At 36.8% G+C, this 121,896-nt stretch overlaps 22 protein-coding genes across 33 annotated transcripts; 17 read left to right on the top strand and 5 right to left on the bottom strand.

Moving 5' to 3' along the window:
• The first annotated feature begins 770 nt into the window (after positions 1 to 770).
• On the top strand, positions 771 to 5,214 carry LOC103334977 (putative FBD-associated F-box protein At5g56700). 6 transcript variants are annotated; one of them, XM_089054235.1, is made up of 7 exons: positions 771 to 1,068; positions 1,152 to 1,228; positions 1,653 to 1,745; positions 2,281 to 2,373; positions 3,328 to 4,302; positions 4,387 to 4,530; positions 4,762 to 5,214. In XM_089054235.1, the coding sequence occupies exons 2-7, from the start codon at positions 1,199 to 1,201 to the stop codon at positions 5,065 to 5,067; spliced, it is 1,641 nt and encodes a 546-aa protein (XP_088910361.1). In that variant the 5' UTR covers positions 771 to 1,068; positions 1,152 to 1,198; the 3' UTR covers positions 5,068 to 5,214. The 6 variants fall into 6 exon arrangements, with proteins under 6 accessions (XP_088910361.1, XP_088910366.1, XP_088910362.1 ...); XM_089054240.1 differs by having other exon boundaries at positions 772 to 1,068; positions 4,387 to 4,571; positions 4,762 to 4,806; XM_089054236.1 differs by having other exon boundaries at positions 775 to 1,068; positions 3,331 to 4,302.
• Positions 5,215 to 10,448: 5,234 nt separating this feature from the next.
• On the top strand, positions 10,449 to 13,239 carry LOC103335009 (COBRA-like protein 1). Its single transcript, XM_089055066.1, has 4 exons — positions 10,449 to 10,806; positions 11,116 to 11,278; positions 11,403 to 11,689; positions 12,142 to 13,239. The coding sequence occupies exons 1-4, from the start codon at positions 10,449 to 10,451 to the stop codon at positions 12,183 to 12,185; spliced, it is 852 nt and encodes a 283-aa protein (XP_088911192.1). The 3' UTR covers positions 12,186 to 13,239.
• A 143-nt stretch (positions 13,240 to 13,382) lies between these two features.
• On the top strand, positions 13,383 to 16,545 carry LOC103334978 (5'-methylthioadenosine nucleosidase). Its single transcript, XM_008237963.3, has 8 exons — positions 13,383 to 13,589; positions 13,700 to 13,763; positions 14,166 to 14,257; positions 14,694 to 14,800; positions 15,144 to 15,218; positions 15,476 to 15,550; positions 15,818 to 15,910; positions 16,133 to 16,545. Exons 1-8 carry the CDS (start codon positions 13,496 to 13,498, stop codon positions 16,328 to 16,330), a joined length of 798 nt encoding a protein of 265 aa, XP_008236185.2. The 5' UTR covers positions 13,383 to 13,495; the 3' UTR covers positions 16,331 to 16,545.
• Positions 16,546 to 18,059: 1,514 nt separating this feature from the next.
• On the top strand, positions 18,060 to 20,886 carry LOC103334979 (5'-methylthioadenosine nucleosidase-like). The gene is made up of 8 exons (XM_008237964.2): positions 18,060 to 18,278; positions 18,404 to 18,467; positions 18,739 to 18,830; positions 19,033 to 19,139; positions 19,422 to 19,496; positions 19,963 to 20,037; positions 20,282 to 20,374; positions 20,521 to 20,886. The coding sequence occupies exons 1-8, from the start codon at positions 18,185 to 18,187 to the stop codon at positions 20,704 to 20,706; spliced, it is 786 nt and encodes a 261-aa protein (XP_008236186.2). The 5' UTR covers positions 18,060 to 18,184; the 3' UTR covers positions 20,707 to 20,886.
• Positions 20,887 to 21,669: 783 nt separating this feature from the next.
• On the top strand, positions 21,670 to 23,453 carry LAP5 (Chalcone and stilbene synthase family protein). The gene is made up of 2 exons (XM_008237965.3): positions 21,670 to 21,980; positions 22,313 to 23,453. The coding sequence occupies exons 1-2, from the start codon at positions 21,797 to 21,799 to the stop codon at positions 23,308 to 23,310; spliced, it is 1,182 nt and encodes a 393-aa protein (XP_008236187.2). The 5' UTR covers positions 21,670 to 21,796; the 3' UTR covers positions 23,311 to 23,453.
• Positions 23,454 to 24,050: 597 nt separating this feature from the next.
• LOC103334982 (ER lumen protein retaining receptor family protein) lies at positions 24,051 to 26,641 on the bottom strand. Its single transcript, XM_008237966.2, has 6 exons — positions 26,242 to 26,641; positions 25,570 to 25,769; positions 25,092 to 25,232; positions 24,907 to 24,987; positions 24,447 to 24,571; positions 24,051 to 24,330 (listed from the first exon to the last, which is right to left on the bottom strand). Exons 1-6 carry the CDS (start codon positions 26,462 to 26,464, stop codon positions 24,282 to 24,284), a joined length of 819 nt encoding a protein of 272 aa, XP_008236188.2. The 5' UTR covers positions 26,465 to 26,641; the 3' UTR covers positions 24,051 to 24,281.
• A 1,092-nt stretch (positions 26,642 to 27,733) lies between these two features.
• Positions 27,734 to 32,731, bottom strand: LOC103334983 (putative alkaline/neutral invertase B). Of its 2 annotated transcripts, none has more exons than XM_008237967.3 (5): positions 32,493 to 32,731; positions 31,336 to 31,820; positions 30,219 to 30,650; positions 28,929 to 29,487; positions 27,734 to 28,211 (listed from the first exon to the last, which is right to left on the bottom strand). In XM_008237967.3, exons 2-5 carry the CDS (start codon positions 31,762 to 31,764, stop codon positions 27,916 to 27,918), a joined length of 1,716 nt encoding a protein of 571 aa, XP_008236189.2. In that variant the 5' UTR covers positions 31,765 to 31,820; positions 32,493 to 32,731; the 3' UTR covers positions 27,734 to 27,915. The 2 variants fall into 2 exon arrangements, with proteins under 2 accessions (XP_008236189.2, XP_008236190.2); XM_008237968.3 differs by having other exon boundaries at positions 31,336 to 31,856; positions 32,493 to 32,728.
• Positions 32,732 to 38,353: 5,622 nt separating this feature from the next.
• On the top strand, positions 38,354 to 49,394 carry LOC103335010 (Urb2/Npa2 family protein). Its single transcript, XM_008237998.2, has 10 exons — positions 38,354 to 38,722; positions 39,336 to 41,001; positions 41,226 to 42,680; positions 42,908 to 43,293; positions 43,838 to 45,573; positions 45,876 to 46,317; positions 46,624 to 46,786; positions 47,371 to 47,474; positions 47,903 to 47,994; positions 48,081 to 49,394. Exons 1-10 carry the CDS (start codon positions 38,457 to 38,459, stop codon positions 48,155 to 48,157), a joined length of 6,387 nt encoding a protein of 2,128 aa, XP_008236220.2. The 5' UTR covers positions 38,354 to 38,456; the 3' UTR covers positions 48,158 to 49,394.
• A 1,809-nt stretch (positions 49,395 to 51,203) lies between these two features.
• Positions 51,204 to 51,951, top strand: LOC103334984 (uncharacterized). Its single transcript, XM_008237970.3, has one exon. The coding sequence runs from the start codon at positions 51,434 to 51,436 to the stop codon at positions 51,824 to 51,826; it is 393 nt and encodes a 130-aa protein (XP_008236192.2). The 5' UTR covers positions 51,204 to 51,433; the 3' UTR covers positions 51,827 to 51,951.
• Positions 51,952 to 53,974: 2,023 nt separating this feature from the next.
• On the top strand, positions 53,975 to 54,711 carry LOC103334985 (uncharacterized). Its single transcript, XM_008237971.3, has one exon. It carries the CDS (start codon positions 54,027 to 54,029, stop codon positions 54,411 to 54,413), a length of 387 nt encoding a protein of 128 aa, XP_008236193.1. The 5' UTR covers positions 53,975 to 54,026; the 3' UTR covers positions 54,414 to 54,711.
• A 150-nt stretch (positions 54,712 to 54,861) lies between these two features.
• LOC103334986 (uncharacterized) lies at positions 54,862 to 56,961 on the top strand. 2 transcript variants are annotated; one of them, XM_089054894.1, is made up of 2 exons: positions 54,862 to 55,821; positions 56,011 to 56,961. In XM_089054894.1, exon 2 carries the CDS (start codon positions 56,050 to 56,052, stop codon positions 56,941 to 56,943), a length of 894 nt encoding a protein of 297 aa, XP_088911020.1. In that variant the 5' UTR covers positions 54,862 to 55,821; positions 56,011 to 56,049; the 3' UTR covers positions 56,944 to 56,961. The 2 variants fall into 2 exon arrangements, with proteins under 2 accessions (XP_088911020.1, XP_088911019.1); XM_089054893.1 differs by having other exon boundaries at positions 55,908 to 56,961.
• An 854-nt stretch (positions 56,962 to 57,815) lies between these two features.
• LOC103334987 (uncharacterized) lies at positions 57,816 to 58,635 on the bottom strand. The gene has a single exon (XM_008237973.2). It carries the CDS (start codon positions 58,509 to 58,511, stop codon positions 58,071 to 58,073), a length of 441 nt encoding a protein of 146 aa, XP_008236195.2. The 5' UTR covers positions 58,512 to 58,635; the 3' UTR covers positions 57,816 to 58,070.
• A 319-nt stretch (positions 58,636 to 58,954) lies between these two features.
• TIM (triosephosphate isomerase) lies at positions 58,955 to 62,510 on the bottom strand. The gene is made up of 9 exons (XM_008237974.3): positions 62,199 to 62,510; positions 61,924 to 61,950; positions 61,402 to 61,471; positions 60,869 to 60,992; positions 60,329 to 60,413; positions 60,081 to 60,213; positions 59,794 to 59,967; positions 59,379 to 59,461; positions 58,955 to 59,267 (listed from the first exon to the last, which is right to left on the bottom strand). Exons 1-9 carry the CDS (start codon positions 62,400 to 62,402, stop codon positions 59,211 to 59,213), a joined length of 957 nt encoding a protein of 318 aa, XP_008236196.1. The 5' UTR covers positions 62,403 to 62,510; the 3' UTR covers positions 58,955 to 59,210.
• Positions 62,511 to 64,492: 1,982 nt separating this feature from the next.
• Positions 64,493 to 66,487, top strand: LOC103334989 (4-coumarate--CoA ligase-like 6). Its single transcript, XM_008237975.2, is given in 2 exon segments — positions 64,493 to 64,857; positions 64,860 to 66,487. Coding segments are annotated over 2 exon segments (1,713 nt in total). The 5' UTR covers positions 64,493 to 64,634; the 3' UTR covers positions 66,350 to 66,487.
• Positions 66,488 to 68,694: 2,207 nt separating this feature from the next.
• BHLH121 (basic helix-loop-helix (bHLH) DNA-binding superfamily protein) lies at positions 68,695 to 71,622 on the bottom strand. Its single transcript, XM_008237976.3, has 6 exons — positions 71,253 to 71,622; positions 70,646 to 70,767; positions 70,034 to 70,161; positions 69,449 to 69,928; positions 69,138 to 69,301; positions 68,695 to 68,941 (listed from the first exon to the last, which is right to left on the bottom strand). Exons 1-5 carry the CDS (start codon positions 71,378 to 71,380, stop codon positions 69,149 to 69,151), a joined length of 1,011 nt encoding a protein of 336 aa, XP_008236198.2. The 5' UTR covers positions 71,381 to 71,622; the 3' UTR covers positions 68,695 to 68,941; positions 69,138 to 69,148.
• Positions 71,623 to 72,145: 523 nt separating this feature from the next.
• LOC103334992 (Translocon-associated protein (TRAP), alpha subunit) lies at positions 72,146 to 75,994 on the top strand. The gene is made up of 8 exons (XM_008237977.2): positions 72,146 to 72,319; positions 72,960 to 73,124; positions 73,215 to 73,265; positions 73,485 to 73,573; positions 74,495 to 74,572; positions 74,727 to 74,930; positions 75,162 to 75,233; positions 75,651 to 75,994. The coding sequence occupies exons 1-8, from the start codon at positions 72,253 to 72,255 to the stop codon at positions 75,699 to 75,701; spliced, it is 777 nt and encodes a 258-aa protein (XP_008236199.1). The 5' UTR covers positions 72,146 to 72,252; the 3' UTR covers positions 75,702 to 75,994.
• A 3,097-nt stretch (positions 75,995 to 79,091) lies between these two features.
• Positions 79,092 to 81,358, top strand: PRP4 (proline-rich protein 4). The gene is given in 5 exon segments (XM_089054638.1): positions 79,092 to 79,331; positions 79,790 to 80,485; positions 80,488 to 80,807; positions 80,809 to 81,014; positions 81,092 to 81,358. Coding segments are annotated over 5 exon segments (1,458 nt in total). The 5' UTR covers positions 79,092 to 79,162; the 3' UTR covers positions 81,159 to 81,358.
• Positions 81,359 to 83,456: 2,098 nt separating this feature from the next.
• Positions 83,457 to 102,513, top strand: LOC103334994 (nucleoporin (DUF3414)). The gene is made up of 32 exons (XM_008237979.2): positions 83,457 to 83,749; positions 83,880 to 84,053; positions 84,560 to 84,655; positions 84,903 to 84,972; positions 85,068 to 85,201; positions 85,913 to 86,053; positions 86,135 to 86,292; positions 87,242 to 87,410; positions 87,501 to 87,599; positions 87,849 to 87,926; positions 88,012 to 88,071; positions 88,212 to 88,369; positions 89,386 to 89,587; positions 90,152 to 90,271; positions 90,524 to 90,609; positions 90,707 to 90,811; positions 91,291 to 91,368; positions 92,219 to 92,307; positions 92,599 to 92,747; positions 94,003 to 94,146; positions 94,230 to 94,331; positions 94,579 to 94,689; positions 95,241 to 95,345; positions 95,454 to 95,564; positions 96,671 to 96,849; positions 96,972 to 97,434; positions 97,926 to 98,033; positions 98,207 to 98,265; positions 99,044 to 99,428; positions 100,158 to 101,714; positions 101,901 to 102,108; positions 102,209 to 102,513. Exons 1-32 carry the CDS (start codon positions 83,642 to 83,644, stop codon positions 102,307 to 102,309), a joined length of 5,907 nt encoding a protein of 1,968 aa, XP_008236201.2. The 5' UTR covers positions 83,457 to 83,641; the 3' UTR covers positions 102,310 to 102,513.
• Positions 102,514 to 103,767: 1,254 nt separating this feature from the next.
• LOC103334995 (peptidyl-prolyl cis-trans isomerase 2) lies at positions 103,768 to 104,662 on the top strand. Its single transcript, XM_008237981.2, has one exon. It carries the CDS (start codon positions 103,868 to 103,870, stop codon positions 104,387 to 104,389), a length of 522 nt encoding a protein of 173 aa, XP_008236203.1. The 5' UTR covers positions 103,768 to 103,867; the 3' UTR covers positions 104,390 to 104,662.
• Positions 104,663 to 108,241: 3,579 nt separating this feature from the next.
• LOC103334996 (putative magnesium transporter NIPA6) lies at positions 108,242 to 112,018 on the top strand. 5 transcript variants are annotated; one of them, XM_089054085.1, is made up of 10 exons: positions 108,243 to 108,519; positions 108,833 to 108,889; positions 108,992 to 109,082; positions 109,190 to 109,350; positions 109,460 to 109,587; positions 109,699 to 109,836; positions 110,351 to 110,443; positions 110,560 to 110,674; positions 110,977 to 111,141; positions 111,370 to 112,018. In XM_089054085.1, the coding sequence occupies exons 1-9, from the start codon at positions 108,396 to 108,398 to the stop codon at positions 111,066 to 111,068; spliced, it is 999 nt and encodes a 332-aa protein (XP_088910211.1). In that variant the 5' UTR covers positions 108,243 to 108,395; the 3' UTR covers positions 111,069 to 111,141; positions 111,370 to 112,018. The 5 variants fall into 5 exon arrangements, with proteins under 5 accessions (XP_008236204.2, XP_088910211.1, XP_088910210.1 ...); XM_089054084.1 differs by having other exon boundaries at positions 111,364 to 112,018; XM_089054082.1 differs by having other exon boundaries at positions 110,974 to 111,141; positions 111,364 to 112,018.
• Positions 112,019 to 112,880: 862 nt separating this feature from the next.
• LOC103334997 (glycine-rich protein) lies at positions 112,881 to 115,457 on the top strand. Its single transcript, XM_008237984.3, has 2 exons — positions 112,881 to 114,155; positions 115,106 to 115,457. The coding sequence occupies exons 1-2, from the start codon at positions 112,975 to 112,977 to the stop codon at positions 115,206 to 115,208; spliced, it is 1,284 nt and encodes a 427-aa protein (XP_008236206.2). The 5' UTR covers positions 112,881 to 112,974; the 3' UTR covers positions 115,209 to 115,457.
• Positions 115,458 to 117,079: 1,622 nt separating this feature from the next.
• On the top strand, positions 117,080 to 118,868 carry LOC103334998 (Pollen Ole e 1 allergen and extensin family protein). Its single transcript, XM_008237985.2, has 3 exons — positions 117,080 to 117,386; positions 117,477 to 117,984; positions 118,246 to 118,868. The coding sequence occupies exons 1-3, from the start codon at positions 117,230 to 117,232 to the stop codon at positions 118,595 to 118,597; spliced, it is 1,017 nt and encodes a 338-aa protein (XP_008236207.2). The 5' UTR covers positions 117,080 to 117,229; the 3' UTR covers positions 118,598 to 118,868.
• Positions 118,869 to 121,896: the final 3,028 nt, after the last annotated feature.

Raw genomic sequence — 121,896 nt, 5'->3', positions numbered from 1 at the left:
GGCAAAATCTTAGTTGGTAACAACGTTGACCCATGCCTCCCTCTCCAACAATCAAGTACATATGGCACAGGGACGTCACTTCATATTCCTCTACTATAGGCTATAGCATAGCTAGTTCAGGGATCCGCGAACGTCATCTTGATTTCAAGGTTGGGCGATGGCTCGGTTCTTGGGTGGGTTACATGCCATCTTATTTTATTATTTTTAAAATCATTGTGTTGTTGTTTTAAAATTAATGTTTTGATTTTTTGGGTGGGCTGTTGTTGCTTTTAAATTAATGATATCATATTTGAAAATACTTTCCTTTTTTAAAATTCTATCAAAAAATATTTTTCTCTTCTAAAATAATTTTTAAATAAGGCCTAAGATAGTATTTTAATTAAATTATTCAATATATTTAAAGAATATTCTAAAAATTAATAAAATATTAAGGGGGTTATGATTTGGCCCTCCACTACTCGATGACGGTAAAAATATAGCCCAATACTATTTCTTAAAAAACTATAAATGGTGGGCTAAATTTTATAGGTGGATTATGTTTAGGTTATTTGCAGGTGGTGAGGTCTATATTTAGCCATCTAGTAAATAATTTTATAAAATATAATATCATGCTACATTTTAATTGTCTCTAGCAGCGAAGGGCTCATATTTGTCCTAATATGTCAACACCTGAAAAAAAACAAAAAAAAAATTTATTTATTTTAGGAGGGAAGCACACCTCAGTTATCCCGTAGGTTCCCTATTTTAAGCCATAATTCTACCGTACTTTCCGCTTTTGATTGTAAACCTAAAACGAGTCCGAGTCGGACTCGGACTGAACTCATGTCTCTCTCACGTTCGAATCTTTTTGTTTTTGTTTTTCGGTCTAACATAACTCAACCGAATCCTCTTCCTCAGTCAAGCATCTCAGGCTCTCTCTCTCTCTCTCTCTCTCTCTCTCTCTCTCTCTCTCTCGCCGCGATGCCTCACTTTCAGTCCCTCGCCTAACCCTTCCGAACCAAGTCAGCCGATCTTCTCAATCCCCTCCCTCACACTCTAATTGATCAGTGTCTCAGTCTCAGAGATTTGGTAAGCCTGTTCAACAATTTTTAAATTAATTTTTATCTTTCTTCACATAATTTGTTTTAAAATTTATATATGGATTTAACTAGGCCTCGAATTGCTAACGGGTGGTGTGCTTGCTGCTTTCGTGGTGATTATGGATCAATCTGACTCAGTCCCAATGGTGGTGAGTTCTGATAACTTGGGTATTTGTTAGCATTTAGTCTCTTAAAATTGCTAATTGGTTTGAAATCCTTTTGATTTCCCAGATATTAAACCGGTATAAAGTTGGCACCTTTATTTTTTAATTACCCAGATTTCTAAATGGTTTAAAATTTACATCCTTTTTATTTCTCCATATCTAACTTGTAGAAAATTTTCATCCTTTGTTCTTTCTCTTGTATATAGGTGCGTTCTGGTTGGTTTTATTGTAGTTATGATTGTTTTATTTTGATTATTCTATATGTAAGTTAAATTTAATAATGTGATGAAACCATGAAGTTAAAGAGGGATGATTAACCAGTAAAATTCCTGTCTTTGCTTTTTTTTCATTTTTTTTTTAATATAAATTTTTTAATTTGTTTGTTTTTCTGGGCTGATTCTTCTATTAGAATTATGAGCGCAACTTGGGAAAGCGACGCAGGCGTAGTGAAGGAGAGTACTTGGGAAAGAATGAAGGGGAAAAGGGAGTATGCAACTCGGTGGTGAGTTCTGACTGATAACTTGATACTCTTATTAACTTTCTGTTTCATGCTCACTGAATTGTCGAAAGTGAATACGCTGGCTATGCTTGCTGAATCTTTAATGTGTTGGAAATCAGTGAACTTAGATGACCCACAAATTGCACATTCTGTATATCTTTGATATCCAATTGGTTTGAAGGTTGCATCCTTTTGATTTCCAAGATGTTAAACCGGTATAAAGTTGGCATCTTTTTTATTTGTTTACCCAGATTTCTAAATGGTTTAAAAGTTACATCCTTTTTATTTCTCCGTATCTAACTTGTAGAAAATTTCCATACTTTGTTCTTTCACTTGTATATAGGTGCGTGTTGGTTGGTTTTATTGTTGTTTTCGTTGTTTTCTTTTGATTATTCTTTATGTAAGTTAAATTTAACAATGTGATGAAACCATGAAATTAAAGAGAGATGATTAACCAGTAAATGTCTTTACTCTTTTCCAGTTTTTTGTTTTTTTAATTTTTAAATTGTTTGTTTTTCTGGTCTGATTCTTCCATTAGAAGTGCGAGCGCAACTTGGGAAAGCGACGCAGATGTAGTGAAGGAAAGAACTTGGAAAAGAATGAGGGGGAAAAGGGTGTATACAACTTAGTGGTGAGCTCTGATAACTTGGGATATCTGTTAGCATTAGTCTCGTAAAATTGCTGATGTTTGTTGTCAATGATTTTTTCTGTTGTTTCATGATCTCTCTTATAGATTTTGTCTTTATTTCTGCTGTGTCATGCTTTAATACTCTCTCACACTCTAATTAATTTTCTGTTTCCTTCTTGCTGAATTGTGAATATCCTGGATATGCTTGGTGAATGTTTAAGGTGTTGGAAATTAGTGAACTTAGATGAGTTATTGAAGGTTTGATATGCTGGCAATTAGTGAACGTAGATGAGTTATTGAAGGTTTGATATGCTGGAAATTAGGGAACTTAGATGAGTTATTGAAGGTTTGATATGCTGGAAATTAGGATTGGTTGATGAAATGTTGATGTTTTGAAAATTTTAAATTGATAGAATGCTTAGTACTTGTAAGCAGGTTGGGTTTGACTGGACATTTTATGTTTTGAAAGTCAGTAGCAGGTCTGTAAAAATGGATTTGGGTTCGGCCCGAACCTGCAAAATCAAACCGACCACCAATGGTTTTGTTTGGTTTGGTTACCCCTGAGATGTTAGTCAAAACTGAACCAAACCAATCTGTTGTAATGTAATCGGTTGAGCTGTTGTTTTGGGGAAAAACCGTACTAATCCAATCCTTGCACATTCTCTACATCTGGAATATCTAATTGGTTTGAAAGTTGGATCCTTTTCATTTCCCATTATTAAACTTGTATAAATTGGAACCCTTGTAATTTTTTTTTCCAGTTACGCTGGTATCTAAATGGTTTAAAAGTAGCGTCCTTTTTTATTTCTCCATATCTAACTTGTAGAAAATTTTAATGCGTTGTTCTTTCTCTTGTATATAGGTGTGTTTTGGTCGGTATTATTGTTATTATTATTGTTTTGTTTATTATTCTTTATGTAAATTGAATATAACAATGTGATTGAATCATGAAATTAGAAGTTCGAGTGCAACTTGGGAAAGCGACGCAGATGTTGTGAAGGAAAGAATGAGGGAAAAAAAGGTGTGTACAACTTGTTGGACAGAATTAGTGCGATGCCAGATGAAATTCTTGTCAGTATATTGTCTCTCTTGCCACTAAAGGAAGCCGCAGCTACTAGTATCCTTTCTAAACGTTGGCAGTATGTGTGGATGTCCACTATGGTTCTCAACTTTGATGCTAACTTTGATGTTGGTAGCAATATCTGCCGCTTCGTAGCCCTCAAACGAAAATTAAGAGACCTGGAAAGTGGTAGATATGTCAATTGGGTGAATCGTGTGGTGGAACGACATAGAGGCCCAAACATCGAGGAATTCAGTGTTTGCTTTCAACTAAATGATCGGTTTACAAGTTCCATTGACAAATGGGTTCAGTTTGCAATTGAAAAGGGAGTTACAACACTCGTGTTGAAGTTTTTTTCACAATTGGACAGTGCTTCATTAAATTTCTATGCGTTTCCCCACAAACTATTAGGTCTCGAAAAGAAGTGCTTGTATTCTTACATTCCAAGTCTACACCCCTGTGGATACAAAGTTGGATTTCAGTCCCTCAAAGTTCTTCATTTCCAATGGGTTGATGTTACTGATGAAGTTCTTGAATACTTCTTGTCCAACTGTGCAGTTCTTGAACGGGTAACTGTGTACGGAACAAAAAGTTTGGTTAATTTAAGAGTTGTTCGTCCATCGGCTGCATTGAAGCATTTAGCTATAGGAGCTTGTCTTGGCCTTCAAGGCATAGAGATTTGTGAGGCAAACCTTGTTTCATTTAAATATGACGGAAGTGTGACAAACCTGCTTCTCACTAATGTACCATTGCTTGTAGAGGTGTCCATTTCCTACATTTCCAACCCCCGTGCATTCATAGAGCTTTTCTCTAGCCAACTTTCATGCTGCCTTTCGCAACTGGAGATTCTCATGCTGACAATCACTAGAGTGGTTAGTATATGTAATTATGATGTGTTGGTTTTCTTTTCTTCTTTTATGGATTATGTAGCTCATTGTTCCTTGTTTGGTTTTCAGGATTATAATCCGAAACATGTGTTTCCTATGCTGGCAAATCTCAAGCATTTGGAATTAATAGTTCGTGCGGATTACCGTCTGGCTCTTCATCATTTAACTTCTTTTCTAAAAGCATCTCCTTTCTTGCAAAGACTTGTGTTGAAGGTATATGCGTGTACTCAGTAGATTACATGGTAAAACTATATGTAAGTCTTTGTATGGGCACTTTTGGTGATTTTGTTCATCTTCTTTTGGTTCCATTAGCAATTCTGAAGAATGAAAAGTACAACAAAAACAAACAAGGTTAAATTATGCTGTGTGATGAAACATGCTAATAGACTTCATTCCTTCTGGTTCTTGTTTTGTCTTAACACTTTTTTTCTGTTCTTGGCGCAGTTGGATTTCATTGTATCCCTGGAGGACATAGAAAAAATAAAGAAAGCTGCGAAATGCCCCCATCATTACCTCAAGGTAGTAGAAATAGTCGGGTATCGTGCGCGTGCATCTGCTGTTGATCATATCTTGTTCTTAATAAAGAGTGCTACTGCATTAGAGAAAATTGTTATTGATCCTCTCCGACGTTGGGCGTATCCCTGTGAACCGGGTAGTGAAGAACTCTCTGATGAGGCAGAGGCAAGAGAGCACGCTGTGCAACTCATTAAAACAAAATTGCCTTCAACTGTTGAATTTGTATGCCTGTAGTTAGTACAGTGCTTAAATTATATCGAGATCGTGCAAGGCTTAAATTATATCGAGATTGTGCGAGGCTTAAACCATAGTCGATTTTTGTTTTGTTCCCCGAAGTTTTTTTACTGTTCATTCTATAATTAGATTGTTGCATTTCGATTATTTTGCACTGCATGGAATTGCATTTCGATCTGAAAATTGTGTGCATTTGATTTGAATCGTGATCTCTTTTGGTCGATTTCAAATTGCCTATTATTCATCAACTTAACTGTTCTGGATTTAGCAAAACCGCTATTAAAAATGTCTTATTTGTTTTTCATATAACATACTTGAGCTGCTACAAAGGGAAACAAGATGAAAACACTATTTTTATTAAAATAACTGTAGTAGTACAGTCGGCAGGTATTAGATTAAACACTTAAACAATAGAATAGAGAAGAATATAAGAGATCCTTTAAGCACTCTACTAAGTACAGTGCCTTGTTCCGTTAATTTAGATGTTACGGACATTTATGATGTATAAATTTGATATACATTGTTGGCTCATTATATGCTAGATTAAGTTTTTGAGGCGTAAGTGTTGTCTAAGTTTTATTCTCGTTCCGTACTTTCTTCGTTGGTTTGCATATAGAACGGGGTTATATATGTATGTTTTGTTTCTCTCTCCCTATCAGTCCGATTAGGTCTTCTTTGCGTGAGGAGATAACGTAAACTTGATATACATTGTTGCTTCATTCTTTGTCAAGGTGCATTTGAAGCTTGGTGGTTGTCTTGACCCTGTTGACTTCGAATATTATCACAGCTAAAACACAATTGGGCTAACTTCCTAACAAAGTCAAATGGCTGCTACCGTTTAATTTAATATCAAAACTTTCAGTTCCAAACCAGACGTCAATAACCCACATTGCCAATTACTATATAAAGCTCCATGACAATGGAATGTTCATTGGTAAGCAGAGGATTAATTAAAGCTTAATCAAACACACAGACACACACAGAGCAAGCAGAGTTATGAAAAATGGGTCTGATCAAGAGAGTACTATTTCGGCATGGCAGGACTCGGATTAATCAAAAGAGCAATGTGATCACAAGCAATGCATTAACGGAGGCCATTGCAAAAGTAAATGGGGTTGTGAGAATGAAGATTTGGTTAGAAGGCAAGATTTAAAGCAAGTTCTTGAGCTCATGAATTGCGGAATTAACAACCAAGCATCAGTTGTTAGGCCATCATCTTTGTGTGTGGAGCAGGGGCTAAGTGTTTTGAGAAAGAAGCATCTTCTAAGAGCCAGTTTGGCGGCCAAGCACAGCAGCCAGAGTTCATGGTGCCCTGCACTGCAAAGAATCCGTGAAGAAATTTAATTAAGCTTGATTATGTTCGACTAAATATGTTAACATCTCACTTTGATCACTGTAATTTTTTTTAGCTTGCTTAGCTTTCATGTCACACCCAAATGAGAATTGTAAAGAGAGGATTTCTATTCACATATGTGGAATTAACAAACTTTTGCGAACCCATTCCCTCCAATTTATGAATGTGAAGTCAAATGTCTACAAGTAATAACAGATACAATTTTGTTCTTAGATGCCTTGATTTCTACCTAACAACTTCTCGAAGCCCTAGTATTCCCCCAGTTGATCTAAAAGAATTTGTTCAAAATGCATCTCCGTAAACATCCAGACATATGAAAGGTATGCAAGGAACATCCTGTGAAAAATCATGCTATCCCCAACAATTTGATACCCACCTTTATAATTGATGGGTGCACTTCTAAGGTTGAATTTTTTATATATAAAAAATATGGAATTAAAACAAATTTTGGGAGAATCTCGACAAACAAAACCTCTATGTTTAGATGCATAGTCTATTTGTCAAAATTAAGCTTCATTCTTCCTTTTTTAGAGAGAAATTTCATTGTAACCGATGAATATCCTTTTTTGTGTAAAATCCGTTCTAGTCACTAAATTATAGGGAGGGTGATCTCTCTCACATACACACAACTATGATGCCTTGGAAATTTGAACATGAGACCTCTGGTCTGCAAATCAGCGCTTTCTGGTGCTCTTTACAGGTTGCTGCAATGCATTTTCTCTCCTCATTGTTGGAGGCTGTGTCACATAGGTTGGTCTTAACCACTATCATAAGCTCCTTGACTCCACAGATGTTTCTTCCGTTGTATATCCTCAGTGGAACTGATGGAGTTTGGGATGCCCTTAAATGCAAATAGTACTTATTGCTTGGATTATGGTAGCACTACTCCTACTAGGTGTAGCTTGGGTGACTTGCTCACCACCATTTTTTGTTGGTTACTGGTTTCTCTTTGGTGGCTGTCAACTTGCTATGGTGGCGCGGCTTGTGGCTGTAGGATTGTGCAGCACATACCTGTTAACGGTGTTAGGGTTTCCTAATTGTGTTTTGTGGGCTTTTGCCTTGTGTGGGCTTTTTGCCGTTATGTAGGCACTCAGCATGTGGCTTTATACACTTTGTTAGTTTTATTTGTAGTGGGCTCTATGTCTGTTTATATTACATTTTGTGTGAACTCAATTATATGAGTTCATTTTGATGTAATATGGTTTTGCCCTTCTATTTAATGAAACTCGATTAGGAAAGCTCAAACTGTTTCTGTTAATCATATAATTAATTGAAGCAAATGGTGACCTTTAATGGATATCCATGTATGTGGCCAAGAAAGCCTTCGGTTCTTGAATGTTGAAACGCTTTTTCTTATGATCTTTGAATTACTTCCCCAAATCGACTGTAAGAATTTCTTATGAACTTGAGAGATGAAATTGTCCTTAGCTTAATATTATCTCTAAGGCAGGTGATCATTTTTACTGGATAACAAAAGTTAAAAACCTATTCTTGTAATGAGGTTGCATTTGTGCTGATGATTTTGTTGGACAGCATACTGTAACATATTGCAAGAAATACAATTCATGTAATCTGGGTACACTTCACATTGCTGAATTTCCAGTGGGATCATTTACATATAATAGGAAATTCAGCAATGTGAAGTGTACCCAGATTTACATGAATTGTATTTCTTGCAATATGATACCGTATGCAGTCCAACAAAATCATCAGCACGTGTGCAACCTAATTACAAGAATAGGTTTTTAACTTTTGTTATCCAGTAAAAATGATCACCTGCATTGGAGATCATAAGAAATTCTTGCAGTCGATTTGGGGAAGTAATTCAAAGCTTAATCAAACACTTGGAGAGCTGGTGACAAAATGGGCTAATTTAGTGGTCATGTGCAAGGCATGTGATCACTTTTAATTATGATTATAATATATATGGATATGTCCTTACTAAAACACACCACTTGTAACAATGGTCAAAGTTCATGGACCATCGGCATAAATTTTTTCAAAATTAAAAGACTATTTTTCTTAAGGAAGCTAAGATTGGGCCATTAATTTTTTCTTTAATTACCAGAAAAAATAAGGGAGTTTCACTAAAATACCCAAAATGGAGGTTGAAATTATAAAAAAACTCAAGCACTATTTAAACATATAAACACACCCAAAACCCATCATTACACACACTCAAAACTCATTTATAAACACACCCAAAAAGTTGACTTTGGGGTTGATTTTGGGTGTGTTTCTATGTTTAAATAGTGCTTGGGTTTTTTTATAAATACATGTATAGGATTGGGTTTATTTATAAATTTGTAAAAAAATAAGACCCTGGTTTGTTCTTTTGACCTCTTTACCCTTTTCACTATGTTGTGGAGGTATTGTGATGGGTTGAGAAAGTATCTTGGTTTCTTCATTATATGAGGTTGGGTTGAAAACTTGGCATGGATGCTAATCATTTTTGTTTTTCAAGTAACTGAAAACAATCGAATACAAACCACGGCACGATCATGTGGATAATCCATGTGGGAATTTGGAAATAACATATATAAAAAAATAAAAATAAAAAACATGCCTCTGCATCATATATGACGACATCACCTTTGGCATCCATATATCATAAGTTTCTTTTTATAGTTACATGAATTTAATATTAGTGTGCTTGTTTAAGCAAATAGTAGGAGAAGAGAATGAGAAAAAGCGTTTCAACATTCAAGAACTGAAGGCTTTCTCGGCCACATACATGGATATCCATTAAAAGGTCACCATTATGCTTCAATTAATTATATGATTAGCAGAAACAGTTTGAGCTTTTTTCATTAATTAAATGGGAATTTGAATGTGACAAGATGAATGTGTTCTGTAGCATAAGATAAATGTGTCAGCATGGGATCTTCTGTTTTCAGCTCCATGGAACCAGGTCATTTGGATTTGTCTGCTCATATCCAGTTGATATTTCCAATGTTTCTTGTTTGATTCGAGCAACTGAAAGACTGAATGAGCAGAAATTTGGGTTTTTTGCCTTTTTTTCCTAGATTGATTCTGAGCATTTCTTTCTTGTTTATAAAGTCAAGTTTGGGGAACAGGTTTGTCTCATTGCACCATAACAAGCTCTATCTATCTATGCCTTGCTTCTCATTCCCAAACTCTAAAATGACTTGCATCTATTCTTGTTTGTGGCCTTTTGCACTGGTGTCCATGTTGTTAGTTGCTATGTGCAGTTTCTCAGGCATGAACATGAGCCATCATCATATTGATAGTCATATGTTGCTTCTTGTTTCAGGTTTTGGGAGAGAATGTTTGTTGCTAAATTGGATGCTGCTTTCTTTGCTTTGCAGATTGCTATGATCCTTTGGACCCAAATGGAAACTTTACGATTATTTTCGACACTTATGATTGGACAGATGACGGCTATTTGGTTAGCATGCTGTGATTCTGCTCAAACCTTGATGTTGTTTGGTTCAATTATATCACCAGGATCAGATTTTAAAAAACTAATAGAAATTTTTTTGAAGCTGCACTTTTAACATCCACAACTTTATGACTGCCAAATATTCTGAGGCAATTGGAATCCTGTTAAGCTCATACTTTCATCATATCAGTGTACATTTGTGTAAACCGTATCTCCAAAACACCAATTTTCTTAGTACAAAGCCTTTATAAACTCTGTTTTTTTTATTACAGAACACAATTTTTTGGGACTTCTGAAAAACTTGCACATTCAACATCCCATTGAAGATTTCATCATTTTAATCTTCTTAGTTAGACTTTGTTTGCACACTCCTGCCTGTCCAACGACATTTATAGTTGTTCTGCACAAGGCTGAATGTGTGAACAAACTTTGGAGTGTCACTTGTATGTTTTTTATTATGAAGTCTTGAAATATTTGTGAGCAAGCCTATACACAATATGCAATTACTAACAGAAACTTTTGCAGGCAAAAGTAACCATCCAAAATTTATTTCAGTATCGTCACGTGGACAAGCCTGGTTGGCAGATTGGGTGGATATGGCAGCAGAATGAAGTCATTTGGTCAATGAATGGTGCCTTTGCCACAGAACAAGGAAACTGCTCAAACTACAAGACTGATATACCACACTCCTGCAAGAAAGATCCTGAAATACTTGATCTCATGCCTGATGCTTCCTCAGATAACAAATCCGAAGACTGCTGCCGCAGTGGTGTTCTTGATGCCCTGGCTATCAATCCCTCCAAGTCTTTCTCTTCCTTTGGAATTAAAGTTGGCAACTTGGGAGGAGCTCCTTTTTCAGGACATCCACCTCTGAATCTTACTCTGAATGCACCAGGTCCTGGTTACACTTGTGGGCCACTTAAGAGTGTTGATCCCACAGTTTCTTTAGATTTTGGGGGTAGAAGACATCGCCAAGTTTTCAGTAAGCACTTTAACCAATACATATATACGGAAATGTTCTCTTGTCATACCGTTTGGTAACGTAAAACCATTTTTTCAGACCACAAGCAACAAAAGTAAGTTAACAAAACATTACCCTACGTATGCATACGTATAAAATTGAGATTTTCTCCTAGCAGTTTGTGAATCATAACCGTTGATTATATACAGTTATGTATGAATGTGGTTCAGATTCACAGTTCTGACATACAGTTAACGTATGCTACTTCGGGATTCTTTTTCTTACTTTGTTGGATGATAGGAAAACCTTTGATCAATTACTTGTTTGCAGGAACATGGAAAGCAATATGCACTTATTCCAGTTTTTTAGCTAGTGAGACTCCAGTCTGTTGCGTTTCACTCTCTTCATTTTACAATCCTGAGATCACATCATGCCCCAAGTGTAGCTGTGGATGCAGAGAAGTAACAGACAAAAACTTCGGTACATGTCTAAGGTGAGGCTGATTTTTTTTTTTTTTTGCTGCATCCATAACAGTGAGAGCTGCTACTTATGCAAGTTAATTTGAACCCAGCTGATCCTCTCTTTCTTTCTCTGTCTCTTCCTCTTTGTGATAACAGGCCAGCTTACCCCTTCACAGCAATGTCACTAACAGGGGATTATTCAGGAGCTAAATTTATGGGTGCTCTAGACCCGGTGAAATGCACAGATCATATGTGCCCTATTCGAGTTCATTGGCATGTCAAGACCAGCTATGTGGATCACTGGAGAATTAAACTTACAATTACTAACTACAACTATCAGAGGAACTTCTCAAACTGGAATGTACTGGTCCAGCACCCTGGTCTCTCCATGAATCCAATAACATATAGTTTCAACAGCACATTGCTTCAAACTGGCTTTAGAGGTACTTTCTCTATTTCATGTCTGTTGTTCAATAACGTGGGAAGTACATAGAAGAAATGTTGAACATAATCAACTTGGTTGTGTAGATTGATCTTTAGTAGAAAGGATAATGTAACTTTAACTGTTACAATCCAATGAAGTGACCCAATAAACCCTTACAACTCTTTTCAACTCTCTCAAATGGTGCAAGGCCTATCCGAACCTATAAATCTCGTGTGAGAAAGTTGGGAAAAGAGTTGGGTCCGAAACTAGACTGTCTGGCGACATAAGCTTGTGAATTTGTAAGTCCCATTAGGTTAATTGTATATGTGATCGTGATTCACAGTCTGACAACATAAACACACATGTCCGGGTAGTCTAGCAACACAAGTCTGAAATGGAACAATACCCTTTATTCTATTACCACTGTGATTAAATAAGTTCTAGTTTCTCAAACATTGGAAACTGTTGCAGACGCAGTTGTCCTCTTCTGGGGTATAGCCTTTGTTAATGAATAGCTGATTGCTACTGATGAGGATGGAGTGGGTTCAGTGTCAACAGAGATACTTTTGGAAAAAGACTCAGAATCATTCACATTCAAAAATGGATGGGCTTTTCCAAGAAGGGTATATTTCAATGGAGAAAACTGTGAGATGCCCTTACCAGACACTTTCCCAATGTTACCAAATGGTACCTCCAAAACACAACCACCAACACATTGGCTCTTCCTTCTTCTCATCTTTTTTATTTCCCAAACCCTACTTTTACATGCCCTTTGAATTTGAAATCTGATTAACTCACCCCACAAGCTTGCTTTGAGTGTTTTCCCCACAATTTTTAAGCCATTTTATTCTCCCTGTGGTCTTGAACTTGATGGTTCTTATTGAGTACAAATTCTTAACTTTCTAAATACATTGTTTGCACAGTATATACATGAATTATAATGTATTTGCAAAATTTTATTTTGTTTTTGTTTTTTGGGCAGATGTACAATAATTATGTAACTGTTTGATGCGAATTGGTGTTGATAATCACAATGTTGATCATACATATTTGTCATAATCTGTTGAAAGTCTTCATTAAGATGATATTGATTTGATAAACTTGATCTTTATTTTACTCCATATGATCTAATTAGTGTCCACCTCAACTAGTCTTTTTCCTTTATTATCAAAAACCCGTATCGTATCAAATTTGCCTTTGTGTGTAAATTATCATAATATCTTTTGACAAAAAATTTAACAATGCCAAATTTATGTCAACAATTGAGGCATCACTTCGGGGATTTCTCATACAAAAATTTCGTGACACCGACACTTGTTGAAAATCATTTGCCACTCAAACCGTCGGCAATTTAGATTGCCACTCAAACTATATATGATATTATAGTTGACTTGTAAATCCAATGTTCAACATTGTAAAGTACTATTTGATTCCATCATGAAACATGGCTTGTTGTCTTAATTTGTTTGATCAACAAACCAAGTAGACAATAATAATTATTATTACTTTGTTTATTTTAACAACAAAAAAAACCCCACAAAGAAATATCCCTGAAAAGTTGAAACCGTGCTGATTAGAACACGTGGACCAATGCCCTCTAATCATAGATCAGCGTCACCAATCAACGGTCAGCGATCCAATTCGATGCAATGCCTTCTAACTTGTTAATTACGGAATTGTCCTCACCCTCTGCCCCGTCTTCTCTAGTCTATCAGCCGTAAAACAAAGTCACACTCTGTTTGATTCAGAACTTAAATTCTGTTTGGTTGGCAAGAAAGAAAATCGGAGAGAAAACAAAGGAAAATAATCCAAAAAGGAAAAAATTATGTCTCCTCACGGCGACAAATCGGACGCTGCAGAGGAAGCCTTGGTTGCTGAAACTGAGAAGCGCCCCATTTCCACCATCCTCATCGTCATCGGTACTTTTTCTCTTTTTCTTTTCCAATTTTGATATTTCCACTCTCTCTTTTTCAGATATTATTACGATGTTTTTGAATAAAAATAGTGATATTTCCAAGTAACTTAACAGCTATGCAGACTGAAGCTCTTCCTGTGGTGAACAAGTTCAACCTCACAGAGGACCCTGACTCCGTGTGAGTTCATCTTCTTCTTTCATCCTCAAGCTTGAATCTTTTTATGTGCTACTTTCAATTTTTGGAAAATGGTTCCTTTTTTTGGTTTTGTTTGTGAATTGCCCCCATTACCAAACACGACCTTGGTTCAAAGTTCTTGCTTTGCAAACTATATTCGTCTTAACTGTGGCTGGACATGGCCTTGTTGTGCCCAATACACATGTTTTGTTGTGGCATGCTCTTTGTGATTGTTACATTTTTTTTGTTTCCTTCCATAGGCTATCATCTTGTGTGCAAATATGGTTTATTTCTTTGAAATGTGGAGATCATCGTTTAGAATTTTGAGCATTATATATCGGTTCAAAGATTTTAATTACTCAGTTGGTTTCCATTTTTTGATATGTCAATGTATGAATGACGCAGGTTCCCAAAAGGGGTCCCTTGGGTCCGGTATCATGGGTTTTACAAAGATCTTCATATTAATTTAGTTTGGCCTGGAAAAGATTCATCTTTAGGTGAGTTTTTGACTCTCATGGGTTTTGATTTCTCTTGTCAGGAGATGTAGAAATAATTTGTTATTATACTTCCCTTCATTGTCTATGACCTTGTTATATCTCACCAGGACATTATTGAAAGGGTTTACATGGTTATCAGACTTAAATGTGATATAGGATCTTTAAGATTCTAGAACTAGGCTGCATGAACTTAAGGATATTTGTGGCTGGTTTAGTGTAAAAGGTTTGAACTTTTCTGTTTCAATGGGTATATAAAAGAATAGGCTTTCAGTATGCTAGGGATGGAATACTGCTTGTGTTTGAATTGCCACTCCTCCTTCAAAAGCCTCATATGTTATGGTTGTTTCTTCCTTTTGGTCACTATTGTTTAATTAGAGCACAAAAAAAGTGGTTTTTGTTTCATTGTCGTGTACCTCATCCTCAAATTTTCTTTCAGGAGTTGATTGTGTAGGCACAGTTTCTGCGTCTCTTGTGGCCTATGCTGCCATTCAAGCGTTACAGCCAGACCTAATTATCAATGCAGGCACTGCCGGTGGCTTTAAGGTATTACCAACTTTTCTCTTGTTCTTGTACAAGAAGAGTTCAGCTCCATTTTCATTATTCTCTCTCATTTGAATATTAATTGGAGAAGTTGTTAGTATAAGGAAAATGTGGAATCCTCTTCTTACAAAGGACAGTGAAAAGTTTGAGGATTGAACTATTGCATTGCAGGGACCATGATACTAATAAGGAACTATTTATGTACACATACGAACTACTATTTATGTATGCGTTCTTGTGTACACACACACACACACACGAACTAATTGAGTATGAAATATGTGGACGGGCAGATGTGTGAAGCATCTTGACATATTGCGTATAACTAATTAATGTATATTTTCAGGCCAAAGGAGCAGGCATCGGTGATGTGTATCTCGCATGTGATGTTGCTTACCATGATAGAAGGATACCCATTCCTGTGAGTGTTCCTTTGTCTTTCCATTGAAGTACATTTCATGCGTGGTCTATAATTTATTGGAAGATCTTAACAGTTTAGCCATACCCCTTCTGATACTTCAAACATAGAATTGAAAGTTGACGCCACTAGAATTGAAGATACAATATATTTTGCTAGCTGATGGAAATAATGTTTCTTTAAAGAACCACTTTCCTGCTTCCTGCTTCCGCTTAGAAAATTTCTAATCAGTTATTCTCTATCTTGTATGTCTTCTACAGATGTTTGATCTATATGGAGTTGGTTTACGACAAGCCTGTGTATCACCCAATCTTCAAAAGGAACTTAACCTAAAGGTAATTATCATGCAGCAAAATGCTTGGACTTATTTAAACACTTAAACCCTTCTTAAATTGAATAGCGTCCGAACCATTTGATATATTGTTGGTCACTTTTAAGTTTTAAAATTGGAGTTCTCCATTATCTAGACCAATGCACTTAGGCATGAGTGTGTAACCTATGGTACGGATGTGCATTACTATGATACTTGGGTTTCCTTTTGTTTGTATTTGATAGCTTCACAAGTGTTGGCAATGTCATTTATGGTTTCCCTCATGCTTCAGGTTGGTAAACTGTCTACCGGCAACTCTTTAGATATGTCCCCGCAGGATGAAGCATCGATCATCGCAAATGATGCAACAATTAAAGACATGGAGGTAACCTTAGCATTCTTCTTAGCATTGATTAGAGTATCCCTGCATTTTCCTGCAAAGAGTATTGAACCTATTTGCATCTCTTAGACCTAATATTGGATAGCTGCAAATTTGGTCCTCTTTATACATTGCCCAACAGTCATTTTTACTTTTATCCAATAGTCAATTTTACTTTTTACTTCTATTAAAGCAAATTTCTTTTGCTGAATTTTTTTTGGCTTTCAGGGTGCTGCTGTTGCCTATGTGGCAGATCTGTTGAAAGTCCCAATCATATTTGTTAAAGCTGTGACTGATGTAGTAGATGGTGAAAAACCAACTGCAGAAGAATTCTTGCAAAATTTGTCAGCAGTAACTGCTGCTCTTGAAGAGAAGATCACCCAAGTTATCGAGTTTATGAACGGAAAGTGCCTCTCTGATCTTTGAAGCATTGCGTCCAAACTTAATGAAACATTTATGTGATATTAGCATGTCCCAGGACCGCGGTTGATTAGATATCTACAGATTTTGGTAATACCTTATTTGAAAGGCCCAACAGCAACAGTTCATAGTTTGTGTAACTATATTTAAACAGTATTTCCAGTATTTCCGGTGGTTTAATCACGTGTTCTCTTTTGTAATTTAAAAATATTTTGTGATAATGTGTCAATAACATTCTCGCCAATCAAATATACCTACATGTTATTTAGGGGTGGTTGCGGTTTGTAACTGTGAATTTTTGCCCAAACTACAAACCGACCGACTATTTGCATTATAGTGATTTGGTAAACCGCAAAAAGTGGTCGGTTACCGCGAATTAGCTGTTTAAAACCGCAAGTTCTCAAGCATTCACAAAAATATAAATTCACAACTTAAATAAATAAATACACAATTTCAACTTCTCAAGCATATATAAATTCACGATTTTCTTAACTTCTTAAGCATTTATAACCTAAAGAAAATTAAAATTAAAATTCCAAGCATTCTAATTAAAGTTAAACTTCTCAAGCATTCCAAATTCAAATCCTTTAAAGTTACAAACCAAAAGGAAAATGCAAAGCAAAATGAATTAAAGTTACAACTAAAAGGAAAAATCCAATTCAAAGTTAATTAAAGTTACAAACTAAAAGAAAAATGCAATGCACCAATGTTACAATCTCAAGTGTTGGTGGTGAGTGGATTTGAAGAACCCCGTTGTGTTGTTTGAGCACCAATGCTATCTACAAATAAAATAACATAGTTTAGTACATTTTATTATAAGAAAGATCAAATAAAACAATATAGATTGACTATACTTTGCGGTTTGGGTAACCGCAAGTTTTAAAATTAAATACCGCAACCGCAAATGCAATTCTATTTACTACGATTGCGGTTTCATTGCGATAAATAATCGATTGATTTTTGCAATTTTTCGGTCTAAAATGCCACCCCTAATTTATCAATACATTTTCGACGATGCGCATTCTCTCTTTAAAGAACGCAACTTGCGCAGAGAATTTCTAGTTTGTTACCTTTCAAAAACTCAATGCAAGGAATAACGGAATAATTTTCTCATATGCTTTTTCAGTATCCTAGCTGCTTGCTATTATACAATTATATTAGAGAGTATAAGTAGAATATTCCTGTGGATCGTATTGAAAGTCATCATGTCAACCTTAGAGTATACTCCGTACTCCATAGTCGTACTCAACGACCTTAATGAGCATGTGAGCGTGACCCCAAGGAGAGCAAAGAGAATAGACCAAAAATAAAAGATTAAAATTAATTTTAAATATTATAGTTTTTAGTTTTCAAAGAAAAGTTTTAAAGGTGAAAGTGAGGACGTATGAATTGATATATGAAATTTTAAGCGGAAATAACTTGTTAAAAATACAAAAATAAAAACTATAACTATTCAAAAATTAAAAAAATAAAAATATACACATGAATCAAACTCTTATTTATTTACAAGAAGGAACTTAATATAAACAAAAATGATTGGCACCAAACAGTATGATGTGGCATTTGGCTGATGTGTCGTATTACCAACTTGCCATGTGGCACTGAAGAGTTCAGTGAAGGACACGTGGCAAGGGTAGAGTAAGAAGAGATTGACACATAAGCCCCAGGTACACTTGGCTGCTTGGCACCAAAACCAAAGGCCTCTTCTTCTCTCTCTAGCCTCTCAGCAGTAAAACTAAGTCACAGACTCACACGCTTCTCTCTTGGTTTGATTGCGAGGGAGAGCATAACATTTTCTGTTTGGTTGGCAAGAAAACAGAAAACCCAGAGAGAAATCAATAGGAAGACAATAAAATAAAAATGGCTCCCCATGGCGACAAATCGGACGCTGCAGACGAAACCATGGTTCCTGAAGCTGAGAAGCGCCCCATTTCCAACATCCTCATCGTAATGGGTACCTTTTTTTTTCTTTCCCACTTTGATATTTCCACTCTCTCTAGTTTATAAATTCCACTCTTCTTCAGCTACTATGACTAGTTTTCTTGGATAAAGTAATGATCTTTGCAAGTAACTTAACAGCTATGCAGAGTGAAGCTCTTCCTGTGGTGAACAAGCTTAACCTCTCAGAGGATCTTCAGTCTGTGTGAGTGCATCTTCATTCATTTTCAGTTTATAATCACTTTATATCTGACTTTGATCAGCAAAGTAACACATCAAATAAGAAATGCCCTCATGAATTACCAAACACAATCTTTAGCTGAAAGTACTTGCATTGCAAACTATACACCACATGTTTAATTTAATTTTTAGAATTATAAGAGCATTATATGATCTGCTTAAATTTTTTTAATTAATTTACTTGTGTGGTTTTCATTTGTTTGATTATTTGATATGTCAATGCGTTAACAATGCAGATTCCCAAAAGGGGTGCCTTGGGTCCGGTATCGCGGTTTTTACAAGGATCTTAACATTAATCTAGTTTGGCCTGGAAAAGATTCATCTTTGGGTGAGTTTTTGAGTCCTCTGAGTTTGGATTTTTCTTATCGGTAGAGTATATTTTGAAATAATTGATTATTTGTTTCGGCTTTTGCAAAATCACTCCCTCAAAAGCATAATATGTTATGGTTGTTTTTTTCCCTTTTGGTATATTTTAATCAGACATAAAAAATGTAGTTGCTTCATTTCAATGCCATCAATTTTTCTTTCAGGGGTTGATTGTGTAGGCACGGTTCCTGCATCTCTTGTGACCTATGCTTCCATTCAAGCATTGCAGCCAGACCTAATTATCAATGCAGGCACTGCTGGTGGCTTTAAGGTATTTTGTTTTTCTACCAACTTTACTCTTCTTCTTATCCTTTCTGTCCCTCTGTGAGATGTTAATTGGAGAATCTGCATTACTGAAAAATGAGGATCCTCTTCTTAGAATGGAAATTGAAAAGATTGAAGATTCAAATAGTGAATTGTATATAAATGAAACAAATGCACGAGTGGACTTGCACACAAAACATTTATATATAAAGTATGTTGAGATGTAAAGATATTGTGTGAAGCATCTGGCATTAATTATTATGTATGACTGATTAATGGATGTTTTCAGGCCAAAGGAGCATGCATTGGTGATGCGTATGTCGCATCTGAGGTTGCTTTCTGTGATAGAAGGATACCTATTCCTGTGAGTGCTCCTTAGTTTCTTCATTCAAGCACTTGTCAATGTTTTCATGCTTGATTAATTGGATATATAGCCTAAGGAACTTGTTTTCTTAATTGGATAATAGGAATTCCTGTTCGCAATATTTGCTGATAATGAACAATCCTTTATCAAATACATTGCGGCAGGGGTTCCAAAACAATTGCATCTTTCTCCAGTGTCTTTAGTCATTGTTGAATGTAAATACCATGAACTTTGCTAGATCTGGTAGGGAGAATTGAACGTTTGTTGCTATTAAGTGGCCTAGAATGGTTAAAAACATCAAACATTGGAATGGAATGGATTAAAATACTCATTATTCATTAGAAGATACACACTTGCCCATACCCCTTCATTCTTTTGATATCTACTTTTCTGATACTCCAAACATATGTGATTACTTGGAAATTTTCTACTCAATATTTATCTGTGGCGTGTATGTCTTCTACAGGTTTTTGATCTATATGGACTTGGCTTGCGACAAGCCTTCTCAACACCCAATCTTCAAAAGGAACTTAACCTAAAGGTAATTACCGTGCAGCAAAATTCTTGGACTCAGAAGCTTCCAAATCATTTGATAAATGCTGCTCAGTAATTTTTTTTAATTTGGAGTTGTCCATTAGCTAGAGCAAATGCATTTAGGCATCTGTCTGTAATTTATGGTAGAGATTTGCATTATCATGATTCATGATACTTTGCTTTCATTTTCTTTCTATTTGATAGCATCACAAATATCCACAACGGGATTTATAGTTTCCCGCATGCTACAGGTTGGCAAACTGTCTACTGGTGACTCTCTACATATGTCCACACAGGATGAAGCATCAATGGTTGCGAATGACGCTGTAGTTAAAGACATGGAGGTAACCTTGCAACTAAATCATAGCTTTCTTCGTAGCATATAAGATAAGGGTATCCCTACTTAGTGCTGTTGTATTCTAGAGTCATTTTTACATTGCGTTAAAGCTTTTTTTTTTTTCCTTTCCAAAAAACAAAAATTGGGTTTCAGGCTGCAGCTGTTGCCTACGTGGCAGATCTGTTGAAAGTACCCTCAGTATTTCTTAAAGTTGTGATTGATATAAAAGATGGTGAGGAAACAACTGCAGAAGAATCTTCGCAAAGCTTCGCAGCTCTTGAACGTGCGGTCACCCAAGTTATTGATTTTATTAATGGAAAGAGCCTCTCAGATCTTTGACACATTTCATTGAAACCTATTATAGTGATGAAATTTGACATGAAAAAAATGTCCCCTGGACTGCAATTATTAGGTATCTGCAGATTTTGGTAAGTTGTTATTCTAAGTCCAACAGAAACAGTTCGTAGTTGTGTCACTATAAATTAAAACTCTATTGTGCTGACTTAATAACAAGTTCTCTTCTGCTCTTTTATAAGTTGGCATATTCTTGGTGAACCGTCTGTTACCTGCTTGGAAGCAGTTTGAAGGTTTAATCCTTGTTTAGATGGTCATTTTCTGAGTTCTGGTTGTCTGAGGCTGTTCTTCCACAGTACAATGTGACTTGAATAAGCTCTATTTTCTTAACAATGCCTGGCTTCTGAAAATTAAAAATCAAAACTAACTTCAAATGGATTTTTAGTTTTAAGAACAAAAGTAACAAAATTTAACAGCAAATATTGACCTGAAATATTCTGCTCAACCAAATTGGTCATTGGTCCTTGAGGCTAGTCGATGTTTTTCAGCCTCACACTATGCTACATGTGGTGACCAAAAACAAAATGTTACATATGTAGGTTTTGTATTTGTAACATGAATTGCAGACATTCACGCATTGAGGGGGTCTTGCAGATTCAATTTTAATTACTTCTCTCAGCCAGGACATGCCAAACCAGTGGGTTTTGGTTTTATGATTCTGTGAACAGAATATAAGTGATCTCGGGACCAAAAGTATAGATACAGAAAATAAATATTTGATTTCAAATGTAAAACACCACCAGTGCAACAAATCTACATGAACAGCTTGCTTCTCAACCTCAGACCAACCCTTTATCTGCACCCTTAAACATAATCTACATGAACATCTTACTTCTCAACTAAACCACTAACCTATGTATAAGAATTGCACACCGCATGATGTTTCTCCCTATATGAAAATGTTTAACACCATATGTCCCTTGAGTTTAATCTAATGTCGTAAGTATGCGGTGGAACTGTATATATATTAACAGCCCAATAGCTGTTTTACTGCAAGGTTCAGAAGTTACAAGACCTCTTATGCTAGAGACATATCACCAAGTGTTTTGAAAGAGAGACCAGAGAACTACTAGACATGGGGAGTGAGCATGTTGGGCAGGGAGGTTCCATAATGAAGGCCAACGGCGGCAAAGCGACGATTTTGGCTCTTGGCAAGGCCTTCCCTCATCAGCTTGTCATGCAGGATTTTCTGGTTGATGGGTATTTCAGAGATACCAACTGTGATGATCCTGAACTTAAGCAGAAGCTGGCTCGACTCTGTAAGTCCATCAACTAAAGTTCTTTTTTATTTTTCTATTTACAACATTGACACACCAATAATTGCGGAAAGCCATTAACCAAAATATGATCATACATTGTAAAATCAAGCTACTACACATATAGACTGCGCATGTGGATCTTGTGAAGGGAAATATTCTCTTGCCAAACCTTTTATCTGTATCATTAATCAGGTGAATTTTTTTTGGAACATATGATCTATAGTAACAGTCTAACAACATAACATACTAGATATCTTGATAGAGCATAGTGTCCTATGTAATTTAAAGGCAACATTATATGGTTTTAGTAATTCTTACATGGCAATTCACAGGCAAGACAACAACAGTCAAAACTAGGTATGTTGTCATGTCAGATGAGATTCTAGAGAAGTACCCAGAGCTTACAACTGAAGGCACACCCACTATAAAGCAAAGACTGCATATTTGTAACGAAGCTGTAACACAGATGGCAATTGAAGCTTCACGAGCTTGCATCAAGAACTGGGGGAGACCTACTTCAGATATAACCCACGTAGTCTATGTCTCATCCAGTGAAGCTCGACTACCCGGTGGTGACGTTTACCTAGCAAAAGGACTTGGCCTCCGTCCCGAGACTCAAAGGGTCTTGCTTTACTTCTCAGGCTGCTCGGGTGGTGTGGCTGGCCTTCGTGTTGCCAAGGACATTGCTGAGAACAATCCAGGAAGCAGAGTTCTACTTGCTACTTCTGAAACCACTATTATTGGCTACAAACCACCAAGTGCACATAGACCGTATGATCTTGTTGGTGTTGCACTATTTGGGGATGGTGCTGGAGCCATGTTGATTGGCTCAGACCCTGACTTAATCTCTGAAAAGCCTCTGTTTGAGCTTCACAATGCCATACAAGAGTTCCTGCCAGACACCGAGAAGACCATTGATGGAAGGGTCACAGAAGAGGGGATTAGTTTCAAGCTAGCAAGAGAGCTTCCTCAGATAATTGAAGATCACATTGAAGGGTTCTGTGGGAGGTTGATGGGAGTTCTTGGATATGATAACAAGGAGTACAATAAGATGTTTTGGGCTGTTCATCCAGGAGGTCCTGCAATCTTGAACCGGTTGGAGAAGCGTCTTGATTTGTTCCCAGATAAGTTAAATGCCAGCCGACGAGCTCTGACAGATTATGGCAACGCTAGCAGTAATACCATAGTGTATGTGCTGGAGTACATGATAGAAGAGAGCAAGAAGATCAAGAAGGAACAGCTAGAAGGAGATGGTGAATGGGGATTGATACTGGCTTTTGGACCTGGAATTACTTTTGAGGGAATTCTAGCAAGGAACCTTGCTGTCTAAGTATAAAGCCAAATCTTAGACAGCTCACTAGAACTTTTATATCTGCTGTCATTAGGCCACATGAGGTGCTCTTATGTTTATGTAATTGTCTTTCCATTGATTTCAATTGAATATATAAGACTTAAGTTCTTAAAGTCCAACAATCCTTAAAATCAGTCCAAGTTTATTATTTTGTTTTCGTTCCAACCAAATGACCCAAAATCAATTTGTGATGATTGTTGTTTACCCTATAATCTAGAAATTCTTGCTTACAACAGGGTTGTACACGTGAGGTTAGATGCGAGGGTGTTGTACTCAAACCGTCCTACGCAGGAATTTTTCCCTACAATCCTTGATAGATACGAATTTTCTTGGGATTATTAGCTAAAGTGTCACAGGACAAATGGGATTAGTAACCTTAATTTAAGGTAGGACCAAGAAAAAAGTCCCAAAAGTCGGACATGAAAAAATGAAACAAAGACCAAAAAATTGTGGTGGAGCCGGTGAAGTAGGCACTTCGTAGAAACAGGAAAGCAGTTTGTGGTTTGATAGTGCTGTAGGAAATTGAATATTGAACCAAAGAAAAGAAGCAATGTGCATCCACTCAAGTTGGTGGGCAGATGGCAGACAAGTGCTTTACACTTTGTCCTGCATCCATTGTTAAATATATGCTTGAGCAAATTAACTGGATGTAGAAAGAAACAATTCTGTAGTAGTAAACTTTAGCAAATGTTAACACCTAGTAAGAAAAGATGAAGCAATTCAGAAAAGTCATGTCTAAATTATAAATATAAATTAATTCACTCCATCTCCAACTTTACAAACAACCCACTTCATCCCCAGTCATGATTTTTTTTTTCATTAAAAGAGAGAACTAGAACCTTGTGGAGAGCAAAAAGGGTAACTTAAAACAACAATGACCAGCCACATGCCTAGCTAAGTTAAGTCTTGATGGCAGTGCGCTTGCAGATCACAGCAGAACTGGAGTGAACTCATACAACTCCAGAAGGGAGACGGAGGACTAGCTGCCCTCCAAAAACACTGCCAAACAAAAACATCCATAATAGGTAAAGGTTGAATGAAATAAAATACACTTGGGGGAAGATAATTGTGATGCAAGTAAACTTGGCAAAAAATATAACGGATTGGGGCCCAACCTTTTGACATAGTAGTAACAGAAGTCTGCTAATATGAAAGTCTGAACAATTTCTGAAATAAGAACCATAGAAGGCCATAACCCGTAGCCCAAGGCTACAAGCAAGTGTCCGCGAGTATCTAATACCTGTTGGAGCAATAGATAACATTTTATTAGCGGCAGAATGCAAAGAACTCATACCCTTTAACAAAACAAAAATAATCGCAGCAACATAACTCGTCTAAGATTTTGATCATTTAAGTGCCCATATACAGTACTACATAATTAGTACAAGTGCCAACAGATGGACTACAAAAATCAAAATGTGAAAAATTGTTCTATACTGTTCATCTCATCATTAAGATGCCACTTCCAAATATGACACTAAAGCAACTCATCTTGAAACATGCAGAATGACCATTTTTTAAAATGCCACAAATAAATCAATCTAAAACAAAAGCAAACATATACAAAAATCAAACCTGGAGAACCCAATGGGCACAGCTGAGGAACCTTGCGACACCCAGTGCAAACACATAATGAGCTGTGAATGGCTCAACAATCTGAAAAGTACAAAAAGAAGATGAATCATAGGGGAAACTAGTAGTATGCATTCAAATTCGTCAAACCCATAAAAATACAAGTTTTTAATTCTATGAAATTAGACCTTTGTGTTCTGCATGACGCGCAACTGGGGCAGTACGGAAACAGCTTCCAGATACACACAAAATGCCCAGGAAATCCTGTTCAATAAATGATGAGATGTTGATGGATGAATGAACAAAGCTAATAGAGCACATGGTACCACCTGCATCAAATTAGAAAAAAGTAAGGATATTACTACTAGAAAGAAAGCAACTTCATTAATAGCAATAGCAAGCAACAATATAACTTCGGTCCAGAATAAACTTCACAATGCATCATGACTGAAAGAGGAAGTCAATCAATTTGCCCCCAATAATTGTCCAAGATGTAATAATGCAAACTGACAAGATCGCACACCCCAATAAGCATTATTTTTCTTTATCACTTTGATCAGAGACTCGAGCAACGAAAAAAGATAATGCTTTTATAATCTGCGAGAATTCTCCTTCATATACACACTCTTATTTGAAAAGAAAACAGTGATGAAGAAAGAAACTCACGACATAGTATATTGCAAAATTGTCTTTGTCCTCCATGTAACTAGACTTTAAGTTGAAGCGGATCATATAAATAACCCAGAGGGTCGTCACCAGCGTAGCTAAATCAAGCAGGGTGTGTATATCATATTCCATCACAAAACTGCAATACAATCTCACAGCTAAAAACATAGCTGTTAACTCCTGGGATTTGAGTGATAACCCTGCAATTCCAATATTCCCAATCAAAACATGAGTTTCATAGCATAAAATATATTCAACAGGTTGGTGATAAAAAAAAAAGGACAACTTAAAACAGAAAAGAAAAACATACCGGAGGTAAAACATGTAAAAAATAAAAAAATAAAAAACTAAAACTTTAGCCTTATTAATCTTCTTTCTTTGAAGGATAAGCTTATGAATTTCTGTTCTAACAATTATATTGTCAAGCCAATAAATCCCAGATTTTTCCACCGTTCATAACAATTTCTCATCAACCAAACAAAACCCAATAAAGGATTTGCATGTGAAATTCCAGTCATCCTAATATTGAAGCACCCCCATTCGTCACAATAGAAAAGTTTGTACCAAAATCGAATCATCACTTTCCAGCATTCCTAAAAATTGCTCGGAAAGCCAAACAAAACCAACAAAGGGAAAACAAACAAAAAAACCCTAAAAAGTTCAATACTTTACCAGCACAAGTCTTCTCCTTCGTGAGCTTGTAGATTAGCACCATGATTCCAATTGAGTGCACAGCCTCAGCTGCAACAAAGAGGTTATCGTGATCGTGAACGATAAATCGGAGCACGACCAGAGCCGCCATGCCCGTTACGACGGCCAGAAAGGCCTTGACTTTCGGCGGCTGGCGTCGAACCCATGTCGATACGGTGTGGATCGGCCTCTTCGGAGCCCTCATGAGGTTTTCCGTTGTTTTTCTTTCCCTTTTTTTCCTTCTCTGATTTTCTGGGCTCTTGATTTTCCCGGAAAGTGTGATGAGGTGGAGAGAAAGTGAGGTAAGTTATTAATGTGAGTAGTTGTGGTGCGGAACAGCCACTGTTAAGAGAGAGAGAGAGAGATTAGGACTGTTTTGCAAGGTAAAAAAGGATTTTGCGAAGGCAAACATTTTCTTCCGTGATTTCGGGTGGGTTATCCGGGCACCCGAATTAGATATCCGGACCCAAGTTTAATAAAAGAAGACGTACTACACCCGTTGCATGTCGTTTTTAGCACGCTTCTGAATTCTGATGTGTCGTTTGCACTGAACGTGAGAATGTGGCGTGTGGAGTGGATGACAAGGCAAGGCACCATTTTTTTTCTTTTTTTCTTTTTTTCATTTACGTTTCGTTGCTTACCACAGACCATTGCGTACGTATATACGTAATATAATAAATAATTATAAAACTATAAGTCAAAAAATTTCGGTATCCAATCCAACACAAGTTGGAATTTGGAAATTCTATTTCTTGTTTTGTTTTGTCCAGAATCATATTTCAAAAAGAATTCTGCATGTCCAATAATTAAATATTAAAAAAAAAAAAAAGAATTCTACATGCACAACATTTTATCACGGAGGTAATTGGTTTAACCCATTTATGATTGAGAAACTTTCTCGCTCACTCATATTATAATACGTTTATAATATATATGATAAATACATATATCATAAGTATATTATTAATGAATAAATACATGTATCATAAGGGGACTGTAACACCACGTAGAGGAGTATTTTTAGTTTGTGTTTTTTTTATAATTATAATGAGGATTTCTAGATTGACAACCAGAATTACCAAATAGGCAACCGATGATATATCACACACCAATCAGAATATGACACCTTGACCTTGTGGAAGGTTATCTTCCCAAAATTTGGTGAACTAAATTCCTACTTTCCCAGCAGTTCTGAATGAAGGCTTTTTGGGGCTGACTAGTGCTCAAAAGTCTTCCAATGAACAATAACTCCAACACAAAAGCAGGCAGCAAACAAATTGCTCTTTTTCATTAGTGTTTTAACCAAAATATGACTGCTTAAGTCTTTGTTAAACGAAAGTCCCTGCATCAATGTCATCCCTACAAGGTGGTATGACATAATATGGTTTTCACCAGACACGCACAGATGGGGGGAGAGAGAGAGAGAGAGAGAGAGAGAGAGAGAGAGAGAGAGAGAGAGAGAGAGAGAGAGAGAGAGAGCAAAAAAAAGGGTTCTGTACTAGGAAAAGACATATTACAAGCATACTACATACAAGTAGCTTATTTAGAATGATGAAGCAAGAAGCTAATACTTCATTGTAGTTGGTCCCCTTCAACCCCACCTAACCACTAAACAGACAACCTTGTGCTGAGTGGCTCATAGGTTGACCAATCGAATTAGCAAGTCCACGAATTTGATCTCTTCATTGCCGGCTTCATCTGTTTGTCTTCCTCGAGCGCTATCATACCCAAATGAGACGGGTCTTCCAACAACATCTTTGCTACCAAGTACCCCGCTACTGACCAGGTCTGGAATTTACGGGCCTGCTTCCCAATGTAACGGCCAAGTTTCCCATCATAGTATTCAGGCCAATTGTCTTTCAGCAATCTGCTCTCAGCAAGTTCAATGGCACGTCGAGCAATCTGGGGCCGCCCAGTCTTGATGCATGCAGCAGTGAGAAGCCATAACAGCACTGTATCAACCACAATGACAACATGTAATTGGCAGGAAAATAAAGGAACACACTAAAAATAATTTATCATTACTGCATAATTTAATTATCATGGCGTAAAGTATAGGCAGGTATATATGTAGAGTAATCAAGCTTTAGGCAGAGTAAAAGGACTACACTTCTTATCTCAATCCATCGCTAATAACTCATGATCAAAACCTTCAGAACCTTTCTAGTGAGAAAAATGATAACTTCTCAAAAAATTTACGGAGTAAAATAGTTATGAAACTTCCTACTGTACTTGCATCTGTTGCTATGTCCTATAAAACTCCCATATTCTCTCATCTCGTCTGCAATTAATTTGCAGACATTCAGTCCATGCCAAGATAGCATTGATGCTGTCTCGAAATTTTTCAAGCACTGAATTATAGGGAAAAAGAAATTTGCACCATGGATAGAGAAACGCGGACAAAGGAGGATGAAAGGGAAATCTACATAGTGCATAATAAGGGTAGGTTGAGTAAGGCTTCAATATGCTTTTATGGACTTGCAGAATGGCCATGGCACTGGCCTAGGCCAAAGGAGGGGTGGAGGAGGCGGCATGAGAGGAGAATGGGGAGCAGGGGAGGCATTCTCCTTTTCCAATCTTTTTCTACTGATCTATTGTGCAGTTTCCATAACGCCATCAGTAGTTATGGTATAATTTTGTGCAGAGAAGGCTATAGTGAGCAAGCATACCTGGCCAAGACCCTCCGTTGTGGTAGCTCCATCTCGTATTTTTTGGGTCGCAGCCTGTTACAATCCTCCATTCATGACTTTCTATAGCTGGATAACAAACCTTTAGTGGCATTTCTCCTGCCAATTCCTCCCATCGTGATTCTATGAGATCCATTATTGCCATGGATTGTTCAGGGGTTGCCAAGGATGAAAGAATTGCTATACAATTACCCAAGCAAAACCAACGGAAATCCATTCTGGCGGGACTGATATTCCCAATAAAGTAACCACCACGAGTTGGCATAAAATCAAAGACCCATTCTGGAAGAGAATCTGGTATCACATTGAATTTGTTGACTGCTGTATGTGAGTACTCTTCAGTTTTATATCGATATATGTCATTTAACTGCTTAAAGTCTAGCCAAAAGTAACTTCTCATGTGATAGCTCAAGGCATGAAGGCGTTTTACTATGCGCTCTACAAACTCCTTCCCCTCATCATCATGCTTAAGCAAAAGCAAAGCACATCTTAAAGCCATGAAGAAAAGAGACTGAATTTCGATGGGGTACCCATAGACACCCTAAAAACACAAAACCAATACAAAAGTGAGCTTAAGGAATTGAAAAGATACGCAACACATAACCAAAATATTAAAAAGCAGCATATATATCTTAAAACGAAAAATTGAAAGCAGCTAGTAGTGATGACTGATGAAGATCAATAAATGCTCTAACAAGAGTGTGCCCACAGTGCCTCATATTACATCAAAAGTTCTCAACAGTCTCTGCACCAAAACATCACCATGGGTTTAGTTGCATGAATTGACCTCTACCAGGGTCATAAGAACCTAAAACAATCCTTCAGGTAGAGATATCTTGGGGTTAACATGGCAAGTGAGTGACTTAGCTCATAAGCCTCTACAACAAACCTGAGTTACAATATAATTTCGAATGTTGCACTCAGATCATGAGGAAGAAGGCACTAACTGGGAGATTCTTTTGTTTTGGCAGGCAAGAAAATATCGACTCAAATTAGAATATGTTAGATCCAATTTCCATCCTCTTTGATAATTAAACAAATGAGAAGGCTGACCAGGTTGACAGGAAATTCAATATTAGAGTTACTCACAGAAGGATGGTTTGAGTTTTCTGAATGTCGTAGACTTAAATTACTAGCTCCAAAACTAACAACTTATGCATATGCTAGTATTTCAAGGGCTTTGACCGTGGATTCGTGATATCAGGCATATATGGCCTGCTTCATACCAGATGATAAAAAAAACAGAAGTCAACATAATTATGAAAAGCTTACCATTCTACGATCAATCATGCAGCATCCATCAGCACAAAGAAGGGTTGGAAATGTGTCGAACCCCTCCGATAGACATAAACTTAGAATAAGCCGCATACCCTTCTGGCATTCAGGAAGTTCCGCCAATGAAGAGTCTCCAGTGGATTTTGTGTATGCCCGAAGCAATATGATCCACCAAAATCCAGAATCGACAGGAGCAACTCTTCCTATCGCACTCTCGCCAAAATCTGCTATTAAAGTCTCACTGTTCCTGACTGGATCATGGAGTACTTTGAAACTAGCTGGCATTACTCCTTCTCCAAGCTGGAACCTATCAATCTTTTTCTCCCATGACTGAAGACGAAGAGTCTTCAAGATAAAATTTTTAACTATTTCAGGTTCACCATTCATCAGAAAAGCCAATCCACTGGGGACAAAGTCTCTGACAAACACCTTCACAGATTCATAAGATGAAAAAATAAGAATAAAATTTGTGATTGCCAACTTTATGGAACAGAAACTCTGTCTAGTAAAACTGAGTTAAAGAAAAGCGCAAATGGAGAAATGGATAAGTTGAATCTATATAGTTTGTTCAACATATAAAAAAATACGTCCTGCATAAAGAATATTCAAGGCAGCGCAGCACTTTAGACAGCACATATCCTACAGATTGAAACATAGTATTGGAACATTAAATCAGCAACTTAATTATAAAGCTTGGAAACTCGGGTACCCCGCCTCCCCCTGCCCCCGGGCAGACACTGTGCCAAAAGCCTGTTTGTATGCATGTATCGAAAGTCCAAAGACATGTATGCATATAAACATGGTGGTCATCAGAAACGGAACATGTGGCTCCCCAATACGACTAAGGGATTGATAAGAAGGATAACACAATGCCTTTCAAATTTGTTTACTATATAGATGTGTCACAGTACATCTTGCCTTCGTCACAAAAGCATCATAAATGTTCCTTATGTGTGTGAGTATTTGTAGGGTGATGCTATAACCAAAAGATTGAAAACATAAACAAAATGGAGATGTACAAACAGTGAAGTCTTAGGTTCTCTCTACTATTACAGATGCAAAATTCCAAGAATATGTACATCTAATAGGACGAACAAGGACAGAAGGTCTCTACCTGATCATAGTTAAGTTTTTCTTCAGAGGTATCTGTTGCAGCAATTGTCCCAACTGGCTGACCACGGAAAAAAACCAACGAACGCCTCAAAGTTTCCCAAGCTTCAGCAACCATTGGATGTGGCTCAAAGCCAGTCAGTGACCTAGGGGTGCCAATGAGTGACCTTCTACTGGGCGAAAATACATATTCAGGTTGGTCAAAAAATCTGAAAGAGTTATCAGCATTTCTTGATGAGTGACGTGGGGACAATGCAACAGATAGTTCACTGAGTGACCTCTCATCAAATGATCGTTTTCTCTCCATATTCAGAAGGCTTGGTCTGTCTAATAACTTTGAAAAATCAATTTCTTCAATTTCTGCCACACTACATAAGGAATCAACAAGCCTTATATTTCCATTCTGAGACATGTCTGAATTGGGTATTGACATTTCCACAGATTTCAGCACTTGACACTGACCCAATGGTTAGTTTAGTGCTCAACACCCTGCAATTCAACCACCAGATTTGAACCATTCATCATCTGCAAAAAGGCAGTAATCATCTATTTCCACCTCTCCCAGGTGACCAATAACAGATAAGAAGAACCCATTTACTTTACTACTCTATCCAATGAAACCAAATAGAAATATTCCAACCACCCAAATAAAGAACTGTAAATGAGGTTAATTTACAGAATGATAATTGACAATTAAGAAGTGGTTTAAAAATCAAGTTTGTTGTATACAGTTTCCCAATTACAAGTAATAATACATATCATTATAACAATGCTCCAAAAGAATATAGGAAACCAAATATATTACTAGTTTCCAATCCTTCAAAATTCAGCAGTTGGGTATCTCAACAATTTACCAAACAATGAAAGGTGGGTTTTCGATTTCTGAAAAGGCAAATAAAAAGTAATATTCAATGGATTCAATTTGATTCTCATTTCCACTTGTTTCTTCAGCAACCAAACAGATATGAGACTAGTATGTAAGAAAATACTCGAATCTGTTCGCCGCAAGAAGAGCAATTCCCGGAAAACTAATCCAAGAACTGACGGAGAATGCTTCAAGATCCAATCAAGTTGAATTCTTCGATAATCCAAACCCATCAAAACATGCATGCATTATGGAATGGACATTAATTAATTGGTTTTCAAGAACAGAGAACTAACCTCAAAGGAGTCTCCAAAGGCCAAGCTTGAGATATAAAATCAATTGAAAGAAAGAAAGAACCAAGCTCACTACTGAGAGTGTATTCTTATAAAATCTTTGTTGGGCACCATGAGGCGGTGGTGGGCCAGTCAGTACTCAACCGAGCAAGCAGGTGAAGGCTTCCCGTGAAATGGTAGAGATGACTGGCAGATGGGTTTGGGGTTGGAATGCCTAAACATCACTGCTACATCATATACATGAGATGAGACCTCTTCAGCTTAGCATATGAGGCTCTGTGATGTACGGAAGATGTTGACACTTTGGTGCAACGTGGATGATTTTGATTGACTGTGATGGACAACTTGGTTGCGTTACATGCCGAAATAGTGTTACCAATGCGTATTAATATTATACCATAAAAGTTTAAATCACTTGCATATTGAGATGATTTTTACCAAAGTTCGAATTTTTATCCTTATTAATAAAAATTATTTTCTTTAAACATGTCACGAGATATAGGAGAAGCATGATATGGTTTCTTTGGAGAGTGATGTTTGAGAACATGAATGCATGGCATGAAATGTGAAAGTGTTGATATATGATGCGGGGGGCTTTGGGACTTGGACCTTATAAAACAGCAAGAACATGCCAACTGGGTCTTGGCCTGTGCAGCAATTGAAAATAATGCAATGGCAAATGCAGAGAAGATGTCTTTCAGTCTTTGTCTTTGAGCAGTAAATCCAAAGTGGTTGGTGAATGCTGAAACGGTGATCCTTTGTTGATCCTGTTCCTCCTTTTGGCAGCAAGTCAAAAAGTGGGCACTTTACCAACGACAGAGAAAAACACACTTTTCGACCAAAAAAGAGAGAGAAAAGCACACTCACAACGTCGCATGAGGAACCCTGGACATCTTGTGATTGTGTACAATCAAAGCAAAATTGCAAAAAATCAGCCAAACTTTTGACATTTCTAAGATTAATCAGAAAATTGGCATCATAAAACCTTGTGTGACGTTGACCTAATTGTTGTACGTGTGTGGATCAATCACCACGTGCAAGCTACTTGGCATGGTTAAGTAGTGCATGCCTACCTCATGCACAAATGCTTTATGTGTGACTTCAAATCAAAATAAAGCATGGATACCTAAAGCTAGTGTGTGTTGGTCGAAGATCTTCCAATATATATTGGTATTGGTTTGGTGGTATCATGTCCTTCGTTTTTCTGCTCACATTTGGTGAGGTCGTGTGATGTGAGTTTGGACTAGAAACGTGGTCTCCAATGCAACTACCCAAATTCTATATTTGAGTCAAAGTAAAAAGTATAGGCCTTGCAAAGGAAAATTTAAATCCAAAACTACACCTATAATTGAGTTTGGTGTAACTTTGTGTGTGAGGTACTATATGAAAATAGTGTTAAACCCATATTTGAGTTTGGGTCCAACCATATTTGATTAGGGATCTAGACTCAAAACTAAAACTAAATTATTTGTATTTGGGGTAAGAATTCGGGTTTAGGGTTGGAGAAGGAAAAAAGATTATAAAAATTCGGGTCTCACATTTGGACTAAAATATAAGAAATTGAATATATAATTTGGATCTTTCCATATAAAGATGTATGAGAAATATATATACATACAGTCCTCTTTAATGAGTAATCCTTCAAATAAAAGACACCATTTAAGATACTCAACGATTTTTTTTTCAACGATCCAAACCATCTATTTTTTAAATCTTTATTCATAGATCATCCTTGCAAAAAATTAGACAGATCGGAAACCGTTTAGACATCTAATTGTGTCCTACAAAATCAATGAACACAGTATTTCAAAAAAAGTACTAAAATTTAATTGAGTAGTCAATTGATATCAAATTTAAGTGATATTTTATAGGCATGATCTTTGAATGAATATCTACAAAATAGACGGTTTGAATTAGTGAAATACAAGTGATGATCCAAATTACAATGGGAAGGAGGGTTTCACACACACACACACACATTAATAAGGTGTCATAAAGTTTCGAACATGAAACCACCGACTTGCAAGTCAAAGGGATCTAAATTACAATGGAAATGAGAAGGAGGGTTTCTCATACACACATTAATAAGGTACCCTTTCAAAATAAATTTTAATAAATTAAAATAATAATAATAATAATAATAATAATAATAATAATGTGTAGAGGCATGGGTAGTTGAGGTAGGCCGGAGCGCTATTTTGATGCATTAGAGAGGGTCCATCGTATTGATTTATTGCACTGGGCTTTGCCCAACACTTTTGGAGGTAGGGCCCAACAGTGCCTTTAAGGTTTTGCCCCATGAATGAAACACGAAGTCAAAATTATTTGGCATACGTCATTTTTGTGAGCCCTAAAATAAAACGACGACATTCCGCCCTTTTTTTTTTTTTTTTTTTCTTTTTGGTGGTTTTAAGCAAGGTCTTAAATATCGATAGTTTCGAAAATATCGGTGGTTCAAAAATACGGAAATATCGAAAAATATCGATATCGATAAAAATTTGATAAAAACCACGGAAATTATGATAAATACATGGAAATTTTTAATGAAACTTTAGAAGAAGTTTATTTAGTCAATCATCTATTATTTTGACACAAAAAATTGGAAGGAAATGCATTGCATAGTAGGTTTGTGTGATTTAAGTTCATTATATTGCTACCTAACAAACTTTGTGACTTAGAAAATTTGAAGTAATTAATGAAAGAGAATTAAACACCTCTTAGAAAATTTGAAGATGTAAACCAATTTGATTTTTCATGAAAATTAGCATTTTACCATGCTTAAAAAATAATAGTGAAGATTGAAAATTAACTAAGAACATAAATAAATTTATCCAAGGAAGAATTAAATAGCAAATAATGAAAATGATTATAGAGATTTAATTAATTAAACAACAATTTGAAGGAGAAATTTAGTAATGTAAGTACTTATAATGAGTAATAAAATAATTAATAACATTAAATGAATTAAATAAAAAAATAAATTATATTAAGTAATTAAGTCACATTTCACACTTCCCAAATGTTTTCACGTTTTCCTACCTCCCTCTTTCCACTTCCTAAGGCTTTTTTTTCCCTTTTTTTGTCTGACTTCCCAAGGTTGCAAATAGATACACACACAACCTTCTCTCTCTCTTTTGGGTATTCACCCATCTCTCCCTTTTTATTTTATTTATTTATTCCTCTCTCTGTCTCCCTTTCTTCTTCTATCTCTCCGTCTCTCTCTCTCTTCTTCCTCTTCCCTATTCTCTCTCCTTCCATCACAATCCTCCATGCCTTTTTTTTTCCTCTTCTTCCCTTCTCTCTCTCGCTCTCCTATATCTGCTTTTTTTTCTTTCTTCTTCTATCTCTCCGTCTCTTTCCCTGCTTCCTCTTCCCTTTTCTCTCTCACTTCATCACAATCTAAAACAGCAAAACATAAAACCCACTCCATAATTGTTTTTGATTGATGAGTGTTTGTTCGATCCGAGCTCAAGTCTTATGCTTATGGATCGGATTTTGAAATATTTACAGATCAGAGCGCCTTTGCTGTTCTTTTCGAAATCGTAATCTTATTTGTTGATGATAATTGTTTTTGATTGATGATTGTTTGTTCGATCCGAGCTCAAGTCTTATGCTTCTGGATCGGATTTTGAAATATTTACAGATCAGTGGATCTTAGGGTTTATTTTGGTATTATGTTTTGAAATATTTAAATTGTTTCATTTTTGACACAGTTCAAGTCGCGATATTATTGATAATATCGCGATATTATCGATAATATTGGGATATTATGACCATTTAAACTGAGAATTGGACGAAAATATCTTCCCCGAAATATCCTCGAAATTATCGAGGAAAATATCGATAAAATGACGATATATACTTGGAAGTGTGCTAAAATTTCGGACCCAAAAAAAACGATATTTTCGCCGATATTTAGGCGAAAATATCGAAATTTTGTACTGTGGTTTTAAGGGAGCCGAAGCTCGAAAAAAAATTACATAAATAAACTTCTAGGTCAAGCAACCCCAATCAAATCTTTCAGTAGATAATGTCCAAACTCTTCAGGCACATCCTTACAAAAACTACATCTCAAATCTAGTTTTGAGCTAAGAGCTGCCAATTTATCCGCAAGGCAATTTCCTTCTCTATATTTATGATAAAGGTAATTTCCGCCCTTTATTCATCCCTCTGTCCTGCACTGCATTGCATCTACTAAAGCCTACAATTTACAATAAAAAATTTAAGAGGAGCATATCCGCTTTCCCCAAATTATGTGTCCCTCATGTCCCCCAAATAGTTTTTATTTTTTATTTTTTTAATGGCTAAATAAAATGTTAATAGTGTTAACCCTTTGTTCAGCTAGTAGACATGTATTAATAAAATCGAGTATAGCCGTGCGGATATATTATTTTAAAAAAAATTATATAGTCGATATGCTATACTATATATATATATATATATATGATCTTTTTTATCTTTTAATTTTTTTTCCTCAATTTTCGTTTATCGATAAGAATAGTTTAGAGCATTATCTATTACTATTAGGTTATTACTTGAGTTTCTATTGTCCTATTTTCATTTTTTACTTTTCTAGAGTTATTATCAGTATAAAGAATTTACCACTTTCATGTTTAATACACGTAATTTTTATAAAATTTTCAATTATACACACAAAATTCACGTATTATACATATAATTTTCACATATTATTGCATAAAAATAATATATATTAAAATATTATATAGTGACCGAACTTTTCAGTAGTAATTTGCCAAAATTATTAATGATTACTAAACAATTTATTATGCAACTAAGTTTTACTAGTCTGTAGAGTTGAAATAGCAAATTAATATCCATCAAGTATAAACTAATGCAACTAGGAGGTCTTTTTTTTATTTATTAAATAGTCTCGCCGCGTGGTTTAAAGAGTATAGCCGAGCGGCGATACTAATTTTGACACGTGGGAGCCTAATCGATGGGGTTCTCTCTTTTAAAAAATAAAATAAAATAGTATAGTTGTAAGGTTGTACTCGGTTGTTTAAATTTGTTTTAAAAATAGTATAGCCACTTGACTTTACTTATTTAGACACGTGGGCATCCTAATCACAAGGCGGGTATTCTTTTTTTTAATATATATAGTACAGCTGGCAGGCTATACTCGATTTTATTTTTTTAATAGTATAGCCATGCGGCGATACATATTTTCACACTATGGTTGTGGTATAGCCGCGCGGCTATACTCAGGTTTTTCATTTTTTATAAATAGGAATAGCCGGTCGGCTATACTCTGTTTTTATTCTTTTTTAAAAAATAGTATAGCCGTCTGGCTATACGCGGTTTTTTAATATGTCTTTACAAATAGTACAGCCTCGCCCGGCTATACTATGTTTTCCACTTCTTTAATAAACGGCTATACTCGTTTTTTAATTTTTTTAAAATCGTATAGCAACCCGGCTATACGTATTTGGGCACTTGGGCGCCTAACGGAAAGGGGGTCATCTTTTTAATTATATAGTATAGCCGTCCGTAATACTCTTTTTAATTTTTTTAAAACAGTACAGCTGATCGGCTATACTTATTTTGATAGGATCGCTGGTTTTAAATTTAGCCGGCCGGCTATTGGCTTGTTTACATAGCATAGACGCTCGGCTATACTCTGGCTTTCTTTTTTTAATAAATAGTATAGCCGGTCGGCTATACAATATTTTAAAAAATAGTATAGCCGCGCGGCGATACCTATTTGGACACTTGTGCATCTAATGACAAGTCGGTCGTTTTTTAAATATAAAATAGTATAGCCGCCCGGCTATACGGATTTTGACACGTCGGCAACAGCGTACGCAAGAGAAGATGGGTCTTCTCCCTTCCTCCCTTCCTCAAACTCAAAAACCCTTGCAAAACCCAGCCATACAACTACAAGAACTCCAAATCCCAGGAACCATTTTTCCCAAACAAAAACGAGACAGGGACTGAAGGGGTTCAACAATGGCCGGCTCCGAAGCTACGCCTAAAGAGAAGCGGACGAAGAAGAACAAAAAGAGAAAGCAAAGGAGCCTTGGAGAATCTGAAAGGCCTTCCAAAACGCACCGGATTAGGGTATCGGAGAAAGAGAGTGAACCACAAGAAGTGGAAGTAAAACAAGCTGAAAAGCCCCAGCTCAGAGTACCCAATCAGGAGCTCGAACAAGGTGGTCCATGGAGGAACCTGGAGTTAGTTTTGGCCATTCAGAACAAAGAACTTGATCTTCAGAAGTGAGTGCCTTCCTCTTCTTTCTCCCTGTTTTCTACTTTTTCGTTGTTTTCATTTGCTTAAGTTTGTTTGGCTTCCGAGAAAGTTATTCAATCAATTGATTATTCCGAACGAAGATTAGAGAGCTCAATAAGCTTGAAGGCGCAAAATGTTGATTACATTGAGCTTGATAAATTTGATATTTTTTTCCCATACATGTTTCTCAGAACCCAAAATGGAGCATTTAGTTTTAAATTTTATAAATGAAGTGAGTTTAATTCAAAATGTTCTGATCAAAGGCTGGTTCCTGTCTAAAATATTTCGATATTTACAAGTTGATAACAAAAATAACGAAATGGAAAGGTGACAAAGTTAGAGTCTTTGTCTTACAAAGGAAACCAAGGGACTTTAACCCCATTTACGCCAAATTGGTTGAGTTAGACTCAATGTATTAGATTTGATTTTGTACTTGAGTTCTTGTGTATCTGTATGTGTAAAAGCAAAGATTCAAAGTTTCATCTTGTCTTCATTTCCTCATTAAGTGATCAAAAGGAGGGTTAAGCTTTAATTCTGATGAATGTAATTTCTAATCTAAAAGAAGATTTAATTCTGATGAACGAGGGAATGCAAATGCAGGAAGGTGGAACTAGCTTATGGCTTTGTCATATCGAGAGTGAAAGAAGAAGGCCGCAAGAGTGATCAGGATAATCAAGCAGTGAATATGTCACGTTTAATAATTTTTGTTAATGATTGGATCCAGTCATTGTTGATTTCTTCAGGAAAGAAAATTCAGAGTGGCAGAGAGATGCATCAAGCTGAAGTGATTGAGACATATTTGGATTTTAGATGCTGGGAGATTTTCAAATTCTGTTTGGAGGAGTCTTTGAAATTGAATGTTTCTCTAAGTTTCTCCCGGAACCTTTTACGCTCTATTTGTTTGATTGCAAGAAATGCACTGTCCTTATTGAACAAAACATCTTCACATCAAACAGATTTATTTTCCATTGGCGAAGGGTTACCATTGTACAATACTGTGCTTGATTGCATTTCTTTAGTATTTTCATCCCATGGAGGCTTGTCAAATGAAAATTTAGACCTGTGGGTTTCAACTGTAGGTGCAGTGCTTGATCTTGTACACACATTTTACATGGAAAATCTTGTTAGTGGCAATGAGGGTGACTTTGTTTTCCGGTTTTTGTGCTTGGTTCTTGAGCCATTTGCCAAGTTTTTTGGGGCCCACCCAGCTCGGAAGAATGGATTTCGTGATTTCATCGATAAACTCCTTGAGCCTCTGTTGCATCTCTTAGGTTTCTTGCATCTTCAGATTGATGTAAGTAATCCTGGTAGAGCAAGAAACTTACTGAAGCTAGTTGAAGAAGTACTATCTCATGGGCTGTATCACCCAGTCCACATTGATGGATTTTTGAACTTATGCAGCAGTGAAAGATATTCCACCTTCAATTATGGGAAGTCAAAAGACTCAAAAACAATACTGAAGAGTTATCACAGGCATTTATTTGATAAGCTGGAAAAGATTTTGGCTGCAAAGAATGCTTTGGCAGTGGAAAGCATGGGAGAACTTTTTCGCTTGCTTATTGATCAAGTTCAAAAGCTAAAAAGGGCTTCAGTGCCGGCCGAAAATACAAAAATGATGGGGAAGACTGAAGCTTCAAAGCAAATAGAACATAATTTAATGGGTCATACTTCTAAGATGTCTTCTGGGAGTAGTACTGCACTAGTTGAAAATAATTACTGCTCAACTAGTTTCAGTGCAGAAACACGAAAGTCACTTCTTGATTTTTTTGTACTGATTATGGAGCCTCTTCTGCTTGAGATTAATGGCTATCTTGAAACTAAGCCGGAAGTGGGACCCATATTGTCGGATGTTCATTGCACACTTAAATCTATTAATAATTTACTTTCTGGCTTTATGCATGAAAAGGTTTATGTGAGAACAGAGGACATGTCAGAGGGAGCTTGCCTTAATTTCTTGAAGAAGGTCTATAATATGATTATATCATTGTCCTCCAATTTAATTCAGTCGTCAAAATATGGTGTAGTGAACGGGACACACATGGATACATTAACTTTAATAGCCAATGAGGTACTTTCTGCTGTAGGGTATCTTTTGGAAATTGAATATGAGGTTATAGAGAATGATTTGGTAACCTTGTGGCTTCTGATGCTTTCTTACTTAGCCATTGGTCTTTCTCTGATGGAAGTTCCGGATCGGTGCTCACTATCTTTCAAGATAACAGATATTGGATGCCAATTAGTTGTTCTCTATAGTCAACTTCGCCAGGTTAGCATAATGCTCTTTGATCAAGCATTTGGCTGCATTTTAACTTCTGCATGCATATAAATGTGCATGATTATATATGTGTAAGCTGTTTCCAAAATCAACTCTTTTACTAATTCCACTCATGAGTTTTAGGGTGCAGGTAGTGAATTGCATCATTTCTAGAAATGATATTCTGCTTTGTTCTGAGTTTTAATCCCATCGTTTTTACTATTGCACAAATGCAGGTGAATAATACTATTTTTGCATTGTGTAAAGCAATAAGGCTTCTAAATTCACGTAATGGTGATGGTGAACTGAAATATACTAGATTTGTGATTTCTTTACATGGTGAAGCTTATGCAAAATCAGTGGAAATGCTATTATGTGCACAAGAGTTTAAGATTGCAATACAACAAGCTATTAAGTCCATACCAGAAGGACAAGCAAGTGGGTGTATTGGGCAGTTAACATTGGATATATCAGAATCTCTAGAGTGGCTGAAAATTAGTTGTTTGAAAGCTGATGAAAAAGAATTTGGCAAACGGGATGGACGAAGTAGCTTGCAGAACTTTAATCTAGAAGCTGAACTTTTGGGGAGAGGGTTGTCTGAAGTGTATGCACTAGTGCTAGACTCGTTGTTTGTTACACCTGGAAACTGTAACCTCCTTGGAGTTTCTGTAAAGGATCTTATAGCAGTAATTTGTGCTTGCATGAGTAGTCTGGTAGGACTACAGCCAGATGCTGTAAATGAGTTCCTCTTTACTGTCACAGGAAAAGGATTTGACAATGAGACAGCCGAAAACAAAAATAATCTTCAGATATTTGGATTGTCCACTCATTGGGTGTTTGTGTTCTTCTTTCGATTGTATATGTCCTGCCGAAGCTTATATAGGTCAGCAACGAGCCTTATGCCACCAGATTTATCAAGAAAGATGTCTGCAGCAATGGGAGATTCATTCACATCATACTCTGGTAGCGATTGGATTGATATGACTGACTGGATCAATGGGGAATATTTTTCTTGGATCGTTCAACCTTCAGCTTCTCTTCCTGTTGTTATTCAATCCATTTCAAACATCTATTGTAAGGACAGTGCAGCCGATTCTTCTCCTTTGACTTATGTGATGCATGCTATGGCGGTTAGACGGCTTGTCGATTTGAATAGGCATATAAAGTCTTTTGAATATTTGATGCAAAATAATGAAAATCTGGTGCAAGTTAGGTTGCTTGATGATGCTGGCTTGTCAAGGTGTCGTAAAAGAAGCAAAAAGTTGGAAAGGCACATCTCTGTTTTGAGGGAAGAGGCTTCAGGTCTTGCTGGTTTTATGATGGAGCACCTATCATTAGTGCCCGAAGATCAACAGCCAATGTCCATTTCTGATGATACAACTTGTAATAAGATGATTTCCCATGAAAGTGATGAATGGGATTTCAGTGTTTGTGCTTTGAACAAGAAGTCATTGCCAACTGCAATATGGTGGATTCTTTGCCAGAATATTGATACTTGGTGCACTCATGCCACTAAAAAGAATTTGAAGAAATTCCTTTCTCTTTTAATCCATACTTCCCTTTCCCGTGTGAGAAGCAGCTTTGGGGTGGTTAGAGAGTACAATAACCGTGCAGCTGATAGGCTGAAGAAAGTAACCTTGCATCAAATCTCATCACAATGCTTCATTGACTCCATTCTGTATGAGCAAAGAGTAAGCTGCTATCAAACATAACATGGTGCTTCCCCCCATCCTCACATGCACATGCAACACACATAGACACAACTCATACCCCTGCTCACTATTTGACTTTGTCTGAGTGGTTGTGTTAGTTCCTGTTCGTTTACAATTTTTCTTCTCTTATTGATGTCAATAAACTGTTCTTAGAGCCTTTATAGAGACTGTTTCAACCCAGGTATTTATTCTATCTCTTCTATTAGTTTTTCTGCAGGTATTTTGCATCAACGTTTTGCCGTGCATTGGAGAAATCTACATTACCATTGATCAGTGACTTCTCATCTGGCAATTTTGATTTCAAATCATCACCTGATTGGCCGAAGGTTTTAAATTCCCTGGAGAACTCATCAGTGGTTGTTTCATGTAAGAATCACTACATATTTGATTGTTCCTCAGCAGCAAGCCTGGTCACTCATTCTTCTGATGAGCTGCGTAAAGGAAGTTTCAAGGAACAAAAAGATCTACAATTGACCATCATGAAATTTATAGCTTGCCAGAGTTTACTTAATCTTTTGTGTTGTATGCCAAAAAGTCATTTCAACTCAAGAGCATTTTCACTTTATGTCACTTCTATTCTCAACCTTGAAAGGTACGAGCTTTGTTTTATGAACATTTGATTTTATGGTGTGATGCAGTACCATAGTTCTTGTTGCTTTCTATTTTTTCAATAATAAAAAACAGAACATACAAATTCTTCTGGTGAGCAATTAGGTTCTCAAATTTGAATATTCAATAAGACGAGATTAATTGAGTAGAGCTCTAAGGTGAAAAGCTATCTCAGATAGTATATTATGGTTGTTGTCCTGTTTTTTCTTGCACATAATTCCATTGAATACATGTAATTTAGAGTAAAGTGTCTGAAGTCTTGTTCGTTGTAGAATTGTTTCAGAAAGTGTTGTGCGCAGAACTACTTATCATTGACAAACTAGTTTTGCTTCAGAACTTTCTTTCTGTCCGACAATAATAGTAACTCATTACTTCTGTGTGCACCTGTGGTTCCCTGCAGCCTCAAGAATTCATATCTCATTATGAAAAAATTATTGTGTGCATAATAATTGAAGTTCACTGATTATGCGTAATCTTTGAAGCCATTCAATCAAGTTTATTAATATTATCCGTTCTGTGTTTTTCAGGCTAGTTGTTGGCGGCTTATTAGATTATCAGAATGCATTATACTCGCATCACTATCACGAGCTCTTCAGATTGTTTGTGTCTTGTCGGAAGGCCTTGAAATATATAATTCTGGCTTGTGAGGAGAAGACAGCAGATAGTCAAACCTCACATACTTTAGTGTTCTTTGAGGATTCGTTTCCTATTTTATGGCTTTACAAGTCAGTGTATGCGGTTGTTGGGCTTGAAGAGTCATTGCCAAAAGATAATTGCCGTCCAGTTAGTGATATGATCTTGTCCTTGATGGATCACACATTTTATGTGTTTCTCACATTAAGTAAATATCAGTCTAATCATGCTGTTCATTTCTCTAAAGTTGCTGAACTGAATGCTGGACTTGTCCATGAACATAGTAGTTTAAGTGAATCTGATACGTGCTTGGATTCTTCCGACTATATTGAAGCTTGGAAAAGTGTAACCATTATTGCTAGGAGTTTGAAGGAACAGATGCAAAGCTCACTGGTAAATTTGAAGGATGCCCTTTGTAATGGAAAAGTGGGGATTGGTGTTGATGGTTTAAATTTGAACAAGTTCTCATCCTTAATTTCTTGCATTAGTGGGTTTTTATGGGGCCTAGCATGTTTTGTGAACCATACATATTCGAGAAGTAGTGATCATAAAGTAAACTCATCAAGGCAGAAACTTGAACCCATCTCTGAACTTCACCTCTGTATAGATGTTTTTGCAGAATTCTGTAGTCTGCTCTTACCAATGTTAGTTTGTGACAGTAGTCAACAGTCCAGAACTTTATGTGACTCTCAAAATCTTCAAAAGTCAGACTTCAATGTAGATTTGTTGGGTGTGCCTGAAGGCACTGATGTTGAGACTGATATTGCAGGTGTTGAACTGCATGATGAATCTGGTGCTGCAATGACAGCATCATCTGACATCCATGATTACTCTGGGTCTGGTAGTGTTCATAGAAGAAGGTTGCACTTGGAAGGTGCAAATTGTGCTGCCAGTGCACTGAATGACGTTGATTCATTTATATTGCAGTCTTTGAATAGGCCTTTGTTGAGACGCCTGCTAAATGGTGATTACCCTGACGCAGCATTTTTGCTCAGGCAGTTGTTAATTGCATCTTCAGCTATTTTGAGGCTAAATTTGCATATGAATAGTCCTCCCCTGTCTTCAAGCTTGGTGCATACTTTTACTGGCATTACACAAGTCTTGTTATTGGAATCAACGGACATGAATCATGTGCCATGCTTTTTTTATTTTGTGTGTTTAGATGGTGTTCTGAAGTATTTGGAAGAAATAGCGAATCACTTTCCTCTGACTAATCCTACCTTATCCAGAAGTTTGTATGACAAGATGGTTCAGCTACAGTTAAGGGCTTTAGGAAAATGCATAACTTTACAGGGGAAACGAGCCACCCTAGTATCTCATGAGACAGAGTCAAGCACCAAAATGCTCCATTCTCCTATGGAATTTTCTGAAGCATCTCTGTCTGGCCGGCCATACTTATTGGATGAACTTAAAGCTAGGTTGAGGTCATCGTTCACGGTGTTTATAAAGAAACCATCAGAGTTGCATCTTTTATCTGCTGTACAAGCTATAGAGAGAGCACTAGTTGGTGTGCGGGATGGGTGCACCATGAGTTATGACATACATACTGGAAGCATAGATGGGGGAAAAGTTTCTTCAGTTGTTGCAGCTGGCATTGATTGCTTGGATTTGATTCTAGAACATGTTTCAGGTAATATTTTGATAATTTTGGATGAAATGGTTCTACTGCATTCTCGATGGTGTCTATAGTGATTGAAAACTTCACTAGCTTTTAGAAACTTTTTCTTTTGTGCAATAGGAAGATACTTCTCTCAAAAGGTTCAGCTACTGCATGCATACTGTATGTTTTTAGGAATTTTTTCACATATTTATCGATGTTATCCTACTCGTCTTATAACGTATTATTATCCACTTCAGCTATTACATGGATTCAAGTGCATATGATTGAAGTTTGTTAGAACTTGCTTTTCTGACCATTTATTTGCCTTTCAGGACGCAAACGTTTGAATGTGGTTAAAAGACACATTCAGAGCTTTATTTCTAGCTTGTTCAATGTTATTCTGAACTTGCAGAGTCCAGTAATCTTTTATGAGAGATCGATACAGAATAAAGGGGATACTGATCCAGATCCAGGAACAATCATTCTTATGTGTGTTGACGTACTGGCAAGAATTTCCGGCAAGCATGCTCTGTACCAAATGGACGCCTGGCATGTAGCACAATCTTTACGTATAGCGTCAGCACTTTTTCAAGACTTCCATCTTTTAAAACTTTCTGAAGCTCCTGTTCCCAATGATTCTTCAACAGTTCCAAATAACCAAATCTCTAATTCAGTAGCAAGTAAACATTTCTCTGGCGTAGATAGGCAATACTCAATTGACCTATTTGCTGCTTGCTGCCGGTTATTGCATAATGTTCTGAAGCATCACAAAACGTGAGTGTATTCTTTTTGTATGAAAATCCTCATAATAAGTATTTGTAAGGTGTTTCAACAAAAAAAAAGAAGAATAGATTTGTAGTGTGCACTTAACCTTGGGCCAAAGTTGAAAATATAACTGTAAAAAGGTATAGATATGGTATGAAGAGGAGGTTTAATCTTTTTATATTCAGTTTTTGCGAATTTGATTGAAGAGGCTTCAGATGCTTATATTCCTCTTGAGTTATTTTTCGTTTTTCAGCTTTCCGTCCTCATTAAGTAGACTCCACATATGATTGCAACTTCTTTTTTTCGTAATTCTAGTGAATGTGAACGGTGCATTGCCGTACTTCAAGCTTCTGTTGGTGTTCTTCTTCATTGTTTGGAGACAGTGGATGCTAATGCAGTCGTCAGGAAAGGTTTCTTTTCGTGGGAAGTGGCAGAGGGAGTCAAATGTGCAGGTTGTCTCCGAAGAATTTATGAAGAGGTAGGTGACTTTTCGTAAATATGCCTCATTGAAAGATCATTATTATCTTAGATTTTGGGTATCTTTCATTATATCCAAAGTCTTATATTTTAATTTTCTGTAGGCCTTTTTTTCTTTTTTACTGGTAGGACCAAAGGCCCCCAAGTATTTCTCCTCCTTAAACAATCAAGTTTCAGCATGATATGTATAATATATAAATGTATATATTTATATGTATTCCTATGACAATGATAGAGCTCACCTGAACCCAGTTACCATAGAGAACATATCGTTAATATTTATATACATACTTCATGCTTATTTTTTTCTCTTTACCTAGGAACTGGTTTTAAATATCTTCTTGGGAATGGGAGTTATTTACGGCTTCTTTTCAAATTTAATGAAGGGTTGGTGCTTAGTGCATGGGCACCTTTTGGCTCACCAGATCAGCTTTCATGTTAAAGAAAATCATTGCATTTAGAAAACGTATTTGTAGGATAATTGATACATTATTTGCATACAATTTTTGGCTTGTCCATTGCTGAAAACCAAAAGGAGAAAAAAAGAGATCTTTCTCACCTGGTTTTATCATATCTATTTTGCAGATAAGACATCAAAAAGATGTCTTTGGTCCGCACTGTTCCCAATTTTTATCCAATTACATATGGGTTTATTCAGGATATGGGCCCCGAAAAACAGGCATCAAAAGGTAATTTCTGGTACCTTAGACTATTTGTTGTTATGATGATCATGAGTTTCCTAGTGAACTCGAATAGGCATAACAGATTAATGAATAATGGCGAATCAATTGTATTTGTTAGAAATAATACAATCCAAATTACTTTGTTACATCAATTCCCGCTGGCCTCTAGTTAAGACGGAAAAGGGGCAAGGTTGGTGTAGATCCTATGTTCATAAGTCACTTTCTCCTCCTCATTTTCTCCCCTTAAAAAGTTTTCTGGAAACCTTGAATTTGTAATTATGCTATCACCTTCCAATTTTTATACAATAAGAGGGTAATATTACATTAAAAAAAAGTACCTATGACAATCTCCAAAAGGGTTACCTTTTGGCATGGACAATCTTGGGTCACAGAAATGCATTGGTTAGCTGAATTATTGTATGTTTAATTTTCAGGGAAATAGACGAAGCTCTAAGACCAGGTGTATATGCTTTAATAGATACTTGCTCAGCAGATGATCTTCAACGCCTTCATACCTTATTTGGAGGTAAATAATATTGACTTTGTCAGGGCCACAAGGTGTGGCTGGAAGGAATTTCGACTCAGTCTCACATTTTCTTCTTGTTTGTGCAGAGGGTCCTTGCAGAAACGCTCTGGCCACCTTGAAACATGATTACGAACTCAATTTCCAATACCAGGGAAAAGTCTAAGGGAAGCTTATTCCTATGTGGGCGGTACCGGCATCGACATTTTGATGCGACTTATACAACTCTTCTAACATGTAAGTTGTAACAAATATTACATGTAATGTATGTGATAATAAATTTTGTAGTCATATCTTTCTCATTTTCAAAGCTACAAATGGTAGCATCCTCATGGAATGGAAGTAACAAAGCTGTTTGTTAGTAATAGGGACTCGGTCTAAGTCTAACAGAACAGATGGGAAGCGGGTAATTTTTGTGTAGCTCTATTTTGAGTGACTTGAGTCTAACGTATGTACCTTCCTTGGTTTTGCATTGTTCCGTGTTAATTTATACATTCAAATGTAAATGGATTTACGTTACTTATAAAGTGCAAGTTCTAATGTTTCTTATCAAACAGGTTAATTCTTTTTTTTTTCTTTTTAATGTGCATTATATCTAATTGTGGGTTATTAAATAAGGTCTCCAAAGATGACCATGATGGATTTTCAAGTAAAATGCCCTATCCACCCACCACCCTATTCGGCTGGTCCCATGTCATTTGGACCATTTTGTGGTATTATATTCCTAAACGGAATAATTAGGCTGGTATGACAAAGACTGATAGAACATCTACCAAAAGCAAACACCAATACTTGTGCGGTTGAGATTAGACTAGGATATATAGAAGTCTTCGTTTATACGTCAACTGGGTTTTCAGTTTCCATCCACATTTTTTCCCCGTAAAACAGCAACTCCCATTGACAAATCCCCTTGAATCGTGATGGGCTGTCACTGTTGTAGAAGAGAAGCCCCCTCATCATACCCAGTTCTGCTTTTCTTGGCAGTGGTCGCTGTACTTCTTCTTCTGTCATCTTTGATCTCTTTCGAGATCGAAGCCCCCAGTTTGCAGATAAATTGGGGGCTTATTGCAGTGCCGTTGCTTTTGCTAGCGATTGTGCATTGGTTGTCATCAATGGAACCTCCCAAGAGGCCCTGTATGATGCCTCGGCCGTGTTGCAAGTGTCCGCATGCTTGCAAGTGTGCCTACTTCTGAACTGATTGTGCTGGTGTTATTCACCATGGTTGGTGCTGTTATATTATCAGACTGAAAAGCTGGTTTGTCCAACACACTCTGTTTCTTGGTTTATTTATTGTATGTAATGAGTTGAAGTTGTTCTTACAACATCAAATATGGGCAATCAAAGAAATAATGATTGTTGTAACATGATCGACAATATCATTGTAAATATTGTGTGTTTTTGTCTCTTGTATTCTTCTCTATCCTTAGTAGCACAACCCAATCAACATACCAATGTTTCTGTCTTTATGAGAGCCCAGGAGAGTTCAGAACCTCATAAAAACTAGCCTATGATTTTCTAATGAACCCACATTTTTTTTAATTAGAGATTTAGGTGGGATGACTCTGATTAAATATCAAATTGATAAGAAGGAAAGAGAGATTGCTCAAAGTTGCAGAGCTTCAATGCAGAAAAGTACTTATTGGCTGCAAACTTTCCATTCGATTTCCAAAAAAAAATTACTAATCCTTAACTTTTCGAGGAATCCTTCATCTCCACTACAGATTTTTTTTTTTTTCTTATAACAAGCGATATACAGGAGAGAAAATTTGAATACAAGACCTCGGGTGCAGAGATGACTGCTCCTAAGCTACAAGCTCTCACTTCTGAAGTTTAATAAAACATTGTTAAGCTTTTATATTGGAGACAAGTAGTTTAACCGAAATTGTTTCCAATTGGGAATTTTTTATCTTCCATTACCGACATATCACACAGGCTCAGTTAATGTCGACACCACACCACATTGTTTTTCAATATTAAAATTTCACGTCAGGTGGAGGGTTGGGATTGTAATTATTATTTGGGCTGAGTGGATGATGCTTTAAAGTTGCACTACCGACTGTTGTTAAGGCTATAAAGTGTACGGACCGCCCGCCTCTGGTGTGAATGCATGCCCCAATAGAAAAGTGGACCAGTTCGCGCTTTGGTCGACATACAAAACTAAAGGGATGTCGATACAAATATCTTTAACATAAAACGAATGTTTTTCTACTTACCGCTAATTACACTAGTGCCTCTGAAAATTCTGGTCAAATATTAGATGATATATCACCCTTACACATGGCATAGATTGAGTAGATTAGGCGGATTACAATGAATCTTCAACATCCCTACGTGGCATACATTTTAACAAACTAGTTTATACAATTCGTGCCACATCAACGATTTTAACAAAACAACAAACTTGATGAGAGATAAAGTGAAACGTAAAAAGTCAATTAAAGAGGCAATATGATCATTAAAACTTCATGAGGTATTGTGATGTTTGACCATAATTCAGGTGACATTAAATAATAGTTATATAAATTATTTAAAAAGGATTTTTACCAAAGCTATTCTTATTGATTCACTATTATTTTAAAATATGCAAAGTCTTATAGATGTATTTGTTTCTTTTTTTACATTTGATTGTCAAAGAAAATTCGCGGTCTAGATAATATATACCAAAGTATATTGATCTCTTTTGAAGTGAGTGAAACTACAAATCCTCTTTTATATAACAATTAAAAACTATACCAACCTTAGTGTTGAACATGTGGTTTCGATTCTATTTTAAAACTTAAATAAAATATTTAGTATTAAAAATACCACGCAGTTTCCATAGATGAATCCATTAAACAAAGTTATTTAAAGGGACAGTTCACTCTACACTATAGTTCAATGATTCGAACACTATAATTTTGTTAAATAAGAAGCTATCAAGAAATAACAATTCAAATGGTCAAGGGTTTTTTCCCCTGTAAAAGCTTAAAAGTAAGTACGTAAATACATGGATCAATCATTGCGTTTTTATCTTAGAATAGTCTAAACTACAAAGGAAATGGGGTTTTTCACACATACACAATCAAGATATCATGAAAGTTCGAACTTGAGACCACTTATCTACAAGTTAAAATCCTTTTCACTAGACTAGACGCACAAATATCCTTAGTTTTGGATAATTACAAGTACAATTCTTTTTGGCCGGTGCAGATATCTTATTAAAGTACCTGATCAAACACTTATGCAGAAGTTAAGAGCTCTTCTTCTTATCTTATGTGCCTTGATTTTTTCTTGTGGCCGCATGCATCACCCTTCAGTGCATAAATGAAACTCCACAAAGCAGACACACCTGTTTCTTGGCTATAAAACACAAGCCCTTCAATTCCGAACAACCTCCTGAACTTGTCCATTTGAACACTAAAACTTCTCTTCATAATCAAGAAAAACCATCCAACCAATATCCATGGCCTATGGACGAAGCCCAACCAGCTCTTTCATAGAAGGGTTCTCTCTAAGTCCTCTGCCATATCCAGTTCTGCTAATTCTTGCAGTAATCTCAATCTTTTTTGGCATATCCTGGTACTCATCCCATGACTCAGTTGTGGAAGAAGCTGAAACGCAATTCAGTTGGCTGCTTTTGTTTACAGCAATAGCACTTATGCTTCTTGTTAAGTTGCTGTCTTTTCTGGATCCTGATTGGTTCTTCTCCTTGTTTCCATGGGGAAGCCGCAGGATAACCTACCATGAACCTTCAGAGGGAAGCTCACCATGGGGTGTTGCTGCTTTCATTGTGCTCCTGCTAGTTTTGCTGCAATACCAGTCTATTTTCCGGGACAGCTGGCTCATTAAAAAATAAAAAATAAAAAATAAAAAAAGGTTGTGCGTATATGTAGTAGTTGTTGTATATAATGGAATATGATCTTCTACTTATAATTTCTGTACTGATATTGTGAAATAGATTATACTCATGTTTTATTTTCACATCAAGAGCCATATGTTGAGTTGAAACTGAATCTTCAATGATTTTCCATGTGGGTTTTGAATCCTCTATGTGATATTTCTTTTTTCCTACTGGTTTCATTAGGCTAATTTGATTGCTTGGAAGTAATAATTCAATGTCCAAAGCTACAAGTTATACAAACTTTAGATTCAAGCTAGGTGGTCATTGTAACTTGTAGATATATAAATTCTTTAAAAATGGATTTTTTTTTTTTGGCCAAAGCTTCTTATTGATTCACTATTGTTTTAACATTTGCTATGTCTTAAAGATTTATTTGTTTCTTTTCTTACTTTTGATTGCCAAAGAAAATTCGTAGTCTCCGATCAAAAGTAATATTTACTATATCGATCTCTTTTTTTTTTTTTTTTCTTGGCTAGATAAATAAAGCTTTGGAGTCCAAGTAAAGCAATAACTCCTAATTCTATTTTATATAACACTTAAAAACCATAACTTTAGAGGTCTAAGAAGAAAGGATAACTCTTCGTAAACCCTAGCATCTCCCTTCTCTCTTCCAGCCAAGTGGGCCCCGTTGTTGAAAAATCATGAGAGAGAATAAGCTTTCAGCATGAAAAATGGGAGAAGCAGAAGAAAATGTGGTGTGACGTCAATGCACTAATGGGGTTGTATGATCTAACGGTGCTAGTGCTTCCATATTTGATTCCAATGGTGCTGATGCTTTCATACAAAAAATAAAAAAATTACATCTTCTGTTTTACATCTTCACCCATTGGATCAAAGAACGCATTTACACCTCCCGAAGGTATAAAGAGAATGTAATGCACCCTCCCACTGGTGATACTTTTATCTCCCTACTTATTTTTCTCCTTCCCCATATACTGAATTTGGGGTTTTAATTGTGGGGAGATTATTTATGCCTAGCTTTGTTTTGGATCTTGGTTTTTACCCAGATCTACTTGGATACGTAGTTTTGTTGGTTAATTTTTCGTTGTACAGTGAGTGACTGCAATCTAGGTGGTGTTCTCTGTCTTAAAGGCGGCGATGGCGATTGTTTTGGTGGATGCAGCAACTGTGGTGGTGGCTCAACTGGTTTTTGGTTATTGTTTGTTTGTAGTTTTCTTATTTTGTAATAATTGCATAAACTCTTTGTGAGTTGGGTGTTTGATTGTTTTCTAGTCTCTACTGGTGTTTTGTACTTGTGAGAATTTAAAAGTTATAGTTGTATTAAAAGATTTGGGCGATATAATTCATGTCTAGTTTGTTCAGGCATGCGGCTTTTATGCCGAAATTTCTTTGCCCTTTTGTGGTGTGTATCTAGATTAACCATATGTGGTTACTATGCTTTCATATTTGTATTATCTCTTTGTGCGTATTCGCCCTTGTAGTTGATGATATTTGTGCCTAATTTATGAATACAATTTTCATTTTTCTCTATAAAAAAAAACTATAACCTAGTGTTGGAACATGTGGATTCGATTCTACTTTAAAACTTAAATAAAACTTAGTTTCCATAGATGGATCCATTAAACAAAGTTATTTAAAGGGATGTACATTATAGAGTTCAATGATTCAAACACTTTTGTTAAATAAAAAGGTACTAAGAAATTCCTAGTTATGAAAAGAAGAAAAAAAACAATTTAAATGGTCAAAAGTTTTTGTTTTTCCTCTTTGCAGAAAATATGGTAAAACTTAAAATATTTTTTGTCAATCACTGGATTTTTATCTTAGAATCTTAAAAGTATCCTCTTTTTTTTTTTTCTTTTTTTTTTTTGAGAACTACAAGTATGGTATCCTCCTTTTTTGGTAAGTTACAGTTCTTTTTGGCCGGTGTAGATATTAAGAGCTCTTCTTCTTATCTTCTGTGCCTTCTTTTTCTTGTGGCCCCACCCATGCATCACACCTCCTCCATTTCATTGCATGAATGAAACCCCACAAAGATTTTTATTAAGCAATAAAAACCCAAGCAAATAAGATTAATTTATTAGTTGGCTGTAAAAATTAAAGCAGACACTTCCCTGTTTTTTGGCTATAAAAACACAAGCCCTTCAATTCCTAACAGCCTCTTGAGCTTGTCCATTTGAGCACTAAACCTCTCTTCATGGCCTATGGAAGAAGCCAAACCAGTTCTTTCCTAGAAGGGTTCTCTCTAAGTCCTCTGCCATATCCAGTTCTGCTAATTCTTGCAGTAATCTCAATCTTTCTTGGCATATCCTGGTACTCATCCTATGACTCAGCTGTGGAAGAAGCTGAAACGCAATTCAATTGGTTGCTTTTGGTTACACCAATAGCACTTCTGCTTCTTGTCAAGTTGCTGTCTTCTATGGATCCTGATTGGCTCTTCTCCATGTCTCCACTGGGAAACCGCAGGAGAACCTACTATCCACCTTCAGAGGGAAGCTCGCCATGGGGTGTTGCTGCTTTCATTGTGCTTCTGCTAGTTTTGCTGCAATACCAGTCTATTTTCCGGGACAGCTGGCTCATATAGTATGTTCAGTATTCTGTTTAAAAATTCAAAAAAATTATATAAAAAATTTTGTGTGTTTATGCAGTAGTTGTTGTATGCAGTGGAATATGATCTACTTCTACTCATATTGTGAAAATAGATTATGGTCTGTTAGACTATGTTGAGTTGAAACTGAATCTTCAATGGTTTTCCATGTGATTTTTGTCTTTGTTTTTACGTCTAATGGTTTCATTAGGCTAATTTGATTGCTGTTGTAACTTGTAAGTGAACATGTTTAGTGAAATATGAAGTAGGTAAGCATGAATTGCTCTGATCAGAAGTAACTCCTTCCTTGAAGGTTTACTTAGAGAGTTTCAAATATATACAAGTTATTTTATATGCGAGTTATATTATGAAAAGGTGGAGCCGCCCAGTCTGTTTGTACTTCATACATATAGACAGGAACATCCCGGTAATCAGGGGATTTTCAATCTCCAAATTGTATTTTAGCTGATTGTCTGTGTCTGGTTTCTTGCACAACTTTAATCAAAGTTTGACAATAGCCCTCACCATATCCAAACCTACCACCTGCCCTTGTGGCCCAATGCTAACCAAGCATGTCAAGCAATTTCGACAGGGCTCGTTTGGTGTGTATGATATCTTCCATTTTGTGAGGATTAAATGGGATAAGTTTTCTTCACGAGTAATCCATCTTCTACCTTCCACATAGTTAAAAAAAAAATTGCATTTCTTCATTTAATATGCTAATGTAGGAAGTTATTTTATTCAATCCAATCCTAAACACCGAACGAGCTCATAATTTATTTTAGATTGAGATTACAATAATTCAAGTGGCATTATTTTCATGGTAGGCCCTACCCATGAAACTTCTTGGAGTATGGTTAGGTTATATGACATCCAATGTGTACCATTGAATTGTTCAGCCATACAACTTTCATGTCTCCCAACTTTTGAAAACGCTTAATGGAACAATAGAGAAACTACTTGGTCTTTTGTGGGGCAGGAAAAGTTCAACATGTCATCGCTAGTTTTGGTAGCATCTGCAGTGACAGTAAAACTGCAATCTCTGGTGGTAGGTAGTCTTTATTGATCAGATGAGGGGAAAAACAAAAAATCAGAGTTTCCCTGAAATCAGTGTTAAAAATTCTACTGTCAATTTCATTCATGTGTAAATCCATAATTTCTGTCACTCAAACCATGTAATTTCAGCATAAATTTTTATGAAGATAAATTTTTTATAAAAAAAATATATATCAAAACCAACAAGTCATATAAGTCTGGAGAGCCACACAAATGGACCAATCAGAAGAATGAATACAAGTGGATCAACTACAGAGAAGCATCGATTATAGCTCTCCACCAATTATTGAATCAAATGGCGACCTACCAAGATGAAAAACACATTTGAAGAAAATTAAAACTTATTGACGTAAGTCTTGCCACAATAGAATCTATTGTCTAAAACGTTACAATGCTTCCTTTTATATCTTATAAACATAACATTTCTCTGCACAGCCTACTCCATTTGCATCCAGACAAGGAAGTAGAGGGAGAGGAAAGAACCAACTCTTCTTCTTCTTCCTTCTTATTAACAATGGGTTCCTGTTTCCCTAAACAGAGAGAACGCCGTAAGGCGATCTCAACGGAGAGGAAAACGATGCGTGATCTTCATCAAAGCTGTGGTGAGGACTTTCCAGCTTGTGCCCTTAGGCCTACAGATAGAAAAAATTGGATGGCAGGCCTCAACCCTGAGAAGATTCACATACACAAGATTTTATGGCCAGGAACACATGACTCTGCAACCAACAAGATTGGATTTCCATGCATAACTAGGCCTTTTGCACAATGCCAAACTCTATCCATCTACCAACAGCTTGTCATAGGCACCAGAGTGCTTGACATTCGGGTTCAGAAGGATCGTCGCGTCTGCCATGGAATTCTTGTCACATACAGCATTGATGTTGTGATCAGAGACATCAAGAAGTTTCTATCTGAAACAAAGTCAGAGATCATACTCCTTGAAATCAGGACTGAATATGGTCATGATGACCCTCCTGATTTTGAGCAGTATTTGGTGAATCAATTTGGGGAGGTTCTCATCCACCAGGACGACAATGTGTTCAACAAGACCATTGCAGAATTGTTTCCGAAGCGAATAATATGCGTGTGGAAGCCAAGGAATTCACCTCAGCCTAAGGCAGGGGGCGTTCTATGGAGTTCTGGGCACTTGAAGGATGACTGGATCAACACGGATTTGCCATCGACAAAATTCGAAAGCAACTTGAAGTGTTTGAGTGAGCAGCCTCCAATTTCAACAAGGACATTCTTTTACAGGGTGGAGAACACAGTGACACCTCAGCCTGATTACCCTATTGTGTGTGTGAAACCGGTGACCGGTCGGATTCATGAGTATGCAAGGCTGTTTATTACTCAGTGCTTCTCTAGAGGTATTGCAGATAGGTTGCAAATCTTCTCTACTGATTTTATAGATGAGGATTTTGTTGATGCATGTGTTGCTGTTACATATTCAAGAATTGAACGGAAAGCCTGAATTTCCATTTTTGTGTAATGTCTTGTTCGTCTTCTTGGTTTTCTTGTGGATTTGCTAAAGAAACATAATGCAACAGAAACAAAATATTGGGATGAATTTGAATTAAAAACTTACAAAAAATTGTTTTCATACTAAATATGTGATCAAAAAATTTATAATTAATAGCAGCGAAACCCTGCACACTTCGTTAAACGCTATTAGTATGATGTTCCATATCACAAAAACAAATTCAAGAAATTTTTGCATGATTTCAGAATTTAAATGCGCCTCACTTTTCTTATTTTCATGATTATTCATTGAAACTTATAAGCTTCTCTGAGTTTTTTTAGCTTTTTTTTTTTCACTCTTTTTGTTTGATAAAAACACACAAATAATTAGGGGTTGCAACTTCAATAATATGATTGAACTTTCAGATGTGATTCTCATGAAAATAAAAAAAAAACTCACATTTTATAAACAAAATAACGAGATATTGGAGGAAACTTGTGTATGTCCTATTAGAAAAGTTCAAGGATTTGTGTTTGAATATTTTAGAGGAATCCGATTTTGTTTTGGATCTGAAAGTGTGAAATTTGGAAAATTTGGAAAATTAGGCTTATTATGTGAGCGTAATCAGTGAGATTGGGTTTATCTGCGGACCGAAAAAATTCAAAAGTTGTGAAATTTTCAAAAAGAATTAGAATTGTTGGATTTGATAGGAAGGCAAATGCACAACCAGATGCGTCAACAATGGCTGCAACCATGTCGAATTCTTCATTAGAGTGTAAGTAGCCTATTATTGCCAATACTCACTCCACATATTTGAAATGTAAGCTGAACTTGATATTTATTTTATCTTTTTTTGAAATAGAATATATATTAGGTGCAGGGTGTGATAAAACATATATGCATGTAAATTAATAACCAAAACACACAAGAATCATGAGTTTATTTACAAATAATTAAGCCGGTCGGAACTTAGATCTAAAATAATTAACCCAGCTCGAGCTTGATAGTAAGCACAATCATCAGAGTTGGCTCAACCTTGTAGTAGCAAGTCTACTGTGATTGGTGACATTGCATGGTTAAAACCAAATGGAGAGACATTCGTTTATCCAACCCAAAATAAAAATAAAAATAAAACACAATTAATCTGACATCCCAAGAGGTCCAAACCACTTGGAATGGAAGGATGATTGGTAAGATAGCAAGACCAAAATCAGCACCAACAAGAAGGCAACACCCCACGGTGAGCCTGAGCCACCACCGCCCCTGGCTGGGTGAGCTGGCACACGCTGTGGATGTTGGGACCGAAAGCTGAACCATCCACTAGAAGGTACTGAAGAACATGAAGCTACCACAAATATCAACAAAACAGGCAACACCATTAGGAAGAGCTGGAAATTAAAGGCTGTGTGTTGCATTTGGGCCTTGTACTCTGTGTATTGAGAAAGCCATAGCAAGCCAATGACAATGGCAAAGATGGTGAGCAAATGCAGAGGTGGTGCAGAGATGGAGGCCAAGGTCTGGCAAGTCCACCCTTGTTTCCACTCTGGAACCCTCCTCCTCTTAGGGTAGAACCACTCCATCTTTGTCCTCTTTTTCACTCTTAATTCTCCTTACGACAACAATGTTTATATAAATAAGAATGAAAGGTGATTAGGGTTTGGCTTGCTCTTCACAGTAGGTTAGACTTGCTTTGGCATATATGCTTTGAGTGTAGGCTTTGCCTGCCTCACAAACTTTTTACTTTGTACTAATATGCTCTCAGTCATGTGATGGATACCAAAATTAGCTTCTTAATTAAGGATGAGTCCATGGAATTCCTTTTTATCTTCCTTTGTTCTTCAATTTTAGTTCTTAGCTTTCCATTTGCCAAAGATATAATTTATTTATTCAATTATTTTCGAGTATTACGGCGAAGGCAGTTATTTTTAATTACCAAATTCACTATGAGATATGAGAATTGAGAAAATGAGAGGACCCCTTGATGTTGATTTCATTATGAGAGAGGACCCTTTTGTTCAAAATGTTTTAAGCTTAAAATGACTTGTATTGCTCTAGTGTCCACCAGACAATAAGTGGCCCATGGAAAATGGATAGAAGATATTTCCTATCTTTATGAAGGGAGGAAAACTTAAAAAATGACCACACAAAAAGAAGGAAAAATAAAGAAGAGGAAAAAATCCGTATGATAGACTGGCTCATACATTTGTTACAACAAAGCTTCAAACTCAAAGTACCTTCGCAAGGCCCTTTATTTGATCCTGGTGCCGAAACAACCATAATCAAGCTGCAACTTTCTTGGCTGTTACGGAATTGATGATGGTAGCGAATTCAGGACCCTAGGTGATGAAAACTCAACTTGTTAGTGTCATTTGCAAAAAAATTACAAACCAAAAACCAAAAGGTTCTAAACCACAGTACTCTCAAGGCAAATAATTGTGGTAGTATACCTTTAAGGAAGCACCACCAACGAGAAAACCATCAATATCTTCCTTCTTTGCAAGCTCAGCAGAATTGCCCCCATTTACAGACCCTGAAATTGGATCCCAATTTAGTTACAACTCTACCGGATGTCAGATAATCACTGAGAGCTAAGACTAGAATATCCCAACTAGCTGAGCACTGAGCAGAATCATTATGTTCAAATGATTCTGCGACAAGGGTCCAGGTTGGATGTTTCTAAAGTTCTTTACATCTTACAGTTAAAATTCATAGATGATGCCATTATTGCCAATATATTAACATGAATTGGCCTCCTTGACCTATTTTAAGAACATGCATAAATTCTTTCTGTTGCTTAATCACAGAGGTGAAATTTGTAAGAAACTGACGACCAATCAAAAAAAGTTGCAGGAAACAAGCTACCTCCATAAATAATTCTTGTTTTGGATGCAACTTCTGGTGACACATTCTTTTTTAGCCAATCACGAACAGCTACATGTACTTCCTGAGCTTGTTCTGGACTGGCCACCTTACCAGTTCCAATGGCCCATACAGGCTCATAAGCAATAACTATATTATCCCAGCTGGGTACTGCATCTGCACATAATAGACAAATTAGTGTCATACACAACAGACAAGCCATTCATCTTGAAACGGGACTCCAAATTTGGCTGCACAATCATGAAAAAGAAAAAGCATTTAGAAGTTACCTGCAAAAGCCTTCAGTTGCTGAAAGCAGATGTCAAAAGTTTTCCCTGCTTCCCTTTCTTCTAGCTTCTCACCAATGCAAGCAATAACTCCAAGACCCTCGTTCAAGGCATAGGCAGCTTTCTTTCCTATAAACTGCAATTAATAAATTTCAGTTACATTTTGCATTCTTATCATAGATCAGAATATACACTAATCATTTTCTCTAGAGACCTTCATAAAAATTTAAAGAAATATTTGGAACATTCACCTGATCATCTTCCCCAATTACATGCCTCCGTTCTGAGTGTCCAAGAATAACCCATGTGGCCCCAATATCCTTCAATTGTTCAACGCTGCAAAATGGAAATGGTAATTATAGTAATTATATGAGTTCATTAAACTGAAAATGAAACCATAACAGAACTATGAGAGGTATATGTCAACTCAGAGCTTATATATACCACTATTACAAGATCTGTTTTGGATGTTTATGCCAGAATCTTGAAAGGACCACTCATTGTCCTTGCAGAACAATGAACAAATAACCTTTTTGAAATTGATGCCAAATTCAAACAGGATTCTTACAATGTTTGAGAAACAGTTTTCAAGATATAATTCTAGAGGAGCTTCGAAAGGGAGGAGGGAGCGCAGAAATATAAACTATGAACCTACTGCCCAGCAAGTTTAAGATAAGTCGTAATGAGAATAGTCTCCAATCAAGACAACCAAAGATAAATTTGTAATAGCAAGATGAAAATGTATGTATCTGCAAACTACTAAGAAATTTAACAAGGCAGAGTAAACAAACCTGATTTCTCCCGTGAAAGCGCCACCTTTTCCAACCCAAGAATTTTGACCAGATATTTCAATACGATCTGTTAACGAGTTCTTCACCTGATCAATGTAAAGAAATGGTGGTGCAACGACAACATCTGTATATATCATAAGAAAATCAAAAGTTAACAACATTATAAATTCATATTCTTCAATGATATATAAATGAGATCAAAACAAACTGACTTTTACACAAATGACTCCATTCTGTAACTACAAAGTAACATAGCGGACTTGCCACCCTTAACCACCTATGCCCACCACCTTTTGGCACGTTGCATACAGTTCCAAGTTTCTTCCGTAGCTACAATTATATCACTGCCTTCTTTTCTATATAAGTCATATACACTCAAACTTATTGATCAATTTCAGACACGCAGAGTTCCCTTCCCACCAGATTTTGGTCATTCATCATGTATAATGTATTGGCAAGACTAAAGAAATCTAGTAAACCTACTGCAAATTGAAACAGGTATATACTGAAGATCAAACGTAACATTATCTCACCAACATCTGCTTCCAATTTGGCACTGTTCAAGTCAGAGACTAGCTTGCTGATAGAGTCTTTTGTGCCATTCTGAATGAAACAGCAAAGATGAAAACGTCACAAGAAGAACTGAGCCATCTTAAGATTTTGAACGCGTATATATCTTCAATATCCAACAAAAAGCAGGCTAAGAAAATACATTACGGAAAACAGATTCTACAGAGTTCTTACTTGTAAAATATATACCATTGGAGGTAACACTTGATTAACAACAAATTTAAAATTTAAAATAGAATTGAAATTTCAAGGACAGTGGTGCGCTGGATTTATGTTCGGAAAAATAAAATAAAATTGGTTCAAAGGTGGTAGCTTTCGAAAGATGATATAATGAAACTTCAAAATTGAGAACGTGTTTGAGTGGAAATGTTCTGAGCATTTCAGCCCCTTTGCTCTATGAAGGAAGCAAAAAAATTCATTTAACACAAAGGGAACAATTTACTAGAGGTAGTGCAAACAGACATTGCAGTCAAAAGAATACTTACACACTTCCAGTTTCCACCAACAAAGAACTGCAAACACAACAAAAGATACAATTAATCCAAAGAGGAGAGAATCTATAAGAGTAGAGAATCCAAAAATATCCAGAAATTTCTAGTGAAGAACAATCGCATTCTGAAACTAAGGATAATTTCACCATTTTCTTAATACCTTTAATCAATTGAGATCCAAGATTTTTCCTTTCATTTCCACATTTTCTCGGGAAACCAAACAAAAACAAGGAGAGATAAAAACAAGGAAGTTCGAATAAATGACAGACCTTTCCAGTGCCGGCCATGGCGACGATGCCTCTGGAGGCTTTGCGGGAGGAGGAAGAGAGGCGGAGCTGGGAGTGAAGGTGTTGGAAGAGGGAGAGAGACTGGGTGTGGTCCAACTTGGAGCACGATCGTCGCAGACCGGAGTAAGAGGAGACGGATTTAGGGCCAGAGAGTTGGGAAGCGAGAGATGTGGAGGCCACCGACATGCCTAACTCAGTGAGTTGGAACTTCCGAGTTTGGGTTTGCTTGCTCTGTGTTTTTACTTGTTTTTCACGAGTGAGAGAGTGAGTCACTGAGAGAAAGAGGGTGGTTGGGTTTTATGGTAACCAGAAGGATTGTAGGATAGGAGGGATGGATGGTTCACGCTGTTATTTAGAACGTCAAATGCACGCGATTTTTCCCCTTTTTTCTTCTTTTTTCTTTTTTAAAAACTTTACCAACCAACAATCTAGGGTTTGGTTTTTTTACTGGTTGTTTGTTTGCCAGGTACCAACCCAACGATCACCTACCCTATTCCTACCAAAAATTTGCCAACGGCTACGATTCCCTCGTTGTTGGTTGCCCTCGTGGCTTTTCCTTGTAATTTTTACTTTAATACAAAAATATATATAATTCTATTCAAATTTACTTGATATATAAGATTTATAAACCGAAACATATCTAAAATTAATCTCGAAACATTCTACTCAAATTATTTCCTCAACAAGTGAGTGAGACATGATATTTTCCTTCGTTGCCAATAAATAAATAATTTTATTCTTATGTGTAAGAAAATTATTGTGAAAACCTACCCCCTTGTATAAAAACCAAGAATTAAACATAGGTTTCATCTGAAAAGAACATGGGTCTCATCTATGATGACATTCTTTGGCTATTCAAACCTATATAGGAACATAGGTCTCTTTAGTGAATTATTATAATAATAAGTAGAGCAACTGTTGCCCATTCATTTTCTATGTTTTTACTTCAGAAATGATGGCACAAAATAATAAGATAATATATATTGAAGGTCGATGAAAATTGATTTCTGACTTTATTAGAAACATCCCTAGTTGAAGTTGATTAATTAGAAACATAATTAACTAATTCCTACAACTGAACTCTTTGGCTCACTAGAACACAAAGACAAACGTTTATTTTGATTTTAAAACCTAGTAAGAAAGGGCTGGGATAGTCTTGGGTTTCAGTACAAACTAAGAAACGGTTAAGAAAACAGTTGAGATGATAAGGTCAAGTTAGCCGCTTTATTTGTCTTTCATTAAGCATTTGTTGGTCAAGCATGCCAAAGAGACAAAAAAGCATATTCATTTTGGATCAATTTCGGTATTGTTGCATCATATTATGCACCCAATACACACAGACATGCACTCAAAATACACATACATGTATATACACGAGCTTCGGTTCAATGGCGAACAATATATGGTCTCCATTCTTTCGAAGTCCATTTTGAGTTCAAATCTCATAAACGAGAAGGACAGTAGTTGAATGAGTAAGGATTCCGCTTAATGAAACAACTGCAATTATATTGAGAAATCCACAGCATAGAAGGCTCTCTGGCCAATTTTCACCATTCACTCCTAGTCTTGGGTTGGATGCTAATCATTTTATCCGTTTATCTAATTTGTGGCTTTCATTGGACATTTCCTTTCTATTCATGCCCATGAAATGAAAGCAACCCCCTCAAAATCCCTTTCAGCAATTTAGTCCAGAAGTTTTCGCCAATCACAGCCCGTGACATCATCACGTATTGGCCTTTTTGGACCTTCAGGATTATGACATAGTTCGTTTTTATACGAAAAGATCTTCAGATTCGTCTGGAGAAAATGCAACACTTTGTAACTACAGACGCTCATCTGGCTTCTCTGCCAAGAGATCTCACAGGCTCTCACTTTACTCAGACATGATAAGTCTTAATCTCTTACACTATACAGTCTACAATTTCATGCTTTAAATTTACGTCCGACATCATATCCGTGTACAGTCGGACGTATTTTTATGCTCTGATCAGATGCACTTTCAGTGAAAAATTGATTGGTGAGAAGGAACAGAAATGAACATTGTATTATTTCATCTGAGTCATCTCCACGACTCATGAGTAGCCCAACATGTCCCCTTATTCACCTTCACCCTCAATACATAAGAATCCCTAAAAATCCTAGTCAGCAAATGCCATTGAACTAAAGTATCGCGGGTTCCACACCAAAGGTTCAGGCCCGGGTCACACAAAATTTCAAAGGATTTGGGATTGGCAAGCATGTTTTCTCATGGTAACCATTTCGAATCCTAGTCAGCACATCTGATCTCTTGCTCACTATTGACCATTGAAATTTGTGGCCACCAACTGTTTGATCAAATGAGTCTTAGACTCCCATGGGATACAAAACAACAGAAACCTACCTGATCCAATCTTTTCTAGCACTCTCTAGCTAGCTACAATGGCCACACCCTCAAACACCAACTTTAACTCCCATATCTCAGGAAAACAGAGCATTAACCAAAAAGCTTTAGCTGCAGAACAGTTTCCTTGGTGGTTTTCACCAGAAACGGGAATTTACCAAAGCAAACACCTTTCCATTGACCTCCCATCAGACCCTTTTCTTGATATTGTCTCCTTCATTTTCTCACACCAGCATGATGGGGTTTCCTCAGCTCTCATTGATCCTCTTGTGGGTCTGCAATATCTTACTCACAGCTCTACTCTTCTGTCAAGTCCATGGCCTCTGGCCTCCAGCAAATGGGAATCTCACAAGGTGATGTTGTTTTGCTTCTTTTGCCAAATTCCATTTACTATCCCATTGCTTTCTTGGGTGTTTTGTACCTTGGTGCTATTGTCACAACCATGAATCCCCTCAGCAATCTAGCAGAAATCAAGAAACAGATTGCTGATACCAAAGCATGTCATGCTTTTACTGGACCTGAGAATGCTGATAAATTACAAGCATTGGGCATTCCTGCAATTTTGGTTCCAGAAAATGCACTTTCGGGTTCTTCAAAGGACATTTTTTCAGTTTTTTATAAGCTTATTTATAGTAGGTGTTATTTGGCTCTAAGGCCAGTGATTAAGCAGCAAGACACTGCTGCAATAATGTATTCGTCCGGGACTACTGGTGTAAGCAAAGGTGTTATGATAACACATAGGAATTTCATTGCTACAGTTGCCCATTTTGTGCGTTTTGAGGCTTCACAGTATGAGGCTTCAAGCTTGGATAATGTGTATTTAGCTGTTCTGCCATTGTTTCATATCTACGGGTTGTCGCTTTTCGTGATGGGGTTGTTGTCTTTAGGATCTAGAATTGTTGTGATGAAGAGATTTGATGTCAATGAGGTGATCAGGGCAATTGATAGGTATAAAGTTACACACTTCCCAGTTGTTCCACCAGTATTGACAGCATTGACAAAAAGAGCCAAGGATGGCTTGGCCCCTCATAGCCTCAAGAGTTTAAAGCAGATTTCTTGTGGTGCAGCTCTGTTGAGCATGAAAACCATAGAGGACTTTGTTCAAACCTTTCCTCACATCGATCTCATTCAGGGCTACGGCATGACTGAGACCACCGCGGTAGGAACTCGTGGTTTCAACACCGAAAAGCTTAGGAAACCCTCTTCAATAGGGCTTTTAGCTCCAAACATGCAAGCTAAAGTGGTGGACTGGAACACTGGATCCCCTATGCCTCCAACAAGTACCGGTGAGCTATGGCTACACGGACCGGGGATTATGAAGGGCTACTTGAACAATGCCAAGGCAACATTGTCAACAATTGATGAAGAGGGCTGGCTACACACCGGAGACATTGTGTTTTTTGATGAAGATGGATACTTACATCTACAAGACCGCTTAAAAGACGCGATCAAATACAAGGGCTTTCAGATTGCTCCTGCAGATTTAGAAGGTGTGCTGATCAACCATCCTGAGATACTTGACGTTGCTGTGGCAGGTGCCATGGATGAAGAAAGTGGAGAGGTTCCTGTGGCTTTTGTGGTGAGGAAGCACAGAAGTGAACTAAACCATGATGCTGTCATGGATTTTGTGGCTGCACAAGTTGCTCCATACAAGAAGGTCAGGAAGGTGGTGTTTGTAGATTCAATTCCAAAGTCTCCAGCTGGGAAGATCTTAAGAAGGGAGCTTAGGAAGTTTTTGAATTCTAGACTCTAGGACAAGTTTAGATTGTCTTCTGGTTTTTGTAGTGGGGTTTTATCACATTTTCTAGGGAAACCAAACAAAAACAAGGAGAGATAAAAACAAGGAAGTTCGAATAAATAACAGACCTTTCCAGTGCCGGCCATGGCGACGATGCCTCTGGAGGCTTTGAGGGAGGAGGAAGAGAGGCGGAGCTGGGAGTGAAGGTGTTGGAAGAGGGAGAGAGACTGGGTGTGGTCCAACTTGGAGCACGATCGTTGCAGACCGGAGTAAGAGGAGACGGATTTAGGGCCAGAGGGTTGGGAAGCGAGAGATGTGGAGGCCACCGCCATGACTGACTCAGTGAGTTGGAGCTTCCGAGTTTGGGTTTGCTTGCTCTGTGTTTTTACTTGTTTTTCACGAGTGAGAGAGTGAGTCAGTGAGAGAGAGAGAGGGTCAGGGTGGTTGGGTTAACCAGAAGGGTTGTTAGGATAGGAGGGATGGATGGTTCACGTTGTTATTTAGGACGTCAAATGCACCCCATTTTTTCACTTATTTATTTATTTATTTATTTTATTTTATTTTTTAACAAACCAACAATCTAGGGTTTGGTTTTTCTACATCTAGGGTTTGGTTTTTTTACTGGTTGTTTGTTTGTCAGGTACCAACCAAACGATCACCTACCCTATTTCCTACCAAAAATTTGCCAACGGCTAGGATTCCCTCATTGTTGGTTGCCCTCGTGGTTTTTCTTTGTAATTTTCGCCTTTAACACCAAAAAAATATATAATTATGTTCAAATTTACTTGATACATGAGGTTTATAAACCCAAACGCATATAAAACTAATCTCGAAACATTCTACTCAAATTTTTTCCTCAACAAATGAGTGAGACATGATATTTTCCTTTGTTGCCAATAAATAAATAATTTTATTCTTGTGTAAAAACCAAGAATTAACATAGGTTTCATCTGAAAAGAACATAGGTCTCATCTATGATGACAATCTTTGGCTATTCAAACCTATTTAGGAATCCACCATTTGTGAATTATTAATAACAAGTAGAGCAACTGTTGCCCATTCATTTTCTATGTTTTTACTTCAGAAATGACGACACAAAATAATAAGATAATATTATATGAAGGGTCGATAAAAATTGATTTCTGACTTTATTAGAAACATCCCTAGTTGAAGTTGATTAATTTGAAACATAATTAACCAATTCCTACAACTGAACTCTTTGGCACACTAGAACACAAAGACAAAAGTTTTTTTTGATTTGAAATTGGTTTAAAACCTAGTAAGCGAGGGCTGGGAAAGTCTTGAGGTTTTTTTTTTTTTTGGTCAAGGAAAGTCTTGAGGTTTCAGTACAAACTAAGAAACAGTTGAGATAATAGATAGTGGCTTTATTTTGTCTTTTCATTAAGCATTTTTGGGTCAAGCATGCCAAAGAGACAAAAAAGCATATTCATTTTGGATCAATTTCGGTATGGTTGCATCATATCATGCACCCAATGGACACATACATGTATATACACAAGCTTCGGTTTAATGGCGAACGAAATATGATCTCCTCTTTTTCGAAGTCCATCTTGAGTTCAAATCTCATAAACGAGTACAACAGTAGTTGAATTAGTAAGGATTCCGCTTAATGAAGCAACTGCAATAATATTGAGAAATCTACGGCATAGAAGGCTCTCTGGCCAATTTTCACCATTCATTCCTAGTCTTGGGTTGGATGCTAATCATTTGATCCGTTTATCGAATTTGTGGCTTTCATTGGACATTTCCTTTCTATTCATGCCCATGAAACGAAAGCACCCCACTCAAAATCCCTTTCAGCAATTAAGTCCTTCAAATGTTTTCACCAATCACAGCCCGTGCCATCACGTATTGGCCTTTTTGGACCTCAACTCAAAGATTCTGGATTATGACATGGTTCGTTTTTATACGAAAAGATCTTCAGATTCGTCTGGACAAAATGCAACACTTTTAACTACAGCAGCTCATCTGGCTTCTATGCCAAGAGATCTCACAGGCTCTCACTTTACTAAGACGTGATAAGTCTTAGTCTCTTACACTATACAGTCTAAAATTTCATGCTTAAAAATTATGTCCGAAGTCATATCCGTGTACAGTCGGACGTATTTTTATACTCAGATCAGATGCACTTTCAGTGAAAAATTGATTGGTGAGAAGGAACAGAAATGAACATTGTATTATTCATCTGAGTCATCTCCATGACTCATGAATAGATTTCCCCTTATTCACCTTATTCATGACAATATTTCCCCTTACTCACCTTCACCCTCAATACAAAAGAATCCCTAAAAATCCCTGCAGCAGCTTCTATCCGCTACAGCTAGATGCAAAGGCCACAATAAACCACATACACTGTTTTCACATTTTCACTGAACAAAATAATGTCTTTCTTGAATATCAAGACTGCTATTTACAACAAAAAATACATGTTCCTGTGGACTAGATAACCCTATCTTGTATATTTCCCTACTGCAATATCAGTGTCTAAACATGCTAACAAAGAGAATATGGAAATCCATTCAACGCCCCATACCTTGCTAATGAAAACCAACCAACATCGTTTGCCACCTTAATGCAAGAAGACACCTGCAGAAAACAAAATCTTTATACTTAGTACTAACACCATAAGCATTCTGCCACAATATATACAGTAGTTTAGTTCAGAGCTATGCCGCATGTTCAAGCAACCTTAAAAAACAGTTCACTAAAATCAAACAAATGGAGCACTTTGTTGACGCTATTGAAGAACAAAATGACCCTGCCTTGTTCTGTACTTTGTTACCTTTTCTCTTTTTAGTCATCAGCTTTTGTGCCACCAACTACGCTATTAGATGAGCTATCCTGTACACTACGAGAAGAAGAACATCTGCTTGAAGAACTCCCTTCTGTAACCTTGATTTCCTTCCTCGCTGACTTCTGAGATTTTCTTCGTACTGATGATAAATCCTACAAAACAATCAATACGTCAATAAGGACTGAACTGTCATAGCCCCAAAAGGTAAGATAAAGCCAACAAGCTCCATTATAATTTTATTAAACATGGTTGAAAAGCTTTATATCATTCTTTAAACAACTTAGAAGGCTACAACTGACCTGATCAGTCATAGATCCAGGAGTTTTCAATTCTAGTTCTGTCGTAACATCATTTGAATCCTCACTTCTGTCAATTTTACTCTCCCCGGATAATTTGTTTCTGGAATCTTGTTTGCCTGAAACACGAGACCGACTTCCTGGATGCACTACTGGCGATACATATTGGGTGGACTGCTGTTCAACCAGAGTATTAGGAGTAACATATGGAACAAAAGTTGAACAGGGGTTAGGAATGACCCCAGGATTCTGATTTGGGAAATAATGGTATGGCTGCATATGTGGATGCATGGGAATTGGACCTGGAGGCATTGGCATTGGCATTGGATATGGATATGAAGGTGGGGCCATTACAACCGAGTGATCCATAGCACCCCAAGGGAACATAGCCCTGAGTCTCTGCTGATACTGAGCATTAAGGTTCTCAATGTCAGATTTAAGAGATGCCTTCTCTTCTCTGAGATCATTTTTCTCATGTGTCAACTGTTTATAAACAAAATAGTGATTAGATGCCCCATAAAAGAATCCAGCATTGGGCATAGTTCACCAGGATATAAAAATAAATAAATAAATAAAACACTAAATCACCTCGCGAGACTCTTCGGTTAGTGAAGCACAATTAGCTTTAAGTTTGTCTACTTCCGATGTCAAATCCTTCAGCACTTGAATTGTATCAGCTAAAATGGTTGCTTTGTCATTTTTGGGTCTGTCTGGATCTGCGTTTTACAGTAACAAATGTAAATCAATACAAAAGTGTGGGATATTCATGTATCCAGCAGTTATACAGGAAAATCCATAAACGTGCACCATAATGAAAGTTGCAAGCAGTTATACAGGAAGAATACTACACATTAGTAAGTTGAAGTAATTCCCATAAACCAAACGAAGGAACTTGTGCAAATATGCAGTGGCGCAAAGAATTTTCAAATGCAACTCTATATAGCGTAGTGGCAGATAAATCGTGTCATATGGCACTCAGCTCCATAAGGACATTCAAACATAAACAATCTACTCATGCACAGTACTATAAAGAAATGATACAAACATAAGACAATAAGATTTGACAATAGAAATAGTTGTAGATGCCAACATCTCTATCATGATATCTATGCCAAAGAGGTAGCCAAAGCCCATATGATAAATGGAGTACCTAAAAGATATAAAATCCAAAAACAATAGAGTATAACAATTCAATTGTACCTAAAACATTCCCCAACTCAAGAAACTGCTCGTTCAGTCGATCCCTCCTCAACTTCTCCCGGTCAGCCTTCTGAATCTTCCTAGCAGTTAGACAATCCTTAGTTTCCCCTTCAGGCCTTTGGCTGCAAACAGTAATCCATCACAGATTGACTAGAGGGTAACCACCAATTCTGGTGTGCAAGAAAGTCAACTATTGAAAAGGCATTGTGCACACATTGATTTGATAACTGGGTTCACAAACTTCACATCATAGAATTTGCACACAACAAAACATTCTCTAAATTAAACTTTTAAATGTGTTTAGCCACAGTTCTCAATTTGATTGTAAGCCCATTTACACTTAAAAATGCATATGAACCTTGAGACAAAACAAAAATTATTCATAATTAGCTCAATCAGAAACAAACATTTACACTGAAAAATGCACATGAACCTTGAGACAAAACAAAAATTATTCATAATTAGCTCTATCAGAAACAAACCCAGAAATGATAACACCATAAATCCAAGACTCAATCGTTTTAATTGGACCCCCTGGTGATAAAATGCCAAAATATACAAAATTTAACAAACAAAAAAAACCAGAGATAGAAAGAGCACGACGAACCTTGAATCGGGTTGGGAGCGGCCGGAGGGAGTACGGGAATCGGGAGGGGGCTGAGGAAATTCTATGGCGGAAGGAAATGGAGGTGGCGCAGATTGGATGAAGCCTTCGTGTTTGAGCTGCTGACCCATGAGAGCCTACGCGAATTATCTGGTGGAAGAAGATGAACATGGAGCCATCTACGACTTGCGAATTGCAGCAGCGAATAGGTTTCTCAGGTGTCGTAGAAGTGGTTACGTAACTTACGATGCGCCAATCTTATCTGCGCTTACAACCAGAGGGCGTCGTTTTGTGCTTCCTTGGTGAAGGACTTGCTGTCGTTCGGAGTTAGAGTTACCGGTATTTTGATCCTTTTTCGCTTTTTTGTTTTTGTTTTTGTCCAAATGTATTTTATTTTGACTGATTTATAGGTATTTTATTTTGACTGATTTATAGGTATTTTATTTTGACTGGTTTATGAAAATAACTAGGTATGTTTGGGATTGCTTCCAAAATGTTAAATTACACTCTCTAACAATCAAAATTGTTTTTAAAGCATATAACCACGTGGCTATACTCTTTTAAAAATAAAAATAGAAAAAGAGCCACCTAGTCGCTAAGTGGGTCCTTTTTATAAATATAATAAAGAATATAATTTTCATGTATTATATACTTAATTTTTTTAATAAATAGTAAATATAATATATTTAAAGAGTATAGCCATGCGGTAGCGACTGTACTCACTTTTGATACGAGACTTGTCGTCCTAAGATTAACGCGAAAGAAAATCAAAACGACGACGTCACATCAATTTGTGTCCTAAACACAATTTCCAGTATTTTTATTTATTTATTATTCCAATTAATTAATTTAGAACCACGATAAATTCTGAATATCGTCGTCATTTTTGACCCATAAACAGAAGCTAAATAAGTCCCTGCTTCGACACTGTGTCGAAACCCACGCGTTTCTCACTACAAACAATCCACACCAACTCCACCTAAAATAACCAGAGCTCGCACCCATGGAGACCAAGGCGATTAGGGTTTTTCTCTTCGCTCTCCTCCTCATTGCAGCCCCTTTCCTCCAAGGTCTCTTTCTCAATTCCCAGATCTAGATCTATTTTCTTTTTGTATTGTCTCATTCATTTCGTCTGCTGAAATATGATTTTATGCATCGAAACAATTTACTGGCTAGTCTATGGTGGTTGCATGCTGGGTTTGACTTTGTTGATCCATGCAAATGAGATCTGATTCGATTGCCTTTCGTGTTGATCGATCATGCGCTTTCAATTCGATGTTACATTGTTTTATTGGTTTGTGCTCGAATTTAAAATTTATTATTGATATGTTGCTTTGGGATGGCTTAGTTGAGTTTGTTGTTGACAATTTAATTAGTTGAAAGCGAAAATTCACTTTCAAAGTCGCCTTTTCAGCTAACATGCAATCGCTTTCGTGAGTTTTCTGAAAGCAACTTTATATTTGTTAATGAACTTTTTTTTCCCATGCCTTTTATGCCAAAACATATGTAATGCGTGCATGCTGGGTTAGATAAGCATAAGTTGGGTCTTGAGTTGAATTGGCAGTTTTAAGTGTGATCTACGTGTTTGATGAGGCTTTGCTGATTTAGATTCAGGATATTGGTAATGGTGGAATGCATGATGGTATTTACATGGATTTGATGTGACTTCGAAGCCAGTTGTACTGAATTTATGGTTCTTCCTCTTTATAGTCGCCAGGGGTCAGTCTGATTCAGAAGTGGATACTTCTGAAACCGTAGAAGAAAGCAGTGATCTCGGGATTGTTGGCGAGGATGTACAAGATTTTGGAGATGGAAATTTTAGCCCAGCTCCCGGTGTTGATACGATCTGTGTCTTCCCCAAAAACAGCGCTAAATGTGTGAATCTTATCAATATTGTACATAGAAAATTTGCCCCTTTTGTTTGGTTTTGAGAAGTGAGTTTTTACTTTGATCTCGTTTTTGCAGCGGTGACTGCAGGGGAAGAGACTGAACTACTGGTTGGACTGAAAAATGATGGTAATAAACATAAATTTTCTTATGTGATTGGACTCTCTCGTTCTCCGAGTGCAATGCAATGCTTTGTTCAAAATTTTTTGTCACCTTTATGGTGTACTGTGTTGCCGCATCCCTTTGAAAGAGCAAATTCTTGTTTGTGGTTGTGTTAATGTACTTTTTTACTTAATTTTTCGCAAATGTTTAGAGCATAGCTTAGTTGCTGTTTTGATGAAAAACCAGGGGAGTCAAGCTTGAATGTGATTGCAATCAAAGCCAGTGTCCATCTCCCTTTTGATCACAATCTGCTGGTCCAGAATCTTACTGCACAGGTAATTTTTGTTATGCTTAGTTTACATATCATTATATAATGATCTCTGGATTTGCTTTTGTATAGGCGTGCTTCATTAGGAATTTTTTTTGTTTTTTAAACATGTTTTTAGAATATAGCAACATTTTATGATGATTTGTCTTTTCTATTAACTATTGAAGATAATTTGATTTCCATATTGCAGTATAATATCTTTTTATTGGCTTGCTTCTTGAAATATTGCTCTGTAGTTACGTGTAATTTAATTTACAAGTGAAGGATATGTATGTTTAGCAAATAATAGTTTGTTAGTATCACTATTTTCAACATTGGCTGGATATGCATGTGCAGCATAAGTTTGTTATACGAATATCTTATGGATCTTAATGAAATATCTTTTCATAACTGACTTGATAAAGATCATACCCGTCAATGCCTTTTTTTTAGCACCTGACATCGGGCCTGAGATGTGGCGTCCATTCATCTAATTTTGTAAAAATTCTTATCCTTCATTTGAATCTTAAGCGGATGAGGCTGATGATCAGATTGAATAGATGTTCAATGTTGCAAATATATTTTGAAGCTCAATCAAGAACATTGTGAGTGATGAGAGGGCAGTTTTGGTCTTTAAGTAGAAGATTCATGTTTTGCCCTATATGAGGCGTTGAACTGATTCATTTGAAAGTATGGGTGCTTTATTACTTTGTGTTGTTTTGACATGGTTCATAACCAAAAGTTTATCCATTCATTTGTTTGTAAAGGGCATTACCATTGGGTTTGTTTTGTATTTTTCCTGCACCATTCTTTACTTTCTAGGTTGGAAACCCTGTCTCTTTAGTTTCATCTTGTGAATTTTGTGTTATGCTTTGCATTAAAATTGCTTATGGCTAATTTTTGTTGGTTAATTTGTCAGTTGTATTTAACAGTGTTGGTTTAATTGTAGACTTTTAACAATGGGTCAGTTCCAGCTTCGGCTCAGGCTACTTTCCCATACATATTTGCTGTCAGCAAGTTCTTGCAGGTACTTGCGTTCCTATGGAAGTTCTATGCATTGCTATTTATTAACATCTGAAATTGCTCGCATTTGCAGTCATCTTTACTTTCAAACGCATTTAAATATATGGAGAGGTTTAAAAGTTATGATTGGCCTGAAGCAATTTATTTGTATTGTGCAGCCTGGAACTTTTGATCTTGTGGGTACCGTATATTATGAGATAGACCAGCAACCATACCAGAGCACCTTCTACAATGGTACCATTGAAGTTGTTGAGGCTGGTGCTTTCCTGAGCATTGAATCTGTTTTTCTTGTCACACTTGGATTTGCCCTTCTTGTCCTCCTAGGTCTATGGATTCATGGCCAAATACAACACCTTTCCAAGGTATTGAAACTTATTTGTGAGATAGTTTTATTGCTAACACACTATTGAGATAACTATAAGAATGCACGTATAATATCCCATGGGTATATATGCAATGATGAGAAAAGACAGGAAAGCTCTTCAAATTTTATCCTTTCATCTCCTCATGGCTCTTAGTTCTCATAGTTATGTGTTTATTATAAACTTTGTTCGTTTTTCTCATAGTTCTGTTTTTTGTGTGTTTATGGTTAGAAAACTAAGAGGGCTCCCAAGCTGGAAGTTGGAACCAGGGCTACAGATGCATCAATGGATGAATGGCTTCAGGTATGCAGTTGATGCTGAATCATTGGACTAAAAAGTTTCCCACAATTTCTTATCTGTTCACTTGTTTCACTAATTTTCGGATTTTGTGTTTCCAACTGTTCAAACGTGGGGTCTTACAATTCAAAACAATTTTTTTTATAAAAAATTTAGATCTCTCGTCGACCAAGTAATGCCCTCATTAAATGAGTTGCTTCTTGGAGAGCTTCAAACGTGCGTTTATAACCTTAGTCTACATTTTGAATGGGGGGATTCGACTAAATTTTTTCATGTTGAGCTACAAGCATCTGTTCTTGTAATTTAGTATATGTTTACAGTAAGTGGTTCAGCTGAGTGGCTTTAAGTTTACCTTCTCTCTTGCTCATTATAAATCCAAGAATCGATCCTGATATGTTTCTCTTTGCTGCTTTTGATGATCAGGGAACTGCATATACTCAGTCACTCAACAAATCATCAAAGAAGAAGAAATAGATTACAGAATTTGGCGCAGTTCATCTGCACAAGACATTACAGTGAAGTGCAGACTCTTGTAACTCACGCTAGGGATATGGAGATATTTAAGAGAGGCGGAAAACTCGAGCTAGTTATGGAAATTAGACCAGAAAAAACGGAGGAAAAAAAAAACGTGCCTTGATGTTGTAGACTTGAAAGAATTTTTTACATTTCATTTTTAGAGATGAAGTTGAGAAGTAAAACTAACGCAGATTTTATGTTAGGAATCATACAATTTTGTTGAAGCTATACAATTTTTCTTGAGATTCTCATTTTGTTCCAAAATTTGCATGGATTTGGCTTACTTGTGGGTGAAATTAAAGTCGGTTTTCTGCTTCATATATCTTTGATGATATGCAAGACCGAATGAGGTTTTCTGGTGAGACTGCTGCAGCGTGGAAGCTGAAATACTTGCAGCTACTTTCTGGTTTTCAACTATGGAATTTATGCAATGGTGGCAATACTTTGTTGTGAGAAATTTTATTTAATTTTTCTTTTTACAAAGCGGTATTCAACATGATCGAGATTTTATAGATGGTTTTATAAAATTAGCGTCAGATTATGTCAGCTGTGTTTTAAGACAACATCCGGTACATTGTCTTAAGTGGTGGTAAATTAGATCAATTAACGTTAGTTGGCCTGCCAAATATTAGGAACAATTGAGTTGAGTTGTCCTGACTGATGTGTCAGGATAATGCTTTTAGATTTTTTCTATTTAAATCTCACACTTCTTTTTATTCACCTCATATTCCAAGTTCACCTTAACTTCTAACTGAAATTTTCATAATTTTTAAGTAAACCCCACTGTCTTCCCAAACTACCCCTAAATACACACCAATGAGAAAAAAAAAATTAAAAAAAAACTCATTAACCTCACATCCCACACACCCAACTTTCTCCTTCTGTGTGGTGTTATGTCGAGCAGAAGCAGTCGCAGCCCTTCTCCGGGTGTTTGGTGCAGCAGGAGTTTTAGGCACCTCAGTCTTTTCTTGGTCCATCTCTTCTGAAATGGCTCTCCTCATTTTTTTCTTTGGGTTCCATCAATTTCCACAGCCACACTAGGCTCAAGCCGCCAAAGTTTTATCTCAGTTGTCCAGAACCAAATGAAAACAAATTGCTTAATTAACACTATGAATTTAAGCACCTAAGTTAGTAATTACTAGAATCCTTAAGAACATAAATAAAATAAAAACTAATGCAACAAGAAAAAATAAAAAAAAAATACTTAATGTCATCTCTAAAAACCCATTTGCACAAATACAATTAACAATCACCAAGAACCCAGATGATAAGAACCCCAAAGAAAAGGAAAATGTAACCAAAACTTGAAGAAATACTGAACCAACTACTAAGGATCCTTTCAAATAAATACCAAAAAAGAATAATAAATAACCCAGATAACAGCAACGTCAGGAAAACAATTATAAATTCAGAAAAAACTAATAAAAAGATTACTCAGTATCAATAAGATAATGGCGATAGAATTACAAGTGGTTATCTTTATGTCTTCATGAATGACAAATGAAGAGCAGTCATGCGAGAGCTCGATGATTGCCTGGACTTTGCAAGCAGTGGTTTTTGTTTTTTTGTTGTTGATAGCAATGAATTATGTCCTTAATTTGAGCAATCAACAACCAAAGAAAAGCATAGGGTTTAAACACAATAATAAGTGGATGACCTTTTTTGTCTTTTAACTCAATAATAAAACTTAAGAGCTTAATGATTTAAGTATTGGAGTGAACAAAGAAAAGTATGAGGTTTAAATAGAAAAACTCTGATTTTATGTTGCTCACTAATCTTGTCCTGACTGAACAGAATGAACATTTTATTGCAATAGTACTACGGACTGTAAAAAAATTTCACGTTTCAAACTTCAGGGCATAAAATGATGTAGGTTTAGGATATAGGTTTACTTGATACATGTGACACGTGTGGTTTACAAATGATCATGGGCGAAAAGGTTGAACAGTCTTGTCACCTATTAAATTGTTCTAGCAACCAATTTGTTTTTTTTTTTTGGGCCCTTAAAAAAATTAAGGTGGGGACATTCCTTCAAGAACTTCTTCCATCTTGTTTTCACAAAGTAAAATTGGTGGATCCTCCATTGCCAATAATTGTACGAATTCGAATTTTATCTTGAAAGGTGTGTTTGTGTAAAACGTTGTTATATCAGTTACAATATAACTTTTTGGTAAGTTTTCTGGTGGTGGTCCTTTACCTTATGTAACCTCATAATTGGCAAGTTTTCTGTTTTTGGCCTTCGAAGTTAATGACTTAATATTGTAAGATACCCATCAACTTACCTTTCCCACTGGTCTGATTGCTCTACTTTGAGCAGCCCCCTACTTTTTTGCCCATCTGCCCTATGCTTCCGCAGTTTTGGAACCCCACCATCACGCGCATATGCAGTAAGTAATCAAATTTTTTATTATAAAAAAATACAAGCGATATTGAGGATGAGAAATTGAACCTTCGACCTCAGGGTGAACGCTCTTAATCACTTGAGCTACAAGTCTCTATAGTAACCAATTTTAAATTTGACAAAGAGAAAAATGGGTAGGCTGCAGGCTTCAATTCTAATTTCCAACTGCACCAGTCTCCCATTTTAATTCATTTTAATAGGCATATGATGAATGTGTGCACATTTAATAAACATGGACTTGGACTTGTGATATGATGAACTTAGCTGGTTTTTTGTAGTTTGAAATGATCACGTGAAGTAGATATGTACATCAGATCAATCATGCAAATGCCACAATTTTTTTCTCCTTTTAGGCTTCCCAACTGCGAGAAATTAAAGCAACCCAATAAAACAAAATATGGGAGCAACAATCATATACAGAAAATACTTGTCTTTCTTCTTTCGAAAATAAAACTCATACTTTCTTATCAATTATAGTTTGATGCATTCGAAAATAGAAACTCATACTTTCTTATCAATTATAGTTTGACGCGTGTGTACTGAAATCTTTTTTAATGTATTTTTTATGAACTACTTTTGCATATATGTGACTTGTATTACTGTCGCCAAATTATCAGGTGCAAGTAAAGGGTATGGATTATTTTGGTAATTTAAACATGGGTTTGTGTAAAAAGGAGGGTATTAATGTGAGCTGAATGAGTAGGTTTTGACAGATAAGAACACAAAACTCATTAAACTTTGCAGTTGGGAGGTCATTGAATGAAAGATAATGGCATATTGGGGGGTGAAGCCGCACTGCACGTTACTGTCATTTTCTTCTCCCCTAAACGTAAGGTCATCTAAAAAGAGAGGGTCCCTAACCTCATGTGAAGCCCTTAACTTCAGTGTCGGCGTGCCTTTAAATCAAAACCTTAAGGACACTATATATAACAATGCTTGTAAGCTTTGTAATACCATAAGCTTAGAGAATTAAGCTGTTTTCTTTTCCTTCCTATTCTTTGTTGGGGTGTGGTTCCCAATGAAGATTTTTACTCTCTGTCAAGAAGCACTTTTGCACAAGTGCTTCTTGTTGTCTTTGCTTTTTGTGAGCTTTTGTTATGCTGAACATAAGACAGTTGAGGTAGTAGGGGTTGGAGAATGTACTGACTGTGCTAAAAATAGCATTAAGACTAGCCAGGCCTTTTCAGGTACTATAATTTCTGGTTGCATTTTTCTGTCTAAGTTGCTTAATACTCTGATGAATTTTTCATTTGCCATGCATTTCAAAATTTGATAGTGTTAAAAATTACCATGTGAAACTTTAAAAAGGGTCAAAGAAAGTGACTGGTCGTTTGATACTGGGGAACAATTTTCCTCTTTATTAGGGAATTCTTGGGGTTACTTGTTTGGCTCAGATGGTCCCTGATCATTAAGAGTTTTATCCCAAGTAACACAAATCTTGTAACATCAAGGTTTTATTTCTGCGGGACATATCACGTGGTAGAACACTTACACTAAACTCTCGCCTTCTCTATTGAATAAAGAAAACAATAAAGGTTTGTGCACAATTAGCATTGTCATTAACTTATTTATAATCAAAAGCACCTCTTTCAAAAAAATTTGATGAAGAAATACAATAAGTGACCTTAGTTAATTTCTTTTGCAGGTCTTCATGTGACAATTGACTGCAAGCCAGCAAATGGGCACTTCAAAACAAGAGGGTTTGGGGAGCTCAACGAGGAGGGAAAGTTCATAGTGTCCCTTCCCAAAGAGATCGTAAAAGAAGGAGATGATGAACTAAAAGAGGAATGTTATGCCCAACTTCACAGTGCATTGGCTGCACCTTGTGCTGCCCATGATGGCCTAGAATCTTCCAAGATAGTCTTCAAGTCCAAGACTAGTGAAGGAAAACAAACCTTTGGAGTGGCTGGTGGCAAACTTAAATTCTCACCAGTAACATGCACTTCTGCCTTCCTTTGGTCTCACCCGCTTCCCAAATTGCCACCTTTAATTTTGCCTCCATTTCCCAAACCACACCCACTCTTTGGACACCCATTCCCACCCAAGGTCTTCCCTCCTACCTAAGTCTTCCCTCCAAAAGTACCAATCTTTAAGAAGCCTCTTCCCCCACCAATCCCAATTTACAAGCCGCTTCCTCCACCAGTTCCAATTTACAAGAAGCCTCTTCCTCCACCAGTTCCAATCTACAAGAAGCCTCTTCCTCCACCAGTTCCAGTTTACAAGAAGCCTTTGCCTCCTCCAGTGCCAATATACAAGAAACCACTTCCACCAAAACCACCAAAGAAAGTTTGTCCACCAGTTCCTGTGTTCAAAAAGCCACTTCCACCACCAGTCCCTATATACAAAAGCCACTTCCACCACCAGTCCCCATATACAAGAAGCCACTTCCACCACCAGTCCCCATATACAAAAAGCCACTTCCACCACCAGTCCCCATATACAAAAAGCCACTTCCACCACCAGTCCCCATATACAAGAAGCCACTTCCACCACCAGTCCCCATATACAAGAAGCCACTTCCACCACCAGTCCCCATATACAAGAAGCCACTTCCACCACCAATCCCCATATACAAAAAGCCACTTCCACCACCAATCCCCATATACAAAAAGCCACTTCCACCACCAATCCCAACTTTCCAAAAGCCACTTCCACCTCCCATTCCCATTTTACAAGCCAAAGCCACATCCATCCTTTAAGCCTCTCCCTCCATTGCCAAAGATTCCACCATTCTTCAAGAAACCCCCACTCCCACCACTCATTCCTAAACACCCTCTTCTTCGCAAGCTTCCTCCTATCCCCAAAATCCACCCAAAATATTACCCCCACCCAAAGCCCAAGTTTCCTCATATTCCCAAAATCCACCCAAAGTTTCCTCATATTCCCAAAATCCCCCAAAATATTACCCAAAGCCCAAGTTTCCTCATATTCCCAAAATCCACCCAAAATACTTCCTCCACCCAAAGATTGGCAAGTTACCACCCCTGCCACCTTTGGTTCCTCAATATCCTTAGGCTGTTGCAGACTTGCAGTACTATTTTTTTCAGTTGTGAGTAGGATCATGGATGTTGTGTGGTGAAAATAAGTTAAACCTTCAAGCCTTATATAGATGCCAAGATCAGAGAGAGAACTCAGAGAGTGGAACTGAAACATTGTTTCCCTTGTTCTATTTATTTATGAAATCGACTTGTGTGGTCATCCCAGTGTTTATAAATTTTCAGATGCTAATTAATCGTGTCATTTCGAATGCTAGTTAATCATGAGCTGACATGATTAATCACTCATAATTAACAGTAAATCGAAATTTGTTTACTAATCGGGGTCGTTATCGATGGAATGCCGATGAATTCTAGTCTCATGCTATTGCACGTGCCTTCTAACTAATCACCATGCACCTACATAAACAAACACATAATTATTTAAATGATTTTGCATCTCCATTAGCTTGTGCTAGTAACTGGTAACCAAGAACCCTCATGTGCATGTATGGTTAAGAAACCAACAACCTCAAAAGGATCTGCCTCTCTCTGACAAAATAAAACACAGTTCTCATTTATTGAAGATGTACTCTTTCCTACGAAGGAAGTACATTTGTTTTCAAAGAAACCCCTCAACCAATTGTGAAAACTTTTATGATATGTCGGCATAATATTACAAATTCACTCAAATTATAATACGTGCGTAACTGTGAAAACCCTAAAACTATAAATCCTATAATAAAAGCATCCTGTAAATGCTAATTAATCTACCTTTCATTTTCATTTGCTCTCAAGTTGCTTCTCCATTGACGAACAAAGCACAAGATCCAAATATCAGATATTGTTGTCGCTTTCAAAGAGGCTCATTTCGCCGAGCTATATTTGTAGCCGAATGTTGCGTGTCTCAACTCAAACCAATTATTTATGGGTCGTTTTCCATACTCCATAAAGAAGTAGGTAGATAGGATAGTGACCATGCAACATAATTTATGTCTGTAGACTATCAATTATGGAACCATCGAATGACATAAGTTAATCATCTCTTCTCATAGCACATGGGTGGCACCACAATGAAAAAGTGGGCAAAATTCTCTTCCTACCCCCAAGTGCGTCCAGTTCGATTCACGTAGAAGATAATCTTGAGATAACCTTATATAAAACTCCCCACTCCCCTCTCCCTCTCTAATGAATGACCAAAACAAAAACCATCTCTTGCCATATATTTTTTCCCTTAATGAGAATACATATAGACAATTAATCAGCGTTGTAATATACAAAGAAATTGTTATCGGCAATTCAAAAATGTTTACTCCTCTCATGAAAAAAATTAGTAAAACATTGATTACAATGAAAAATGTATATTTTAAAGAGTTATTTACACTAACACCCCCTCAAGTTTTCGGATTTTTTCACAAAACCCCTGAGGTTTCAAAAATTACACGAACACTCCCCGATGTTTTAAATTATTTCCACAAAACCCTTTTTCATTGTTTTTTTCATCCAAAGATTGATGATTTTATATATAAATTTTTTTTAAATCCAAAAGACATAATTAACCTTTGAGATTAGATTGCACATACATTCACTAAGGTTGCTTTGTCATTTGCACACGTTTAAAAAAAATTGAAATCATCAAGTTTTGAAGGAACGAGGAAAATTTGTGAAAACAATTTGAAAACTTAGGGAGTGTTCGTGTAATTTATGAAACCTTCAAAGGATTTTGTAAAATAGTCGAAAACTTGAGGAAGTGTTAGTGCAAATAACTCTCTTTTAAAATGTTTGGTAATAAAGTTTGTGCATCGTGTACAACTGTCTTTTTACATGTGATAATAAAAGGATTTATAGTAAAACTACAAATGATAACATTTTTACACACTCACACAAAGAAACACGAAAATAACAAATTTATTTCTATAATACTTCAATCAACAAAATTTTATTATTAAAAGAAAAAAAAATTGACATATAGAAAAATATGTAACGTTACTGGTATATTTCTTGATATGTAAAAAAAAAAAAACAGTTATTGAACATTATCAACTTGCTATTAGTCTGTATTTCTCTTATGAATATTGTAAAATGTCTCAAATTCGAATTCTCTTCTCACATTGATTTGAAAGAAAAAAAATTCAACACTTTCCAAATTATATTAAAAAGTTCAAAAAGCAACGAAAAACATTAGAAAATTATAATTTAACTCGGGCTAGTTAGACTAACCCAAACTCAACCCAACAGAGCCCAACAGACTTGGACTGAACCGAAGGCTAGTCAAGTTCGAGCCCAATTGAAAATCTGCGTTCTTCTTCTTCTGACCCCCGAAAAAAAAGTCCAAATTATTGTCAAATTCAGTATATTTTTATTTTTATTTCTTCAATCGCAGGAAGCGCGAAAAGAATCAAAATTCGTAAAGTAAAAACCCCATAATTGATGTGTTTCTGCTTCTGAAACTGAAAAACTGAAAAACTGAAAAACCCTCTTCTAGGGTTTAAGTTCAACGGTCAGAGCTTTCAGGCTCTTCAATGGCCAGCCCTAAGTCCGTCGACGCCTCTCTGTGGTGGGACCCTTTCTCTGTTTTACTTACTGAGCTCGAAAATGCGTCTCTCTCGTCCGACCTCCCTCCCAATTTGGTAATCTCTCCTTCTCTCTCTCTCTCTCTCTCTCTCTATATATATGTATGTATATCTCTATCCCTCTATTCATGCATGCATTTGTGCGAAAGTAAGTAAGTGTTTTGAATTTGGTTGGTGTTTTGTTTAGGTAAAGAAATTGAAGGACAATCATGCTTGGTTTGTGGACACATTGTCTCACTTCAAGCCGCCCAATGAGAAAGCAAGAGAGGCTTTGAATTCACAGCAAGTGAAAGTTGGGTCTCACCAGTTGGATATAAAACCCGAATTGAAAGATAAGGCTTTGAAAATCAGCTCGTATTTGGTGAGTTTGTACTACTGCTTTCATTCCATTTTCACAATTGAAATATGTATGCGTCTAGTGTTTATATATGTTCGGATATTGGATTTTTTATATTGTAAATATTATTTTCAGAAATTGTGTTAATCTATAAATTTGTGACAATTTTTGTTTCTTGCTTTTGGGCTCTCTGTGAACTTTTATTTGGTTTTGGATTCTCAATTAGTGGCTTGTAAAACTAATCATATGAATTATAAAGGTGATTCTGAAGAAACTTATTATGGGTTTGGCAAGTTCCGCATTCAAATTTTCAACCGAAGTTACTGCTTGGTTGATTTAATAGTATGTTATTTTCTTCATGTTATGGGAACAGATAGATAATGATGTTCTCCATAACATAAAGCAGATGCTACTGATGGTCTTATTGATTGCCCTAGATAATGATGTTCTCTATAACATAAAGCAGATGCTACTGATGGTCTTATTGATTGCCCATTTGCTACAAAACTTACTTTTTTTGTTTGTTTCAGTATCTAGATGAGGTGCAATCGTACATTCTTGTTGAGAGGTCTTTCAAGAACAACAACGTAGCTCTTGACTCTATAGTTCACGAGTATTTTCATGCGGTTAGTATCTCACTCATATTGTCTGACTGGTACGTATGTTGAATGCTATAGTTCTTATGTTCAACGTACCTGGTGTAAGGGGTGGATGAGTTGAGTGTAAATGTCAAATTTTTGCTGCTTGCAGAAAGTGGACATTTTTTGATCAAACAGAAAAAGAAATTGGACATTTACTTTGTTGCATTTAGTATTAGTGTATCGTTCTCAGTTTTTTCTTCTGTTTTTCCCAATTCCCTTCCCTCTTATGCAGGTATGTATTGACTATTACATTGAGCGACAGTACCTGCTGAAATGTACCAGGAGAATTCTCGCACATGCCTGTAAGTCAATCATGAGTCCCTCCCTCCTGTTGGCATCAGGTTTTTTTCACTAAGGCTGAACTTCAACAACGTTTGGGAATTGATCATTAATGCAGTGTCTTTAGGAAGTGTCTCTGGAGAAGGTAATGCTATGAAGGAGGAGGCGCTAAAGTTGATTTCTGATGGATTGGAGAGGAACCTGTTATCCGTGCTGCAAGACCTTTTATCCTCTAATCACCCTGAACAAATGGTATGTTCAAATGCCAATTAGGCATAATAATTACCCCTTAAGTTTATAGATCCTTGTTCCGTAATAGACCAATTAGGTTATTTTTGTCCTCTTCAGGCGTCCTTTTGCATTCTTATGGGTTGTGCTGTGCTGTGCTAAATTATGAAGTTAATTGATGTTGAAATTACATCTCACTGCATTCTTGACCATCTTTGGCTACAATGTGGATACTGGGGTATTGGAAGCTGAAGAAAAACTCTTTAGTATATTATCATTTACCAGGTTGAGTATTTATATTTGATAGTGTGTTGAAGGAGGTTATGTTAAGCAAAATTGAGGTAGTAGTGACCTAGTGAGAGTGGTTGCTATAACAACTGCTGGAGGAAGTTTTAAACCAGTTATTGACAAATAACAAGTCCCTGCGGCTGTGCGATGTGCAATAGCCTAAGAAACATGTATTTGGGTGTGGAATATCTATTTGGTCGTCCCTGTATTACATTCATATGATGCTTTAGGACAGAATAGGTGAAATTATCATTGTTTATTCTGCTGAATTGCAATCTTATGTTTCCTTAATTACATTTGAGATTGTATGTCGATGCCCATGTAAAGGGATGTTATTGACATAGGTGTACGCATCTCCATGCATGCTTTTATTTGAAGAATATAGAATTGAATCATTTTGTATTTGTTACAAAGCCCTAATGTTAATTTGTCTGGGTGCTTTATTAGGATATTGACCTTTTCACTTTGTGGGCTGAGGAGACACTAGTTGAAGACAATTTAGTTTTGGACATTCTTTTCCTTGTTTATAATGAGTCAGTTTGTACTTGTAATGGTGAAAGGTGGAAAACATTGTGCTGGCTATACAAGGTATTTTGTTAGCTTTCTTGCAGAAGTCGTTTATAAAGTACTATCTTATCCTAGTTCAAGCTCAAAAGCTTTCTCCTGCAGGGAATTCTATCTGGGTCTTATAACTTTGGAAAGCTGGCAGTATCAACTGAAGCACTACGTTCTGCTTATCAAGCCAAAGTTCAGCTGCTTCTAATCCTTATCGAAACCTTGGACCTGGAAAATATTCTCCAAATGGTTCACGATGAAATCCCTTTCAGGTTTTTATCTAGTTAGGATGCATCTACATATTTATTCTGCAATTCATAAACTATCAAGAGCAAAACATCTTAGGCCATATCAATGATTTATACATTTAAATATCCAGATCATGAAGATCACAGTTGTTGCGCAATACAGTGCAGCATTTCTTATGTCATTACTCAATGAAGATGCCTTTTGGTGTATGCTAAGGGATGAACTGCCTTTAGGTGGAATCCACTTGTGAGGCAGATATGGCGTGCCTTTAGTTAGCACATATGTTGTAAATTAGACAAGACAAAACTAAAATAACAAAATTGAACTTAAGTATTGGTTTCTATTGGATCAGAAAATTCTACTAACTATGAAAAGCAACAGAAACTGTGATTATCGTACTGTGCTCTCCAAAGAGCAACTCTTCTCAAAATCTCAGGAAAGGTGCTGAGTTGGAATCCCATTCTAACTGCTTTTTTTCTTTCTTCTTATTTATTATTATTTAATTAATGTGAATGCAGTACGATCAATACTCTTATATAAATGAAAACCACTCAGACTCATTACAAGCAGGCCTAGAGATCTTTGAAATGATATGGGCGTTTAGGTCTAACATTTTCACACCCAAAATCCTGCAGATTCCCAATTCGCTTGAAGCTTGAGTACTATCTCTATGCATGCTGTTAGCCAAGTTATTTGTCTGCGAATTTAGGACCTTAAGATAATTTGATTTGCAATTTTAAAATGCCGTGATTGCAACTATGGATATAATATGCTTGTTAATGCTGTGGTAACTTCCCTTTTATATATTTAAATGAAAAGTGTTAAGCTTCATCAGTATAATTCTAATCAATGATTGTTTCCTTAAGGTTAATATGGTATTGTTGGTTCTGTTCTTTGTGTCCATTCTTAAAATTTTCCATGGTTATATATCCTTACCTCCATCTTTATTTGCCTTTTTCTGCTATTCCTTAGGGAAGGCAAATCCGTTTTTACTTTGGCTGATGTCCAAGAGATGGAAGCAATAATTTCAACTTTCAATGTTTTTGAAACAAAAGAAGCAGGCCCATTAATTCTAGCATGGGCTGTGTTTCTTTGTCTGATTTCATCACTTCCAGGCAAAGAAGAAAACAATGTAGTAATGGTAGGTGGTTCCGTGCAGATGTTGTCTCCCAACCAGGCTGTATGAATGATACAAATGATTATTGTGCTTAGTTTTTCTCTCATTTTCCAGGAAATTGATCATGGTGGTTATGTTCGTCAAGCCTTCGAGGCTGCATCTTTGACTTATCTTGTAGAATTCCTTCAAAGTGATGTATTGAAGGAATCTGACGTAAGTTATTCACAGTTTATAAGTGTATGTGTTTAGAGAAAGTAGTTTCTCGTGTTGCCCAATATGCTCAAATTTGCCTATTGGTTTCCCCCCCTTACCCATTAGAAGGCTTGGGGTCCATCCCGAGGTTTTAACAAGTTTTTATTTGCATTGCTTTGGCCATTTAAAGTCTTTTATTTTTGGGTCTTTTTTCCCCCAAATTATTTTCATTTTCAAACGAGTGACCTTTTTTTCTTTCTTTTTCTTTAGGGGCCTGTTGCTGGTTATCGAAGTGTGTTGAGAACCTTTATTTCTACATTTATTGCATCTTATGAGATTGGTCCTCAGGTAAATGCATAATGGATCTCTGCAAATTCCTTATTGGCATTTGTTGGATGCATTTCTCATTTCTTCTGCTCCTTATACTGTGCAGCTGGAAGATAGTGCTCTTAAGTTAATAGTGGATATTCTTTGCAAAATTTATCAGGGAGAGGTTTGGACACTGTTGTTATCTTTCAGCATCTGTTGCTATGAGAAAAATATGTTATAATTATAAATATGAAATTGCTATTATCAATTTTATTAGTGTATTTGTTACTCATTTTTAAAGGGAAGTTCCGCTGAATTTTGCAGGAGTCACTTTGTATCCAGTTTTGGGATCGTGAAAGTTTTATTGATGAGCCTATCCGGTGTCTTCTTCGCAGCTTAGAGGGTGAATTTCCTTTCAGGACTGTGGAACTAGTTCGCCTTTTATCATCTCTTTGTGAAGGAACTTGGCCTGCAGAATGTGTGTGAGTATACTTATTTGGCAAGGCTGTTTCTTATTCTGGTTTTTGATAAGCCGAATGAGTTGTAGACCTGATCAGTATATGGGTGTTGGGTTCAACTTTAATTTGGTTATGGAAATTCTCAGGCCAGACTTGTTTGCTGTATTAGTTGATAATAAGAAGAGTCTTTGTAAAATTGTATTTATAAGCGGGTAGAAAGCCTAACAACAATTAATCATAAAAGCTTATCTAAACTTTTCTCAGTTATCCTTTTCAGTTTGTGCAACATAACTGTCCTCAAAATCCTATATTAAAAGGGCTACACTACTTTTACTGTTTTTATACAGTAAGCCAAAACATTTTATTTTTATTTTCGCCTGGTCCTTTGCATCAAATACTTACAGTATTGGTGCTGTGATTAAAGCTAATGTATATATTTGTGGTAAATAAGTAAGAGTAATGCTACACTTACCACCTTTTTATCCCACATTTCCATACCACATGATGTGGCATGTCCATATCATATGCCACATCAATTAAATCGATGAAGTGTATGTTAATAAAGAAAGTTTAATTGACAATTTTTTAAGAAAATGTTAAGTAATTTTAATTGATATGTGGCTGTCCACCTCACCTGCCACATAAGGTGGTATGGGAATGTGGTATACAAATGTGGTAAGAGTAGCATTATTCAATAAGTAAAGCAAAGTTTGTTCTAAGTAAATGTGTGTGAAAAGATATGATCAACTCCGTCTAATTGGTTAAACATGTTTATATCTAGTTGTAAACGTGTGTGAATTTTTTCCTATATATATGTATATAGTTAGCGTAGCTATTGGTTGTAATTTTTGTATATTTTCTGGTGTTTCTCAAGCTTCTTTTTGTAAGATGATATTGATTCATTATCTTTTCTATATTCCCTCTGCCCAAGGGAGTGCTCAAAATAAGTTATATTATCTTTTAATTGGTTCCCATGCAAAACATGCTGCTTATTCAATTATTATGTTCTCTCATTTGTCGTGTGTTCATCCTTTCAACAGGTTTAACTTTCTAGATAAGTCTGTTAAGATATCATCCTTGGTTGAGATTAATAATAGTTCCTCTGTGGATGACATCTCTACAATTGTTGAGACGCACCTCCCGTTGCATGTTCCTGGATTTGAAGGTTTAGTCATTCCCAGTAGAACTTGTGGACATGTTTTAAGATCAGTTGGTGGAAATGCTGCTCTTGTCCAATGGGAGGTAAGCGAATTGCTTTTAACTATATTGGTAATTGGTTTGTATTGATGACTTTTATATATTCCTGACAAAGATCACTAGAGTTTCAACTGCTTATAAGGGCACGGGTATTCGGTGATACTTTAAAAAGCATGTTCCAATGTTACTGCATTTGTCTGTGTGTGCTGTTTGTGAATACTCTATCTTTCTCGTGTATTTTGAAATTTGAATACGCATTTTTAGGGATTACCATGTGACAAATTATTACCTCTCCTCAAAGGTTTTTCTTTGTCGAAATTTTTTAATATCTCAATTATACGTGCTACTTATGAGGCATTAAAGTGCAAAAACACGTATTATTTAATATTACCTTGTCTTACTTTCCTTTTTGATACCATCTTCCTTTATGCTCTACATTATTAACAAAGCCATGATTTTTTCTGCTATAATTCAAGTGACATGTCTAGTTTTATTTAGTGCATTGTGAACAATATATTCGAGGAGAGTAATATAAGATATCCAATTTAATATTCAATTGAATTTTTTATTGGTTGCTGTTTTGTGCTAATTCATGCTTCTTTTGTACAGTATACACAATCTGAGGTGCTAGTATTGCTCATGCGCCTGGCTGAGGAGCTGTATTTTGAGAGAAATGACGAAGTTCTTCTTATCCTTGATCTGATTAGCCGGATGGTTACCTTTAACACGGTATTTTTTTTCATCATTCATTGCTAGAGTCTTTATGGATTTGGAAAAGTATTGGCTACATCAATTAGTGTATTTTACAATTTATTGTAGTCGTTGGGTTGTTGCTAAGAAACTTGGTGGCCAGGCCTTCATGCTTTATTTTGAATAATCTCGATTAAGCTGTTAAATGCTTGTGGGCAATTCATGATTTCTTACCATTTCTGTAACTATCTTTTTTTTACCAACCTTTTCGTACTGGTGTTTTATGTTTAGGCTGTATGTTTTGCTTTGATGGACATTGGGAGCTCATTACATTTCCAATCAACTGGCATGAGTTGGCAGATAGGAAGTAATATGTGGTATATAGCAACCTTTTGTTTGTGCTTATGTGTTTTGTTTCCTCTTTCTCACCTGTCTTAGTATGTCTTGTAATTTGCACTTTTGTTATTCATTCAGGTTGGTTGAGATCATTTGCTCTTTAATCAGAAAATCATCTCCTACTTCTGATGGTGCCGCTCTGATGTCATTGGGTATAAATATTTTAGCAAAAATGTTAAAATGGTAACTTCATCCTTTATCCTCTTGAGTTCTCTATGTCTTGCGTACATATCCTTGTCTTTTCAATTGTGGGTGGTCTAATATTCTTATTATTAAGATGATGTCAATTGGAAAGCTGTTCTTAGCCAGGGATTCGGTCTGAGTTTCGTTCGCTTTTTTGTGGAATTGTTATTACGATCTGATGTTTGGTGGCACATTGTTGTAGGTTTGTTTTGCTTTGGCAGATACTTGTCTGCTGTGTTTGTAGTTTGCCTTTATATCAATATAGTTCTGTTTCCGCATTAAAAAATATGGCGTCAATGAGAATGACTTCCCTCACAATGACAGCAGTCGTAGTTGTACATGATATAGTGCAGTCCTGAGTGTGATGTATCTTGAACTTCAGAGTGTTATATTAGCCTATAATTTTTGCTTTAAATTGATTTCGGCATATGCCAGACCTGAGCAAAACCTCTGTGTTTAACGTGCATTTATTGTGGCAGTTACCCTTCTCATGTTGCTGAGGTGGCTTTAAAGGCAAATATATTTGATTTCAGCAATGGTCACGATGATTCATCAAGGTGAATCCTTTGAGAAAAGACTTATTTTTTTCGTTCTGCTGTTATTGTGCACACATATAAATGTGCGGTTTATATTCTTACCTGAAGTTAATTGAAGTATATCTGAAGTGGAGCTGTATTTCACTTCCTCTTTTTTGTTTTTTTGTTTTTCTTTCTCGAGCTTATGTCTGGATCCTTTCTTTATAAGACCTTTTTTTCCCCACTGTATATTGTCGCCACATTAATTTCCTGTTATTCTTGTTCATAACATACATATTTCTTCCTGGGGGTGCTCTACTTGTTACACAGTTGTCTTGTAGAAGATTAATTTCTCTTTATGGCTTTTGTTCTCCTCTTTCTTTGGTTTTGCAATTTCCCTTAACTAATGTTAAAATGAATTTGTTACTGATAAAGTGAAGCATTGGTTGGGTGGAAGAGTGCATTATGAGTATGTGGGAGGTTGTGGGTTCAACCCCCCACAACAACATTTCATTTCCCTTTTTTTCGTTTAAAAAAAGAAAAGAAATTTTTACTGACCCCAGAAAGGCCTTGTGTTGAAATTGATGAGGGTAGAAATAAAACATGTTCATCAACATGCCTCAATACTACATTTCTAGACAGAAATGAAGTTCTACATACCGCGATGCTCCAATGAAGTCCTTTCTTGTATTGTGCTGCACATGAGGCAAGCCTTTTACTGTCTTTTTTTTGGTGGGGGGCACAATGGAAGTTGGTTATAAATAATAATCTGACATTTATCTTGGCTTTCTTGTTTGTGCTGGCAATGTTGATGCCTCATGTGAGACTGGGGAAGTTTTTGTTCTAATCCTTGATATTACTTTTTGGCTTCTTTTTTTTTTTTTTTTTCTAGTGGATCATGGTTGCTTTCTGGAAAAATGGCAAAGATGCTATTAATTGACTGTGAGCAGAATGATGGTGACTGCTCATTGACTATATCAGGTATATTTTGTTGTATGATTCTTTTTGCTTTCTTACGTTCTCTTTGTAATTTTTTTTTAAAATCTTACAATTTGTTAATGTGCTTTTGCTGGTCTAACATCATCTAATTTGTCGGGCTTTGTTTACTTTGTACTAAATTATGTCTATATACACAATAACAAAGGAAACACTGATGTTTCGTTGTTTTTCATTTATTTATTTATTTATCTTAGTTTTCTGCCTAGTTGTGTTTCAAGATTTCAAAATTTCTGTGATCTATTCCATGACATGGATGGTTTTAAAACCTTGCAGTGCTGGACTTCACTGTACATCTCATGGACACAGGACTGAAAAATGATGCTGTCTTGGCTTTAATTGTTTTCTGTATTCAGTATGTTCTTGTTAACCATGAATACTGGAAATACAAGGTGAAACATACTCGTTGGAGAGTAACATTGAAGGTACATCCTTTGGTTTCTCTTATGCTGCTATTGTGACAAAAGTTGGTTCTATTTTTGTTTTACTTTAAGTTTACAACAAACTTGATTCCTGTTGGGGGGTAAGCTTTTTGTATTTTGTATAACTAGCTTAAATTCTGAGCTGGTCCTAATTAATAGGATTGCCCTATAAACCATCAGAAACAGAGAAAAGTTGATAGTTCCATACAAGGTACATACAGGAGAGTAACTTTATATTTTCTTGGCAAATTATATTTTCTTAGCGATTATTATACTACCATATGAGATCAAGTCCTTTTGCTCTGCATGCAGTTGCTGTCTTATGTGCTGTGTCCTATTGGGATGACAAGTCTGGATATGAGTCATGAGTTTTTTAAATATCTTTCTAAAAATTATGAATGAGAGCACCGTTAAATAGGAACTTGGCTTTGTTAGGGAAGTTGTTGTGGAGCTTTCCTTTGGAAAGAGAATCTCTTTGGCCTGTTGTCATTCAAGTTATATTTGGCATTGATGCCAATGTGTGAGGCTTTAATGTGGTGGCTGGAGGTTCCAATCGAAGTCCTTGGAATGACATTTCATTGAGAATTAGGTATTTTCTTCAAAATCTTCAGTTATTTGTGGGAAAGGGAGAAAATTAGTTCATAGGGAGATAATTAGGTTGGGGTTCTTCCTTTGTGCTTTTTATATCTGTTTCTATTACTTGATGTGCAAATTGCCAATCTTCGGCCTCCTATATTCCAATGAGCTGGATTTCCATTTCTGGAGAAATTTGAATGATTTTCAAATGGGTAAGCTTCGTTCTTTAGTATCTGCGGTAGGGAATATCTCCTTGTGTCCATTCTGATAAAAGGTCTTGGCCAATTGAATCTTCCAGAACTGTTGAGTAGATAGCAGGCTGATGTAGAATTTTTGTACCTTCAGTGGATTACTTGTTTGCTGTAACTGTAGTACTAGTTTCACGTCATTTTAATAGTGTTATTCTAGTTTCACGTCATTTTGAAAGCATCATTTTCAAGACTATTTCTAGGATGATACAACAAATGAGCCCAAATGGGCAAGCTTGTAAAGAATTCATATCCAAAATTTTGTCTGCATCAATGCTTGGTAGGGAATCACAATGTGTGCATGTTTGGCTTCTTGTGGCTAGTTAATCTTCTCTATTAATTGGTTGTCTAATTTATTATATACTTGGCCCAACTGGTATTGTAAATGTAGATTATACTGGGAAGGTGAATTTTAATATCCTTTACTGTGTCAGGTGCTTGAAGTGATGAAAAAATGTATTACATCAATATCATGCTCTGAAAAGTTGGATGAAGTCATCTTGGATAGGTTACTGTCTGATTCTTCCATCCATAGTACTCTCTTTCGGATTGTTTGTACAACTACAGAAGCATTAGAGGTGGGCTATGCTGTGTATCTTATGATCTTGTTTAGTCACAATCTGTTGTGATTTTGTTCTAATTTGGGGACATTTTTCTGCAGAGACTTTATATCAGCTGGCATCCGACAGAGGTTGAAGGTTTTGAGATGGCTATATGTTCAGTTTTAGATATTCTTTTCATAATCCTCTCCAAATTTTCTAAGGTATGCTTGGAAGTAAGCATGTGGAATTGGCATTTTGATTGGCATGGTATATGTTACAATTTTTTGTATAATGCTAAATGTAGTGATCTGCTTCTGTTTAAAAGTGAGTTTTCTGGAGTGTCTGTGTAGAGACCAACTATACATATCCGTGATGGATATTTTCCTTTATTTGTAATATGGTGGTTGGTTTTAAGCATTGTATTTTTATTTAATACAAAAGTTGATGTTCAGCTTTGTGTATTTCCAGGATATATCTTCCAGCCCTCCATTTTTTCACCAAGCAGTCTTCTCATCTGCAACAAAACCAATTCCTGTAGTTGCAGCGCTTGTCTCCTTGATATCTTACTTTCGCAATCCTGTATGGCCTTTCTCCATTCTCAATTGTTATTGACTCTATTCTTTGCTTTACATTTGTAAACAGTACAATTACAGGGTTCTCCCTTTTTGGTTATTGTGTATCTACATGTATATCATCAAAGTATTATTGGGATAGTTCCTCATTGCTTGCCTCAATTGTCTATATAATTATTGTTTTTTGGTGAATTGCAATGCCAATTTGTTTCTTTTTTTATACTTATTACAACACTTTGATTCATAAGAAACTTATAGTTGCATTCAATGGTTTTTAAGCCTTACTCTAAGCTTTGGGCATGATAGGCGTAATGTTATTTCGTTTAACCGTCGAACTAGCATGCCCTACGGGGTAGAATATGGCATTGTGCACATCTTATATACATTTAATTACACAGAATTGTATAGACACTATATAAGTCGGGAATGTTAATCCTTTGTCACTACCAAATAATTCTAAGTGGTATTTTTTTTGTCTTGGTTTTGTTGACAGTATGTCCAATAATATTTCCATAATTGTTGAGTATCTTTATTAACGTTCTTGAGTTTTCTGTGCAGGGAATACAAGTTGGTGCTGCTAGGGTTTTATCAGCGTTCTTGATGATGGCAGATTTAATGCGACCATATTTGTTTGGTAGCAGCTTTGGTCTGGATGATAAGCAGGTTTGGTGTGTTTACATTTATTTTTTTAGTTCCGTGTTAATTTCTTGTAATTCCAGTTGAATAAATCAACTGCTTCTAAATCTGGTTGTTGCTGCTACACTGTTGTAGATTGGAGATCTGAGGCAGTGTGTTAGTTACATACTACTTGAGCAGTCGGAATGGAATGAAGATCTCTTTGTTGCTGTAGTCAATCTCCTCACTTCTGCTGCTTGTTATCAGGTTTGTTATTGTATGGTATCAAGTTCTGTATTTTATTGTTTGAGTTTCACTCACAAAGTTAGGAAGTAATGTTTGAATGCTAGTGGTGTTCAGGTCCAAAAAAGAAAAAGAAAAGAAAGAATGCTAATGGTCCATTTCTTCCAATTTTAATTTAAACCATCTTGACAATTGTTTGATTAACGGCTCCAAATTTTGCTCCTTTTTTATTTTCTTGGAAAAAAACACTTTTAAATTCTGTAATTAGGTGCTTATATTTCACAGATATTTGGTTAGATTGGCGAGCACAATGTATTTGTTGTGTTTTCTGTTGGGTCTTTTTAGCACTAGATTGTCCACGTATTTTTGTTCTGTTTCTTTGAAGTGAATGTCTTGTTCATTATACTTGTACTTTTGTCATTTAATCCTTAAAAATCTCTCTTTTTTAAAAAAGAAAACATTGTATGTGTGTGTGTGTGTACATATGGTGGCAATTTTAGTGCCTTTCATCCTCAATGCAAACTTTGTGTGGTTATATTGCTAGCCTTTCATTGGAGTTTTGTGATCTATACAGATAACATTTTCCTCCACTTATTAAAGCGTTTGACTTCAAAGTAGTAGAACTAGTAGTGTTATTAGCTGTTGAAAAAGCCAAGTTTAGCTGGGTGCTTCCACAGACCTGTTATTCATTGTTAAGCAAAGGGTTAGGTTTTGGTCTTCTATGTAGGCATCTGTGTCATCTGAGTTCAGGGGTATTTCTCTGTCTGATATTCTTCTAGATAGAAGGGTAGTTGTTAATAACTGAGCAGTTAGATTTGTCTGGATCAGTGGTACTGTAGTTTCTTATGTTGTTTGTGGTGGACACCTTCACAGTAATGTATTGTTGATTCTGATGAGTCGAAGTATCTTCTTAAAAATTAGCAGTTTGGGCATCTAGTACAAATATACTTTTTGATGCAGTCAAGGCAGCTGAGCCTAAGCTACTCCTTAATGAAAACAGGAACAAAGCACTGGCATTCAAGCCAAAGTTGTATGTTTTACTAGATCTTAGGTCGTCAGTGACCTGGTTATGGCCTTTTTGAAAATGATTTGGTTTAGCTTTTTCTGACTGATTGTTTATTCATGTACAGCCTGCTTTTCTTGTTGCTGTATTATCCAGCGAAGTGAAAAGGGATGTTCAACAGAGTAATGCTGGTCATGTGAAGCTGCCAACAAATGATGTTACCTTCAGGTCATCTGAGTCGGAAAAAACAAGTATTGTGGATGCAGTTCTGTATCAAATTGAAAGATCTAATGATCTTATCAACAGGTATTTTGTGCTCAATGGATCCTTAATTTGGTTTCTTAGTTAGTTCTTTCATCATTATCCTGCAGTCTTCAAATTTATGCCTTTTTCTCTCATTTTCTTAGTTCCTTTTTTTAAATCTGCAGCAATCCCCGAATACTGCTGAATGTTCTTAACTTTCTAAGGGCACTGTGGCAAGGTGCTGCTCAGTACACTAATATTTTGGAATGCCTGAAAAGCTCCGCAAATTTCTGGAAAAAATTGTCCAGTTTTATTTCAGTAATTTCTAGTTTAGAAGCTCCTTCACCTGAAAATATAACTGAGACAGAAGCTCAAGATTTGGCTTTCAGATATCAGTGTCAATCTGCGATATTGGAAATAATGGCACATGACATGTTTCTGCACAAAAAGCTATTACATTTGGAGACACTTGCAAAACAAGTGCCTGAATCACAAGACAGGATACAAAATACAGTAAGATTAGAAAAATCAAAAGCTTCAGATCTGGTGGATATTTTATCAGCCTGGTGCAGGAGCTCTGTTTTGGATAATCTTACCAAGTCACTTTCTTATTGTGAATATAACCTCAAGTTGTATTTACAGGCAAAGGTGACTTCTATTCTGGAAATTTTTACTTCCTCTTATGTGTGAATTATGTCTGTTGTTTCGGTCCCTGGTTTTTTCTTCAATTTGGTTGGTTAGTCATCACATATCATCTCATCTTCACTCATTCTCTGATTTTTGTTGGTTGTTTAATGTTATGTAAGTTCACTGTTCAATTTGGTTGGTTTCATCTCATTTAGTTTCTGCTTAAGTTCACCGTTCAAAGAAACAATCATCCTCTGTATAAGAACGTTTCTCACCTATACATTACTCTGTTCAATCTGTGCTTTATGACATACATTAGTATCAAACTATTAATAAAGCGGTTCCTTGATAGGATGTGTACTGTCGACCTTTCCCAATAGTTTTCTTAATTTTTAGAATGCAATAATTGTAGCTGTAACTTCACAGGTTGCTGCAAGTGTAATCACTGCCCATGTGTTGCCAATAGTTTTCTTAATTTTTAGAATGCAATAATCGTAGCTGTAACTTCACAGGTTGCTGCAAGTGTAATCACTGCCCATGTGATGGTGAACTTAGCAAATGGTGATGCAGGAAGTGTGTCTGTGTCATTACTTGAGAAGTCCAGCATCCTGTCAAATAAGGTTTGATCCTTTCTTGATTGTATTACTTAATTCGTAATTAAATATGATTGTATGCTGATAAACCCATTAAGAGCTCAGTTTAATTTATAATTTAATACTTTCCTTATAATATTGAGATTGTAAAGTTTGCATCATATCTGATTGTTATCTTTTTTCTTTCCCTTCATTGGCAGTTCAGAAGTCATCCTGCTTTTTCTGAATTGTTAGCTCAATACTCACAGCATGGTTACAGGTAATATGTGTGTTATTGTTAATTTCTGTTGGAATTTCTATGTTTAACTGTGCACTTCTTGTGCGAAGCATTTGTATGTCTGGAAACTGATATTATACCCTCCCCTGAAGATTCTGGATTTTTACGAGTGCTCCTTCCAGTAAATGTATTCTTATAGTGAGAAAACAGTTCTTCCTGTGATATGATTGATATGTGAAACTTTAGTTTCAAGTCCTGGAAGTCACCAGAGTATAAAAGAAGGATTTAAATACAGAACCTTGGAAGAGGTATCTGATGCTTTGGTCAAGCAGTACTCTTTTGTCTCTTGCCTGTGTTCATATTCCCTGTTGTCGGTTGACTACTGATTACCAGTCCATTTTCTGGTTTCAAGAGCCATGTTTGGCTCTTTTTGTGTGTGTGTGGTCACCTCCGTCCACGTGCATGTAAGTTTTAACTGTGATTCTTCATATTGTTATCACCTTATATGATGGGCATCCCCCATGACGTGCTGTTGCTTGCCTTATTTCCATTGACCTTGAAGTTGATCTGTTTTCTAGCCTTTGACAGACCATCTAAGTCGTGACATGTAACCATAAGTTTGGGTGGATTCAATTTGCATAGGGTTCAACAGATAATTTGATCTGTCGTATATTCTGTTTCACGTATTGATCTTTTAATTACATATGTTATCTCTCATAAGAATTTGTTGAGAGTATTATCCCACATTGGGAAATGGAAGCAATAAATGACACATGTTGTGCATTCAGCAGCATATGAAGAATTTATTATCTTTTTCCAGTGCAGGGAAGGAGCCAAACTATTTGATTCTCAGTGATCTTTATTATCATCTACAAGGAGAGCTTGAAGGCCGTGAAGTCAGTGCTGGACCATTCAAAGAACTCTCTCGGTTCCTTATAGAATCAAATGTTTTTCAGATTTACCAACATAAATATGATGCTGATCTTTTTGTAACCGGAAAAGATGCATACTTGTTTGATCTCAAACATGTACGAGCTGATTTGGGGTTAGATCTTTGGGATTATTCACAGTGGAAGGCATCAAAGGCAACTGCAGAAACAATGTTGAATCACATGAAGGCTGCAAACTCAATGGCGTTGCTTACAAGTTCGAAGCTTTCTGCACTAAGAGCATTAAGAAGTATCTTGACTGTGTTCACGGATGATGTGAGTCCTCTCTTAGACTTTGTAATTGCTTTCAGTTGCGTTCTCATAGTTAGAAATTCGATATCTGTAGCTGCTTTTTATGGTTCAAGATATTTTAAGGATCATGTAGATGTATATAATGGTTTCAAATACTTTAAATCTATTGTTAGTTTTAAATTAAAAAAAAATTGATGTCTAATATTTCAATATCTGATTTCTCATTTCAAAGTTTTTGAAAGTTAAGCAGTATTAGTGATAGCTCAGTTGATGAACACTGTGCTGCACCTATGCCATGTCTAATTAGGGTGCCGAAGAAGTAAAAACACTAGGACCTAGAGCTAGAGGTTCAACCCACATGATATATCAAGTTTCCTATCGTTAAAACTGGGTATGAATGGTAAAAGCATTTAATTGTACCTGAGGAATACTGATTTTATTTTGAAATACTCCGGTAACTTCTATCCATTTTCTAATGAGAGTGACGAAGTCATTGCATTCCATCTAATCAAGAATACAATACGAAAAACTGAGTTGTTGAGGTTTTAACATATAGTGAAGGCCCCAATATTGTGTTGGAAGAAATCACATGATCTAAGCATCCTGCTTTCAGCAGTGGGCATCTAAATGCTGATTAGTGCGGTTTGTGGGCTGTTGTATGGCTTTATTTATCATGGTTTGTTTGTTTTTTTCTTGCTTTAGAAAATGCCTTATTCTTTTTTTAAATTAATTCACATGTACCTGCTACTGCAGTCACTGGAGACGAAAAGTACAGCGAAAGAGATCTCTGATCAACTTGTTTTCTCATGCATCAATCACATATGCCAGAGCTTCCATGACACAGTAGAATCATTAGCTTCATTACCTGGTGCTCCTGAAGATATCTTTCACTTCCTTTCAGCTCAAGCAGAGTTGCTTCTCTATCTTATGATGTATTCACATAAAAGCCTGCCTTTGTCTGTTTGCATTCTTGTACTAAAAACATCAGGTTCTGGCCTTAAAGTGTTGAGTGATTTCAGAGCATTAGTTACCGGGCCAGCAGTTATGGGGGTTAACACTACCGTAAAGCTCTTGCTTATGTTGCTTCTCTCGGCAGTGGAGTTTAGTTGTCATAAGTCACATTTGGTTGGGGCAAGAGATATAATATCTGTTGAAGACCTGGCTAAAATATCTAACGTGAGTCTTGGTCTACTACCAATTCTCTGTAACTGTATGGCTATTGTTGAGAATGGCACCCTCTCCCTAACTACTATGGACTTGATACTGAGAAATTTCTTAACTCCCAACACTTGGTTCCCCATTATACAAAATCACCTCCAGCTTCAGCATCTTATTCTGAAGCTTCAAGATAAGAACTCACTTGACTCTGTGCCCATTATAATGAAGTTCTTTTTGACTGTTGCCCATGTGAGGCAGGGTGCAGAAATGCTTATTAATAATGGGTTTCTTTCGTCTCTGAGACTCTTGTTCACTGAGTGCTTGGATGGCAGGTCTTCTTCCATTAGTACTAATAAGAGAAATCCCAACTCAACTGAAAAAACTGAGAAGCCTCAGCAAATTTGGGGACTTGGTTTGGCAGTCATCACAGCTATGGTTCAGTCTTTAGGAGACAGTTCTGCTTGTTCTGATGTTGTGGAGAATGTAATACCCTACTTCTTTTCAGAGAAAGCCTATATGATTTCATACTATCTCAGTGCTCCAGACTTCCCATCTGATGGTCATGACAAGAAAAGACCTCGGGCTCAGCAGAGACAAACTTCTCTTACTGATCTTAAAGAAACTGAGCACACTCTCATGCTGATGTGCGTGCTAGCAAAACATTGGAATTCATGGGTTAAGGCCATGAAAGAAATGGACTCCCAGCTGAGAGAGAAAAGTATCCATCTTTTGGCCTTTGTCAGCCGGGGAACTCAACGCCTTGGAGAATCTTCGAGTCTTAATGCTCCTCTCGTATGCCCTCCTATCCTTAAAGAGGAATTCGATGGCTGCAAGAAACCCTCATTTGTTAACAGTAAAAGCGGATGGTTTGGTCTTTCACCGCTCAGTTGTGTGTCAAAACCAAAATTCTCAGCCGTCTCTACCACAACTGCGCTGGCTATTAAAACTCAGTCAACTGAAAATAGTGATCACGTATCTCAGTCATACTTCTCCGACACTATTGCCCTTCAGATATACAGAATTACTTTTCTTCTTTTGAAGTTCCTCTGTTTACAAGCTGAGGGTGCTGCTAGAAGGGCAGAGGAGGTGGGGTTTGTTGATCTTGACCATTTTCCTGAGCTTCCAATGCCTGAAATCTTGCATGGCTTACAAGTAAGATGACAATTTTTATTATTTAATTAGTTTTTATTTTGCTAATCTTTTAAGATCTTGAGATGTCTCAAGGTGTGGCTTTGATTTGTTTAATTATGCAAAAAATATCTGGTCTTCCAAATACTTAAAATTAAGTTTTGAGGTGACTTTCGTTTTTTTGAGTTGGATATGTTATTTCTGATGTAGGATCAAGCAATTACCATTGTTACAGAGCTGTGTGGGGATAAAAGATCAAATGATATTCAAATTGAAGTACAGAGTATTTGTTGCTTATTGCTACAAATAATGGAGATGGCCTTGCACTTGGAACTTTGTGTTCTACAAATATGCAGCATAAGACCTGTGTTAGGGCGTGTGGAGGATTTTTCAAAGGAAGTTAAACTTTTAATGAAAGGTAAACTCCATTCATTTTGCATACATGTTTTGTCACTTTTTTTTAATGGTAGTTCTTCAACATTTAACGAATGGTTTTTTCCTTGTAATGTATTTTGTAGCGATGGAGAGACATGCTTTCCTCAAATCATCTGTGAAGTCCTTGAAACAAATAACTTCGGTTATCTATCCCGGATTGTTACAGGCCGAAGAGTTTTTGTGAGATAAATTCTTGTGCATATAGGTGAAAACTGATCACTGTAGGCTTTGGAAGAAAAATGTAAAAACTAGTGTGTATTGCTTACATCAATGGCTTTAGAAATATTCCGCAGGCTTATAAAATTGTGCCATTTCTTTCAGCCATTCCTTTTGTATATATTTTCTTTTGAGAAAGGTTGTGGCTCTATGATGGAGAAGATTTCTAAAATCCGTGGCCATTCATGATTGTCGCGTGAGAATTTCCTTTCCTTCACTTTCCCAAACAAAAGGTCCCCTATAGGTATTAGGTATCTGTCATTGCTTTTATGCATTAGTGGGACCTATGATTTCTTCATTGTGAAATGCATGTAATTTTCAGATCCAATTCGAATTTAATAAATTACTTTAGTGTTTAGGGCAGTCGCTCTCGTGGGTGACTCTCGGTTGTTGATGCATGTGCATTAGCGGGGTGTGGTCACCCGCACGTTCGTAAGCAACTGTCGTAGGATTTCATAAGTGTACTTTCTCTCCATGTTGTCGCATCCCAATTCTCGACCCAAAGAAGAAGAAAAAATTGATGGCACCAACGAAAAGAATTTTTCCAGTCCCTACAAAAAAATGGCATATGATCACAAGTTCTAAGCTCCATAACGCATATACCCATTGTTTTGCTTATGAATGATGATCTGTTAGTTGGAAGATAATCAGAAGGTGAATCCCCGCAACTTTACTAAAGAAAGTGTGCTTCCTCTTTTAGAGAATAATGATCCTCCAAGAATATATGATTTCATTGATTTGTTGATTTTTATTTCATAATTAAGAAAATTTTATATTATTTTCCGCATGGAATAAAGAGCAAATTAAATTAATTAATCCAATGGTTGTCATTCGTCCTTCAATCCACATTTCCTAAGTTGGACCAAGTGAACGGGTCCAATTCATGGATCTATGGACCGGGCATCCATCCATGATCCATGGATACATATATATTTATTAATTTATTTTTCTTTTCGGAAAAATAAATAATATAAAAATTAGTCCTCATGATCCATAATTTCAGATATTTTTGGCTTTATGTGTATGTCGGCATCTGTATCCTTGCGAAATCCAGACCGTTGGATCTGCGTCAGAGGGTAAGTAAAAATCAGTAAAATTGTCAGTGTTTCACCTTATATTTTTTTAAATACCATGTGTGCCATCCAAGTGTTTACCAAATCCACAACGTGGTCCAAACGGTGTCGTTTATTTCTACCAAAAAGTCCACGAACCCTAATAGTACCCTATCCGAATAATGACAAGCATATACCAGTACACAACCACTTCACTCAGCCTCGGATCCCAAAACCCAACCCTGGTTAAAACCCGACCCAACCACGGTTAACTCATACCCCGTCAGATTCAACCCACGTGCCTTCATCCAACGGCTGAAAACAACTTGCCATAGATATTCACCTCAGAGGCCCTTTTATAAACCCCTCGTCCTCGTGACCTCGTCCAAGCATCGCAAACCCTAAGCATCATCACTCTCGTTTTCCCCAAATCTCTTCGTGAACGATCCAAGCAAACCCTCGAGATTCTCATCAATGGCTTCAAACCCTAAGGTCTTTTTCGACATGACGATCGGTGGCCAGCCTGCCGGCCGCATCGTCATGGAGCTCTTCGCCGACACCACCCCCCGCACCGCTGAGAACTTCAGGGCTCTCTGCACCGGAGAGAAGGGCGTTGGCCGCAGCGGCAAGCCCCTGCACTACAAGGGCTCCTCCTTCCACCGGGTGATCCCGGGGTTCATGTGCCAGGGAGGTGACTTCACAGCCGGAAACGGCACCGGAGGGGAGTCGATCTACGGCGCCAAGTTCGCCGACGAGAACTTCGTCAAGAAGCACACCGGACCTGGAATTCTGTCCATGGCCAACGCTGGTCCCGGGACCAACGGATCTCAGTTCTTCGTCTGCACGGCCAAGACCGAGTGGCTCGACGGCAAGCACGTCGTGTTCGGTCAAGTGACCGAGGGGCTTGATGTTGTGAAGAACATCGAGAAGGTTGGGTCGAGCTCCGGCCGGACCTCCAGGCCAGTGGTGGTTGCTGACTGCGGCCAGCTCTCCTAGACGACTCCGTTTAGTCGGTGCTCTGGCGACGATGGAAACGTCGTCGTTTATCTCTCTGTTATTATGAGTCGGTCTGTCTTTACTTTTTCGAATTTCGGTTTTTAGTAGGCTGGGGTCTGATTAGGGTTTGGTTTATGGACCTTATTATTATCTCTATGGTCGTCTTCCTTTTTTTTTGGGATGTCTAATTTGCTCTGCTGTTTCTGATCTGAGACTCGTATTTTGTGATAAACTGAGCTGTTATCCTTAAATAAAATAGGTTTTATTCTCCAATTGTTTATCTTATTTTCTTTATATTTTCTTTCAATTTTTTTATTCTATAATCGCCTAATGCCTCTAATATTATTGTGCTTGTAGTCGGAAGTGGGTTAAAAGTATTTATTTATTTTGTATTCGATTTATTATTGTAAATGATTAAGGATGATGATAAAAAGTACATAAACATCAAATGTAAAAGAAAGAGTCAATAAATGGGAATGGTCAAAGTTTACCTATTTATCCGAATTTTTCCTGCCAAGTCGTTTTGGGATCTTTTGGGCCACTTGAGATTTTAGGCCCCATTGATGCAGCCTTGGGTTTGGACTGATCGGCTTGTTGGTACATTTTGTAAGCGTGTAATTTGTGAATTTGAAAGAGAAGAAGCAAAGGGAACAAAGCAAATGGATAGATAAGAATTGCGATTTGGCTTTTGGATGACGCAGACCCTTTAGTCTTGTTGGTTCTCGTAGAAATGAACAAGGGAGATTCGTTATTATACTTAATATAGGAACTCAAATTATAAGAAAATTCTATATGAAATGGACTTTAGAAATACACTTAAGGTTTGTTTATAACATAACAAAAGGTTTTTAACTTCTTTTAAATTACAAAACTGTCATTGATTTCTTAAAACAAACTTAACTTCAAAACTTCATAAAAAATCTCAAACACTCAATAGGGCATTAAAGTAATTTAATAATTAAAATGCAATTCAATAAGGACAACTATTTTTTTTTGGGTTGATTTATATAAATTAAATAATGTAAGATTTATCTATATTATTAGTATTAAAAATGGATATATAACTAAATATCTCAATAAATAGTGTCAACTATTTTTGTGGTCCATTAGATTCCCAAGTTCTCAAAAATTTAATCTCAGATTTTTCTGTTTTGGTTTTTGTTGTTTGCTATCTTTTTACACGGGTTTTCAGAGAGAGAGAGAGAATTTGGATTTGTATAGTGGTGGATAAAGCCTTTGTGATTCTTGAAACACCACTTGCCGCGTATGTGGCATTGTACAAGGGAATTTTGTGTGCATGCGTTTTCTGTTTTCTCTGCACGAGGATATGCTCTTCTCATTCCAAAATGTTAGATTTTTGGTTCTAGAAAGAAAAGAATTTTGTTTAGTCATCGTATGTGTTTTGCGTTCCTATAAATCTTTGGTCACGTCGCCTCATCATCTAGTTTGTTTGATGCCCGGCTAACCTCACAAAAGTTTTATCTTTGGACTCACAAAACAGTGATATTCCCGTTTCACATAAGTTTTTCTCACACTCAACGTCCTCATTTGATTTGCTAGTCGCTTTAGTGGGCCAATGAAGTAGTGACTTAAAAAGTATTTAACTCGGTTAGAGTAACAAACTCCCTTAACATTAGAACCATTTACTCAAATCACAGCCAAATTATCTAGACAAAGAGGCAAAATCTTCCAACTATCTCCAGGATTCATAAACAAAGCATTTCCTACATTATAGGTTCGCTTAACGCAGTCCCCAAGGCCCAATGGGATGATCTTCATTCCACAACTTGAAAAGGTTTTTTCATATGCTGGATGTACGCATTTACGTGCGTAATTAATAAATTATGGGAGAACTGTTCTTTCCTCAATCGAAAGAAAAAGGTTCAGCAAACCTGGTAAGAAAACAACTAACTACAAAACTCATCTGCCTTGGCAGGCTAAGAGATATGAAGATATTGGGTATGAGGTACTAGAAGAATTTGTCACGTGAAGAGAGAGATATATAGATTATTATTGTATAAGAAGTTCCTTCCTCCAACGTTGTATCAGCAAAACCAATGTTTTAGGATGCATCTTAATGAACCTTCCTCTAACATTGTACAATTAGGAAGCTTCCTTCTCCTTGGCTTTGCCCCCATTAGCTTTCTGCCGATTATTTACACTTGATTCATTGTCTTATTGTCCTTAATGGAATTATTCATAAGTTTAAAATTGTCAAACAGTAAAGTACATCGACAAATTACATGGATAGTTTCCATTCAATACATCCTACAAATTTCTTCTTTTTGTAATAAATGAAGTGGGGGAAAAAACCAAATAATTTTGGGATGATGCGCATATATCTAAATTTGTTATTTTTTTTTCTTCCCAACTTTTCATAAAATCAAATATATTATTTGTGTTATTTGTTTTACTATTTTCAAGAAAAAAGAGACCTTTCTCCCCCATCCCAACCTCACCTACCCACAAAACACATCGCACAAGATCCCCCTCCCCCCACTTCTCTCTCTCTCTCTCTCTCTCTCTCTCTCTCCATCAACAAATTTGTATCAACAAATTTTCAATATACAAATGGAAAAATATCAAAAAGAAAAAACAATAAGAAAAGGTGGAGTTGGATTTGTGTGTGGAGGGTAGGTGTTCCATGGTTGAGAAGAAGGAGGAAGGGGCTGTAAAGAGGGAAGGGGGAATGGATTTCAAGGTGGGCGGGGTTGGTCAGAGCCGTGCCCCATATGGGATGGGGGAAGGTGAGATTTTTTTAAAATACAATTTTTAAAATAATTATTTTTCTATTTTAAATACTCTTGAAAATAGAAAGACTGAAATACCCTTTAAAATGTATGAAAAATTAGATGGTGTTAAAGTCAGATAACAAATCATGGATTTTGAAAAATTAATGTGACATTTCTCTTAAAATTTTCTTTAAAGTGACAAATTGAAACTAAGGTATAATTTCATGTGACATTTCTACAAAAATCTATTTCCAAATATAGTATACCTCCATTGATAATGTGAGAGTTACAAGAGCGCATGAGTAACACTTTTTATAACTGATCAACTATGTAATGCAAATGTAAAATAAAATTCTTTAGATTGAAAATTCTGCTTTGTTTTAAATGTTTTTCTTTAAATTTTTGGTTTAGGAATGAAATCTATCATATCCAATTCATTAGTATATAAACCAAATTACTATCCATAGCAGAGTATATTTGCAAATCCCATAATACTAATTTCTTGACGCAGATAAGATCATCCATCATTCTTTTTTTTCGCGAAATTAGTTAAAATAGTCATTTTTCATAAATTTTTTTCTAAAATTGCCCGTTTTGTATTAAAGAGGTTACTATAGGGACAATAAATAGGAAACTATACGGATAACAAAGAGACATTGTATGAGTCAGAAGCTATCATAGAATAAAAGTCATGAAAAATGGCTATTTAGCATAAACGCCCTGATTTTTCCAGACATGACGTGGTGCCAATTTTATATTTTATATTTTATTTAAAACTTTCCCACTTTCAATTTTCCTAGCGTCCAAACAGAACCAGAAAAAGTTACAAAGAAAAGTAAAAGTCCAAACTCCAGGGCAATCTTTGGCGCATAAGCTGTCATCCAGCTGATTCCACGTGACTCAACTGTAACAACAGCAACAGAGAATCCAATCTACGTTGTTGCCTACGTGGCACCCTCCAAATGAGCTAAGGGTACTATCGTCATTTCAAGAAAAGTAGAAAACCATAGCCAATAGAATCAGATCCCGCACGTTGGTGTAGCGAGCGCGCGAAGCACTGGATTGTTACCTCCGTCCGTACTGCCACGGGAAGCTTCCGACTAGACGACGGTCTCAAGCGTGTTTCTTCGCGTTGAGAGAGACTCTCTCTCTCTCTGAAAGCTTCAGAGGGTGTATTGCAATTTACAGAGAGGGAGAGAGGTACAACTTGTTCAACTCTGGTTGGCGGGAATTCGAAATTCTAGAGAGAGAGAGAGAGAGAGAGAGAGAGAGAGATGGGGGTGTCAGAGAATACGAAGGGGCTGATATTAGCGATGGCGTCGAGCGCCTTCATAGGCGCGAGCTTCATCTTGAAGAAGAAGGGTCTCAAGCGCGCTGGAGCTGCCGGTACTCGAGCAGGTCATTTTTACTCTTACATGAATTCTGGGTTATATTCTTTTAGTTTATTTTCAATGTCAATGCCATTGGCACATTAGCATTTCCCTTTTTTGGATGGTGGAGGTCGGAAATTGGAGTTAATTACAAAGATTTAACCAAAAGATTCAATTTTTGAAATTTAATTATGTGTTTGATGATTGATAGGTTCCAGAATCCAAACTGCTAATTCATGGTTTTGATTGTTTTTTGATTATTTAATAAGTTTCCATGTGATTGATTTGTAGTACATCTTTGATTTGGGTAATTGAAAATCTGTGTCTTTTGAGTTGTGCAGGAGTTGGTGGTTATACTTACTTACTAGAGCCACTGTGGTGGGCGGGCATGATCACCAGTAAGTACAGCTCTCTCTTTCTCTACAGAAAATGTATGTGACTGAAGTGATAAGTACGTGTGAGTTATTGATATTTGGTTTTGAATTTTTTCAACTGGGTAGTGATTGGTGGAGAGGTTGCCAATTTTGTGGCTTATGTATATGCTCCAGCAGTTCTTGTAACCCCACTTGGTGCACTGAGTATAATAGTCAGGTAAATGCACTTCTGTCTGAGTTAATTTCATTGCTGATTTCTGATAAAAACAAGGTATTGTTTAAAAGCTTTTGTTACCAACTTGCATGTTTGTTGGATTTGTCTAGTGCTGTTTTGGCTCACTTCTTGTTGAAGGAACGAATACAGAAAATGGGTATTGTGGGATGTGTTACCTGCATCGTGGGATCAGTGGTAATTGTGATCCATGCACCTCAAGAGCATACTCTAAATTCTGTACAGGAAATCTGGGTTCTAGCGACCCAACCAGGTTCATGACTTTAAACCTCATATTTCTTCTTCTTCTTCAATGCTACTTGCCATAGAACCTTCATTGTGTTGTCCTGAAATATTACTTTTTTTTTTTTTTTTTTCCACAGCTTTTCTGGTTTACGTTGCTGCTACACTTTCCCTAGTGTTAACTTTGGTTTTGCATTTTGAACCTCACTATGGGCAAACAAATATACTAGTCTACTTGGGAATCTGTTCCTTGATGGGTTCACTTACGGTAACTATGATTTTCTAGTTTGCCAAGTACAAATAGGCACTTTGTTCCTCTATGTCTTATGTGTTCAAATTGTTAGGTGTTTAGCTGTGTATCTCTGCTGTGCTACTTCAGGTTGTAAGCATAAAGGCCATTGGAATTGCAATGAAGCTAACTCTTGAGGGAGTAAGTCAGATAGCCTATCCTCAGACATGGTTTTTTCTGACTGTTGCAGTAATCTGCGTAGTTACACAGTTGAATTACCTCAACAAGGTCAGTATTGCGCTATTAATTTTGGTCTATTCCTCCGAGACTATCATCATTGGCATTTTATGTGCTGACTAGCCATTTTGTGCTAAAAATCTGTGCTCCACCTGCAATGCATATTCAGCATTTGGTTTCTCAGATCCTGATTTGTCCATTTGTTACATATTGACTCCAATGTGTTCCTGGCATATAAAGGAGGGGACAGTAATGCATTCTGCCTCTGTCATATAACTTGTAAATATAATAACACTATATCAAATCTCAAGCACACAGGATTTCCATTGTAATAAGTTTGGAAATTTCTCAAAATCTGAAAATTTAGTTATTGAAATTGGAAAGTAAGTTTAAGTTGGTCTACTTTATTGAAAAATTGAACTTTAAGTATCACGTGCTGCTTGGACAGTAATCTTGTTAGTACTTCAATTCAGCCATCTTTTAACTCAGACTTTCATGGACTTCAAATTATAATAATTACCTGCTGAATCTCACATCATTCAAGTTCATGGCCGCTTTGTTTCAGGCTTTGGATACATTCAATGCAGCAATTGTTGCCCCAGTATATTATGTGATGTTCACAACTCTGACCATTATTGCTAGTGTAATAATGTTCAAGGTAGATTGCTTGATCTATATACTGTGGTTTTCTTCTGATGCCTTTATTGGTTGTTTTCATGCAATTACAAAGACATGGGATTCTGAATTTCATGTTGTTTTCTATGTTCAATACAGGATTGGTCTGGTCAGGATGCAAGCAGCATAGCCTCTGAAATATGTGGATTCATCACTGTTCTGTCAGGAACTATCATACTCCATGCAACCAAAAATGAGGAATCATCTACACAAGGTATACATGGACTTTGCATAATTCTATTATCTGGGATTTGGGATTTTTATTATCTCCTTTAAATTCAGATCAACATGACAATTGAAAATTCTTATAAGATGATTGAGAATAAAACAGATGCATGTTAAATTTGATCCCAATGATCCGAGACATTCATTTTCCTCTTGATCAGGATACTACTCAGTTGCAATCCCATCATTAAATATTGGTTAGACTGAGGGGCATATTTACACTTACAGTTGGCTCTAACATTTACTATCTTTGCTTATGGCTGCTTATAGTAGTTTTTCTTTTCATAGCAGGAACTGTAACATGGTACATTAGAGATTCAATGAAGGGCTCTGAAGATGAACGTTTGCTCACCTTACACAATTCAGATTATCCTGAACCGTAACCCTGCAACAATCATCTTGGAGAATGAAATCCCCAGCAATGAAGCTGCACTGCAACAATCATTTTGAGTAGGGGTGAGTCTATGGGCATCTAGCACATTGCTCATTACACCTTCCAAATACCCGTTTACTCCTATTCATTTTTTAAAAAAAAATTGGCCTCCCCTCCCCTCCCCCAGTTGGACATTTCCGTGGCATAAGACCAGCCATAGCTAGTCTTTTTTATTATAAATTCTTTCTTCTTTTAGGATATGAAATGATATGGGATATAATGAAAAAGTAAATGAATTTTTTTAGGGACAGGTTGTAGCAATGTGTTGGGTGCCAATAGCCTCCCTTTGAGTAGTGTTTGTAGTGTTGGGAGCTCCCGGTTTCTTCTAGACAGACCCTGGGGCTTTTAGCAGATTGCAAAAGTTACTTTTTATGTGCCTTTCTTCACCAGCCAGCGGATGCGACCCTCAACTGGATGCTCAAATTAAATTGAAGTGTGAGGTGTGGCACCACTCTCAATGCTAAGTTCTGAATCAGCCTCAGCTCAGGAATGGGGCTGCAGTTCTGTATCAATACCAGTGCGTAGAGATATTTGTTGTGATCTTGGCAATGCTCAGTCTCTCCATGGCTGCTGATGGCATCTGTACATATCAATGCTCGGCTTCTCGTTCACTAGTTTTCGTGCATGATTCTTCTTGATATCTGATTCAGTTTGATTCTTTCTTTTTCTTTCTAGTTTGTATATATTTTTTCTTATAGATGTCTTTCTAGTTTGTATTAGTCCTTTTTTCCTTGGTTAAGAAAATGTTCAGTTCATATTGGCATTGATAGATCATAGAACACACAGCTGAGGTATATTTGCCAATTAATGGGCAAATACTGCTTGGGAATTGTATATCTTGTATTTAACTCTTGAGTTTTTGCTTTTCCTGTCAATGAATTCTGTTGTTATAATGGCAAATGAACTGTACACTTTATTACACAGTAAACCATAAATTATATGATTCATATAATCTTTCTTCCATGGTCAAAATTTAACCTTTATTTTTTAGCCAGGATGTTCAAAATTTAACTCGAATGTGCAGATTATGCAATATTTTATTATTTAAGCGATGAAATCTTCCAAATTGCTTAGCCAGAAAAGAAATAATAAATAGTTTAATTACAAGATAATTTCAAAATTAAAGAACGTGAAATTCCTTTTATTGGGAAAAGTCTTTGAAAGTTAGAATTGGATACACCCCCTTAAGATTCTAGAAGTCATGAGTTCATAACGTAATATGATCTCTGATGATGCTATAAAATAAAGCCGTTTTAAGATTGAGAGATTTATTAATAATTTGGTTTGGATGGATAATTACTGAAAGCTAACCTTTTTCTTGTTGTTTTTGTTTTTATGGATATGAAGTTGTCTAAAAGTTGAAAATGAAAATCCCATTCATCTTTCTTGAATAGCTATTTCGTATCATAATTCTAATTCATTTCTTAAGTTTTCTTATCTCTAAAAAGTCGAAGTTACATTGAAATCCCCAGCTTAATTCTAACACATTTTTTACTATTCAAAATTGCCTAGTCTAATTCTAACTCATTTCTTACTGCAATTATAACTCCTCTATAACTGATTTACTATTGGTAATTAGTAAGGGTTTAGAGTTCCTCAAAATCATTATTGAAAAAAAAAAAAAAAAAGGTCAGATTCCCTCTCCAGATCAAAAAAGAGAAAAAAGAGAGATTCTCTCTCTGATAAGGAAAATCATAAACTTCAATCTCCACCGTCGGATCAAATTCTCTTCCCTACCCTATATATTCGTAACCCCCTCTTCGCTTCTCAACAACGCAACGCTTCGCCAAAAAATCCATCCTTTGCGCAAAAACAAAGGAGAGACCTTTTCATCGCAGCACACAGTAACAACAACCATGGCGGCAACAGTGTCTCCTTGGGCCAAACCTGGCGCTTGGGCCCTCGCCGCCGAAGAGCAGGACGCTGAGCTCGAACAAGAAACCCAAAACGCACGACACGTCGTTGAGCCGCCCTCCGCCGACTACCCATCTTTGTCTGTAGCCGCCACCGCCAAGCCCAAGAAGAAGAACAAGGGCCAGAAAGTCTCCCTCGCCGAGTTCACGGCCTTCGGCGCGCCCAAGCCCGTGGCCCAGCCCGAGGGTCTCACCCACCAGGACCGCATGCATCTCCCGACCGGTCCGCGCGAGCGAACCGCCGAGGAGCTCGACAGGAATCGGCTCGGCGGCGGGTTCAGGTCCTATGGGTCTGATCGAGGAAACAGCAGGTTTTCCAACGGCGAAGAGTCGTCGGATTCGAAGTGGGGTTCGGGACAGAGGAGGGAAGGTGGATTTGGGAAGGAATCGAACCGCGATGGGCCTTCCAGGGCGGACGAGATTGATGATTGGGGCGCTGCGAAGAAATCGACGGTGGGAAATGGGTTTGAGAGGAGGGAGAGAGGAGCAGGAGGTAGTTTCTTTGGTGGGTCACAGTCGAAGGCTGATGAATCGGACAGTTGGGTATCCAATAAGAGCTCTGTGTCGTCTGAGGGACGGAGATTCGGTGCTTCCGGTGGGTTCGATCGGGAGAGGAAAGTGGGGTTCACATCTGATGGAGGTGCTGATTCTGATAATTGGGGGAGGAAGAAGGAGGAGAGTAATGGTGGGTCTGGTTTTGATCGAGAAAGAAGAGTTGGGTTCGTATCCAATGGTGGTGGTGCGGATTCTGAGGTTTGGGGGAAGAAGAAGGAGGAGAGTAATGGTGGTCTGAATGAGGGTACTGGAAGGCCGAGGCTCAATTTGCAGCCGAGGACACTGCCTGTGAGCAACGAGACCTCACCTGGGTCGACGACGGTACCGAAGCCCAAGGGGTCAAACCCGTTTGGTGAGGCGAGGCCAAGAGAGGAGGTGTTGGCAGAGAAGGGGAAGGACTGGAAGAAGATTGATGAGGAGCTCGAGTCGGTGAAGATTAAGGAGGTGGCTGAGAGAGACCACTCGCCCTCGTTTGGGAAGAGGAGTTTTGGGATAGGAAATGGGCGCGCCGGTGATCGAACTGAGAGAGCTTGGAGGAAGCCTGATGTGGCAGATGCTCGTCCCCAGAGGTTTGTTGTTTCAGTCATATGATTGATTGATTGGGTATATCAATCGCTAGTAATTAGAATGCTTAGTTGTAAAGTCTGATGCTTTTGATATTTCTATGTTGAACTTGATTGCATGGATTTTCTTAGCTATGTTAATTGGAAAGATGCATTGTTGATAGAATTGGTTTCAGTTAGTTATAGGAAAGTTTGCTTGATGGAACAGTGAATTAGCATATTGGTTGTATGTATGTATGTGCGTGTCTTTCGGTTTAACCTTTTCATAAGGGGTTTGTCAACCTTGTGGGGGAGATGCTGAGCATTGATGGTTTACATTTGTGTCCAAAAGGAAGCTTCTTGAGTTTTCTGTATTAAAAAGAAATTCACTTTGCCGAGCATTACTTGTTATCTTGTTGATAGGTCGAGTTTTACGAAATACTTGGTGCTATGATGAATTGCAAGTCACTTTTGACGATTTTTTATGCTGTCTTTGTTTTGCCCTCTTATCTTCTCATGTGCACACATAGACAAGTTTAAATTGGTGGCACTGCGATCTCTTTATTTTTGCCCTTGGGTAATATATTTCTAATTTGTTTGATAAAACACCCTCCTCTTTCATTTTCAACCCTAACCTTGTGATATTCTGAAGGCTACCCATTCATCTTTAGATGTTTTTGCAATTTTCCCTTCTGCTGTTTGACACATACTACTACTATCCCTAACCCTGGCTTCTGCACAAGGAAAAAAAGTTGTTTTATGTAAGTATGTGTTAAATATGAATATTGGACTAGAAGGATCTACCTGACTTGAATGGAGCCATTTAAAGTTAAAGGTTCATGTAACCATGGATTTCTCTTTTAGTTTTTAGGGGGTTAGTAACTTGTAATGTGTGTGATTAGACGTGCTTTCAACTATTTGTTGCTATTTTCAGGGTTCGTTAAAACTCTGAAACTAATAGTTTTCTTTCGGTGCAGTGCTGAGGAAAATGAGAGTAGGAGCAGTTCTGTGGAACCAGAGAATGGCCATGTTGATGAGCATGTTGACAGTCATGTTGACGGGCATGCTGATGAGAATTGAAGAGGCGTTTTACAAGTTTGGTGTAAGCCATGGGAAAAGATTTTAAGTTGAGCTGTTGGATCCATGAGGCTGTTGAATTTTCAGTTTCAATGATTTGTGTTCTTTTCTGCGACTGTAATACATTGAACTTGAGACAATTTTTGTAGGATTTTAAATAGCTATACTAGTTTTTCCCGTAGGGCTTTGTTTGTATGTTGTATTTAAGATTGAGAAATACTTTAACTCTAATTATTATTTTTGATCCTTAAATTCTGGTTCACACATTTCATGGTTGAAGATTTTGGTATGTTGTGCATTTGATGCTTCATGTTTCTGCCTATGTTCTCTGGATAATTTATTTTGTGTTTTAACATGAAATGCTGCATAAATTTATGTATTTCTGGTCGTGTGATCGATTGAATTTTGCTGAATGTGTACATTTTTCGGTTATTTACAGTATAGGGTTTGCTGATGTTTTAACTTTTTTATGACTTAGGGTAAGGGTCAGAATTGGCTGAACTGGAATTAGAGTTGCCTTTAGTTTCAAGTTACTAATTTATAGAATGAATCATATTTGTAAGCAAGTAGACTTCTGATTGAATCATTTTTAGCATGCATTATTCTGCTATAGGTTCAAAATTTTGTTGCGAGTAATTGATGTTGTAATTGTTTTGGCCAAAAAAAGAGACGAGAAAACATATTGCAAAGGCTTAGTTTTCAGTTTTATGCTAAAGAAACAATGCAGAAGTTGCAATTCTGATGACTTATGAGAGATTCTTGAATGCCTTCAGTCGTATAATAGTAATAGGGTAGATTTTCCCCCACAAAGTAACGAAAATTGCACAGTTGACTGTTGATGTCACCAGTTGTACAGATTTTATCCACAGAAGGACGGCAAGGGAATTGGCTGTGAGCCAACCAAAACTAGGGTCGTTAGGGAGTGCTTTTGTAACTGCTAAAGCGCTACCGGCATAAGTGCTTTTAGTGCCAAGTGGGCACTCACTGCTACAGTTGCTCTGCCATGCTACAACAACAATGCAGGTCCATGTTACACTGGTATGGAGTTTGGTTCATCATCATGGGGCAATATTTTAAGTTCACTCTCTTAATCTGAGTTTGAATCTTCCTCTCTTAATTAGTTTAAATTAGAATACCGACTTGTTAAAAAGGAAAAAAATATATATATATTAGACTCAAGGCTGGCCTTAGCCATGCTCGAAGAGGTTAGATTACACTACAGAAAACAAAAGTTCACCTTCAGCGTGTGCCTAGCCTAGCAATATGTCATTAGACAAATACATCAATTTTTGAGTAAGTATGGGCACGAGAAAGAGGTTTGCAGACATGTGTGAGGTGTAGTTGAAGAGCATTAAAGAGAAGCCCTTACTTATTTCTCTGTCTTTGCACATCGTGAAGCTCTATCTCCTTATAGGCCTTCCTCATCAATGCCTTTGCTGCTTTGACGGCCAACTATTACCCCCCACCAGCAAAACCTTGAAGCCTTGAAGTCATGTTTTTTGGCTACAAACCGACCCACGTCTCCAATAATGGCAACATATGGACTTCTTGCCTTCAAAATCTTGGGATAGGCACTACTCATGTCCAGAGTCTGTGTTTGCGTGACAAAATTATTCTAAAACTAAAAACTCCTGCCCTGCAGTTATATCTACGGCCGTGGATGAAATAACATGTTACGGTGTGTATACACTATTGTGTTGATCTCTCTAATCACATGATACTCCGTACGTATGCATCAACTTCAAACAATTAATTGTTGGATCATAACACCTGTGATTTCAAAATTAGTTCTAATGAAACCAAGAATATTAGGCTATTAGCACCAGCCTTAAATGCACCTCTGGTTTTAAAATGGTGTTCTCCACACCCCATAAAGGCAGGTAGTTGAGAGTTGAATGTAAGCATTACTTTACCATACTCTGTATTAATTTGCTTCTTCTGGGTGTTCATCACATTCTTATTTTTACACCAAACCCTCTTCTTTATTCTTTACTCTCTCTTTCTTTGCATTTTCATTTAGTCCAATGCCCATGGATTGGCTAGAAAAGTTCATTTTGGCAGCACTTCTCATTTTGGCTGCAGCCATTGATGGAGCTCAGGCAGATACCGTGGTCAGTGGCACAGTCTTCTGTGACCAATGCAAAGATGGTGAAAGATCCTTCTTTGATTATCCCATCAATGGTGAGATCCATAATCTCTAATTAATTAGTACTAATCACATTCTCTATTAACACTCTCAATTGTAAATTCATATGCTTTTGTATTTTGCAGGTGTTAAAGTACAAGTGGCTTGCAGTGACAGCAATGGGCAAATCACAATGTCAAGGGAAGAAACAACAAATTGGTTTGGAAACTATGCTGTCAAGTTTGATGGCACGCCAGATTTGAGTGGCTGTTTTGCTCAGGTTTCAAGCACAGGGCAAGGCTCAAATGGCTGTGGGATTAGTGCTGGCCCTGCTCAAAGCCTTAGACTTATCTTTAGGATATTTGACATGGCGATGTATGCTGTGGACTCTTTGCTCACTCAGCCTGCTCAGCCTATGTCATTTTGCCCAAGGTCAGCTAATCCGGTGGCTCCTGCCCGGCCGACACCAGCTAGGCCTCTGCCTAACCCAGTAACACCGGCCAGCCCTCCGCCTTTTAGGTTTCCCCCTCTTCCAAAACTGCCTCCATTGCCTCCATTGCCTCCATTGCCTCCACTGCCTCCATTGCCTCCACTGCCCTCATTGCCTCCAATGCCACCAGTGCCCTTCTTGGAAGCTACAGCATGCCCTCATCAGTAAGTTATTTACTGTGGTTTGCTTTGTAGAGTCTTAAGTTGTTGGTTACCTACTTTGAGTGTGGTGAGTAAAAATTGTTTTCTCCATAAAATACCATAGAGTCTAGTATGATCTATTATGGTGTACCCCAAACTGTTTTTCTACTTACCAACCAACTCTTGGTTTAACGATATTTCTCTTTTCAGTGTGAAAAGAGGTTCCAAGTTTGAATTCAACGATTTTTTTCTTTCTGACCATTTGATGGGGTTGTGTTTTTTCAGGCAGTGGACATTGCCAGAGCACAAATGCTACTGGAGAGCAGTGAGCCCGGACACAAAGGTGGCCGTTGTTTTTGGATTGGCGGCGGCCAGGAGATACGGGACTGACCTGACATTAGTGCAAGGCCTACAAGGAAGAGGAGAACCTTACAGGACTCTCCTGAGGGAAGGGATCACTGCATTTCTCAACTCCTACAATAGTCTTCAATTTCCTTACAATTCAATTGCTGTGGTCCAGCATTTTAATTATGGCTTGATGGGCTCCAACAGAAACGTCCTCTTTACAGCCTTGCGCTTCATCAGGGCCAATTCAGGTTATGGGAGAGTCCCTTGCAAATTTACTGCTTGCAAGTGATTTCTATTTTAAATCTAAATTGTATTAGACTGTGTTAAGTTTGCTTCTATGTTTAGCTTAAACTATGATTATGTATTTTTGATTCTAAAGAGAGGGAGGCCTAGAGTCGAACTTTAGTTATGAGTGCGTGGTTATAAGTGCTCTACTACTAAAGCTATAAGGTCTTCCAAGTTACGATATTTAAACAGTTCCATTCTTGTATTTCTTATATGAATTTGTAGTTTATCTATATTTTTCTTTTTTATTTAACTAATTAACATAATTTATGATTTATAAGGTTTGTCCGTCATCAATCAAATCTTCAATTGATTAAGGTTTGTTCGTCATCATTTTCAAATCTTCAATTGATTAAGGTTTGTTCCTCATCAATATCAAATCTTCAATCATATCTGCCGACAGAAACCAGATTTTGTCTGGTAAGGTTATATATGAATGGTCACACAAATCCCACAAGAGAAAGAAACTATGACCATAAACCATGTCATTCCTAAAATAGGGAAAATAAACCATGTTCCATCCATATTATAACACGTGTACAAGATCTATTACGTGACCATACTATGTGGTATTTTATAATTTCTCCATCTTATGAACGTCTGTTGAGAATTGATTGAGCTTCTGTCCATTTCAATCAAATAATATTGAATGGCTTTCTACGTACTGATCAAAACTAATGTTGTTTAGTCAACACCATGCGTATAAAAAGAAAAACCCACGGTTCTCTTGCCAAGGCCACAAAATTAAAGCAGAGCAAAATGAAGCTCACGGTCAAGCAGGTACAAGTTCTTTGCTTTTGGGCTCTAATTGCGTGCATGCTTACAATGCCCTTGCTTTTTCATAACCACTTAGCAAATTCCTTAACACACATACATATTTGAGAAGGAGACTGTCCGTTGTTCTCCATTTTTTCTTGCATGGCACTCCTGGGGGCATCAACCCTAGCGCGATCTGTGTGGTCCGACCCAATGGCACCCAATAATACCTTGCACACCCCGTTTGCACGGTTTGGGTTGTGGATGACCCCATTGACAGAGGGATGTGACCCGAAATCAAGGTCATTGGCAACTCTAGAGGTGTATATGTGTCCGCAGGTAAGCATGAGCTAATGCTTGTGGCTTACCTTGACTTTGGATTTACTAGTGGCAAGTTCAATAGCAGCTCCATCTGTGCTTTTGAGGAACCTGGTAAGGGACGTTGATCGGGAGTTCACGGTGGTTAGTGGCCGGGGGAAGTTTAGGATGGCTAGAGGGTTTTGCAAGCTTAAATGCATTTTCTTCAATGAGACTAATGTTCTATTGTAGAGTACACTGTGGTAGTGAGGCATTACTGAGCTTGGTCTGTATCTTAATATATATATATATATATATATAATAAAAAAACTCATCAAACATTTCCTAAGGTGCAGTGAAATTAGAACTAATTGAGATTGCAAGTGATATGTTTGTCTTACATGTGTTAAGCTTGCTTCTATGTTTAGCTTAAACTATAATTATGTTTTTATTTTTTCAAAATTCTAGAGACATATTGACCTCTCGGGATATGTTTGTCTTACATGTGTTAAGCTTGCTTCTATGTTTAGCTTAAACTATAATTATGTTTTTATTTTTTCAAAATTCTAGAGACATATTGACCTCATTGAGGCCGAGATTCAAACTTTAGTACAAGGTTAAGTACTCAGCTACTAAAGTTATAAGCCCTTGCAAATTATGATATGTAAACACATTTCTTGTAATGTTGTTCGAAATACGAGTTACTGGCTAAATTTTTTATCAAGCTAATGACCATCATATCTTACATATGGCCGAATTAAACATCATCAGTAAGAAGTGCAGTTGGGCGTTTGATGGAAAGAAAGCACAGTTGGCACTTAATTCCGAGGAAAATCAGTTGTGCTTAAAAATTTAAGGAACTCTGTTTACACTCCAATCTCGTCTTTGGACACCCATTAATGTTGTTTTAAAAATATAATAACAATTTACTATAATGGGCTTCGTTACGTTTGTATAAAAATTTCAATTTCTCGGGCACTCACAAAATATCATTAAACCTTCACCCTTCCACTCTCACTAATACTATACCTATTATTTCTCTAACTTCTTAACCACAACCCACAAATCACTAATTCTTATGTGAAATAAATCTACCTAAATTATGTGGAAAGAATTCGACCAAATTTTTTATTTTTTATTTTATTTTTTTTAATGTGGAAAGACTACAATAATGTACAAACAACTTGTCGTCTATGATAACTCTAATTAATAAGGAAAAAGTATGATTTTGTGTGTCTTGGGACACTTTTTTTCTTCCGGTTTTGACATTGAAATTTTTTCAGTTGCGACACATACAGTGACCAGGAACCCCACAACTCATAAATCTGCAGTTAGGAAACCACACATCATCAAATTACATATTTTTATTTTTATTTTTGAGATACACCAATCACAGATTTTTGAGTAATAATAAAAAAAATTTCAATCTCAACTAATGTGGTAATGTTTTATTTATTTATATTTCAATTCACCGTGAACATCATTTATTTAGATTACCATATTATGTGTCGCCCTAAAAAAAAACTGATCTTGCACCATATTAATTGATATCATAGAAAGTTGCAATAGTAGAACTTGGTTTAACAAGGTGGCCTTTGAGTGAGGTTAGATCATATGGAAGAACAAAAATTTCATTGAATGGAACTGTACTTTTGGACCATAGGGCTAGGTTACATCCTAGGTGTATTCGTATAACTACTAGAAACAATCACAAGATTCTTGTTTTAAAATAAGGTGGTCCAATCTTAAGTTGTCATAAACATTGCCTTGTTCTAGAAATAGTGGTCCAATCTCTGTGATCATAGTATTAGTACTTACTATCAATATACGTAGTAAATTGTCATACAAACTTCTATTCTTTAAAACCAGACTTGCGCGACAAGGTACTTGGCCTTTAGTCACGACTCGTTACATAATATCAACTCATATTTGGACCAATTGTCCATGATGTTTTTATGATAAAAATTGTCCATGATAATGTTGAGGCAAGTAGACGTGGGTTATGTTTTCTATTGTTGTTCCTTTTATAGGAAACTCTACTACAAAATCAGGCTTTGGGCACCATTACTTTTTGAGCACTTTGCACAGTTATTCTTATTCTAGGTTAATAGTCATAGTGCAATTGCAATAAATTGGTTGGTTTGTTCTGTAGGAGAAGACACGATTGATAGGTCGGTTCGCTTTGTAGGAGTTTTCATTGCTCATAAAGCACGATTTATTGGTCGGTTTAGTTTGTAGGAGTTTCTATTG

Source organism: Prunus mume, linkage group LG6, assembly GCF_029339155.1.
Source record: "Prunus mume cultivar Tortuosa linkage group LG6, ASM2933915v1, whole genome shotgun sequence".
In the NCBI taxonomy this organism is placed as follows: domain Eukaryota; kingdom Viridiplantae; phylum Streptophyta; class Magnoliopsida; order Rosales; family Rosaceae; genus Prunus; species Prunus mume.
The sequence above is the reverse complement of the archived record's forward strand: the minus strand, read 5'-3'. Positions and strand labels throughout refer to the sequence as shown.

Bases quoted from the DNA above. Each gene is read 5' to 3' on its own strand.
- LOC103334987 (XM_008237973.2), bottom strand. From the start codon at position 58,511: ATGGAGTGGTTCTACCCTAAGAGGAGGAGGGTTCCAGAGTGGAAACAA.
- LOC103335009 (XM_089055066.1), top strand. From the start codon at position 10,449: ATGAATGGTGCCTTTGCCACAGAACAAGGAAACTGCTCAAACTACAAG. The intron at 11,279-11,402 runs GTGAGGCTGATT...TTGTGATAACAG, and splicing joins AACTTCGGTACATGTCTAAG to GCCAGCTTACCCCTTCACAG. The intron at 11,690-12,141 runs GTACTTTCTCTA...AAACTGTTGCAG, and splicing joins GCTTCAAACTGGCTTTAGAG to ACGCAGTTGTCCTCTTCTGG.
- BHLH121 (XM_008237976.3), bottom strand. From the start codon at position 71,380: ATGGGTCAGCAGCTCAAACACGAAGGCTTCATCCAATCTGCGCCACCT. The intron at 70,768-71,252 runs GTTCGTCGTGCT...TACTGTTTGCAG, and splicing joins CGCTCCCAACCCGATTCAAG to CCAAAGGCCTGAAGGGGAAA. The intron at 70,162-70,645 runs GTACAATTGAAT...TGTAAAACGCAG, and splicing joins TGAGTTGGGGAATGTTTTAG to ATCCAGACAGACCCAAAAAT.
- LOC103334983 (XM_008237967.3), bottom strand. From the start codon at position 31,764: ATGTCAATACCCAATTCAGACATGTCTCAGAATGGAAATATAAGGCTT. The intron at 30,651-31,335 runs GTAGAGACCTTC...GAATCTGTGAAG, and splicing joins AAAAACTTAACTATGATCAG to GTGTTTGTCAGAGACTTTGT. The intron at 29,488-30,218 runs GTAAGCTTTTCA...TTGTGTTTTTAG, and splicing joins GCATGATTGATCGTAGAATG to GGTGTCTATGGGTACCCCAT.
- LOC103334979 (XM_008237964.2), top strand. From the start codon at position 18,185: ATGGCTCCCCATGGCGACAAATCGGACGCTGCAGACGAAACCATGGTT. The intron at 19,140-19,421 runs GTATTTTGTTTT...GGATGTTTTCAG, and splicing joins GCACTGCTGGTGGCTTTAAG to GCCAAAGGAGCATGCATTGG. The intron at 20,038-20,281 runs GTAATTACCGTG...CGCATGCTACAG, and splicing joins AAAAGGAACTTAACCTAAAG to GTTGGCAAACTGTCTACTGG.
- LOC103334985 (XM_008237971.3), top strand. From the start codon at position 54,027: ATGGCCTATGGAAGAAGCCAAACCAGTTCTTTCCTAGAAGGGTTCTCT.
- LOC103334986 (XM_089054893.1), top strand. From the start codon at position 55,987: ATGGGTTCCTGTTTCCCTAAACAGAGAGAACGCCGTAAGGCGATCTCA.
- LOC103335010 (XM_008237998.2), top strand. From the start codon at position 38,457: ATGGCCGGCTCCGAAGCTACGCCTAAAGAGAAGCGGACGAAGAAGAAC. The intron at 38,723-39,335 runs GTGAGTGCCTTC...ATGCAAATGCAG, and splicing joins AAAGAACTTGATCTTCAGAA to GAAGGTGGAACTAGCTTATG. The intron at 47,995-48,080 runs GTAAATAATATT...TTGTTTGTGCAG, and splicing joins CCTTCATACCTTATTTGGAG to AGGGTCCTTGCAGAAACGCT.
- LOC103334996 (XM_008237982.3), top strand. From the start codon at position 108,396: ATGGGGGTGTCAGAGAATACGAAGGGGCTGATATTAGCGATGGCGTCG. The intron at 108,890-108,991 runs GTAAGTACAGCT...TCAACTGGGTAG, and splicing joins GTGGGCGGGCATGATCACCA to TGATTGGTGGAGAGGTTGCC. The intron at 109,588-109,698 runs GTAACTATGATT...GTGCTACTTCAG, and splicing joins CCTTGATGGGTTCACTTACG to GTTGTAAGCATAAAGGCCAT.
- TIM (XM_008237974.3), bottom strand. From the start codon at position 62,402: ATGTCGGTGGCCTCCACATCTCTCGCTTCCCAACTCTCTGGCCCTAAA. The intron at 60,214-60,328 runs GTGAATGTTCCA...TATTAATTGCAG, and splicing joins TAATTGGGGAAGATGATCAG to TTTATAGGAAAGAAAGCTGC. The intron at 59,968-60,080 runs GTAACTTCTAAA...TATTATGTGCAG, and splicing joins GCAACTGAAGGCTTTTGCAG to ATGCAGTACCCAGCTGGGAT.
- LOC103334992 (XM_008237977.2), top strand. From the start codon at position 72,253: ATGGAGACCAAGGCGATTAGGGTTTTTCTCTTCGCTCTCCTCCTCATT. The intron at 73,125-73,214 runs GTGTGAATCTTA...TCGTTTTTGCAG, and splicing joins CCCCAAAAACAGCGCTAAAT to CGGTGACTGCAGGGGAAGAG. The intron at 73,574-74,494 runs GTAATTTTTGTT...GTTTAATTGTAG, and splicing joins TCCAGAATCTTACTGCACAG to ACTTTTAACAATGGGTCAGT.
- LOC103334984 (XM_008237970.3), top strand. From the start codon at position 51,434: ATGGCCTATGGACGAAGCCCAACCAGCTCTTTCATAGAAGGGTTCTCT.
- LOC103334997 (XM_008237984.3), top strand. From the start codon at position 112,975: ATGGCGGCAACAGTGTCTCCTTGGGCCAAACCTGGCGCTTGGGCCCTC. The intron at 114,156-115,105 runs GTTTGTTGTTTC...CTTTCGGTGCAG, and splicing joins GCAGATGCTCGTCCCCAGAG to TGCTGAGGAAAATGAGAGTA.
- LOC103334998 (XM_008237985.2), top strand. From the start codon at position 117,230: ATGCCCATGGATTGGCTAGAAAAGTTCATTTTGGCAGCACTTCTCATT. The intron at 117,387-117,476 runs GTGAGATCCATA...TGTATTTTGCAG, and splicing joins CTTTGATTATCCCATCAATG to GTGTTAAAGTACAAGTGGCT. The intron at 117,985-118,245 runs GTAAGTTATTTA...GTGTTTTTTCAG, and splicing joins GCTACAGCATGCCCTCATCA to GCAGTGGACATTGCCAGAGC.
- LOC103334978 (XM_008237963.3), top strand. From the start codon at position 13,496: ATGTCTCCTCACGGCGACAAATCGGACGCTGCAGAGGAAGCCTTGGTT. The intron at 14,258-14,693 runs GTGAGTTTTTGA...ATTTTCTTTCAG, and splicing joins TGGAAAAGATTCATCTTTAG to GAGTTGATTGTGTAGGCACA. The intron at 15,219-15,475 runs GTGAGTGTTCCT...TGTCTTCTACAG, and splicing joins ATAGAAGGATACCCATTCCT to ATGTTTGATCTATATGGAGT.
- LOC103334995 (XM_008237981.2), top strand. From the start codon at position 103,868: ATGGCTTCAAACCCTAAGGTCTTTTTCGACATGACGATCGGTGGCCAG.
- LOC103334977 (XM_089054235.1), top strand. From the start codon at position 1,199: ATGGATCAATCTGACTCAGTCCCAATGGTG. The intron at 2,374-3,327 runs GTGAGCTCTGAT...TCATGAAATTAG, and splicing joins AGGGTGTATACAACTTAGTG to AAGTTCGAGTGCAACTTGGG. The intron at 4,531-4,761 runs GTATATGCGTGT...TTCTTGGCGCAG, and splicing joins TGCAAAGACTTGTGTTGAAG to TTGGATTTCATTGTATCCCT.
- LOC103334994 (XM_008237979.2), top strand. From the start codon at position 83,642: ATGGCCAGCCCTAAGTCCGTCGACGCCTCTCTGTGGTGGGACCCTTTC. The intron at 85,202-85,912 runs GTATGTTCAAAT...GTGCTTTATTAG, and splicing joins CTAATCACCCTGAACAAATG to GATATTGACCTTTTCACTTT. The intron at 86,293-87,241 runs GTTTTTATCTAG...GCTATTCCTTAG, and splicing joins CACGATGAAATCCCTTTCAG to GGAAGGCAAATCCGTTTTTA.
- LOC103334982 (XM_008237966.2), bottom strand. From the start codon at position 26,464: ATGAGGGCTCCGAAGAGGCCGATCCACACCGTATCGACATGGGTTCGA. The intron at 25,770-26,241 runs GTAAAGTATTGA...TTGGAATTGCAG, and splicing joins GAAGGAGAAGACTTGTGCTG to GGTTATCACTCAAATCCCAG. The intron at 24,331-24,446 runs GTTGGGCCCCAA...TTTGTTTGGCAG, and splicing joins TGTTACTACTATGTCAAAAG to TGTTTTTGGAGGGCAGCTAG.
- LAP5 (XM_008237965.3), top strand. From the start codon at position 21,797: ATGGGGAGTGAGCATGTTGGGCAGGGAGGTTCCATAATGAAGGCCAAC. The intron at 21,981-22,312 runs GTAAGTCCATCA...GGCAATTCACAG, and splicing joins GCAGAAGCTGGCTCGACTCT to GCAAGACAACAACAGTCAAA.